The sequence below is a fragment of the Castor canadensis genome, chromosome 17 (assembly GCF_047511655.1).
Source record: "Castor canadensis chromosome 17, mCasCan1.hap1v2, whole genome shotgun sequence".
Taxonomy (NCBI): Eukaryota; Metazoa; Chordata; class Mammalia; order Rodentia; family Castoridae; genus Castor; species Castor canadensis.
In genome coordinates, this window is record NC_133402.1 from 709297 (window position 1) to 851130 (window position 141834).

The 141834-nt window shown below is 53.1% G+C and overlaps 3 protein-coding genes, 1 long non-coding RNA gene and 1 other non-coding gene across 5 annotated transcripts; 2 read left to right on the forward strand and 3 right to left on the reverse strand.

Annotated features, from left to right (window-relative positions):
* Window positions 1-9227: 9227 nt before the first annotated feature.
* LOC109694868 (lipase maturation factor 1) lies at window positions 9228-59415 on the reverse strand. Its single transcript, XM_020177057.2, has 8 exons — window positions 59282-59415; window positions 39869-39934; window positions 26804-26971; window positions 16006-16189; window positions 15513-15666; window positions 15186-15369; window positions 14554-14666; window positions 9228-9432 (listed from the first exon to the last, which is right to left on the reverse strand). The coding sequence occupies exons 1-8, from the start codon at window positions 59291-59293 to the stop codon at window positions 9258-9260; spliced, it is 1056 nt and encodes a 351-aa protein (XP_020032646.2). The 5' UTR covers window positions 59294-59415; the 3' UTR covers window positions 9228-9257.
* On the reverse strand, window positions 59291-96986 carry LOC141418599 (lipase maturation factor 1-like). Its single transcript, XM_074059976.1, has 4 exons — window positions 96791-96986; window positions 85432-85741; window positions 81185-81243; window positions 59291-59430 (listed from the first exon to the last, which is right to left on the reverse strand). Exons 1-3 carry the CDS (start codon window positions 96960-96962, stop codon window positions 81225-81227), a joined length of 501 nt encoding a protein of 166 aa, XP_073916077.1. The 5' UTR covers window positions 96963-96986; the 3' UTR covers window positions 59291-59430; window positions 81185-81224.
* LOC141418600 (uncharacterized) lies at window positions 94676-95540 on the reverse strand. Its single transcript, XR_012443240.1, has 2 exons — window positions 95087-95540; window positions 94676-94889 (listed from the first exon to the last, which is right to left on the reverse strand). It is a non-coding gene; the product is annotated as an uncharacterized lncRNA (long non-coding RNA).
* A 2138-nt stretch (window positions 96987-99124) lies between the features above and the next one.
* Window positions 99125-99228, forward strand: LOC141418658 (U6 spliceosomal RNA). Its single transcript, XR_012443325.1, has one exon. It is a non-coding gene; the product is annotated as a U6 spliceosomal RNA (small nuclear RNA).
* Window positions 99229-105423: 6195 nt separating this feature from the next.
* Window positions 105424-110464, forward strand: Sox8 (SRY-box transcription factor 8). The gene is made up of 3 exons (XM_020176371.2): window positions 105424-106009; window positions 107245-107474; window positions 108210-110464. Exons 1-3 carry the CDS (start codon window positions 105588-105590, stop codon window positions 108956-108958), a joined length of 1401 nt encoding a protein of 466 aa, XP_020031960.2. The 5' UTR covers window positions 105424-105587; the 3' UTR covers window positions 108959-110464.
* Window positions 110465-141834: the final 31370 nt, after the last annotated feature.

Below are 141834 nucleotides of genomic sequence, written 5' to 3' on the forward strand. Positions count from 1 at the left end.
AAGAATCCATTTTAGATTCCCTTTCCATATCCTCAACACTTATGGCTGCTACTAAACAGTGGTCACGGGCCATCCTTGCTGAGGTTCGAGTGCTGTGGACATTGGGCATCCTCACATAGGTTTGAAGGGTGTGGACACTGCACATCCTTGAAGAGGGTCACGGGGCAGCACAGCTGAGGGACTGGTCAGAGGCCCTTGGGTCTCAGCCCTTGGCTGAGATGCCCTCCTTGTGTTAAGGGCGCTGGTGCCATCTGTGATCAGACGATCCTGTTTTCTGTGCTTCAAATGGAAGAATCCAAGCAGAACACGTGGATGGGTTAAGGTAGGATAGCTTTATTGAGAAAAGGAGAGTCACCTGATCGGCCGGGTGGGAAAAGAGAAGAAAGCAGGGCACCGTGGGCACAGGTGGAGTCCACCAGCAGAGAGTGAGCTTTTTTTAATTTTATTTTCCAGGTGCCTTTAAAACCTATACTACCCCATAGGAGAGCAGGCCCGGGAGGTTCCCACCCAAAAACGAACCGAGTAGGGAGGTGTATGGGCTGCTCCCAGCCAGGTGAGGTTGGTCTGGCCCATCCCAGGCAACCTAATGAGCCCCAGACTTTCCCTACTTGTAGCCTGACTCACTTGGGCTGGGTGTCCTTCACACTGCTGGACGCTGGTGCAGTTTGCATGGCTCCCTTGCCAGCTCATGTCATAGGCCTGGTGGCTTTTTGCCTGGAGGCTGGACCCGGTGGAGTTTGAGGTAGGAGAACGCCCCTGGCGAGGTCGCTCTGCACAAGTGTGGGCTCAGGGGCCACGGCTAAGGTGCGGTCACTTCCCTGGGGTCAAGAAGGCCCCGAGGCAGAGGCTTAGGTCTAGGAACCTCATGCCTCTTTCCAGAATGCCATTTGGTTTATAAAACTGCAACGTTGGCAGGAGCTGTGTACACCGGCAGACTTCCATGTGTCACATGCGTGCTGTGCACATGTGGGTCCAGGGGTGTGCACACACTCACCCAGCCTGAGGGTTGTCATCAGCCCCATGGTGCTCCTGGTGGCCCCAACTTCCTTTCTCCCTGGAAACATCCCCTGGCCGCAGTCCTGTCCCTCTCTGGGATGGGCCTGTGCTGTCTCTTGACACCTCCCAGCCTGCACATTGTGGTGGAAAGCAGGGTCCCCACAGCACCTCCCCTATGCCAGTCAGGCGGGAGCAGGGAGAGGCATGGCCTGAACCCGACCCCGACCCCGGAAGGCAGGGCTGAGGGAGCTTCTTCCTAGCTGCTTGCTCTCCACACTGGCCAGCCGGGTAACTGGGATGGGTTGGGGGGCACTCTGGCTGGGTGCATCAGTGTCCCAGGGCTGTGACAAAGGACTCCACGTTGGGTGCTCTGATGGTGGCTTACTCTCCTACAGTCTGGAGGTCGGAAAGCAAGGTGTGTGTTGGACTGTGCTCCCCATCTTCTGTACCCCCAGATTCTAGGGCTCCAGGCATCCTGAGCTGGCAGACATGTCACTCCAGTCTTGGCTTCATCTTTCCACATCTGTCTTCCCTCTGTGCACCCTTCCCCCGCACTAAGCTACATCTCCAGTCCCTTTAAGGTTTTGAGACAGAGTCTGCCTAAGTTACCCAGGTTGACCATCCTCCTGCTTCTGCCTTCTGAGTAGCTCGGCTTACAGATATAAGCCGCCACGCCCGGCTTCCCCTTTCTTGTAAGAACATCTGTCATCGGATTTAAGCCACTTTAATCCTGGACAGTTTTATCTCTCCATCCTTAATAACATCTGCAAAGAACCTGTTTTTTAAAGGTCACATTCTGAGGTCCTAGGTGGAGGTGAATTTGGGGGACACTATTTGTCCCACTACAGTGGCCTTGTTCTAGAGAGAAGGCCGACCCTCATAGGAGCCAGCGTCCCAGTGAAGTGGCAGAATCTGAGACCCATCTGGATGAGCATGGTGGGCAGGACACCTCTCAGGGGTGGGGGACCGAGCTGTGATTCCCTGGGGCCAGGTGAGAGTGGTTAGAGCTCATTCTCTGCCTGGACCTTGCCTGGGCAGGGTGACAAAAGGGCCCTGTGGACTGACAGGGCTGGAACCAGCACCGCCTCGCTTGCCCAGCTGCAGACGCCATGTGGGACAGGTCGTTGCCGGGGACACAGCCGCCCTGATCTCCACCAATGGTGCTTCACAGGTTTTTTTTCATCTCAGAGCTGTGTGAGAGGAGCCATGAGGGGGAAGAAGGCACTTGATGGGGGCTCAGACTACTGAGGAGGAGGAGGAGGTGATTTCTCCCGGCCCCCTGTGGCTGGGACAGCTGGCTCCTTAAATATTAATCATGGTCATTGAGATGCAAATGTTGCCAGCACAGAGGCCCAGCTGCAAGGCTGGGACCAGGGCCCCAGGCAGCCCAGGTGCAGCCGACCAGAGCCAGGAGGGACTCCGCGACCTTCCCTGAGGACAGGGGGCTTTCGCCCGAGCCCTGGTTGGGCCTGTTGACTCTGGCTGCTGCTTTCCTGGCTCAGCCTGGGCAGGTAGACGCCTCAGTCCAGCTAGCTCAACGCTAACTTCAGAAAACTACAGTCACTGCATTGGCAAAGTGAGCTGGGGAGAGGGATGGGAGGGCAGGGGCTCTGGCACCCCAGATGGGACTGCATGGTGGGCATCTGTGACCATGGTGCTCCACAGTCACTGCCTCCCCTCCTCCTTACCAAACTTAGAGGATGGAAACATTTCCAAAGGGCAGAAAGGAGAGTGTGAGGAAGAGATGGGCAGTCAGCGAGGGGAGAGACAGAGTCAAGAGTCACGTCCTGGTTGGTGGCAACAAGCCTGGTTTTTCTCACATTTTCTTATGTGCTCCATTGGAAGACAACATCCGGCTGATGCCCCAGGCAAAAACAACTCTGAGAAATAACTAAAGCAAAAAAGGGCTAGAGGCGTGACTCAAATGTCTAGCTGCCTAGCTAGTGTAGACCTGGAGTTCAAACCCTAGTACTGCCGAAACAAAAACAAAAGCTCCCAGAAAACCTTGTTTGTGTTTCATCCAGCCCCTTATGATATTCAGTATGCTGAATGGCTAAAAAGTAGTTTTTCATTACCCTTTTTTTTAATTTTTTGAGATGGGGGTCTTGCAGCCCAGCCTGGCCTTGAACTCACAATCTTTCTGCCTCAGCCCGATTAATGTATTTATACTGTGAACTGCCGCATATACCAAAAGTATGCAAAAATGTGTGACTCATTTCCTACAACGTGAACCTCAGCATAGTGATAGGTCAGGAATAGAGCATGGCCAGAGCTCTGATGTCCCCGAGTCTGTCCCCTCCATGTGACATGGCCTTGGACTGTGGCTCCTCAGAACAGCTCTGACTATGTGGACTCAGCGGGATGTGACGAGCTGCACCGTTTTCCATGTTGTGGACTGCGGCCCCATCATGGGAGCACGACCTCAAATGTCTCCTCTACTCTGAGGGATTTTTTTGGTAACACTCAGTGACCACCATTCCCACCTGCTTGTGCCTCAGCGGGCTGAGCATCCTGAACTCCCACTGTCGCAGACGCTGCGCTGCGGCGCCCATCAGCATCGTTGTCATCGTATTTATCCTCATGCGGGTGTAAACAGGCTAACGAGAGCCTGCAGCCAGCTGTGGTACAGAAACTCGCGCCCTTTGCACATCGGGGCTTCGTTTATAGTGCCAGCTACAAACTATACAAATAAAATGCAACCTTGCTATGCGTACAGCGTGATGGTTTTCGGGCAGTGTGTGCATGGCAGCTCACCACTTCTGAATGGTGACAGAGCTTTTCCTTGTCCACTTCCCAGAAAACGCTGCCCTAACCTGACTTCTAGTCACTGCACATGGATGGGATCGTAGTGTGCTCTCTAGTTCTGTTCTACTGGGCACCATATTTTAAGTGCTGTGTCAATACTTTGTTTGGCCTGGTAGCTCTAGGAGGGAGGATTCACCGTGTGGAACCCCACAGTGGCTTCTCTGGGCTCCTGTGGTGGCCACTTGGGCTGTCCTGCTGTTGTCATAGATCTTGCACAGCTGTGTTCCCTTTGGGGGCAGCAGTTTGGTTTCCCTGGGTGGAAGGGCCTGCCTGGGTCCATGGTGGTGCATACGTAATACTTCAAGAATTTTCTGTTTTTTGGAGTGGAAGCCTCTGTGTTCTGAGCACTGTGTGTCGGCACTGGTGCCATTTTTTTATCAGGTGTTGGGCAGACTCACCAGTGAAGGCAGCTCTGATGGACGTGTTCTCTGTGGGGAAGCTTGAGATCCAAATTCACTGTCTGCTGATCACAAGAGTGTTCCCTGAGCTGGCTGTGGGGCCAGGGTTTGTTGGCTGTAGCGCCTGCCTTCCGCAGATTTTTCTCATTTAATCCGAGATGCTGAGTTCGTTAAAAGAAAGTTACTCGTGATGCCTGTTTAGCCATTTGGTGCCTGTGGGGTCCATGGTGTCTCTGCTCTTGACATGGTGGTTTCTCTGCCAGATAGCTGCGGCTGTGGTGTGTCTGTGTTGCTGATACTGTCACAGAACCACACTGGATCTCATTGATTTTGTTTACTCATGTTCAGCCCTGAAGGTCCTGGGGAAGTTACACAAGGCCCCAAGTCATCGTGGCATGGCACCATCTCTCCACAGCCCAGACTTTTACAATATTAGATAAAACATGTTTGGGCTGGATGCAATGACTTACTCCTATAATCCTAGCTACTCCTAAGGCATAGGAAGGTGGATTGCAGTCCTAGGCCAGTCCCAGACAAAAATGTAAGACCCTATCCAAAAAATAACTACAGCAAAAAGGGGTGGGATTCAAGTGGTAGAGCACCTGTCTTGTAGGCACAAGGCCTTGCAGTTCACACCAGTGATGTAAAAAAGGAAAGAAAAATGGTGGCTGGCATGTGTGAAGTGGGGTCTCGTTGTGGCTTTGACCTGCACGTCCCTAATGATTATGTGTGTTGAGTTTCTTCTATTTTGGTTGGGTTGTTGGGCTGAGGTCACTCTGTATCCTGGACACTAGGCCCCTGTCAGATACATGAACAGAAGGAATTATCTCCCCCTCTATGGTCTTTCACTTTTTTTTTTTTTTTTTTTTTGTGGTACTGGGGCTTCAACTGAGGGCCTTCACCTCTCAACCATCCTATTTTTCTGAAGGGGTTTTTGAGATAGGGTCTCGTGAACTATTTGCCGGGGCTGGCTTTGAACCAGGATCCTTCTGATCTCCGCCTCCTGAGTAGCTAGGATTACAGGCATGAGCCACTGGTGCCCGGAGGTCTTTCACTCTTGATGAGGTCAATTTGTTGTCTTATGTCACTCTGTCTTAGTCATATCCAAGACACCACTGCCAAACCCAATGGCATGAAGACTTCTGTGTTTATCGTGAGTTCTGCAGTGTTAGATAATTTTAGGGGTTCCACCCATCCGAGGTATTTTTGCTTTGTGTGTGGTGCTGGGGATGAAATCCAGCCTTGTGTGTGCTAGGCAAGTGCTCTGCCACTGAGTCACACCCAGCCCTTGAGTTAATTTTTTGCATATGGTGTGAAGTAAGGGTCTAAGTGCATTCTTTGGCATGTCGATATCCACTCTTCTTTTACCCATTGACCGATCTTGAGTCCTTGTCAAAAATCATCTGTCTGTATGTTTGGGGTTTGCCTGGGGGCTCCCCACTGGATTCCATCACTTAGCATTGTCTTTGTTGTGGCACTTTTCTGTCTTTATCACAGTGGATTGGAGGGAGTTTTGAAACCAGAAGTGTGAGACCTCCAACTTTATTCCTCTTTTCCAAGATTGTTTCTGGTATTTTGCTTGAGAACTGGAGATTCTGTTTCTACAAAGAGGGCCTCTGGAATTCCGGGAGGGTTGCATTGGTTGTGAGCCACCATGGGCAGCACAGCACCATCATCCTGACAGTGACGTCATGAACACGGACACTGGTATCCGTGGGTCTGTGGCTCTAAGGAGCCCATCACTGAGGGGGAAACTGCACATGCTTGGTATGCAGAGCTCAGCGCTGTACTGTAGGCGCTTGACTCAACCTCCCCAGGGCCTGCTAAAGGCATACTGCTTTTCGACAAATCTCAAATTTTCACTTCATCACTTAAATTAAGCACATTCACTTTTACTGTACTTGTGGGCACTATTTGTGTTTTGGGAGGCAGATTTTCACAAAATTTCGGACAGGGGAACACTCAGCAGATCCAACTGACGATAACGCAGGACCGACTGCTTCTCCCCATCAGCCCAGCTGTGGAATGTGTGTGCGGGAATTAAAAAATTTGTTTTTGTCCATGCTTGGTCAAAGCCACGTCATAAATCTGTGAACAAGGTGGGTTTTCTGTATTTCTAGTCTTCAGTGGTACTTTAAGGTTTTCATTGAGTCCTCTGCTTCCTTGGTTACGTTTCGTGATCTAGCAGCAGGGCCCTGGCTAGCCGCAGACCTGCCTCCTGGTATAGCGTGGACCCCAGCAGCAGGAGCAGAGGGAGGAGGGAGCCAATGCTGAGCTGCTGTTCCATGTGGGCTACAGCCAGGCCCAGTGGGTCACCCTGAGCACAGTCACAGCCTGGTGGATGAGGCCTGGAGACCCAGGGTCCTGTGTCCTTAGGAGGAGGTGGTGGCACAAGTGATGGCCCCTCTAGGGGCAGGTCCCACCTGCAAGTCTGTCCTGTCCTCCCAGAAGTCCTTGCCATCCTCCAGGTTGATGCTTGGGGTTCTGGAAGTTGAGAGGAGTGACTGACACCCTGATGGGGTCGTCAGCAAGCAGAACTTGCTCAGATTCTAACCTGGTCTCTATGCTGCGGCATCAGACAGAGTCAAGATCACTAAGCTACAGCCTCGTGTCCCTCCCTTAGTGCTGGTGATTTGTGGGGGAAGCAGCAAGAGAGGAGGAATGTGCCTCGGTTTGTTAGGTAGCAGCTGTCAGCACCCCTCAGGCCCTCCAAGCTCCCGTCTTTCCCGAGTCTCTCCCTGGGGTTGGTAAGAGGTAACTCTCCTCCATAGAGGGAGCTGTATGTTGAGGCAATGGTCCTTCATCAAGTCCATCTCTGCTGGGGGACAAAGCTAATGCCCTTGCCTGGAGTGTGAGTCAGGGCTGTGTGAGCCCAGGGCACAGTACAAAGGCCCTGAAGAAGTGTGGTGATGGAGACAGTGACAGGGAGGAGGGGGCTTAGGAAGGCTCTCAATGGAGGAAGAACACAGCTGATTCTCTGGCTGACGATGACCCAGCAGGTGACAGTACTGGGGAGGGGCATGGGCCTTGGACCACTTGTCAATGGATGGGGGCTTGATGGGGCCTCCATTTGTCACAGGGTGGAGGACTGTGAGTGCCATCACAGTCTGGACCTCAGGTTCCTTGTGATATCCAGGGCATCCAGACCCACCATCAAGATCTGTCTATCCCCTGTGTAAGAGGCTTCCCAAACAAGGCTGGGCCACCCATGGTCAGTGTCAAGTGGTTTCTGGAGAAGGTCCCCATGTCCACCCACTGCCCCATTGATTGAGGTCCAAGGAACCTACCCTGCACAGGGGTTTGGCATTTGCCAAAGGAGGGAGGCCACAGCTGCTCAGTCACCATGCCTCTGTCCTGCTCACCAGCTGACCTACAGCCCTCACCCAAGGTGACTTTCCATGTGTCTTCATCCCATCACTCCCACATAGCTTCAAAGACAGACTCAGAGATTCAAACACTGAATGTTGGGTGATATGTACACATGTGACCCATACTGAGAACAGAGGTTGTCTTCATAAAATAGCAGGGTATGGATAAACCTTGAAAATGTGAGAGGCAGTAGCCCCGAGGGCACCCTCACTGGTGAGAGCTGTCCACACACAGGCAGCAAAGCAGTGAGCAGTGTCTGTCTGGGCACGAGGACTGGCTTCTGCCTCCCTGCTTGCTCATCTACTTTTCTCTGGCTACTGTTGGGCTTGGTGCTTCAGCAACCCCTCCACACTGGGGAGAACAGGCCCTGCTGTGGGGACTCTAAACTTGTCACCCTAGACCTTTCCTTCCTCCCTGTCAGGACTGTAGGGCTGTACCTTTCTGGCTCTCCTTTCCGGCTCTCGACCTGGAGCCCCTGTGGGGTCATGGAGGAGGCATTTGAGGGTCCTGGGGCTTCACAGGGGAAGCCCTGAGTACAGGGGGGAGCTGAGACCCATTATGGTCCTGGCAGGGGCACCCTGGGTGCTGCCTTGCCAGGATGATGGGTCCCTGGTCGGTTCCAGCAGCTGCCGCCCCTGATGACACCCCCCGCCCCATAGCTACCCCCCAGCCTGCAGGCAGCAGAGGCAGAGGCCCAGGACAGCCCCCAGGAAGAGCTGCCCAGGCCGCTAGTCAGCTCCCGTGGCTGCCGCGGGCAGACTTGCTGGCTCCGGGCACATCACTCTGAGGCCCGTCTGTCCCCTGACAGACACAGGGTGCCCTGTTTCCCCGGGAGCCGGAACACCGTCTCTCTGTCTGCACCTGGGCTGGCCATCCCCCCAGGCAAGCTGAGGGGGGCTCTGCACAGACCCGCACTTGTGCCTCCTTGGCTGAACCTCCTTCTTGTCCCCACCGGGACCCTCTGCGGCATGGCTTAGCCACAGGCAATGTGGGCGCCAGGCAATGTGGATGGAGGGGTGGTGGCTTCCCCACCAGGCCAAGAAGGGAGGACAGCCCTGGATGTGAAGACATCACATTCCCAGACACAATCCAGTGTCCCTGGGGCCTCTGCAGGTCACCAGTGTGAGGACGGGGGATACAGGCACAGCTGAGAATGGAGGGTTTCTTTCTACCCTCACTCTGCAGGTCACCAGTGTGAGGACGGGGGATACGGGCACAGCTGAGAATGGAGGGTTTCTTTCTACCCTCACTCTACCACCTGAGGAAGACTGGGGTGGTGGGGAGTGCACACGTTTCTGTGTGGCACGGGGCCCAGCGGTGAGGGCATGGCTGTGGTGTGAGAGAGAACTGGTCCCAGGAGGTCAAGGGCCCTGAGAGCCACTGGGACCCACAGTATAGACTGAGGAAGGACGTGAGAGGCTGTGGCTGTCATGACTTAGCTGCTGTTGACCTAGCCAGAGGCAGAGTGGCCCTGAGGACAGACGGAAACTCCGCTGCTGGGAGGGCTGGTGCCTTCTGACCCCACTGTGGTGCCCCAGGCAGGGAATGCGGGGGCAAGGCCCCTTTCCTCCATGTTCCCTGCTGGGAGACACGATGGGTTGCCCTAGCACGGATCAGGGGATCCGTGGCCATGGTGGGGATTCCACACAGAGCAGCAGAGCTGTCTCCAGCCTTTATTTCATGGTGTGCCTAGACAGGTTCCAAGAGTGGCCACTTCCGTGCCTTGAAGTAGTCCTTCAGGTCCTTGAGGCGGAGCGGAGGGAAATAGGGGCCGATCCGCTTGCGTGCCCACCACTTGCCCTCAGTGGCATGCTTGCCCCCAGGGAGGCTGAACCGGTACCTGTAGTGCTCTCCTCGGATCCACCTGTGAGGGACAGCGCGTCAGCCTGGAGCCCCTGGCTGCCCAGGCATCACCCCCCCACCCAACCAGTTGTGGTTGGGCCAGTGCTCCTCATGGGGAAACTGGCCCCTCCAACCTGTGCCTGGGGCCTGTGCTGACACAGCACACACTCAACCAGGAAGGCCATTTTCAATTTCCATCCTTGGCCCCGCCTAGAGTCTTGGATGAAACAGGCACATGTGGGCTCCAAGGACAGCACCCTGTACCCCTGTGAATGAGGGAGCCCTGGACACCTGCTCCAGCTCATCACCGCAGAGGGTAGGAGCAGAGGTGGTGGCAGAGAGAGATGTGCTCTGCTCCTCCGGGATATGTGCTGAGGCATTCTTGGTTCTGGGTGGGGCGATTGTCCCTCCCTCTCCTCCAGTAAGAACTGGGGAAGGGGAGAGTCCCCAGGAGGCACAGAAACATCTTTGAGGGGCACAGAAGTTGCCTGGTATGGGTGTGTTCTGGACCTATGAGGCTCACAGACTTTTTCTTTGGACCTAGTCCCAGGGCTGTCAAATGCAGAAGGGGGGGCGGATAGCAGGGGCACTGAGGCCAGGAGATGCTGAACATAGCCATGCTGGACCCCATAGCTAGACATGAGAAAGAGGGCAAGGCTGGCTGCAGAGATCCCATGAGGTCTCCCTTCCTAAAACCAGGATCCTGAGTTTGCAATCCACGAGGCTGGGAGGTCCCAGTGGTGGAATGGCTCTAACTTCCCTGGCTTGGCCCTCTTCCTTTCTTTTTCTTCCCAGGATGGGGCAAAGGCCTGAGGTGGCCAAGCCTGCTGGACACTTTTTATTTATAACAGGGTGGGGAAGGGCTCTGTGCTGAGCCCCACCCCAGCCCCCTTTCTGTATTTCACATTTGTGTCCAATTGTTGGTCGGCCCTTTTACCATTACACAGCCCCTCCTCGTCTCCGACAACTTTGTTTGCATGGAAGTCTGTTTTGTCTGATGGCAATACGACCAGAGCTGCTTTCTTTTCATTAGTATTCACATGGCATGTCTTTTCCTGTCCTTTTACTTCCAGCCTGCCATCTTGCTCTATCTGAAGCAAGTTTCTTGTAGATATTATATGGTTAGGTCAAGACTTTCAGTCCACTCTGCCTATCTGCAGCTCTTAGTTGGTGTATTTAAGTCATGATTCAGAGTCCCAGGGGAAGGACCACCCTGAGAAGAACAGGAGGGCTGGAGCCAGTGCAGCTCTTCTTAGGAAGTGTGCCTTCTGCCCAGTGGACAGTCCAGGCTGAGACCCAGGTGTGTGGCAGAGGGCTTTGTGCTGGCACAGGCATCCCCTCTTGCAGTGGATGGCCAGGCAGTTCTGCTGGCAATTCCTGGTTGGGAAAGTGTAGTCCTGCAGTTCTTGATGTCCTGAGCTTTTGTGCTGACCAAAATGCCCAACACAGCATGCAGCTCGGTGTGACCCTTACGGGCCCTGATGTTAGGTATGTATATAGACCATTTGCATTGAATATAATTATTTATATGCTATGAGTTAAGTTTGCCATTTTGTTTTTTTGTCCGTTCTGTTTTTATTTATTTTGTTGGTGGTACTGGGGTTTGAACTCAAGCCTCACGCTTGCTAGGCAGGAGATCTACTGCCTGAGCCACTCTGCCAGCCCCTTTTTGTGTTATTTTCGAGATAGGGACTCTTGAACTATTTGCCCGGGTCTGGCTCCAGACCACGATCCTCCTGATCTCTGCTTCCTGAGTAGCTAGGATTATAGGCGTGAGCCACCAGATGCCTGGCTCTACCTTTATTTTTTAAGAGAGAGTGTTTTGCTGTGTTTCCCAGGCTGGTCTTGAACTCCTGGCTCAAGTGATCTTCCCTTTCCAGCCTCCCGAGTATCTGGGACTGTGGATATGTACCACCATACCTGGCTGTGTCCTGTTTCTAATTTTTTTCCTGCCTTCCTTCCTATAAGTTATATGAGTATTTTTCAAAATACATTTTGATTTGTCAATGGTATTTATCTCTTTGTGTCACTGTGTATTTTTTTAGTGGCACATTATTCACACTGCACGTAGTGTGTCTGCTAGTGTCCTTCCAGGGGTGCAGGTGGATCGCAGGAAGCCCCTCCCTTCATCCTCCTGCCCTTTCCATTTACTCTGGAAATAATCCTCACTTAGCCACCAGACACAGCTGGCCACTTGAGAGGCGTGGTCAACTGAGCCACCTTATTTCTGCCTCCTTCCTCTTGATGTTCTGAAGTTGCTGTAAAGAAACAAGTTCCTTGTTTATTTTCTGTTGGGAGAAGTCGTGTTTGTCATTCTTTCAGGGCAACTATACTGGTGACAAAGTCTTTGACTTGCTGGAGACTGCCTCCAGGTTCTCTTCATCCCTGAAGGGCATCTTGCTGGATGGAGGTTCTGGGCTGGAAGCCTGGTGGACACCATGCACTTTTTGGTGGCCTCCATGACATCCTTCTGGCTGTTCCCCTCAGTGGCCAGACAGCACCTCCCACGCTGATCTCACAGCTTTCATGTCTATAGTTTTTAGAAGTTTGATGAGTTTGGATTTGAATTTCTTTGGGGTTTTCCGTTTGGGGTTCACTCATTTATTAACTCTGTAGGTTTGTGCCTTTTGCCAAATTTGCAATTTTTTAGCCTTTACTACTACTTCTTTCTTATTTCTTTTTTTCAGCATTGGAATTTGAACCAGGGACTTGCAGTTACTAAGCAGGCACTCTACCACTTGAGCCCCAGCCCACAGCTACTACTTCAAGTGCCTCTTCAGTCCCAAGCTGTTCCTCTTTCCCTCCGGGGATCATAGTGACACCTTCTACACCTGCTACAGTCAGCTTGCTCTGCTGCCCACTTTGGGAAGTGCTGCCTTCTGTCTCTGGTCCTCTGATTCTCTTCTTCTCCCCTTGATGTGGGGTGTATTCTGGTTACTGATCTCTCAGTTCCCAGCTTTCCCTTGGTTCTTCCTCACACCTCCCTTCTCTTGTGGAATGTAGTTTTCACTGTGTTGTGTTCATATTGCTCACTGAGGCACATCTGTGAGCACTATGTGGCAGCTCTGGCCTCCTGTCCCCTTGCTGTTGTCATCTGCTGACAATCTCCTTACTCAGTTCCATATCTTCCTGGGTTTTGGTATGACAGGTGATCATTTTGGGTGTTAGGAGATCCTAAAGATAAACTTTCTGTTTGTGTGACTGCTCTTCACATTGGCTGAAAGGGGAAGAAGGTAGCATTAGCTGGCCTAGGAGTGCCTCTTGTTACTGCTGGAAGTGGGGTACCACCTCCATGCGCCATTGTCTCACACCATCCTGGGGGAGGGGGGAGGGGCTCTCCTCATTCAAAGTGGGCCCCAGCACCTTCCTGGGTCTTTCTGGCTGGCGGGTAGGGTCACAGGTTGGCTTAAGAGTTGTTACCTCCTATGACTTCTGTCTTGCCGGCCTTTCTGGCTTTGGGTCATTTTTGGTAACATCTGATGGCATTTCTGAGTTGTTGCTTGTTTATCTCCAAGTCTAGAAAATGAGGCAGAAAGAAAACTAGGCACTTGCCTCCATTTCGGGATCTCCTCTCCTCTCCATAGTTCACAGCTGTGCCTGGAGCTCTCACTGACACAGGGCCGTGTCCATTCATGTTCCATGTACCACTCACTTCAAAAAGTCACAGTTGGCTGTGACAGGGCTGTCACCAGCAGCTTCCATGCATGAAATGCTCTGCGGTGATCTGAAACATCTTAGATACTTTTAAATGTTTCCCGAGGGTTGATTTGATTTACTACCAATTCACACCTGTTTTCACAACATCCACTCTCAGGTCAGGCTTTGATGCTCACAAGGTGCACCTGAATACATTCAGATGTGAGGTTCTCCTGACTCCTGGCCCAGCTCAGGTGTTTCCCCCCTCTAGGCAAGGCTGTACCCAGTAAGGTCTTGCTGGGTGAAGATGCAGGTCTACACTAGAGGAAGAGCAAAGACAGCTGGGATGGGGATGGTCATAGGGAAAACCGCTTCAGCTTTGAAAGGATGCAGCTATAGGGCAGGCAGGTCTGTCCACCAGCAAATGCTGGTGGCCGCGGGGGACAGGCAACCACTTCCAGAGTCATGCCAAAAGAGCAGTGGGGACTCTGGATGGAGACTGTGTCCTGGATAGCTGGAGGCCTGTACCCACCCCTGGGTACAGCAGACCTGGGAGGGGCTCTGGAAGTGCCACTTGGCTGGGGCCCCTGCCTGGGCTGCCAGACTCAGTGCAGCTGTGTGGCTGCCCCGGCAGACCCCCGCTTGCTGGTCTTGACAGCTGCGTGGCTCCAGGGGTGCAGCTGTCCCGAGGTTTCTCGAGGATAAATAGGAACTCATTTTCTGTCAGAATCAAGGGCCAGCAGGAAACAGGGGAAGGACAGGGCCAGCTCAGGACTGCTATCTTCCTAGTCGCTACTCAGTTGTAGCCCTACTGAGGAGGTGGCCACCAGGGGCCCACACCAGCCACCCTCCAGATCCCACTCTTCTTATAGCAAGTCAAACCCCACATCTCTCCTGTGCCCCCTCAGACTGTTGTTGCCAGAGGCTCCTTAATATCTTCCCATGTGTTCCCCAGCACCTGAGCATGGAGTGTGGAAAGTCAATGCTGTCACCCTGTTCCCACATGGTCTCTCCTTTGGCAGTCTGCACAGGGTGACCTCCCCCGTACCACCCTGTTTGTATTGTCAGACCCCTGCACTACAGGCTGAGGCTGCGCACCAAACCCTCTTCCAGTCTACAGTAAGTCCAGCTCATTGGCTGTTGGACATGTATGTCCGGTGCCCCTCCTGGCCAGATGCAGAATGGGCACCTGGAGAACCATCCACAAAGATGTGCTACCTAAACATATGCTGTAGAGCACAGGCCTCTGGCCACCTGTGTGTGGCCCTGTGGACATCAGAGAGGTGTCTAGAGCAGCTGCCCCCAGGTTCCTCAGTGGTGGCAGATTTAGCTCCAGGTTGGCTGTAGAATGAGGTGACTGACCAGTCCCTTTGGCTGAGGGCTCTCAGCAGCCCCTGTGGGAGGGAGAAGGGGCCCCAAACCTAAAGCAGGTGGGGCCTGTGGATCTCAGCATGGGTTAGGAGGCCCAGAGCAGGTGCCTATGTTGGGGCCCTTCGGAGGGTCTTACCTGGGTGGAGCCCGGCCCTCAAAGGGGTTGAGGGCCAGCAGAGACAGGGCCTCAGCATTGCTGGCCAGGAGCTTGCCAGCCAGGTGGATGATCCACTCGTTCTGCTCGTAGGTCTGGGGGGACAGGGCTCATGAGGCTGGAGTATGGGGCCAACCAAAAAACACCATCCAAGTGTGGCCCCTCCCACTACCCTGACCCTTGCCTGCCATGAAGGCCTCTCACAGCCATGCTGGAATGCATTGTTCAGGCTCTGCTGGCCTCAGGCTCCTCTGGGGGTTGTCTGCTTCCTGCTCTGCCTGAAGGCTGATCCTGTCCTCTGGGCAGGCACTGGAAACACTTAAGCCTCAGATTCCTCTTGGTCAGGATGGGACTGTGAGGGTATTGCCCTGCAGGGGCAGTAGAGGACCGGAACAGAGGGTTCTGACCCCGGGATTGCATAGCCCAACATTTGCCCATCCAGCACAAGGGCCTGGGGCTCTCATTAGGCAGGACCGGGTCAGTGCTGGGCCTGATCATTGCCTAAGGTGGGAGGTGATCTCACCTCAGCTTTCCTCCCTGGCCAGGGGGGCTACACATTTCCCACTAAGATGCTGCAGGAGTGACTGGGGCCTGCCATGTCTCAGTGTCCTCACCTGGAAGGCTGCGAACCACATGAGCCAGTCCAGGCGGTAGTGATAGGGGGAAATCAGGCACGGCCGCCTCCAGGGGTCACCAGGCTTGCATTTGAACTCATAGTCCTCCCACACGGCATCAGGTGCACTGGCGTTGGGGCTGGCTGTGCCCTGCAAGATCACCTCTGTCCGCTCCTTGGTGATGCTGGGGGGAGACCAAGGCAGGGCTGGTGCATCCATGTCACACACGGGGATAGGCTCTGCTGCTCCCTGTAGTGCTGGGGGTCCAGGGTGAACAGGATGGCAGACGCCCAGTGAAGGGGAGGGGCAGGGCTGGCCTGACCATACCTTCCAAAGGCCCCATATGTGTTGACGATCCTGAGTGGGCTGAAGGAGGTATTCATGACCTGCTTGGAGCTCAGTAGGTTGAGGACCACGGGCACGCTGAGCCAGGCCACCAGGACACCCAGTGAGAGGTTAACCAGACGCCGCACCACACAGCCTGCTCAGGGAAGAAAGGGTTGTCACCAGGGAGGAGCCACACTGTTCCAAGACCCTGGCCATTGTTCCATCACTCCAGGCTCAAGGAAGCCAGGGGACAGGACCAGCTGGCCATGCAGGGTGCCCCCTCCATAGCCCCGCGACCCAGCCACGGGCAACTTCCTGACGTGTGATGTATCCTGACAGTGGAACCTGGCTGTGGCCAAGGACCAGCTGTTCCATGTCCTGTAGTAGTGCAGGGCCAACAACAGCAGGCCCCTGTGGGGCTGGTGGACAGCCAGCTTCCCCGTGTGTTGATGGGACCCTGGGTACGAAGTGACCAGGGCTGCATCCCACCTACCGTATCTTGGTGCTGGCCAGATCCCTTGGGCTTCCATTCTCTGTATCTTCAGGACTCTGTCCTTCAGGCCTTGTGGTCCTGAGGGAAACAGGAATCCCAGGGCAGCATCATCAAAGCAGGCAAGGCTGGGCACGATGGTCAGCCAGTTCAGAAAGCTCAGGTTCCCGCTGATGATGAGGACTACCTGTGGGCAGAGATCTGCAGGACTCAGGACTGCCTTCCTCTGAGCCTGCATCTCACTAGACCAGCACAAGGCGCTACCTCAGCAGAGCCAGAAAAGGACGCCACATGTCATCACCAGCCTCCCAGTCTGACACCCTGACCCTATGTCTAAATTTGCAGTTCCTGCAGAGACCCCAGGCACAGAGCTGCCAGGCCCAGCAAGGGCTGGTCCTGACCTACCTGCATGGTGGGCTGAGTGCAGCCTGGGCTCTTGATAAGGCAGGCCCAAGGTATAGGCTCACTCTATGAGGGCCTAAGAGTCTGCATCCAGCCTGGGAAGGCCCCTGAGTGAGAGGCCCCGGGAACCTGAACTCATGGGGTCACAGAAGAACATGAGGTTGACGGGACAGTGAGGTGACCAATGAAAAGCCCTGGAGTCCTGACAAAGGAGGCCAGCAGCAGCTGGCCGCGAGCAGAGTGGAGTGGTGGCTGTTGGGGGATGAGGATTTCCTCTGCTGGACCTTTTAAGCCTCTACCCAAGCAGTGAAGGCACCATGTACAGCCCAGTGGCTTCTGACAATGGCTCCTGCCTGTGTGAATCACATAGTCCAGGACATCCCAGTCCCTAGGACACTCCCTGGAGCTACTGGGCTTTCTCAAGGGCCACAGAGTCACCCTATAGGGACAGCATCCCCCTGCCCCCCAATCCTTATCTGTCCGCGATGGACATAGCTGAGTGTACCTTTTTACGGTGGCAAGTAGAATTCCTGTGGCTGTTTATGGCCAGGGCTGGTGGCTCAGGCTATGAAGCAGCACACAGTTTACCATGTAAGGAAAGTGCCACCAATATGTGATGCCACCAAAGTCCCAATGTAGACTGGCTGGAAACTGGGGCAGTGGCTTGTGGGGCCGGGCAGACCCTCCCTGCTGACTGACGTGATGAGGTTGGCTCGGAAGTGTCCACACAGCCTCGTCTTTTCCCACTGAAGACTAACCAGTTGCCTCCGTGCTGTGTGAGGCATCTGCGAGGGTCTTTTGTCAGGGTGCATACACTGTGATTGTACCCTGCTTTCTGACAGTTTCCCTCTTTATTCTGGTGTCTTTGAGGAGCTCAAGTTTAAATTTTCATGTAGTCCAACTCTTGGTGGCCAGAGTGACCTCAAAGGTCATGAGGATTCTGCTCCTGTGGGATCTCACCACATACTGACCTGTATAACATGGCCAGTGTCCATCCCACAGGCCACCTCACCTCCCCCCACCCCCATATTTCTGGACAAGCAAAGGAGGGAGACCCTGAGGGGGCAGTGCACATCCATAAGCCCTCCCTGGTCCCCTCATGTCCCCTCCTGGCTTGCTTCGTTGGATCACCACAGGATATAGCGTCCTCTCAGCAGAACTCATGGAAGCACAAATGTGTCTTTCCAGGACTTCATACAGAGGAACAGCCACTGCCAAATCCCCACTTCGCCCAAGACATTGTGCAAAGTTCAAGGAGTGCAGCTCCTTGGTGCCCCAGGAAGGCAGTGACTTCACACTGTGGAGTAGCAGGATTTAGGATTAACACTGCATCCATGACTTCTGAAATGCTACAGAGTAGGGTCAGGTTTGGAGTCAGAGCTGGCAGCTGGCCAGTGCAACTGGCTTGACATTGATTGAACACAGGAAACCCATCCTGAGAAACTGGCCATGGGCACTGAGGGGCCAGACAGCTCAAACTGGGGCTGTTGGTGAGTCCTGCAACACACTTGCCTTCCCTCCAGCAGTGTCTTCTGGACCTGGCACAGGATGGGAGGCCCTGGAAAGGCAGAGGACACTGGAACTGGAGACAAATGCAATAGAGGAGGCTGAAACCGAAGCACCTTTGAGTCTCTGGCAAACACGGACTTCAGAGGCCCATAGTGAGCCCTGGGGAGGCCAGGGAAAGGCCAAGCACTAGGAAGCTGAGCAAGGACCTAAGCCTGTACACAGTTGGAGACCTTCGAGTCTGATAACCATGACAGAGGAACCCCAGAAAGGCCTAGTTTTGATCTCAGGCTAACCTAGTGGTAGTCAAGGCCACCGTAGACTTGCCATGAGAGCCTCACAAATACATGAGAGGCTGGTCAGAAGACAACCTGACATGAGGGAGTCCATGCACAGATGCTCAGCAGCCCACAGCACCATGGCTGTTTCCAAGCAATGTGTAACAGACATAGAGACTGAGGTCAAATGTCAGGGGAACAGAATCAGGAGCAAGGGAGAGACTTAAAATAGCTCTTGTAAATTAAATTTAGGGCCAGGTGTGGTGGTACACACCTGTAATTCCAGCTGTGTGGGAAGCACAGGTAGGGGGATTGTGGTCCAAGCTGACTCTGGGCAAAAATGTGAGAACCTACCTAAAAAAATAACTGAAGCAAAAAGGGCTGAGGGCAATGCTCCAAGTGATAGAGCAGCTGCTTAGCAAGCACAAGGCCCAAATTTTAAACCCTAATACTACCAATTTTTTTTTTTTAAAGAAAGCACAATGATAGTTAAGAGAAAATAAGAACTATAAAGAACCAGGGGCCAATTCTAGAGTTGGTACGTATGACCTGGGAAGTTCCCAGGGAAGCTTGGGGATAATGGTGGCACTTTAAAATAGCATGATAGGGCAGGGTGCAGAACCAGGGTCCAGCTGAACCTCAGGGACCTGAGACAACATGCAGTGTCCAGTCCACAGGAATTTTAAGTCCCAGAGAAGGAACAGGGGCAGAGAAAATATGAAGAAAAAGGGTTCAAGAAAATGATAAATGAACAGATCACAGAAGTCCAAGAAATCATAGCCAGGCCAGATGCAAAGAAAATCTACAAGGTGCACCCCTCCCACCAAGTCCAGCTGTCAAAAACTAGTGAAAGACACATGACATAGACGAACAGGACAAGGAGGACAGCAGACTGTGCAGTGGGCAATGCATGTGAGTGGACAATGGAAGGACCTCTTTGAGGTGCAGAGATAAGCCATCAAGTCTGAACTTACTAAGAGAAATGTTAAAAACATAACCAATCACTCTAAGGAGAAGAAAAATGACTGCTATGTAAACTTGGGTCTCTACAGAGCAATGCAGAGTGCTGGAGATGAGATTAGGCTGTAACACAGAATTTTTGTTTTTGAGACAGGGTCTTACTATATATCTCAGCCTTGAACTCATGATCCTCCTGCCTCAGCCTCCTGGATGCTGGGATTTAACAGGTGTGTGCCATTATGTCTGGCTTACAATTAACTTTTGATATAATAAAGTCACAGTTAATTGTACACTAAGCTCGCCTTATTCATGGATTTGTTGTACATGATTTTGACCAAGGGCAGCCAAAAACTAATTTTAAAAAATCAGATTTTCCCTTTGTGCATTCCTCAGCTCAATGGATGCAGAGGTCTCAGTCTGTCCGGTGTTACTGTCAGTTGTGTTGAAATGGTGTGATCTGCCTAGTGTTTCACTGCTTCCCTAACAGCAAATGGTGCCCAACAAGCAAGGTAAAACTGAATGCTTAAATTGATAAAGTGAAAATTTTAGATTTGTTGAAAAGCAGCATGCCTTTAGTGGAAGTTTGATGAATTAAGCATTTGCAGTTCAGCACTGAACTCCATGCATCCTGAGCATGTGTGAGTTTTTCCTCAATAGCTGTCTCTTTGCAACCATGTACCCGTGTGTGCTTGACTGGGCTAAAGGATGCCAATAGGGCTGGTAAAGTGTTGTCTCTGGGTGTCTATGAGGGGGATTTCCAGAAGAGAACTAGTGGAATCAGTAGATGGAGTGATGATCACCTTGGGTAAAATGTTGGGCAGAAGAGAAGGCAGAGTAAGGACACATCTGTTCTCCACCCAAGCTGAAACATCCACTTGCCTTGCACTGGGGTGCTCCTGGTCCTTGAGCCTTCCAACTAGGATGGGAATTTAGACCACTGGGTCTTCCAGTTCTTCGGCCTTTACATTTGGACTAGAACTACAGTATCAGCTCTTCTAGGTCCCAGGTTTAAAGATGGAAGATCTGAGGACTTTGCATGGTGTCATGGCATGGGCAATGACACATCTTTCTGTATCTGTGTGTCCTGTTGGTTTTTTCCTCTGGGGAGGCAGTGATAGGAATGGTGGAAACATGTCAATTATGCTCACTTACAACTTATATTTCTGCCCCAGGAATTCCCCACCCCTAATCAGGGTGTCGATGATGGGCCTTTACTCGCTCTTGTTTTCTGAATTATGGTTACTTGCCATTTAAAACAAAAGCACGACAGAAAAGGTAGTACATGGGGCCTCGTGGGGCTGCTCCCTGATGTGGGCAGAAGGGATGCCAGGGTTTCTTTCCCCTTGGACTCAGGTTTGGGAACCTGTTGGTCATAAGCAGCAAATCCCTGAGAAACAGCTGGCCCAGGTTGCCCTGCTGGCCACAGAGCCTCCCTCTTATGGGGAACAGGCCTGTGGCTTCAGGCAGGTGCGCTGAGCTCTAGACTATAGTCAGCCTGGGATCTGTTGAGCAGCTGTGGCTCCAAGTTGCTCAGGGACTCCACTTTCTCATGAGGTAGAATTAATACCAAGTGGCCCCCCGAGCCAACTTCCAGGTGGAACCTCCTGACTCTGCAGGAACTCGGGCATGGCTGAACACACCAGCCGACGTCCCTGAGGTGCTGCTGGCAGCCCTGTTTGCACTGGCACTTGGCAGATGGCGATTCTGAATTCGTACCAGTGGCTGCTCTATGTCGGCATGAGTGGCACCAGCTCGTCAGAGGGAAAGAGGTGAGGCAGGGACTGCAACTCTACTGTGATATTATGACCACCCATCACAGACAAGGGGCTGGGGTGACCCATGCCATGGAGCATGTGTTCTCATACATGCCTCCATCAGTGCACAGCAATGTGGCTAACATGCTCGGGGTAAAACAGGCTGGGGCTCCATGGCTGGAACATCTGGATAGAGGGCGCTGGACAGTGACTCTGACCCGGTCCACAGTGAGGCTCATACGGTTTTCACACAAATTCACCATTGAAATAAACAAATGGTTGTGTGTCTGCATGTGCATCTCTGTGTGCATTTAGCAGTCAAAGTCTTTCCTCCAGTGAGCTCTTATCCAATGCTCCCACCTGGGCAGACCGAGTCAAACTGTCCTGCTGGGTGGCCTGGAGCCCTGCGCTGGCCTCCTGGTGGCCTCTCAGCCCCAGCCACATGCTAGAACCACCTGGGGAGGTGACACTGGCCCCACCACAGCTCCCAGCCTCATTGTTGGAGGGGCCTTGGGAGGAACCTGTTTCCAAAGACCCAGAGAACTAGACTCCAAAGAGCAGAATTTGGGGGTGAAATCCTGTTTCTAATAGAACTCTGTGGAAGATCCCCACTACATGCCGCCCAGGTGGACAGATGGTGGCTGTGCTCAGAGCCCAGGCCTTGTGGCCCACTCTGGTTCATCTTCCTCCCTCCATCTGGATGTTTTCTCAGTAAGAAGAATGGAATTCAGTGCTGAGTGTGCGGCCCAAGTGCTCCAAGGGGATCTTCTCTTCCTTGTTTTCCTTCTAGTGTCAATGCAGCCCATCCCCTTGGAGGGAAATGAATATGAGCACAACCCATCTGTGTTTACCACTGGACATCAGAGCCTTAAATGAGCCCACAGCAGATGACCAGGCTGGGTGGGGTGTGGCCAGGGGCTACAGGGATAGCAGAGGGAGGTGAACATGAGGTGGCAGGATTCAGCCTGGGAGAGGCTTCAGCAGATGTTTTGGGGCTGATACAACACGACCCCGACAGGAAGAGGGTGGGTTTCGGGATGTCCCTGCTGGGCTGACGGTCACCACCGCAGACACACGTGCTCTGGGCATGCTTCCCACAGAGGACATGAATACTCGTGGGGATTTTCCACAGAGAATACACACGTGACCATGGAGGCAGCTCTGTGGCCATGAACTAGGCCTCTACTTAGTGTCACACAGAGACTAGAAAGAGCATAAGAACATGGCAAGACACAGACATAAAGAATCTGATCTGAGATCTAACACGAGTCTCAAAGTCCAGGCATGCACTGACCAAGAGCTCCACGTCTAATGGATGGACAAATAGATGAGGCTATGAAACAGCATGTCACTCGGCCTTAAAAAAGAATCAAATCCAGTATTCACTGCTATCTGGCTGAACCTCAGACACAGACTCAGAGAAGAGGTCATGAAGGATTCCATCCAGACTGGGCAAATCTGTGGAGACAGAAAGCTGGGGAAGGGTGAGTGCCTGCTTACGGGCCTGGAGCTCCTTTTGGGGAGAAGCAGAAGTTCTAGATCTAGACGGAGGTGGAGGTCGCACTGTGAATTGTATTTAGAATGGTGCATTTTGCTGAGAGTGGTGGTGCATGCCTGGAGGCCAAAGCAGGAAGACCCTAAGATCAAGGCCTGCCTGGATAACTAGCCAGCTAGAGGAAAAGGTACATTTTGTTATGAGCATTTTACCACAACCCTCCCCAAAGCGGGTTACAAAGTTCTGGGTTCAAGGTTGGTCTGAATGGGAGGCTGATGTTGCCTCTTGCCCTTTTCTCTAGAGCAGCGGCCATTGATGTCTGAACACAAATAAGGCAGGTGGGTCCGGGTGGCCTCACAGGGTGGAAAATGTCCTCCTATGTCGGTCTAGGACCTCCTTCTGGTCCCTCCCGACAGCCTCGTGGAGTCTCATGTTCAGCCCTGACTCCTCTTGTCTGTACTGGACTGGCCACTGATGTCCTGACCCAGCCCACAGCAGCGGCTGACAACAGCAGCCCCCTCAGACCCAGAGCACCAGGCTTTCCTGGGCCTTCCAAGGGGACCTCTGAATAGACAGTGGATCTGTGGCCTTGGGGCCCCCCGCCTCCAGAACAGCTGTGTAAATGCAGCGTGGGACATACTGCAGCTGGATCTAAGGGACGTCAGGCCAGGCCCTGGGGAAGAGCTATGGCCCTGGACAAGGTATGGTGCTAGAGAGGAGGCTTGGGCTGGACCTTCGGGAGTAACATGCCGAGCTGAGGGTGGAGGGTGCCACCTCCTTCCTCCCTGGGGAGCCTGTCATTATGTGGTGGGGCTGTGAAGAGCTTGGCTATGGGTCTGTTGCTCAGTTCCTCACCCTGATGCATCATGGGATTCCTGCCAAGTGAATTCTGCACAAACAAGTATGTTTTTGAGGCCGGGGGTTCAGAGGTCAGAGCAAACCTCTCTCCAGTACTGTGTTCGGTGCTGAATCTTCCCAGAGTGCATAGGATTCAGGCTTCCACCACTTGTTTTTTGAGTGATGCGACAACCTGCTTCTTCTTATCTCTGGTCCAGTGGTCCTGGCTTTGCAGAGAGGCAGCAGGCAGGACTGGTTAGTGACCCAGTGGCCCTTAGTGGCAGGTTTAAAATCTGGGGTAGACGCTGAAGTGAAGCACTGGCCTGAAACCTGAGCGGCCCTGTGCCTCTTGCCAAGGCTATGTGTCCAGAGGCATCCTTTTGAGTGCCTTTGGATCCACCTGGAGCCCAGAGTGGACAGCTTCATGTCCTCTGCCTCAAGAGGAGGTAGGAATCTCTGGCCATGGATCCTTGGCTGAGGGAGCCTGAGATGGGCCTAAGGAGACGGGAGCTGAACTTCCTCTTACCACCAGGACCATAGCACACAGGGGCCAAAGGCATCTCAGAGACACCGGGTGCATGGGGCAAGCACCCTTGTTCTTTTGGGGATGTCCTATGATGGGGGGCCTTGGGATGAGCCTGCCACGCAGCCCCCCTGGACATGAGCAGAGCCTGGACTCCAAGAGCACTTGCCCTACTCAGATTAGGACTCCTGAGACAGAGCCATGCATGGGTCTGGGCACAAAGCTGGGGTGGGGGGGTCTGTCTGTGGACCTTAGAAAGTGGGTGGGAAACAGGCTGCAGCACCCCCAGAAGGGGTTACTCAGGGTTGAGAAGAAACGAGAGATGAGCAAGCTGTGAGATTTCACACTGTGCTATTCCAGTTCTCTGTTGTTTGGAAGAGGAAGAAGATGAACAGGGAGCTCAGGGAGGACTCTGTGTGACATCCTCACAGTGTCCTAAACCCACAGAACCCAGAGTGCCATGAGGGAGTCTGGCGTGCACGGGTGACCTTGTACCCACCAGTGCCAGGGGCTCCTCATGGGGGAGGGGGGCACAAGAGAACCCTCCATAGTCTCTGCACAATCTCTTTGTGAACCAAAGATGGTTTTAGGAGAGCATATTAATTAAGACGGAACTGAACCACTGGAGCAACAAGAGCAGGTGAACTGACAGGGGACGGAGATGACTAAACATTGGAAGGGTGTTAAGGTCATCACTGAAAGAAAGATGCCCAGGAAACTGGAGTTTTCTATTCCTTGTTAGGCCCAACTGCAGCAGCCCTGCTCTCCACCTTGGCAAAGGATGCGTCTGAGAATGAGGAGCAAGGAAGGAGGAGCTCACCGACCCAGCTTCTATAATGATAAGAGAATGCTATGACCTTTCTTTTGGCTAATAAACTTGAAAACAGCTGAAATGGACAATTTCCCAGGAAAATGCTGACCAGAGGGGGTCTCATGGAGGATGGAAGCTGCATGTCCCATAGCCACGGCAGTGCAGCCCCAGACCCCACAAAACCTGTCACACCTGGCGTCATCCAAGTGTACAGGGACAGGACGTCTGGTTCTTCACAGGCCTTCAGAGAGAGGGGCCTGTCCTAGTGTGTGGGGTGATGTGTTCCAGACAGCTGATCCATGCAAGGCCCATACTAGGGTGAAAAGCCACAAACAGGTCTCATTCACTGAAAACCACACAAATTTCCTCAAAACACTGGTAAATCAGCCCAGCAACATGTTAAATGTCCACTCCATGGCCAAGCAGGGTGCATGCTGGGAATGTCAAGTGGCCCTGGTATAGTGGCAGTAGTGTTAATTTACCACAGTAATCCATTGAGGAGGGAAAACCAATTGGTTCTCATAATTTATGAGAAGATATTGCTGCACTCAGCACCCATCAGTGAACGAAAACCCAAAACACAAGAAATAAGGGAGAACTAAACACAGGTGGCTAAGAAGACCAAACAAGCTACCTGTAGTGGCTGCAGCAGGCAGTGTCCACCAGAGGCGTCACTGTGGACATGGAGACCAAGCCTTATATCTGCTGTTCACACTGCAGTCCACAGGGCCCAGGACCCACACAGTGAGGAAGGAAGAGGTGGAGGAGAGGCTGCCAAGTCACTCAGGGACCTGACTGTTGTGCATGGCAGTGCTGTCTAGGGACCCACAGACAACAGTCAGAATTGCCGCAGAGAGGGTACTGAGAAAAGACCAACACCCGAGGCCAACAGCACATTTCAAACTCTCATGACAAAGAGGAAGAAACCTAGGAGGAAAAGATCCATTTACAGTAATGACAAAAATAAGGCACCTCGGATGTATGATGCAGCCAAGCATGTATGAAATACGACTGTACAGCTATCTAACGTGGTATACGTGACATGCATACATTATGATTATACAGTAGTCACATGTCCTCTGGAAGTTCACAGCACACCTGGGTCTTTGGAGCCAAGTCCATGGCTGTGAGCAGGATGGTCTGTGCTCATACCGACTTCTCCCAATGGACTCAGGGAATCACCAGTGACCATCAGGGAGGCAAAGTCATGGTGAGGTGCTATTCTGATCACCAGCCCGGTTGACACAACAAAGACCAGCAGCAGCCCAGGTGGCTGAGGAGGGAGCAACGAGCTCTCGTCCTTGCTGGAGGAGGGGTAGGAGAAGGCACATTACAATACTCCTATAAAGTTAGACACACACTGACCTTGCTCACAGCAGGCTTGTAGCTAGGGGCTGGAAACAGCCCAGAAGTCCAGGTTCAGAGAAGTACACCCAGCTATGATGGCCTTGGTGCACAGAGAATACCCACTCATATGGCCGTACGGTCGGACACCCACATGACCTCTTGAAGGCTGCTCTGTGGAACAGCCAGTCTAGCAAGAGGGGTCTGTGGACGGCAGAAGAGTGGGGTGCTCTGAAGGGTCCTAACACTCCAACTACATACACCTCAGAGTGTGCACCTCATGGGGTAAGTTACACCCCAGTAATAAGAACATATACTGAGAACAGTACGTAAGACAAAGAAATCAGAAAAATCCCAACTGTGTTTTCCTTGGAAGATGACAAGCAGGTCCCCTCATTTATAGGGAAAGCAAAGGCTGGATATGTGTTGAGGCCCTTGGGGAGGTGCCTTGCACCAGGAGATGGGAAGTCAGGGTGGGACAGCCCTGCAATGCTGTACAGACACCATCCACATGGACTCATGGGACCAGTCTCTCAGAAATCCATTCTTGCTAACTGACATCTAAGTGGGAAAGAAAACTTCTAGAACTTAAGCTTTAAGATCTGACTCAACAACATGGGATATATCTGACTCAGACCTGTATAGAACCCCAGCAACTATACCACCAGCCCTCCCTGCCCTGCCCATGGGACACTACTTGGAAGGAGCCAGACCTTACTGGGCAAACCTGGTGTCCACCCCAGGGTGGGTGCATCAGGACTCTAGCAGGTGAGCAAGGTGGAGCTAGTGAGGTCTGTGGTGCCCCCACTGGCCTCCCTGACAGGGTCAGTGGAAGCTGTGAGGTAGCTGTGCCTCTGGGGCTATGTGGGTACCTGAAGTTGGGTGGCCTACCTGGAACAGGATCTGCAGTACCCCGTGCACTATGCACATCCGGCGTCCAAGGAACAGGAAGAAGGGCACGAGCAGCTCCAGGAAGTGGTTGCTGAGTGTCTCGAAGCGGTGGAACCACCAGGGTGACCTATGCAGGTAGTAGGCCAGTGGGTTGGGCACTGGCTGAGTCTGTGGGGACAAGAGAGGCTGTAAGCATCTTGGCTAGACTGAGGAGCAGTGCTGGAGCTGCTCCCCCAGCCCTGCATGTGTGGAGCTGACCAGCCCGGCTGGCGCCCAGTACTCATAGCCCACCAAGGGCTGGCTTGGGCCCTGGGGTCCCTGTGTCCTCTTGGGGGTTCCCACAAGGCCACACAGGCTCTTTCCATGAAGTCAGAGCTTGAGCACAGGGGCTAGGGTGGGGAGATGAGGGTCACTTAGGACTAGGCCAGCTGGCCCTGAATAAACAGGAGAAACAAAGGCAGGCATCTGCAACAGAGAAGGATCAGAAACAACTTTGGAGGAGTGAGTATCCCTACTTCATGTCCTCTCAGGTATGACTCCCTCAGGATTTGACCTTGGCCACTAGGTGCCTTGGAGCTCTAGGCTCATTGCCTTGTCTTCAGGATCCTGGAGTGGCTGCATGGACCTTGTGACACCACAGGCCCTCCCTGCCTCCTGGGCTCCCACACGTGCCCCTCCCCATGGGCAGCCCCTGCTACTTGTCGGATCCATATGAGACTAAGAAAAATAAACAGTGCTCACTGGACGGGAAAGAAGCCAAGCTTTCCACGTAATAGTGCTGTGGGGGAGATGCCAGCCCCCTCCACCCAGCTCTGCAGAGCAGGGGGCACTCAGGGCGCACATCCAGCTTCTCAGTGCTTTCTACAAGAAAGAGCTGGCCAATCTGAGCAGAGTGACCCCCCAGTCCACGCCTGGGGACTGACCTAGGGGCTGCAGTGCCTGCATAGTCTCCATCTGCTCTGGGCTGTGGCCTCCCCCACCCCCCACTGCCCCCAGATCACCACCCCTGATGGGCCCAAGGACAAAACCAGTAGGTTCCTGAGTTGTGCTCTGGTTAGCCAGGCTATCCCTGGCACCAGGCGAGTCTGATGTGGGCTGCTGCTTTCCATCACTGGGCAGTGTCTACCCCCATGTCACCGGGCAAGGGGGACTTTTCTCCTCAGATCTGAGGAGTGCTGTGTCGGACACAACCATCATGGAGGAAGAGGACCTACAGATGGATAGGACAGGATGCCAGTCACCTACCCCGGCATCCCACTGAAGACATAGCCTCTGGACCCCAGAGCACCCCAACAAGGGAGGAGCAGCAGAGGATGAGGGCATGGCCACTCCGTGGGGATGTGCATGCTGGTTAAGAGGTGTGGGACTGGAGAAGACAGAACCCCAGCTGGGTAAGGTGGGGAAGTCTCCTGCCAAGTACACAGATTTACATGTCCTCACAGGACAAAGTGCTATGATGAAGTGAAACAAGTCAACCCCCAGCCCAGAGTGGGCCCAGAACAAGCTCAGAGAGGGAGGCCCCCGTGGGCTTCACCACACCCCATAAAATGAGAATAATGATGTGGGTGACAGTGTTAGGGGGCAGATGGTGACTGGGCTCCCTGACACGGTCAGCTCACTCAGTTTTGTGAGTACAGCCCTGTACCTCTGTGGGAGAGCTGAGCTCCTGGGGGAGTGTGGCCTGCTGCGGTCTCCCTGCTCCTGCAGGGAGTGAAGCCCCACTTTTGCTTGCACTAAAGCTTGGTTGTAAAACTGTGGAGGGCAGTGGCAACACTACACCCCATAAAGCGCAAGCCAAGAGTTGAGAGCTGCTGAGGCCACGGCTCTGCTGGAGCTGCAGCACGCCTGCTCATTAGACGGGTGATGATGTGTTGTGCCCAGACATTCAGTCACGGTTTACAAATCTGTTCTAAAAAGACACAATTTTAAGGAGGAAAACATAAGGGGGAAGATGCCTGTCACAACCCAGGGAGACACGGAGGCCCAGCCATCCCACCACTGTCAAACATAAAAGTCTGGTCTACCTATCCCCATTCTAGACAGTGCAGATAAGGTGCTTGCGGTTTAATGTGAAAGGTTAGGCCATAGTTCTCACAGGGAGAATGAGTTTGTTAAATTCACTTGATTTCAACAGAAGATGCTGCACTATGGCAGCTCCACTGCTGGCCCAGACGGTCACCCCACAGGCACTGCCCAGAGCCTGGAGGAAGATAGGACGTGTTCAAGGCAGGTTCACATGCTGAAGTCCAAGTTCTCTATCTGGGTTTTGGGGTGACCAATTTCTGCCTCACACCTGGTGGAGTTGGTACATGTCATGGGAAAGTGGTGGAGATGGTGCTGAGCTCCCCACGGGATGGGGGGGTCACTCGTGCTGGTTTAGTGAGGCCCAAAGAGCTGTGTGCCACTCGGTATCACACCATGGCCTCCACGGTGCTCTCCTGTGCCCAGTCACCTAGGATGCTTCTACTTCCACTGAAGACAGAAAGACACGTGAGTGATAAAGACAGTGGTGACTGGGATGATCAAAACACATGACTGGGCTGGGGTAAAGCTCACTGGCACAGCATTTGCCTAGCATGTGTGAGGCTCTGGGTTCCATCCCCAGTACCACAAAACAAAACAAAAAAACAATGGGCTCCTCTGTGGTGTTGGGCACTCCAAGCAGTGGCTACCAGCAAGCACTGAGGTAGCCACCCACTGGATAGTCCAAGAGGCAAACTGTTCCCTCTCCTCCAGTCTCAGAGGTCCCGAGCTTGTCAAGAGAACAGAGGGGCTTCCTGGCTCTGGCCTTGTGAAGCCAGGCCTATGAGAAAGGGCCTGGAGCCATGCTGCTGTGAGGAGGACCATCCCACAGTGATTGTACAGAAAATAGCTACAGCATTCCAAAAGGGAACAGGGCAAGAAGCATTTCCACCATTAAGGATGCTGATAAGGCAGATGAGAAGATGGAAAGGAAGTTAGTGGAACTGAAGACACAGCCACGGTAACTCCTAAAAGGAGACCTAACAGAGTAACCTCTGCTCCCCATGGCACCACTGGTCTACCAGTGACCAGAGGGACCTTGGGAATTCTCATACACTGTCACTGAATCCCTAAGGAAAAGGGGATACAGACAAAACATTTGAACAGATACTGGTGGAATATTTTCCAAATGTGATGAAACCTACAAACCACAATCCAAGAAACTCAACAACTTCTACAGCTCAACAAGAAAGAGAGGACACTACAGCAGAGGCCATCAGAATCAAATTGCTCGGGACTGGTGAGAAGAGAAACACCTTACAGTAAACAGAGTGAAGACACACTACGGAGAAACAGACACAGGTTTCACATAGGAAGCAGTGCGGTGGGAAGTGGACTGTCTTCAAGGCACTAGTGCCAGCCTGCAGTGTTCTCTCAACAGTAATCGCTTTCAAAAGCTAAGATGAGATAAAGACATGGTCACACAGTGGCCAGCGGACAGAATATATCACCTGCAAGCATGCACTATGAAAACACAGAGGAAGTGTGAGGTAGAAGGAAAACTGGACATGGGCAGTGAGCATAGGGAAGGGCTAGTACACAGCAGGCACAGGAGGCTGCTTTCCAAGTTAACACCTTTAAAAGGTGATATGACCATTTAAACAAAAGAATAAAATGTAGCATATGGTTTATAACATATGTAAAACTAAACAGCACAACCATAATCTCCAGGAGGAGAGAATGGAAGAATCTTGTAAACATCTTTTTTTTTTTTCCTTTCTTTCTTTTTTTGGTACAGGGTTTTGAACTCATAGCACCAAGTTTGCTAGGCAGGCACTCTATCACTTGAGCCATGCTTCCAGCCCAGCAACTTTTAAAATTTGACAGTACTGGGGTTTGAGCCCAGGTCCCCAGGTCCTGCCTGGCAAGTGCTCTAAACCTGCCCTGGCCCATGCCTCGATTGTCCTGTTTATATCTTCTACTTAGCAGGGACGATAGGCATACATCACCATGCAACTTTTATTGGTTGAGATGAGGTCTCCCTAACTTTTTCCCTGGGGCTGGCCTCAAACTGCAATCCTCTCAATCTCCACTTCCTGAGTAGCTGGGATTATAGGCACAAGCCATCACAACCCAGCCTCTCTTAGCATTTTGAAATAAGTATATACGTATAAAAATTTTAATATATAATTTAATAATTACATATGTAATCTACATGGAACAAAGAGTTATAGCTAATAAACCAAGAAAGGAAATAAAAGTCATAAAAATATTAAATTAATCCAAAAGAAGTAAAAAAGGATGAAAAAAGTGATAGACAAGAGACTGAAATGTGGTTATATCAAGGGTTGCATTTAGTGAAAATGACCTAAACACACAAAAGGGAGAATTTGTCAGATGGGATACATAAATTAAGACCCAGCTGTGTGCTGCCCACCAGCGAGCAACTACTTCAAAAACTAGAACACTACAGGCTGAGAGGTAGTGAACAGCCACCACGAGACACTGTCCACGACGAGCCTGGAGCACTGTGCGGACACCAATGTCACATGATGTCAGAGCGAGGGGCAACATCGGGCGAAGAGGTCGTTCCACACCAACCACAAGGACGCTTGGCACGCAGACATCTACACACCTAATGACTGCTCCAAATCCATCAGGCAAAAGTGCGTAAAATCACAGACGATAAAAGACAAATCCACATGTTAGTGAAAGAACTTGATCTCCCTTTCTCGGTAATTAATAAAATAAGCAGACAGGAAGTAAGGAAGGGTGCAGAGGAGCTGGAAACCTCGATTAACCAACGAGACCTCATTAACATCTACAAAAGACAGAATCCAGATGCTCTGCGCTCAAATGGAATGTCCCCTAAGTGGACCAAATTCTGCACCACAAACAAGTCCGACAAAGATTCAGAAACAAGTATTAAAGACTTAAGTGTGTAAGAGTATATGCTCTGACAGTGAAGGAGTTAAGTGAGAAGCCAAGCACAGAAAGATAGCTGGAAAATCACCATGTATTTGGAAACTCAACCACATATTCTAACTGGCTTGGTGCAGTCTGTATTCCCAGGTGTGCTTATCACTGATTTCTCACAGCCACCATTGGGGAGTGGGTTCTAATCTCAGTAGGGAAGACAGAGCTTGCTCAGGATCACACAGCCAGATTAGGACACCCTGGGTGCTTCTGTCCCTGGGCTCTGCCACAGCAGTGGTCACTGTGACCCTGCACCTGCCTGTGGCTTGACCCTGGGGCCCTGAAAGGCGGTGGAAATGTACCCCACAGGCAGCCACACTCCTGGGACCCAGTCTGGAGGTCATCCTTCTTGCTGATGCAGGGCATGGGCCTGACTCTAACACCATCATGAGGCTGGTCTCTAGCCAGGCTGTGCCCCCGATGCCCAGCCCACCCTAGGCTCCAGTACATGCATAAGAATTCCCTTCTTCCAAAATCAATAAACTTGCCAGTGGACAAGCAAGTAAACCACAGCAGTAAATCAGTCCCCTGGCCCTGATTCAGTCACAGTTTCTATAAAGTTAACTTTTATGGCTTTCAAGGGTAACGCCAACCTTGGTACAAGTCATTCCCAGATTAGTGGACCCCTAAATCTTAGGGCGCTCAGTGACCCTCATCCAATTATAGCCCGAGACATCTGGTAGTGCATATCTCCTGGTCGCAATTAGAAGCAGGATCTGCTGACCTTAGGCCTGTGTGGGGGAGGCTCAAGAATCAGGAGGAAGAGCTCCATGGGATGGAGTCAGTGGGTACAGCCCCAGCTGTGGGCCCTGCACATTTGCGCCTGCACGAGCCTCAGGGGATGGGCTGCTCTAGGTGGTGAAATGTGTTATGCTGAAGGTGGCTGCACTGGGTTATGCACTTAAATGTGCTTTCTCTCAGCTCCTTACAGTACTGTTGGGACACAAGTAGCCTCAGACTGGGAAGAAGCCTGGCACATGGGGTGAAATGTGCATAAGCCAGAAGCTTCAGCCAGCAAGGCCATTCTGGGCTGCAGGACGCTGACCTTGGGGGCCACCGGCAGCTCTGAGCCCTTGCAGTTGCTTGTGGAGTCCTGGGAGCCAGCCAGGCCAGTAGGTACCTGTGACCTGCTCCGGGCCCTGGCTGCAGCACCAAGAAATGGCAGGGAGGGCTGGCAAAGCCAAGTGGCCAAGATCTCTCCAGTGCTCTGTGCCAAGGCTAGCATTACTATCACCAGGACAGTCTGATGTGGACTTGTGCCGTTGACCTTCAGCCCCTCAAATGTGGGAGCCCCAGGTGATGCTAGGCACAGGTATGGATGGGGAGGCTCTTGTATCGAGTGACAGATGGGATGGATCACGTACAAGGGACACACCATGCTGTTGAGGATGGCTCCTTGCAGGTCTGTGGGTGTAACCTGGTCAATGAGGTGAGCGACCTCTTGGTCTCCACACGGTCTCAGGATCTGCCTATAGCCTGGACACTGTCCTCTTGGGGAGGACAGGCAGGAGAGGAAGGATCCCATGTTGACATCAGGACCCCTCGGCCCTGTGTCTGTGATTCATGCCCACAGTGGTCCCCACCACACTTGGGCAGGCGTGCACACGTGTAATATTGTGAAACAAGGAGATAAAGCAAGGGGTCTTCCTCTCAGAGCTTATAAACCCTCTGCCCTTCCCCATAAGTGGAGAAGAGAGTGTTCGTCACTCATGATGAATGAGCCCCTTTCAATCACAGAGTTGAGTTTGCTGGAGAGGCCTTCTGGAGGGCAGGCTGTGGTTCAGAGGTGCCCACTGGGATGGTGGCTGCACCGGGGCTCTGGTACTTCCAGAGATGTCATGGGTGGCTGGTTCTCCCCCCTCAGGAGGGTCTCTATGCTCTCCCCACCTACACTCTCAGCCCCCAGGGAGGGCCTTCATGAGTCTCTGCCTCTGTCCTCTTGTTCCCACAGCCCTCCAATGTCTGCAGGTGGACTTTTTGCAGCCTCTGGCTGGCTTTTGCTGTGCTGAAGTAAATGAGAACTTAGAGGACTTTTCAGAGTGAGTCAGTCGGCTTTTAGTTCAGGGGGGCAAGAGCACATGTGACTCCCATAGCCCATGGCGTGACTCTGGGCCATATGGAGTGGGTCAATCCCAGGGCAGGCAGGGGTCAACATAAGCTGGCATTTTAAGTCTTTCTGGAACTACCTGGAGTCTGATGGCCTTGCTGAGTCCCTCTTGATCTCCCACACTGTCATCACTCCTTGCCCTGGGCACATGTCTCTTTACAGACTTAGGTGTCTGAAGTCCCCAAGGCCAGGGCTAGAGCTTGCTCACATAGTCATCTCAGGGTTTGGACTACCAGCCCAGTAAATGCTGAAGCTGTGAGCAAACACAGGATGACAACTGTCTGCACAGCAGCAGGTAGTCTTTGCCATGACCCACCCCACAGCAGAGTTCTCTTCTGGCCAGTGTCACTGCATCCTGGAGCTCAGCCAGTGCCTCAATCTGGGACCTTGGTCACCAAGGTGAAGATCCTGGGGCTTCTTGATTAAAGTCGAGCAGAGGTTTAGGAAAGAGAATCTACAAAGACAGGCTGGAGCATGTGGTCTGTAGCTCATGGCTGATATCTCTGCATTCCTGCCTTCTAAGTACAACATCTGCTCAGACTTGTGGCTCAAAGGTGAGCCCACAACTTTCCCTGCAGGTGGGAAAACTGCATTTACAAATCCACATGTTAACCAGGAAGCAGGGGCCTGGCTCTGGGACCTGTGTCTTCTGATTACAGATCTTGTGCCCTGTGTTGGCTGCAGCAGCTTCTGTGGACTGAGGCAATCACATGCTGCTTCGATCGTAAGCATTTTAAATGCCCCACAGCAGAAAAACACTGCACTTTGCCTTTTGAAGTCCTAGAAGCAGCTACTGTTTGAAAGAATGAAAGGAGAGAACTTGGGGCTTCACCAAGCCACTGTACTCAGTGGGAGCGGAGTCCCCTGACAGGTCATGGTCCTTGGAATGTACTTGAACTTCCCAAAATTTTCAAGAGTATCTGCCTGGCATGGACTGGGCTGGCTCCGTGGAGGCACAGTCAGGTACAGGGACGATGTAAATGACGTCCCTCAAAGGACTGTTCTGAGTTGAGAGAAAACAGATCAGAAGAGACAACCATGTCTGGTCTAATCCCACAGATCTGGTTCATGTGGGCCAGGCTTCTCCTTCTGGAGACTCCCCTTCCCAGATCTGGGCCCAGGGCAGCAGAGCAGTGGGCTTCTTGGTCACATCTGAACAGTGAGCACTGTCTAGCAGGCATCCTGGACAAGTGGGTTCCGATGTGGACAGAAGTGTTCCCTCTGTGTAGGAGGTAGTGAGCCCTTGCTCTGCTTCCATCCTCAAGCGTTCCATGTGCTGTGCTCCCCTTCCAGCAGGCACAAGTGGGGCAGCATCTGAGGTCACTTGTCTGCCCACGCCCACTCTCGAGTTAGTGCTGCCCTTGTCAAGATCTGGGGTCTGTCTCTCCCACCCTGGTGAATTTGGAGACAGGGGACCTGCACAGGAAGTGAGGGGGCCTCCCGATCTCCAGAGGAAGGGGAGAAACTTCTAGAAATACCAAGTAAAGCTGTCCTTACACACGTTATATTGATGGTTAGAGAAGCAGAGTGACAGGGAAGTGAGCATGGAGCCCGAGGCTCAGGCCGGTGCTCAGATGGCCATGTTGTAGGTTGTCTGCACACCTGCAAGAGTACTCAGCAGGAAGGCGCACACACACACACACACGCATAAACACATGTGTACATACAGTATGCTCCCCAACAAAGACAAATGCAAATGTGCACAGAGGTGCCCAACCGCCATACGGAGTCAGAGGTTCCCAGGCACTGTGTTGTACTGTCAGGAGCTCCGTGTTGACCATGGTGGAGGTGACCCGTATGTCAGCTGTTCTCACCGTGAGCCTGAAACCCTAACTTAAGAACAACTACCAACACACAAAGGCTTCTTTATGCACGTGGAGGCTGTAGACTTTACAAATAATAGGAGTGGAAAGTGATTTATTTCCCTGGTTTAAAGGTCAGCCTGGCCCGCCTGACTCTGGAGCAAACAACAGCATCAACTTCCGTTACTTGTTCACTGCCATGCAGCCCCAAAGCAACAGAGGGGACACAGGGAGAGAGGAGAGACAGAGACAGAAAGAGAGAGACAAAGAGACGGGGGCAGAGACAGACAGAGGGAAGCAGAGAGAGAGAGAGAGACAGACATACACACAGAGGGAGACAGGGTCGGGGAAAGAAGGAGGGAGGCAAAAAAGTCAGAAAGAGAGGGAGACAAGGGGGAGAGAGGGAGAGCGAGCGATACGAAGATGCTACATTCTCAGGCACAAGTCACATGATGAAGTCCACAGTGGTTGGCTGTGGTACTTGTTAAGCCACAGAATACCTTTCCACAGTTCTGGGAACCAAAACACACTCATCCCTGTTACAGTATAGCCTGAGGGCCTGGGATGGAGGGTAAATTCAGGAAAGAACTTGTGTATCAAAGTCTTCAGAGGTTGGTCAGCTCAGACCTGCTGACTCCCTATCTCCCCACCCTGTGAATTCAGGAATGTAGCTCACTAGGAGCCACACTGCTCTGAATGGATGCCATGCACTTTGCAGACATGCACAGAGCTGCACCAGGTGAACTGCACTCCTGTTTCTCTCCTTAACCAAGTGTGGTGGACGCAGGGTTGCTGCAGCATTTCAGAAGCTGACTGTGACCACCATGACAGAGGCTCAGCAGTGCATGATGCTCAGCAGGGATCAGCATCACGATGCTAAGCCAGAGTCCCAAACACAGTGACCAGGAGACATGAAGGCGCTGTGAGTGTGTGACACTAGAGGACAGTGCTGATGAGAGAAGCAGATTCCAGTAATTTGTCAGCCTCTCCCCAGGTCACAGGAACCACAAAGTCACACGGACACACACTCCAGCCTCCCAAGGACAAGCAGGCCATGTGGACAGTGCTATGGGCAGCATGGCTGCTGGTGGCCCTGGCTTGACTCTGGGATACAGTGACTTGATGAGAGGCACAGACAGCCCCCAGTTCAGAATTCTTTCAACTTTACAGTGGTGCAAAAGAGACTTGCATTTTTAACAGAAATCATACTTAGAATTTTGATCTTTCCCTGGACTAGGGATATGTGGTATGGTCCTCTCAGTGTTGGTCAGTGAGGGGCAATGCCTGGCTGGCCCACCAATCACCCAGGGCCAGTGGCACCCTAGAGAGTGCTGGGCTTTCAAAAGAGAGAGAGGGTCAGCATTGCTGATTGCACTTTCTACAGGGCCCAGTCCATCGTAAGCAGAGGGTACCTGCACTTGATCTTTACCCAGGCTCCCAGCATATAGCTCCTAAAACCCTCTGAAGTTCTGAGGGACGGGATAATGGGCATCTGCGGTTGTCTATACTAAGCCACACCAGCATTCACACTGAGGCCTCTCCGAGGGTGGGCTGGTCTAGACATCTGCTCTGTGAATGGGGGACTTTCTGCCCACCTCACCCTGGGGAGGGCACTGCAGGTGGACTTAATCACCAACAGCCAGTGAGTCACCAGCTGCCCATGTAACGAAGCTTCCACAAAACCCAATACAGCAGGGCTCAAGCTTCAGGGCTGGTGATACAAGGGGTCATGGGGGGTGACATATCTCCTCCTTCTGGCCGTTCCTGATTGTCTCCTTCACAATAAACGGAATCATAAAATGTTGCCTGAGATCTGTGAGCTGTACTACAAATTATCCCACCCTAGGAGGGGCTGTGGGAACCCCAACTGTTAGTCAAACTGGACAGAGATTGTGGGTCGCCTTGGATAGGCTGCTCACAATAGGTGTCTGACATGGAGCCATCCAGGCCCTGGCCCTGGTCCCTGTGGGGTCATCAGACCACCCAGCTCCAGGCACTCAAGGGCCATGGCCTGGTCCCTGGGCACAGCCATGTACTCACTGTCAGTTTGAGTCCCTGCCCTGGTTGCACTTCCCTGACTGACAGCCTCCCTTTATAGCCTGCACCACTGCACATGAGCCACATGTCACCGAGAACAAAGGCCCAGAATCACACACTACCAGTAAACACAAATGACAAAAGTTCCATCAGAAAGACAGTCTTATGTAGGCCAATGCCAACTATGGAGTCCTGAGGAAATGAAGCCCAAGACTAGTGGCAGGCTGCACTGTGAGCCAGCACAACCAGGGAGGAACTGCCCGTCTCTGAGGTCCCTCCTCCCCGCTGAACCCTACTCTCCTCTGTGCCAGACAGGCCTGGCTCTGTCCCAGGCAGCCCACTCTGGCTCTGGCCTGCGCTGCTAAGTGGCCCTTTCCCTGATGTTGGGGCAGGACAAGTACCTTCTGCTACCATCAAGATGAGGCCTAGGCGGTATCTAGGTTCTCTCCCAGGGCTGTTCCCGGCTTGTGCCCTTTGCAGCCAGCCAGTCATCCTGACCAGAGAGGGTTCGGACTCGGTGTATCCTTCTGTCATCTCCCCAGTGCAATGGGGCCCACAACTGTGGTCCAGAGAGCTGGTGGCTGACACTGTGGGACCCCAGAGCAGCACTGGGATGACCCCTTTCACCTGGCCCCTCACAGGTCAAAGCAGTCTGATGGTGGGGAAACTTCACGGCCCCCCCCTTTCCTCTGATCTTCCTGGTCCCAGCTTGGCGGTAGCCACGTAACCCAAGTCTAACAGGAGCACCTGCCCCCATGCATCTTGGTGGCCAGGCTCTGAGGAGCAGGCATAGATCTAAATATGCCCCAGGGTTCTCGCACAGACCTAGGTTTGCAGTGGGACAAGAGCGCACTGGCTAGACACAGTCCATCTGTCCAGCAGACCTTGTGTGGTAGCAAGGGAGGTAGATGTGTTGACTCCTCCTGAAATCTGAAGCCATAAAGCTCCCAGATTGACTGATGCCTAACCTGTAAGTGATCTGTGCCGACGATGGCCCTGCCACCAGTTGTGCTGGGTGTAGGACTGCCTTGGTGAGATGCCCTGTCCCCATGGGGCAGGGACAGCCCAGGCTTCACCAAACAGGCTGAGGGCTCTGGGCCTCATCCTCAGGGTAGCTGTGGCCCTGGTGTGCAAACACCTCTCTGCACACACCAGGCATCTGTCCCACATGGCTGCTTTCCATCACAGCAGGAACTGGAGACCCTTCCTCTCTGGTGCTTCACAAAGAGAATGTCCCAACCCAAGGCAATGAAGCTTCCGGGGTCTCACGTAGGGCAGGGTCGGGATTTCTGAGGGATATACGATTGGACAAGAGGAGTCTCGGACATCAAAGTTAAGACATCCCAGGCAGCCACAATGCAAGTGGTGCATCCTGCCCAGCTGAGTGACACAGTGACGCAAGGCAGAGCACACAAGACCCATAGCACAAGGGGCTATATACCCTCAGTGTCCAGAGGACATTAAGAGCCCCAAACTCAGGACTGTAAACTGAAGGCAGTGAGACTGGCACATGTGGTCTCTGGTCAGATGAGCAGGTAATGATCCACTTCCTATCCCAAGAATGGGCAATGAGCCAAATGCACAGAGAGCAGGACGGGTGACACAGGTGATGTACACAAAGGCTCTCCTGGGCACCGTGATACAGAACAGATGAACTTCACCTAGATGTCACACACCCCTGAGTTAATTCTCAAGGTGATGCTATCCCTGTCCCCACCCCAAGATGAGCATGTGAGCCTCTGGCAGGGCCACGCCTGTCTGGAGGATCTGAGATGAGGGTCCAGGGCTGGTGCTTGAAGTCCTGGCTGTGGGTGGGACAGGGGACTTGGGAGCCTGAGCACAGGAGTCCTATCTGCCAGGGTGTGACAGAGTCACAGAGCAGCCCCCACCCTGCACCTCTGAGCAAGTGGTGCACCTGGGGAGCCGCAACCCCCAGGAGGACAGGGCACAAGCTGGCCCAGGAGCTTGGGCAGGATAAGAAAAACCAGAGTATCCAGCTGGACTTGCAATTGGTGCAGACCAGATGCCCATCCCACCAGCCATCAGGTGGGTGATGCTCTGAAAGCCCCCCCTGGTGACCTGACCCCCAGCTAAGGGAAAGGAGGGAGGAGGGGACATCCATGTGTACCCAGGGACAGCATAGTGGCTCCAGCTGTAGAATGTGGCTGGACCTGTGCTCACCTCATAGTGGAAGTCCATGCAGGTAAGGTCCCACCAGCAGCGGTCCCCCCGGATCTTGATCAGGCCCTGCAGAGGAAGAAAGTGGACAGCATCAGTGTCAGGGACTGGAGGTCATAAAGCAATGACCCTGAATAGGAACAGCTTCCAAGGGTGAAAAGTGACCATCCATGGAGGCCAGAGCTGTACTGTGGGGGGTCTCAGGAAAGGCCTAACTTCCTGCATGAAAGACTCCAAGAGTAAGATTCCAAAAGCTTCATGAAAGGCACACGCAGGCCTCTTCCCACTTAACAAGTCACATTACAAACTGTGGCTTCATTTCTATAAAGTCAGTGCACTTTCTCTTTCTCTTCCCTCCTTCCCTCCTTCCCACACACAAGGTTTTTACTGCCAATTAGCAGCATGTGAGGGAAGCCCAAGCACAGGCTGGTAGGGTGTCCATGTGAGCTACTCTACTGCCCTGAGCAGGGGTCGTGCACGGACTTGCCTGGTGGTGAGGACACGTGGGTGAGGGAAGCTTGCAGACCAGTGAGAAGCTGCCTGTCCATGCTGGGTCAGACAAGACCCCAAATAGCAAGTGTAGACAGTGATTACTCCACCTAGCGGTCAGCTACCCGCCCCGCCCCCACGTCCAGAGGGGTCAGGGCATGGGCCCCACCCACTTTCTCTTAGGCAGTGTCCACGTCATGTGATTTGCTTTTACGTCAGAAACAAATGCCCCCTCCCCCACCAGAACAAAAACCTCAGCTTGAGACACAGTCCTTTTTTGTCTCTTCCATACTAGCTGAGCTGGAAGGAGAGAAACAACTTCATAAAAGTGGTAGCTTCTTGAGACAGTGGTTCCTGCAGCTAAGCCATATCTGGAAAAGTCCCACTGGCTCCATCTACACCATCCATCCACCCATCCTCTCATCATCCATCCATCTCACCCATCTCCATACTCATCATTTATCCACTCATCCATTTATTCATCCATCCACCATTATCTACCCACTAACCCTCATCTATCTATCCATCCACTCATCATCCATCCACCGTCACTAGCCACTTGTTATCTATCCATTCATCCATCCACCAGCCCACTTATCATCTGTCTTTGCATCCATCAATCATCTACCCATTCTTCTCTCCATCCATCAACTCATCATCCACCTACTCAGTCACCATCTGTCTGCTCATCCATCATCCACCAACCAGTATTCTATCACTTATCTACACATTTACCCACCTATCATCCACCCATCCATTCATCCGGCCATCCCTCATCTATCCATACATCAATCACCTATCCAACATCCATCCATCATCTATCCACTCATCTATCATTCATCCATACATCATCCATGTATTCAATATCCATTCATCTCTCTATCTGTCCTTTGTCCACCCACCCATCATTCGTCCATTCATTCACCCACCAATCATCCAATCATCCACCCACCCATCATCCACCTACTGTCAATTCATCCATCATTCACTCATCCATCCATCCTTCATCACCCACTCATATATCTACTACTCACCATTCACCACTCATCTATCCAACATCTACCCACTCATTCATCCATCCACCATCCATCTAGCCATCATACATCTATCACCCAACATCCATTCCCCACTCACTCATCCATCCATCCATTCATCCACTCATTCACTGATCCTCTGTCAACTGAACATTCATCCATTCATCCATCCACTGGTCCATTCATCCATCATCCGTTCACCATCAGTTTGCAGAACTGAACTGAGTGCTCACAAGACACAGAAGAGGTGCATCCTGGGGTTGGGGGGGACAGGCATGTCAGAGATGCAGAGAAGAGTAGGAGAGGGCGCTGCAGGTTGCTTGACAAAGTACCACAGTGGATGGCTTATAAACAGACATTTCTCACAGTCTGGAGGCTGGAAATCCAAGGTCGGGGGCTGGCATGTTTGGTTCTGGTGAGGGCCTGCTTCTGGTTTGCAGACAACCAACCTTTTGCTATACCTTCACATGGTAGGAAGAGGGTGAGGGGGTCTTTCTGGGGACCCTCTTATCAGGGCACTAATCCCATTCATGAGGCCTCCTCCAATGGAAGAATCAGGAAGTGTCAGGCCCTATCTCCTATCATCACCACACTGGGAGTCAGGATTTGAACACATGAATTTGGGGAGACACAAGCATTTGGTTCACATCAGGAGAAGAGCCTGTAAGTGGAGGGGTGAACAGAGATGGCCTGAGAAGAGGGGGCAACCCTGAAAAGGCCAGGGGCTGCTATAAGAGGGAAGGGAGAGTAGTGTACAGATGCAGATATAGTAAGTGTGAGGCTTGGCAATGACTGGTTTGGAGCAGAGAAGACAATGCTAGGCCAAGACAGGGGAGGCCGGGAGGTCCTGGAGAATCCAGACCAGCCTGTCAGCACAGAGCGTGAGGTTAACTAGACAAATAGCTTGGCACAGAGAGCTGGTTAGAAAGCCCAAGATCCACAGGGAGGCCATGAGGAAGGACACCAGATCTTTGGGCAGAGTCTGGAACTGCTGTCCACAGGCCATAAGTTTACTGTGTCATCCAGGATGCAAGGACAACCATGCTGACAAAAGTCAATCGATGACACGTATAATCACATTTGCACATTACTTTTCCAGCAGTGCTGAGATTGGGGGATAGCTCCAGGTTGACACACTGACCTTCATACATGGAGTGGCTGAGGGCTCTGGCTGGGCTGGGTGGTGCGTGAATTGGCAAAGGCCATGGCTTCTGTAGCCATATGGGCAGGCTGACCTGGGCAGGGCAGTGTGGGAGGAGGAACATGTCCAGTTCCAGATGTGCTCACAGTGTGGAGCCAGGAGACTGACCAAGTGGTAGAGCAGGAGGGGCTGTGGCCCCTTGGAGATGCTGGCCTGGGCTCCTGAAGGACAGTGCTTGACCACAGCAACAGACACTCCAGGGATAGAGACAAATGACTGCAAGGGAGTTAGGGACACATGAGCCTAACTCGGCACCTACAGGATCACATGTGCCTCATGCATGGGCCACACGTGACACCACCTAGCAACACCTGAATGTGAGGGCTGGTTTTGGTGTGGCCGAGTCCTGGTACAGCAGTCACATCTCTCGCCCATCCTGACGCCACAGGGGAGCCACGTGTGGTGCAGGGAGTAGAGCTGAGTCGTGCTCTGCCTCCCAGGAGCACTGCTATTTAAAGACTCGCTGGATGAGTTACTCTGACAACCAAGTCACCTCCCGGAAAACTAGGTTTGCTCAGATCACAAAGCAGTGGAGCTGGAGTCCAGCTGGAGTTTCCACCTTGCACGTGGTTGTATGAACTCGGTGCTTCAACAAGTCCAGTATGTCTAGCTGCCCACGACCTGAGTGTGCCCCACCACCCGAGGCTCTGTCCCATGCCCACATGGCAGAACCACTGGCTGTCGGTGAATTATGTCCATTAGGCAGGAGCACAGTGCTACCCTTGACGCTCGGGAGTTGGCACTGCACCCCGCATCCCTCCAAACCTGAGAATGGGACTCTTTGGAGATTCAAACTAGGAAAAGAAGAAAAAAACAAAATAATTAAAATGTCATTCAAATTCTAAGCTGATATGAGACACTCAAGATCCTGAAGCATCTTTGGAAGAGGAAGGTGCCATGCTCCTCCCCATCTCCTCACTTCTGTGCCGCAGACGTCAGATTTCCCACGGGCCAGAGGAACAAAGCCTTCTTTGAGCCTTTTTCAGCCCAAAATTAATTTAGAAAAAAATGGCACAGACAGGCCACAGCATGCCAGACCCAACGGGGGCTGGGTGACCTCCAGTTGTCCTACGACCCCACTGCTCTGGGCTTGGGAAGGAGTGCCAAGATGCTGGAATGTTCTGGGGTGATGGGAGATGCCCCAACCTCACAGTGAGTGGGGGATGCAGGTGCTCTTCTCCGAGGCTCCTGTCCCCAGACCTGCTTCTGAAAGACTCCCATTAAAGCAGAGACCTCAGACTTTAGGAATGAGAGGAAAAGCCTGGACTCAAATATGTTTGGGGTGGCCATCTGGCTGGGCCCAAGAGGCTGTGGTCTAGCCAGGCTGATGGCCTTCCACATCCCATGGGAGTTTCACTCCCCCGTAACAGTGCTGGCCCCCTGCGTGTGAGCAGGAGCTGCCTCCCTCCTCCAGGACACCTATGTTCTCTGCAAGCTGGACTCAGGGTGAACATTGCCTCTCAGGACTGGAATGTCCACTGCCAACCTAGTTCACTGCCCAGTGTCCCTTGCGATGCAAGCACAGGCCTCACAGCTTCTTGAGATCTGCTTTTCTCCACGTGCGGAGGGCCACTCGGTGTCACCCACAGCCTTCCCTGTCCTCGTGGCAGTGCCGGTATGCTCTGCCCTCACACACCAGGGTATTGCCACTAGAAGCTCTAAACAAGCTTCAGAGTACAGACACGTGGAGTCCTGTTAGTTCAGCTGTGCCTGACAGGTCAAGTTTTGATGAAAGACATAGGCAGCACCCGGGAAGGATAAGTATATCATCTGAAACATTACAGCATCAAGACTCTGGCCAAGGAGGAAAGTGTGACAAAGGTGGCTATGGGCCACCCAAGGGTCCACACTGTGAGGACAAAGACTTTCATTTAGAAATATGATCTAACAGCTGGGTCTGGGATGGCCACTTTGTATTCCAAGGGAGCTGGGCTTGGGTGAGTGCCCAGGACTCTCACAGCCTGAAGGTGAACTCCCACGAGTGTCAGGGCAGCTCTATATAAGCAGCCACAAAACTCAGGGCAAGCAAACAGCTGGGCGCTGCAGAGCTGAGCTGCAGGTGGGGGGCACACCAGACTAGCCCCTCAGAGGTGTTGACAGGTATGCTGTGAGCTTGAGTGACAGCACCCAGCCTTGTGGAGCTCAGAGCAGCACCAGGATTTCAGCAATACCCAAGTATTCTCACAATACCCGAAAGCAGCACCTGTCCAGGTGACTGGAGCCCCTGCTGGCCCCTGTGTGGGCAGCCCAGTGCAGGCTGAGCCGAGGGTCACAGCAAGTCCAAGGCACCCCGGGATTCATATGCTATGATTTCACCAAACCACCACCACCATGTACCCCTAAACCAACTCATGGTCTAAGAGCTTAATTAGGGGAGGAAATGCAAACAGGGACAATTTTCACTGTAGCTGTTGCCTTCAAAGCACGGGTTTGCCGTAAATATTCAAGCTGTCTGCCCCTCTGCAAAGCATCACATTTCCTTCTAGAAGCCACTGCCCTATCTCAGCAGGTGATCCCACCACGTAAACTCACTTGTTTTACTGTGAGAACTTTCTTGGAAGCTCAACAAATTTAGGCTTCACTTTCTGTCAAACGACATGTGATTAAATGGTAACCTACCACCTGAAAGCGCACATGGCCTGCACACCTGTGCATGGTGAGCGCGCAGCCAGTCACAGGAAAGCCACTTGGGCCAGAACGTGTACTTGGGAAGAGAAATCACCAGCTCTTTTGTGCAGGTTTTTTTTTTTTTATACCTCCCCCAAATCCTGGGGACCCTTTGAAAACTACCATGGTGCCCAGATATGGCAGTCATTGATGAGGGGTGCCAGGAGTGCCAAGGGGATTCCAAAAGTCATCGGCTGCATTATAGGCTTGATGCCTTGCACTTGGCTAGGCAGGCACCCTACCACTTGAGCCACTTTCCCAGCTCGTGATGCCTTTTTAAGCCCGAGGGTCAGCTGCCTTCCTACCATGGGGTGTGCTGGAACAAATGGCCAGAGACTGGGGCATGGAGGTTGCTGGGGGCCAGCCTGGAATGGCCATGAAGGAGGCCTGCAGCTGGGGCCAGAGGTCAGGACGCCACAGCCATCAAGTTTCCTAAATTCCCATGAGGCCTTGGAGCAGGGTCAGGGTCTGCCCTCTAAGCTTTCTGCGAAGGCTGACAGAGGGGAAGAAAGCCCCCTTTCTTCAGCTCTGCCCACGCTAATGCAATAAAACAAATTAGGATGATTGGGCTCATTTTGGAGCTAGGATGCCCAGCACATGGGAAAGGGCAGGGACATCCGTTTGATTCTGGGCTTCACAGGGACATGCTGCATTCCAGCATTTATTTCATTATATTTAATACGATTTTACCAGAGGCGCTTCGACTCCAAGGAAGTGCCTGTGACTTCAAAGCCTGTTTTTGTCTAGGTTCCGTAGTGAGCTCCTCACTCTTCTTTGCTAATGGTGTCCCCACCCTGATCGTTAATGTTCAGTGCCGCCCACGATCCTACACTTCCCGCAGCCTAAGCCTCTCCCAGAGCGCTCGCTCTGGGGGCAGAGCTCACGAGCTAGCATGGAAACAACTTTAAAAATAATTCTGGTTCATCCCCTTTGGAATAGTCTTATCAGCACAGGCTTGGCAAGCTTCCTGGCTAACCTGGCCTCGCCTCTGCAGTGGTTTGAGTCCCCACACCCTAGCTGCCCCGAGGCTCCAGGTTGGGTGGTTGGACATGGTGGCAGCCCTGTGCTGAGGCCGCCATGAGTGGAAATGCACTTCCCCAAGAGTGGAGAACAACCTGCCAGCAAGCGTCACAGGGCTTCACTGTGTTACGCTGCACATTCAGCCCTGCGTTCTTGCAAGTAAGACAGGTCTGCAAAGACAGACACAATACTTACCCTCTAACCACGCCTTGTCTAGGACTTGAGCCTCTAGGCTGGGGATGGAGGTCCCCAGGACTGCTGGGAACTGCACTCGGCCTGCTGTCCACCCTGACACCCTCCTAGTTGCTGCTCTGTGCTGAGAGAGCACCTGGATTTGGCTGGGGAATGTCTAGATCAGAGGACACACTGAGGCAGGTCCTGTGGACCATGGTGGATAGCACTGCTGTGAGTGGGACTCAGGATGGTGGCTGCTGAGGTGCCACATGTGGCTGTCAGCCCTTGGCGCCTCTGCGTGACTAACAGTCTCTCACCTCCCAACAGGAGCTCTGGACTGTGGCCAGTCTTACCCTCTGGCTCTTCTTTCCCTGAAAGTAACTCCCTGTACTACTTGTCTACATCTTCCACCCACTCAGCACTTTAGGCCCTCCTTGGTCACTCCTGCCCTTTGCTGGGTCCAGGGGTCTGAGCTGCCCATAGCTCTAGAAGGTCCACCATGAGAGACCCAGGTGACAAGAGGCCTCTCTCACGGTGCATTGGGCGAGGCCTGCCTGGCCACTTCAAGCAGGAGGTGTGGTCACCCTTCACATCCTGCTCCAGCCCCCACTCCTCTCTGAATACCAGTTGTCACAGACAGTCATCATTACAAGGCACGTGGCTATGCCTGCATCTCGTAGTATCACTGTGTAAGAAGCAGACTCATTCCTGGTCTGATGTTGGAAGGCTGTGCTGCAATTTACAAGAAACAAAATGCACCCATCTCACGTGCTCAGTCCAATGTGCTCTGACTTTGCACACAAACAGGTCAGGAATCCAGCAGCCCAAATAGAACATCCAGAATTCTCATCACTGGACAGCCTTCCATGTCCTGCTCACCACACTCCTGCCTGGCCCTGGCTGTCACCTGAAAGGACAGATGGATACACAAGTAGTGCCCTGGTCTGCCTGGTTATGTGTTGTCGCTCTCTCTGGTCTGTTCTGCTGTATGTATGAGCCGTGGGCCATCCAATCTGTACAGAGGGACATGTGGAGGCCTTCAGAGCCTGGCTGTTACAGGCGAAGCTGTGTGACATGCCTGGTTCTGGCCTCCAAGGACACATTCCTAGGAGTGAAACTGCTGGCCTGGGGCAGGTGCATTTCCCAGATGAGAATCCCAACGGCCCACATGCCCACTGGTGTTGAGTGTCGTCAGTATCGTGCAGTCTTTCTGGTAGGTGTGAAGAGGTGTCTTCTGGCTTCCCATGATCAATATCTTCCTTTAAAAAGCACGTTCCAGTCTTTAGTTAACGTTTTAGGGATGAGATGCGTGTTCTGGGTATTTTGTGTCACATCTATGTGCTACAAATATTTCTCAGTCTGTGGTCTATTCACTTTCTTAATGGTGTTTTCATGAAAAAGTTTTGATATCAATAAACTATGATTTATCAACATTTTTTGCTCTAATGATCACTGCTTCTGTGCCCTAAGAAATCTTGCAAGGTAGCTGTCTGCTGTCCTTGGAAAACTATGAATCTGGCTCTTATGCCCATAAACAGACCTTCCTCCCCTTGTTTTGACATAGTCCTTTGGTCACTTGACTGCATGTGTGAATCTATGGCTGGGAGATGAGCTGTTTCCTTGTAGTTGTGTTGCTTTACATTTACGTCTATGATCCTTCTCAAATTAAATTTTGGTATTTGTGAAATTGTGGTTAAAGCTCCTTTCATTTTCCATGTACGTGTATGTGTGTGTGTACACATACATATATCTATATATATGTGTATATGTATACACACAAATTATTTCAGCACTATTTGTAAGAGATGGTTTGTTTTTTTCCTTTGGCAGTACTGGGGTTTGAACTCAGGGCCTTGCACTTGCTAGGCAAGCACTTTATCACTTGAGCCACACCCCCAGCCCTTTCTTTTCCCACTGATTTGACTTGATCCCCTGACTGAATGTCTACCGATGGCAGAGGTGTGGATCTATTTCTGGACTCTCTTCTTTTCCACTGATCTATTTTCCAAGCTTAGACTAATACCACACTTCAGGTTTAAGTTAAGCTGTAAAACCAGGTAGTGGAATCCTCCAACTCTGTTCTTTTCTAAAATCCTATTTCCACATAAATTTTGGGAACCGCTCGTCCATTTCTCCAAAAAGCCCTCTATGATGGACTTGAATCTATAAAGTTGGACCAAAGAATGGCTTTATGACAATGGTGCTTTGGATTCATGAACATGGTACATCTCTCCATTTATTTAGGTCTTTTGACATTTATATCAGCAATGTTTTATGGTTTTAATGCACACATCTTAGACATCCTTAATCAGATTTATTATGAGGTACTTCAGGGTTTTTGACACAACCATAAAGAATACTTCCAAACTTTTATTTTTCAATGATTTGCTAATAGTATGTGCAATACAATGTATTTTTCATATTGACCTTGCATCCTGAAACCTTCCCAATTCCCAAGTTCATTTTAGCACTTGTTTTTCAGATGCCACTGGGTTGTCTACATAATTATGTCTGAATAATAATTTCATTTCTTTTGTGATCTTTATGCTTTGTAATTCTTGTTTTCTTGTACAAAGATACCCAATGCAATATGGAGGACAGCTCATGAGAGAAGACACCCTGCCTTGTTTCCAGCCCCATGTAAACAGTCATTCACTCAGTGCTCACAGTGTGGGGGGTAATAGGGTAGAGTGCTTTTCCTATACACCCTTTATCAGGCTGAGAAAGATCACCCTAACACTAACTTTCTGAGACTCTTTCTATGAATGGGTGTTAATTTTATCATACACTTTCTGCATTTGTTGAGATAAAATGGCTCTTCATGATTATTTTGGTTACTACACTAAAGGGTATTAAATAGTTGATTTTCAACTGTTAAACCAACCTTGCATTCCCAAGATAAACCATGCCCTTTTTATTGCCAGATTTGATTTGCTAGTTTTTAAAGATTTCCATACCTTTGTTCATGAGGGACCCCAGGCTCTGATTTTCTCTTCTGTAATATCTCCATGGGGCTTTGGTATCACTGTTACAGTTTGGGACGTGCTCCCTCCTCCTGTTTCCCAAGAGACTGTGTTGGATTGCTGCTATTTCCTCCTTAGATGCTGACAGAGTTCACAAGTGAAGCCATCTGGACTGAGAGTTTTCTTTCTGGAATAGTGTTTTATTTCAAATTCAATTTCTTTAACAGATATGGAGCTATCCAGATTTCCTGCTTCCTTCTGTCTCGGTTTTGGTGGCTGTGTTTTTCAAGACTCTGACCATCTCATCTGAGCTGTTCATTCTGTGGGCCTGAAATTTCCATAACACCCCAGGCGGCTCAGACAAAGCTGAAGACACGGGGGACATTTGCTCAGGGAGCCTCAGTCACATGGCTGGCTGCAGCACCCCAACTGCTGCCAATCCTGACCTGGAAGCTAGTGATCCTACCTGTTTATATCTTCATTTCAGATGTTGTCTTTTCTGTGTAAACAGGGGCCAAAGCAGCCTGCACACTGGAGCATTGGAGGGCCCACCTGCTGGTAGCCAGGTGTGAGCACCACAGAGCTGTGGCCACGCAGATGTGCAGCAGTCAAGTCCTTACAAATTAGCAAGGAAGAACCTGCAACTGTGTGGAAAATGCAGGGGCTCTTGCTACTGCCTTCTGCAGCCTTTAGGCTTGAGGGTCACGACTTGCAACACCATGCTAATCCCATGTCACCAGTGACTCTGTGGGCCTCACTCTTTTGTCCCTCCTTCCATGCTGTGCCCCTTCTGTGATGTAAAAGCAACATGCTCCAGCCATAGCAAACATGTCATCTCACTGAGAACTACTAGATTAGCTCATATATTGCTCTATAAAAATCTAGGGTATCAGATTCTTAACCCTTAAAATATGAAGCAATAGTAAAAACAACATCAGGAGAAACAGTAGCATGTCACGTTAGAATAGCAGAGGTAACACAGAGAACAAAAGAAGCCGTGGGTGGCACATCAGGCAAGATGGCGATAGCAGAGACACAGCCCAGAGTGGAGCCCAGTTGTGCTCACAGGCCAGTGCCTCCTTCCCTGACCCTCACCACTGTGGACATTTACATGCTGCATTGCTCACACCAAAGCAGGGTCTACCAGGAAGAGGGGAGAGTGGCAGCTATGCCTGCACTGGGATAGTCACACATGCCCTCCAGACTGGAGGTGGAAAGCCGGGGGAGGAAGGTGCAGGGAAGAGCCAGGTTTTCAGTTTCTCAACTCTCCAGTGGTCATGCTGGAAGACAAGTGGTCTCCCCTCAGGTATTGTCCAGGTCTGAGAATTCCCAGCAACAAGAACCCTGGCTCAATTCCCAGAATTTTGGTGACTGAGAGCTCTAACCCGCCATACTGCACAGTTCATCAGGACAAAGTAATCAAGGACAGCTCCGGCTACAGCGCATGCATGGAAAACCTGTCCTCTGTTGGCAAAGGGCGGAACAGCCCTAAACCAGGAGCCGGCCCCACTGACAGGTTCTTGAAGCATTGCTGGACAAAGAACATAAACCCCGCAACACAAGCACGCTGTCCAACACAAATTAAGACTGAGGTAAAATAACGCAAAAGTTTTTTTTAAAGCTCAACTAAAGGTGACCTATTGCCTTAAACACTATGGCTCAGAAACCCACACTGTTTACCATTTTCTGAAGTGAAAGAGCCTCTACCTCAGTGTGGGTGAAGTTGACCCAAAAACTGAACAGAAACACGGGAGAAATGCTGCACTCCCCAAGGGAAGTAGCTCAGTGCACTGGGGATGCAGGCAGTGACCATCCCTGGGATGAGGAAGCCATGTAAGATAGCACTGTTCCTGCAGGTAAAAGTAAGGAGGGTGAGAGCTGAGATAAAGCCTGCTCCATCTCCGCCCTGTTGAGCTATGGAAACTCCATGCTAGCCTCAGCCCAGGTCCACAATGCAGGAAAGCACACGAAAGACCTGAAAACCCAGGACCCCAGTCTGGAATGGGTAGAGAGGGGCACCCAGAACCATTCAGGTTCCCATCAGGCCTGTGGTGGGAAGCTGCCCCGGGCTTCTCCAAGCCCTTGTTCAGGGTGAGGAGCCCACTCCTTCTGTTGAGGCCTGTTGTCCAGTGCTGTCTTGTGCAGGGCAGTGTTGGGAGGATGAAGGTGATTTTTTTGCTGCTGTATGGCAGTACAGCTCATTTGGATGCATACTTGGATGAGTGGCTGTGACCCAGGGCAGTGGCTGGTGAGAGGAGGAAACAGACCCAAGTACCATGCACCACCGCAGCACCTGAGCAGGCACATCAGAGGGGGACCAGCCTCTAACAATGCCTCTGTGTCAATGGCACCAAGAACCAGAAGAGGAAATAGTCACCTGCCTGCCCTGCTGGAGGGAGCCAGGCATCGACGGGAAGCACTCCGTGGCATCTGCCCAGGCCGCAGGGCCTGGCTGAGCTGTCTTCCCAGGGCCAGAGGCACATGGCTCAATTGAGGGAACTCACAGACAGGCTAACTGAGGGAGGGGACTGGGGCTCCTGCTCGCCCCATCTATCCTCCCTGGGGCTTTCTGGCCATGTGCTGACCTCTTGTTAGGTCTCAAAATAAATCATGTGTAACTCTGCAGTTACAGCTTGAGTGACTGAGAGCCACACACTCCCATGGCACCTCACCCCACTGATACACTAGATGCTTCCATCCCCTAAGAAGGACCCCAGGTGCCCCTTCCTGTGGCCCCACTCTAACCCCTGAGGTAGCCTTGAGGCCACCCATTCTGGGTTCTCCCATGAAAGGAAATGATGGGCATGTGCTACTTGTGTCTGGCCACTTAGCGGTATCTCAGGTCCTCCATGATCCTGTGTACACAGGCCTGGGTCACACTGTCTGCATTACTATAGTTGTATAGTCTTCAAATCAAGTTTAGATGCAAACTGTATTTGCATCTAAATCTTTTGGTTATTTAGGGCCTTGGCGTTTCCAGATAAATCTGAGTTGGTTTATCAATCTGTTTTATTTTTTGGTGATACCAGAATTTAAACCAGGGTATTACACTTGCGAGGAAGGAGACTTGCCACTTGAATCATGCCCTTAGCTCCTTTTTGCTTGTCATTTTTCGGAGAGGGTCTTACACTTTTGTCCAGACCTGGACTAGACTGTAATCCCACTACCAAAGCCTCCTAGTAGCTGGGATCACAGGCACATGACACCACACCCAGCTTATTGAGACAGGGTCTCACTAACTTTTTGCCTGGGCTGATTTTGAACCTCCCAATCTCCACCTCCCAAGTACCAAGTAGCTGGAATTGTAGGTATAAGCCACTGCACCTGGGCAGTTTATCAATCTAGGGGGAAAAAAAAAAGATCTTTCTGGGTTTATGTTTGGGGTTTGTGAAATCTGAGGTCAATTTAGATCTCATGAACACGGTATATCTCTCCATTTACTTCATTCCGCTAGTTCCTGTCAGCAATGCTGGGTAGCATTTAGCATGTATGTGTGGCATTTCTTTTGGTAAAATTTTGTACTTCACGGTTTTGGATGTTATTATAAATGCAATTTCCTGACAATTCCTGCCAGCCCACAGAATATATTTGTAATGGACACAAATCCTGTGCTGTGGCTAAATTCACACATTGGTTCTTCTGACCTTCCACGTACAATTCCATCTGTGAGTACAGGTAATTCTACTTCTTCTGATCCATTCTTTAGGGATTTTATTTCTTCTTCATGCTTTACTGCACAAGCTAATCTTCACTAACCTGTCTGAGCCGTCATGAGGTGGACACCTAGCTTTGTTCTCAGTCTTATGTGAAGTGTCCAGTTTTTCACTATTAGCCTGGCATAGAGGAACATGCCTGTGACTGCATCGACTCATAAATGTTGAATCAATCTTGCATTCCAGGAAAACCCTGCTTGGTTAATACATTACACTTGCTTTTAATACGGCTGCACCCATCATTAGGATTCCTCAAGAGTGTTTTGTTCATGCTCATGAGAAGCAACCTTGTCCTTGCCTTGCTGGGGGGGCTGTGCTTCCTGTCTCCTCCTCAGACACCAGGTAAAACTCAGCTCTGAAGGTCTCTGCACCTCACTTTTCTTAGTGGAAGGTGCTTTTTTGCTTGTTTGGATCGTCTCTTTACAGAGCTATTTAGAATTTTTATTTCTTCTTCTGTTGTCTTTGGTATTCTAGACCTTTTAAAGGAACTCAACTGTTTCTCCGAAGTTCCTTACGTGCATAAAGTTGCATCTATTTCCCTTTAACACTTATTTTTTAAAAAAATCTTGGACTTGCAGAAAAGTTGTAAAGATAGTTTCTGTATACTGGTCACTATTACTCTAATACTATTAACTTAACTACCAACCTTAGATGAACTTATTACTCTTTTCTGTTCAGTAGCTTCCTCCTCTTTATTTTTTTCAGCTTTACTGAGGTATAACTGACAAATAAAATTGTATACATTTAAGGCAGAGAACACGGACAACTTGATATACACACTTGTGAAGCAATTACAACCATCAAGTTAGCACGGTCAACACCGCACAGTGCTGCTGTTTCATGTGTGCGGTGACAACACGTAAGACCAAATCTCTTTGCAAATTCTAGGAATACAAGGTGTTCTTATTAACTACAGTTGCTCTAGTCTCATGCTGCACATGAGACCCTCAGAACTTATTCACCTTTCAATGGAAAGTTTATGTCCTTCAGCCAACACCTTCCCACGCCCCACCCCCCAGCCCCTGGCAACCACCCTCTATGCTCTGCCTCTGAATTGACTTAGGTTCTCACTGCGTGACAGCACGCATTGTCTGAGATGTATTTTTGTTCCTGGGCATGGCTTATTCCTCTTAGCTTCATCCTTAGTGTTGCAACAAGCAGTATTTTCCTCTCTCTCTTTCTCTCTCCTCCTTTTGCCCCCACTCTCACCCTCTCTCTCCTTTTCTCTCTTGGCTGACACTTGCTAGGCAGGTGCTCTACCATGTGCGTCATTCTGCCAGCCCTTTTTGCTCTGGTTATTTTTGGGATAGGGTCATGCTCTATGACCAGGCTTGGCATGAACCTCAATCCTTCTATAAGGGCTCCCTGTGTACTGGGATGTCATGTGTGAGCTACTGGGCCCAGCTTTTATTGGCTGAAGTGGGGGTCTCTGCAAATTTTTGCCCTTGCTGGCCTAGAGCTGTGACCTTTCCATCTCTGCCTCTCAGGCAGCCAGAACTACAGACTTGAGCCACTGCTCCTGGGAGCAGTGTTTCTCATGGTTGAGTAACAAACACCCTACCACAACTTCCCTCTCTCTTTACCTGAGAATGGAAGCGAAGCTTCCCTAGCCTGGTTATTGCAAACAGCCTGCAGTGAAGGGAGTGAGTCAGTACACTGTCTCCTTCAGATACAAGCGCAGAAGTGGGATTGCTGCACCATATGGGGTTCTAGTTTTAGGTTTCTGGTACTGGGGTTTGAACTCAGGGCCCACACCTTGAGCCACTCCACCAGCCCTATTTTGTGAAGGGTTTTTTTCGAGACAGAGTCTCACGAACTATTTGCCCAGGCTGGCTTTAAACCGCAATCCTCCTGATCTCTGCCTCTTGAGTAGCTAGGATTACAGGCATGAGCCACTGGTGCTCGGCTCTTTTTTGTTTTTTATTGTTGTGCTGGGTGGGGGTACACTGTGGCATTTACAAAGCTAGTTTTAATTTTTGAGGAGGCTCCACACTGTTTTCCACAGTGGCTGTGCACACTTACTTTCCCCCCAACAGTGTGCAAGGCCCCTTTCTTCTCATCATCTCCAGTGCTTGTTAGCTCCGACCACACTGTTCTAAATGATGAACAATTCAATGCAATTCCTACAGAAAATTCCACTGGGATTTCCCACAGAAACAGAAAAATCAACTCTTAAATTTGTATGGAACCACAAAAAAACCCCTAATAGTTAAAGCAATCTTGAGACAGAAGAACAAAAAGCTAAATGCCCCCTCACATCCTAATTGCAATATTACCAAGGTATGTTAATCTGAAAATGGAATAAACCCAGAAATGTGGACCGAGGAACAGAATACAGAGTCCAGAAATAAACCCATAGACACATAGTCATCCAGTCTTCAACAGGGCACCAAGAATGTGCAGGCGGGAAAGGACTGTCTCTTCAACAAATGGTGCTGGGAAAGCCAGGTAGCCACAAACCAAAGAATGAGACTGAACTCTTACCCTATTCTCCAAAGTAAACCCAAATGGACTGAAGACTTCAATGTGAGAGCTGAAACCATAAGAGTTGTTACAAAAAAGATGGGGAAAAGCTCTGTGACACTGGTCTTGGATTTGATACTCAAAGTACAGACAACAAAGCAGTATTAGACGAAGGAACGATGCCATACTGAACAGCTTGTGCACAGGAGAGGGGCAGCAGGGTGAAGAGGCAGCGCACAGGGTTGGGGACATGTCTGCAAGCCACGTACCTGACAAGGGGTTGGTATCCACAATACACAAGGCACTGCAATTCAACAGTGAAAGACAAAATAACTCAAGCAAAAAAAAGTAGGCAAAACTGAATCTGCCTCATCTCTGGAGACACTGAAGAACCACAGTGCTATGCATAAAAGTGCGCGTCCTCCTCCTCAATGGGCATAAATGCCCTGGGTAGACCAATGGCCACCGGGTACCAACTGTCAGGGAGACACAAAGCAGGACTATGCTGAGGTGTCACCACACTCCTGTCAGCATGGCTATGACCCCGAAACCCTCATCTGGGTTTCATCAGGTTCCCATTAACATCCTTTTCTGTCCAGAGCCCCACTCCGGTTGCAGTTCCATGTTCCGAGTGTGACTTCCTCAGTCTCTGCCATCTCGTGACTTTCATTCTTATAAGAATGCCAGTGGGTGATTTCAATATGGTCCTTCAGAGAGGACTTGCTAATGTCCCTCATGATTGGAGCCGGCCTAGTATCCTTTGCAAGACACTGGTCCTCTGGGGCCCTGCAGGCACAGGTCCCTCCAACAGGACCAGAAGGGGGTCCGAGCAGTGCCTTTTATCAGCCTCCTCTCCACTGGCCCTGTGTACCTGCCCTGTTCTGCTTGCTCTCCTCCAGTGCTCAGCAGACGGTCAGGGCCATGAGGACCACCAGACCACACTGCCCATGGTCTGATATGACCGGCACATCTTGCAGAGGGAAGGGTAGCCTGTGCCAGTCACTCAGCCCCACACACGGAGCTCACAGAAACAGTCAAAAGACTGAGTCCAAGTGCTCTCAGGACAGGGTGGCCCTGGTGCCTGGCTGGGTCTCCTGTAGGCCATAGAGGCCAGGTTTTTGCTCTCTTGTCCAGGAACCCCCTGCTCATGGCTGTGGGACTCCCTGAGACTCAGCTTCAAGTGACTACCAGTTTTTTTTTTTTTTGGGTGGGGGTGGGGCTGATGAAATGTCACCAGACTACGAAACCCCAAGGGCTGGTTTTGAGAGAGACTTGTAGCAATCTGGGGCCCTGGGTCCAAGCCAGGTGGCAGAGCTATAGGAGGGGTCACTGGCCACATCTGCCCACCTTGTGGATGGACTCTCAACTGCTGTCACTCTCTCATCATGTCAAACTCCTCTCTGCTTTCCACTGAAGATGAATAATATCCAAACTAACACTGTATCGAGTAATTACACCTTTTAGCGCACCTGGCAATTTTTATCCAGCTGGCACTAGCAGTCAATCAAAAATGCCATAAAAGGGCTTTGCAATGTGCTAATGACTGCCTTCTCACAGGGATCATGGGAGTGCGCTCAACTCTTGGCACCAGAGCCACACATGGAGCAGCCTGATGGCTTCTCCACGCAGCTCAGATTCTCCGCACAGCCGGTTTCTCTGCCACAGAGGGTCCTTGTGCCGGGTGACATGCTTCCCACAGTGCAGTGTGATGGGCTCCTGGGAATTGTGTGGCTTTTGACCGTCATACATGAAGACAGAGACCTGGGGGAGCTGCTGGAGACCCCACAGCCCCAGACACAACTTGTCAGGGCTCACACCTCTTCACGTGACCAATGAGCACTGCTGCCCAGTCACCATCATGGCTAGAACTGTGGTGGTGTTTTGGGGCAGGAGCACTGGGTCCAAGGCTGACATGCCCCTACACGGTAAGGAAAGGGTGAGGTACAGCCTGTGGCAGCCATCTACATGTCTGTCCCTCTGTGGAGGTCGAGTCTGCACCTTCCGTGTTGAGCTCTGAGGTGGCAACCTACAGCCCTGATGTGCAAAGGAGCCGGAAGCTCCCACACCCTGGGGACCTGCCTCGTCCAGGGCCTGGCCACACTCCTTCACGTAGCAGATGTCACGTGGCACAGCACTGGTACCAATCAACATGTATGGTAATGAGGACGTAAGAAGAAGTCCCAGAAGTTAACATCCCCACCATCCCAGAAGGCTCCTCACCACATACAGGGAGGCGCAGCAGCTGGGGCCTGGTCAGGAAGGGGCACGTGGTGGGAAGGGCCTCCAGTTGCCATGCACTGCCCAGAAGGGGTCACAAGGTCACCAGACCAGTCCAAGAGTCAAGGTCCTCGAATGAAGGAGGCCCTGGCCTGAGAAGCCTCATCCTGGCATGGGAGCCACTGGGACTGGTCCTTTATGCCTAGTGTCAAGTTCTCCATATGCCTAGAGTTGGCCCCCAGAAAGCTTAGAGCAGGCAAACAGACCCTGAGAAAGTGAAGACATGAACAAGTTTCCCAGTATAGCAAAACTAGTATTTTATAAGGCTTCTAGTAGAAAATAAAGATCTTGGTCAAGAGAGAAATGAGAGAACAGGGTGAATGTACGTTATCAAACACTGTCTAGTGAAGTCAGAGGCCACCTCACTCTCACTTCTATGGTTCAAATGCTATTTTCAAAAACCTCCATGAAGCCAGGTGAGGTGGCTCGCATGGCTGAGCAACAACCCCAGCAACTAAGGAGGCAGAGAATGGGAGGCCAATCCCAGGGGAAAAGTTAACAAGATCTCTATCTCAGTCGTTCAGCTGGGTGTGGTGGCACACTCTTGTAATGCCATGTACGCAGGAAGTGTAAACAGGAGGATTGTGGTCCAGGCCAGTTTGAACATAAAAGCAAGACCCTATCCCCCAGAAATTAAAGCAAAAGGGGCTGGAGCACGGCTCAAGTGGTAGAGAGCCTGCCTAGCAAGTACGAGGTCTTGAGTTCAAAACCCAGTACTGCCAAAAGGAAATAATAAAGACAAACAAAATCTCAACAGTAAGTCAATGAAATTAAGAGCAGCCAGCACAGGATAGAATGAGAACACAGAGGCCAACAGGGACAGGGTGGCTCAGACCAGATTCAACCATAGCAGGTTACACAGCCAGTGCTGTGGCAGTCACAATGGATGACAAAAACCTGAACACACCTGGCTTTTATGAGAGACATCTGAAAAACAAACAAACCTGTCCAAAGAAAAGGCAGACAGGTAAAGGGAGGTAGCAGCAGCTTTCCTGGCACATGGGAACTGTTGTCACAGTGTGTGTGTGTGTCAATCTGCCTTAAAGGCAGATTACCTTTCTCACTTAGAGACGACCTTGGAGACATCCAAGATGCTTCCAGGGTCGGGGCGGGGGACACGACAGGGGGGAAAGAGAACATCAGTGGCTCCTCCCTGGGTCTCCTCGGGAAACAGACCCAAAGCCATGGCTGTTTCCTATAGAAAATGATGAACAGGGCCGAGAGAGCTGCTGAGTTCAGTGTTCAGAACAGGTCAGCTAAAGGGCAGAACTCATGGCAGGACAGACTGCCGGGGAGGCAGCTACTGGTCAGCAAGGGGGGTGTCCTGGCCTCAACCACCAGCACAGCACAACAGAGCCACCAAGGACATCGTGGGGACATTACTTCCCAAATATGGCAATGAAAGTCCCACCTACCGCTCCGAGCATGATCCTGAAAATCAGCCAGCGGAAGCCCCATAGGATGATGTGGGACGTGGGGGTGTACTCGGGCAGGCGGCACAGAGTCCAGACCGGGCACAGGAAGATCCCCAGGAACCCTGTCTCCAGCAGCTGTGACTCCCATCCTGCAAGGACGGGAGACACAGGAGGGCAAGGTTAGCAGGAGCATGCATGCAAAGAAACCCTATCTGGAACAGCGTAACTGCTGTAGCCCTTAACCTGGGACTGAGGCACGAGCTGTTTCAATGTCACTATGCATCTGTAGTAACGACATGAGGAGCTGAGGGGGACCTGGGCCGGGGACTGGGGATGTCCTGCTTTCCTGGAAGGAATGACCCTGCCCTGTCCAGTTTGCGTGTCACCCACCCATGCTGTGTGGGCTGTAGCGTGAACATGTCATCTGAGCCCCACACCTGTCTAGCTCATGTGCCACCCGCCGTCCCACGTGGGCAGCTCAAGCAACACATCCAAGCCCCACCCTCCAGATGTGTGTAGCCAACTGGCATTTGAGAGCAGCCTTTCGTTAGGTTTTCATGAAAAGTTCAGCTTTGGACATCCTTCCCAAGGGTCATTCACCAGGGCGGACACAGGTGTTGGCCCAGCTGGGGAAGGGAACTGAGCAAGACTCAGAGCCAGGGACCCCTGGATCCAAATGAAATGGCCCTATGAGCCCCCAGGACACAGGCTTCCCTGCTGTTCTTACAGCTGGGACCAGAAGCACAATGAGAACAGTGGTCCAGGTTCTGCTATACATTGAGGTGGCCGCATTCCATGAAGTCATGTAGGTGAATCCTATCACGGAGGTGGAGGTGACGTCTATCACGGAGGTGACGTGTCAACTGCTGGCTCCACCCTAGCCAGTTCTACACTCCAGAGGTGCTGGCGCTTCCTGGCTCTCACCTAAGCTCTACGGATGGCACATAGCCACGTGCTCCCCAGTGAGGGGACAGTCAGGTCATAGCAAGAACAGTATCCGTGCATGTGTGCATGCAGAAAAAAGGGATGGGGAGAGAGGGAAGGGAATGAGGGAGGAAGCCCACAAAGGGGATTAGGGAGGTGAAAGGGAGCTCCTCCTGCACTTCTCACAACTTTTTTATATATTAAAAATTATTTTAAAATTAAAAGCTAATCAGTGTTAAGTCATAACACAAAATGACACAGATATCCATGAGACCGCACTGACATAAATAAATGGATAAACAGGGACCAGAAATAAGTCCCCCAGGCAGAACACCTCATAACGTGCTGAGCCCCATCCTCCAGGGCTGTGCCCAGCGCCACCATTCCACACTAAACAGGAGGGAAAGGGAAGTCACCCAAGAGGATCGAGGACAACTTGGCAGAGATGAGGCAGGTCTGCACCATTTGCCATGGCAATGAGATGGGCGGTGCTTCACCTCCGGGTCCTCCCCGAGAAAGACAGACCAATACTACTAGAGGGAACCCAACAGATGCCAAGTAGCACCCCCAAACTGCCAAGGCCTTAAAACCAAGGAGACTGAGGAGACATGTGACCAGATGTTACCTGGGTCCTGGGTCAGGGAAAGAATATTAGGGGAAACTGAGGAAGTATGGACACCCTTTAGTGAGAAGCACACAAATGCACCACATTAGCGCGGGAACCGTTTTCACCGCAACTCTGTAGCTCTAGACTGCGCTGAAAGTCTATTTCTTAAAAAAAAAAAAAAAAAAAAAAAAGTGGGACCTTGCAGCTGTGTACTGTCTGCTCATGGTAGGAACCTGCCCCCTCCATCTCTTGGTCCCCTCAGTCAGGCCCTTCAGCCCAAGGACTGCCCAGTCACAGGTCTCTTGCCTGCCCGGGAGTGTCTGCCTGAGGCTCTCAACCCTGGCACTTGGGTTTTCATTGGTTTGTTTCAGTGAAGCCATGCATGTGATGGTGAGCAGTTGGCAAAGCCACAAGTGACTGTTGGCTGGGTATGCCAGGCACTGCCTGTAGCTCTGACTGTAGGTAGGAAAGGGCCCAACTGTTCTGGGAGCGACAGTTGGATGAGGAAACTGGAGGCCATGATCAATGCAAGATGGGTGTTGAGCCAGGATACGGCTTTAGGCAGCAGCCGGAGCTCCTGGCACTGAAAGCCCTCAGGCAGCAGTTGTGGCTGGGCTTCTCTGAGCTGTGCTGTTCTTGGCCCTATTTGTGGGTTGTCACCAAAAGGACTGAGAAAGAGCTGCACCCCAGTAGAAAAGGTGAAGACCCAGTTTACGGGAAACACAGCCATCTTTGGAGCACCCACCCCATCACAGGATGGGAGCCTAGGATGGCTCCTGGATGCAAAGCTGACACTGCATCCAGTGTGGCTGATCTTACTGCCTTCAAATGGCCCTCGGAGTCATTGTGAGTCACTTGGTTTTATCTTGTCGAGATGAGCTCAAAAGTGTGCTGAGCGAGCCTGGCTTCGCATGAGGGTGCTTCCTCCTTGTATAACAAGTGCTCTAGTTTTATCTTGAGATGATTTGCATTAAATCTGGGTGGATTTCACATGGGTGTGCCTCATAACCTGTGGAATTTCACAACCAGAGTGTCCCACAGATCAGGGAAGTGCCCGATAAACATGGCAAGAGATCCTGGCAGGGAATGTTTCGAGGAAGTGCCTCAAAGACCACAGGCTCTGATTCTCTCTTTACTCTGCGGGCAACAACACTCCGGAATGGGAAGCCATGAGCCAATCCAATCCAACCCCCACGCAGCCAAACGCAGACACGAGGCCACGGAGTGGGAGCAGGGCACGGTCTCACCCCACACTCACCTAAGTGCCCATTCCTGGAGGGACTCCCTTGCCAACCTGGGGCAAGGCGGAGCTGGCTCCATGACAGCCTTGCACTTTTGGGGGATGTATTCCCCAGAGCATGGATCCTGCCTAATTGCCGCCTCTCTCTGCAGAGACGTGAGGAGAATTCTGACACACATGAGTGACACCAATCAAAGTGATTGATCCACAATGGCAGAGCCCAGAGATACACCTAAGTGCCAGGAGGCAGGGTGACAGGGCGGGGGATGGGGACGGAAGGGCAGGGCAGGTGAGGAGGAAGATTGGTGCGTGGCCAAGGTCACTCGGCACCTGTGGCCTTTAGAGTGAGTGGACATTACTGTCTTGCTGGGACACAGACACACTGCAGAGCAAAGGCCTGGAGATTCCTCACAGTGGGACCCCACTTCCCTGTCTTGCTCGGTGGAGTCTTCCCAGCTTGGGGGCTGTGGCTTCGGGGCACCCGGGAAGGGAAGGGTGGCAGCAGCCCCACCTGCCTGCGTTCTTTGCTGGGATCTTGTGGAGTCTCAGCAGCTGTGCTGAGCACAAGGAAGCCCATTGTTCTCCACTTTGGCGTGGGCGAAGATGCGTCCTCAGAAGAAATAACCAGCACACTGCCAGGGGCGGTTTCCAGGGCCCAGGCAGCCAGGCACTGGTGGTATCCAGCACACTGGGTCCTCACCAAGTGGGCAGAGGTGGAGATGGTGCCTTCTGCAGGATATGGAGGCTGGTGACCATGGACAGATAAGACCCAGTGCCACCATTCCACTGGTACATTTTATCAGCTACAAGTCTCCCACACCACCATCTGTGCCTACAACCCCAGACCCTTTTCTGTAGGGGACAAAGATGCCTGGCATTTTTGCTCTTCCACAGGCTCCTCATGGTCTCGGGGGAGGATAGATCAGAGCTGAGGAGGGTCTTGCCTGTTGTTCATGTCTCTGAGGATGGCACCATTTTACTCAGCACATGCTGTGGGTGCTGAGGATATGGTCCCACCAGTGGCCCTATCAGGTTACTGTCAGCAGAGGCCAATGAGGGGGCCTTCAAGTGTGGGTCCTGTGCAATGGCTCTCACACAGTGATTCAAGGCTAGTTCTGGAAAGTTCACTTCAGTGTCTGCTGCTTTCATTTTCAGCAATGTGGCAGGCACAGAACCAATACCACCTGAGCAGCTGCACGTGAGGGACGTCAGTTCCACTTCGTACTTCACAGTGGCTTCCAAAAGCTCCATGTGGAGCAGTTTCCTTGTAGTGTGGGCAGCAGGCCTGGCAGCTGCTGCTGCACCTGTCATCATCAGAGGCCACAGGAAAGGCTGGGTGCACTGAGGACATGTACACATGACTACTCCTACCTCATGTTTGAGATGGTGGCTGCTTCAGTAGAGTCCTCCCAGCATCCTGTGAGGACAGACCAGATGTCAGATGGAGGGAAAGATGAATGGGATGTCACTTGGAGCAGCAACAGGCCAGGCAGGTGGAGCTGTCCCAATCTGGCTGTCTCTGTATCACGGATGGGGAAGGACCATGGCACTCCACCCTCACTCTCCTGGATGCTGCCTGCTGAAACTGTTATAGCTTCCCAAGTTCAAAACCATCCATGCTCTTCGTTTTCTTCCCTCCAGGGTGGGTGGATGGGGAAGTGCACGCTGCTGTGGACTCAGAAATGTGGTTTCTCTAAACTAAATCTCCAAGTAATCACTCATGTCACACAGAGACTAAAGCAGAGGCCATCTAGGTCTCAAACCAAATCAGCAGACCTGAGAGCTCCATCCCAGGTGCTTCCCTCGCACTGGTCAGTAAGGCCTCTGTTCAATTCATCAAGGGCTCACAGTGCCCACCTTGTGGACAGTGAAGTCCTATGTCATTTCACCTCTACAGGTTAAACCCAACCAATGAAAAGTACTCTGCATCTAGGCTTTGAAGAGTCCTGGAGCCTGGCGGGAGGGTGGGTGGTGGGGGAGTGTCTGAGGCTGGTGTGCATGCCAGGGAGGCTCAGAAACACTGAGGAGGACCAGATACAGGGTGGAGGAAGAGCACACTGGGCAGTCTCAGACACCCTGAGTGGATGGAGGACCTGCAACAGAGGGAAGACATAACAAGCAGCCCAATGTCTCAGGTGAGTGGAGAGACCAAGGTAGAAGGAACTTGCCCTGGACCCCGGAGCCTCTCTCTTCTTCAAGGTAGCCACTACTCACTCCACACTGAGCTCTGAGGCACTTGCTCCCAGATAAACACAATGCAGCAGTGGGTATGTGCACTGCCCCTCTACTTGTAGCCATCAAGAAGCGAGGAGAGACTTGCTGCTATTGGAAGCCAGAGGATGACGCTGGAGGCCTGGTCTGAGCCTGAAGCTTGACATATACTTGGAAGAAGGGACACGGGCTAGGGAGAGAGGCTGGGCACATTCACATTGGACGGTTGCTCTGGACAGGAAGGGTGTCTGGCCAGGGTGTGTGTGGGGGGGAACATACACTTGGCTGAGCAGAACACTGCCAGAAGCTGTGCTAGAGTCTGATGCTGAGAGCAGCATTTGCGATGAGAGGTAAAGGGGTCAGAATTTTAAGACCATTGATGTGATGGGAATACAAGGGGTGGGTAAGGAGCTGGCCATTGCTAGATGCAGGGTCTGGGAGGGGCTTGGGGTCCTGGTGGGCTGAGAATGGGAGGGGAGGGGGCATGGAGAAGGCAGAAGCCTCCAGAAGGCCCTGTGGGTGGGTGTGCTCTCTCACAAGCGGGCAAGGGCCATTGCTTGCCCCAGGACCCACATCACCAGTATCATTCCTGCCACAGGACCAGGGCTAGCCAGGACACGGACATGCTGGGCCACAGCGAGCTCAAGAGTAAACTGGTGTCAGGGCAGGGGCTGGTGAGGGGTGGCAGATGTCACATACAGGTGAGACATGGGGAAATGTCACTTGGAGCCAGAGTTGCTGTGTCAAAGGCTGCACACCCCCCCAGGAGAAATATGATCTGAAACATCTCAGAATGGCAAGTTCCCGCAATGGCCACTCTAGAAAGAAAATGGTAACAGGCCTCATAAGCTCCACTGGAACCATTTCAGTTACTCAGAAAGAGTAATTAAATATAGCACAGATGGATCCTTCAAAAGTGACAGCCACCAGCCACGTGAGAAACAGGAAACCCATTAGCTTCGCAGTTAAAAACGGAGAAGGGATCAATGCACCCCCTCCCCCCACTGACTAGCTGTCATTCCAGCACGGAGCCGCCCGCCCTCGGTCGCCAGGGGCTTCTAATGATGGCCCTGGAGGGAGCCAGGAGCTTTTAAAAGTTTCCTTAATTTTCATAGGTTATATTTTAGGATGAGAAGTTATGAAATAGCACACCAAAATCTGGTTCTGCACTATCGCTAGCATGGGAAAGCAGGGCTGTCGGCCTCAGAAATGCCACGGGCCATGTGGTACACACCTCCAGTGAGCTGTGGGTCTCCCTTCTCCCCTTGCCTGACCTCAGGGTTCCCCGTGGTCCACATCCGCACAGCACAAGCTTCCGTGGCTTGCGGTGCAGCCTTTATGAGGCTCAGACTGTAATGTCTAGCATATCCCTGGACAGCAACAGGTCACATGGAGGAGACAGCTTTGTCTTCTCGCTGGAAACATTCCAGGGACCAGGGACTCATGGCTGTCATGTTTTTCCAGTCCTTTGCAATTCAAATCTGTGCTTTTGTTACACACACCATTCTGCAGGACCATTTTTGACAGTTTAGGTTTATGTCTCATGGTGTCTGATGGAGACTCAACCTGAGGCTTGGGATATGGAAAATGACTGCATGTTGGAAGCAGAGGTGCCTGCAGGAGCAGCCCACGACAGTCAGGCCCAGTGTGCACATGGTGGTTTCTGACTCAGCCAGCTGGAACCCCTGCACACACAGGAGCAGGTCATCACCAACCTACAGCCCCCAAACACAGTTGGTGTGCAGCCTGGAAGTGACCTCATCCATCAGATGCCATCCTGAGAGCAGGTACCACACAGGAGCACTGCAGTGTGCACTGTGGAGGGTCTGGTTCAGGCTGCTGACCCCTGGCGACTCTCAGGATGGCCATACGGAGCTGCCCCTTTCTACCAGACTTAGGGCTTGTCTTTGTCTATATAAGGCTGCCTTCAGAGATGCTGGAATGCTGACCCCAGGGCTGTCCCCTGAGGGAAGGAGCACTGCTGTGGTCCACCCCACCACCTCCTCCCAGCCCCTCCTCACTTCTGGAGCCAGGTGCAGTGCCCCACCAGGACCCAGACTCTGCACAGGAATCTCTAGACACCACAAGCCGCTCAGCCCTGCTGGCCTCCTGGCCATGTGTCACATCACGAGAACATGTCCTGTGAGGCTAAGCCATCTCGCTGTTGGGCACAGCCTGATATGCTAAAGGAGCAGCAAGTCGTTGGGGGAAACCAAGCTTTAACCAATGGGATTAAAGCAGAGATCAGATGATAAACGGGGAAGCATTTTCTAACAAGTAGATGTACTGGAAGAGCTGGCTAAAGGGTTCACGCTTTAAATAGAATGACAACTGCATGCTCCTAGTACTGATGCGTTTAGCAATCCATTAATACGTGTTTCAAGGATGTCCTTGGGCGCTGCAGAGAAACAGGAAGTGACCTCTGTAGCCTGCGTGCCCTCTCGGTGACCCCTGTGGCAACCTTGGGTCCCTGTGCTTGTCATGCTAGTTAATGCTGGGTTGCTGTGACAACCAGACTTCCGCGCCTGCTGTCCCCTGCTGCTCAGATCTCTGCAGGTGCCGCCAGCTAGCCTGGAAACAGGATCCCCAGTGGTGACCTCAGCAGCTTTACTGCCTCTGGACGAATGCAAGATTACTTCCCTCAACGGAAATTAGACTTGGCGACAGGGGTTTGTTCCAGATTAATATATTCCAAATATTTAACATACATCAGGCTGAAGGGCACGACGCTTTACTGTTCCTTCTTTGTTTCTTATGCATGGAAATGAGCCTCAGTTTGCCCAGCATTCCAGGCAGCTCTGTCCCTCAGTGCGGTCTATGAGGACGAAGACATTCTGTGCTGGTGGTCAAGGAGCCACTGCCCACCAGGGCCTTTGAATACTCAAAATGCAGCCAGTGTGAGTGAGGGAGAAATTTAAAAATTTTAATTTTAGCTCAACCTCATATAAATTTCAGTGACTGTATTGGACCCCTGTCCCTTGGTGGACAGCACAGGTGTGTACCCCAATTACAAGCCAGGTTCACAGGCCCAGGTAGCACCTGCTCAGGGCACTTGCATGGTGTGGGCCTCATTCCAGAACTGCAGTGAAGTGAGTTCGTGCACCTGGACCCTGCCCTGTGTTCACAGGCAGCCACCCACCTTCACCTGCTGGGAAGAGCAGATCCTGCTCCTTTAGGGGCTCCAGGACCTGCGCAGCCAAGCAGCACCATCTGATGCGGCATTCAAATGGGTCCTTAGCACATCAATCAGCCTGCATGCTGTAGTAACGGGGTGTCCTGTCATCACGTATAATTTCGCACACAGCCATTTCCAGGTCTTCCTGGAGTCTTCCATGGGCCCAGCTCACCCCATGTGGGGTCTGTTATGCCCTGTAACCACATGAACTTGCATACTTGTCAGGAAATAAATAAGGGTCAGTACACCTGGGAAGCAGGTGGAAACCACCCACACTGCCACCATAAGAGGCCAGGACAGGGCAACCCTGTGGCCTCTGCTCCATCTACCAGGAGCCCATGGTGGACACACTGCTCTTCCCTCTCTCCTGACCTCTGAAACGCTCTCAACCCTAAAAGTGGAGGGGAAGGGGAGAGGGGAGGGGAGGGGAGGAAATGCAGGGAGTCCTGCTAAAAGGCCAATGATGACAGCAGCAGCAGGTGGGGAAGGAAGTCTGCCGAGGGGTGACCCACAGACCCACCCTAGGCACTAGGCAGCCAACTAGGCCAAAGTGCACCCCACAGACCTGCCCCAGGCACCGGGGACCCAAGCAGGCCTGTGTTTACCCCACAACCAGTTCTGGGCACCAGGTACCCTAAATGGATAGCATGCACTCTCCAGACAAGTTTCAGGCAGTGGGGAACAAAATAGGCCAGTGTACACCCAACAGACCTGCCCTGGCATGGGGCAGTCAACTAGCCCACAGGGATCAGGCTGGACAGGGAGGGGTCATCACTGCCATAGGCTGTGCACTAGTGGTGCTGCTAGTGGTCAAGTCTCACTCAGAGGTCAACAGCCAGCCCCAGGCATGGCGTCCTTGATATCATCAGGAGAAATTTTTAGAAATGTTATCTTGCTGAGGACTGTGGTTCAGTTAAGACAGACGTGAGTCTCAAAGGAAAATGCCACCTGCTGACCAGCAGACAGGAACACACAGCAAGGGTGAAGTGATGAGTGCCCCGACTGGCTCCCCGACCTGATGCTGCCCTGGGGTACCTGTCCTTTCCTGAAGCCCTGGCCCAGCTCAGGCTTCTGCCCCGCCCCGAGCACCTACCCTACAGCCACCGTCTCAGGAGGCCTGTGACAGTTAACCTTGACTGTCAACTTGACTGGGTTGAGAAATACCTAGATTATAAAACACACCTCTGGGTGGGGGCATTTCCACATGATTGGCAGGTAAGGCAGCAACTGGGGAGGAGGGGGAGCCCCATCATGAAGGCACACCCATAGGCTGGGGCCAGATGCGATAAAAAGAGGAGGAGGAAGCTCTCACTTGCTGGCTCTGCCTTCTGCCCCACATGAGGTCAGCACTCAGCTCCACCATGATGCTCTGCCTCATCACACATGGGCCCAAAAGCAGCACACCCAAGTGAGCAAGGACTGAAACCAGAAGCCAAAGCCACCCTTTCCTCCTTTAAGTTGTTTCTCTTGGGTACTTTTCACTGCTATGACAAAAACCTAACACAGAAAGTTGGTACTGAGAAGTGGGGTTGCTGCTGTGACTTTACCTGCATGTGGTTCACTGCCTGTGGAAGTGGCTTGTGGGAGGAATTTGGAAAAGTTTGGAGAAATGGGCTGGAGAAAGCCTAGGATGCTGTGAGCGGAGCTGGTGGGAGCTCAGAAGAGCAGAATACCAATAAGAATGCAGAATGTGCCCATGAGGTTTCAAATGGAAGTGAGGACTCTATTAGGAAATGGACAATAGGCCAAGTGTGCTACATTCTGTCAAGGAATTTGTCTACATTTTGTGCATGCCCTGAGACTTTGTGGGAGGATGGCTAATTGACCAGATGGAGGAGGTTTTGAGGCAGGCCAGGATTCATGCTGTGGCATGGGTTATTGCTGGCTGTTTTGGCCAGGCTTAGAGTGAGAATTAGGAGCAAAAAGCAGAGATTAGGAAAGTTGGCAGTTTGGCCAGAAAAGGAGTGTGTTGAAAGCTGCAGAAGAAGGAAGGCGTGGTTATGAAAGGATTAGCGCCACTGGAAAAGCAGCCAGTACAGGTCTGGTATGGCAGAACATGCCTGTAATCCCAGCTACTTGGGCAGTGGAGATCAGGAGGACTGTCACTTTACACCAGTCAGAGCAAGGTGGGCACTGTGGTGAGGGCTTGTGATCCTGGCTATGCAGAAGGCCTACGGTAGAGGGACTGTGGTGGTCTGAGGCTGGCACCAGGCAAAAACAAAAGGCCCCGTCCAAGAAAATGAAAAAAGGGCTGGGGTGTGGCTCAACTGCAGAGGCCCACAGGCCTCTGTTTACAAGGCCATGAGTTTAAACTACCAAGAAAAAAAGAAAAAAAGAAAAAAAGCCAGCAGCCAAGTACTTTGCAGAGGGACAACAGGAAAGTAATCTTGAGGTCATCCTAGGAATCAGCAAGACTCCTCCCATCCTAGTCTCAAAGGTATAAAGGTGTACCTTTATCTCATCTGAAAGACTTTCCCTTGGGAAGGAAGCGCTACAGGACACCCTGCTCGCACACAGCCAGGTAGGAAGCTGTTTCCCTGGGATTCATTTCACTGGGATCAAGGCCCCCCTCCCCTCTGCCAGGCACTCAGAGGCCATTCCAGCTGTGGTCCCAGGGAACCAACTACTGCTAGAGCAGGAGGCAGACCTTGGCATTCACATGATGCTGGTTTTGTAGCCATGAAGAATGCAAGAGTTGCAAGGTCATGGAGGCTTCACCTTGATTTCAAAGGAAAGCCAGGGAGGCCAGGCAATGTGTGGCAGGGTCAGGATTCTTGCAGAAAGCCTGAGAAGGCCATGCATGAAGCTGTGAGGGTGAAGTCAAAGCTGACACAGAGCACCCAGGAAGTTAAGAGATGGCAGGAATGTGCTGCAGCTGGCACAGCCGTAATGACAGGGACTCCCAATGCCTTGGGAGCTCACTCATATCACACTGCCATGTGCTCCCGATGCAGGACATGGAGTACAGATTTAGTGTTTGGCGTGCTGGGTTCTGGTCTCCTTCCTATGATTCCTTTCTCTCTTTTGGAAAGGGAATGCTTGCGCTGTACCACTGTCTATCAGAGGTATGTAATTTTCTTTTTTCTTTTTATAGGGTCCTATACATCTAAGAGTTCGCTTTGTCAGAGGAGACTTTGAACTTGAATGTTTGAAAATGCTGGAGCTGTTGAGACTTTGGGGACTCTTTGAGATAGACTAAATGCATTTGCTTTATTAAGATAAACATGAGCCTTTAGGGGCCAGAGGCAGAGTGTTACATGGTTTGGATATGAAATAGCCCAAAAAAAGGATCATGTGTCAAAGTCTTGGTGCCTAGCTGTTGGATCCAATCACTGAAGATGATAGGATCCTGGGGGCTCTGACCTAATCAGTGGATTAATCCACATGAATTCATAAATTGATGCCATTATTGGGAGATGGTGGAAATCAGGAGGTGGGATTTGGTTGGAGGAAGCAGGTCACTGGGGGCATGCCCTAGAAAGGTATATCTTATTCTTAGTCTCCTCCTCACTCTCCTGCCTCCTAGCCAACATGTGGTGAGTGGCTCTGCTCCATTACGCCCTTCTACCATGGTGCCCTGCCTCACCATAGGCCCAGAAACAAGGAAGCCAGCTGGCCATGAACTGAAACAAAACTATCTTTTCTCCTTTCAACTGTTTATCTCAGATATTTGTCACAACAATGACAGTTTGACTTGCATACCTTCCCTGGATATGTCACTTGCCATGGGTCTCTGTTCATCTGGGCAGCACCTACACCACCACACCAGACACCATGTGCATATTTCACTCATTTCCTTCCTCTACTCACTCCGAACCCAGAACACAGCCCCACGGCTGCCGAGGTACGCATCCTAAGTACACTCGGGGACGTAAAGGAAAAGATGCTTGTGTAGCACAAACAGACAAGAAAATGCTGCAGAGAAATAGAACTATATATGTAAAAAAGAAACCAAATGAACCCCACAGATGAAAAACCTTATATCCAAATTAGAAATTTTACTGGATGAATTTAACAGCAGACTGGAGAATGGAAGAGAAGGGCAGTGAACATGAAGACCAGTCACAGTTATTCAACCTAAAGAAGAGATTTACAGACTGAAGAAAAAAAGCCAGAGGAATGAGTGCAAGTATAACTGGAATCATGGAGGAGAGAGAATGGGACCAAGAACTTTTTAAGAATAATGCCAACACAATCAAAATTTGGTAAAACACATAAATTACAGATTCGAAACAGTGAATTGTAAGTAGAATATGAAAAAACAGCTGACATGGTAGAGTCAAACAAAAGTCTCCCAGGCAGTAAGAAACAACCCATTGACTGCAGAGGACCGGTTCCAGCAGCAGCTGACTTCCTGTTAGAAACAGGGAGGAAGGAAGAAGAGGCTCTGCAGCACTCCTTCCGGGGACTGTCTGCTCTGGGTAACCCAGACCTGGGGAGGATGCAGCACTCAATAACCCCTGCATTTGTGAAGGGCAGTTTCACAGGGAGGGAAATCACTGATCTTGATCTGCACGCAGCAGGTGGTTGCCCAAGCCGGGCAAGGGAAGAAAGTCCTTCGCTATCACAGATGTGCCTGAGAGATACTTAGTAAAAACACTGACCATTTTGGGTATAAATCAGAAAGGCCAGTTGTAACTGATATGGCTGAGATTAAGAGCCAGCAAGTAGAGAATGGGGTCTATGGACAGGAAGCAGGGAGAGCACCCACTGCAGCCTAGCTGGAATCCACCTTTACTAGAGACATTCAGACTTCAATCTTCAGACAAGATGGACTCTCCTGCTGCCCTAGCATACTCACAATGGCCGTTCTTGGGGCTGCTGAGGCAAAGCCCAGTGTAGGACACACAGGACTGCAGTGTCTTGCCAGGGGGCATCCACTAACCGGCCCTGGGGAAGCCAGCCTGCATGCATAGAGCAGTCCTTACTCCTTAGAGAGCATGAGGTGCGGACAGGAGTCAGGTAGGGTCTTATGTGTACTCAATCCTGGGATACCAATTTCAAAAATTATGTTTTTCCAAAACAAAATGGTAGATCTATTTCCACAATGAGCAATTCCCCAAGGAGGCTGAGAACTGGATGTTGGGATGGGAAACGGGGAGCCCGACTTTGTTCTGATTGGAGGCCAACCCACATCAACCCTACATGGATGAAAAACACAGCCAGCAGACCTGGACCACCACTGGGAGCATGGCACAGGACCACAGTCTCGGGCTGTGTGCTCACTGAAGCAAATCGCTTCCCCCATCACCTGATGCAAGATGGCCACTCTCCCTCAGGAAACAGAAGCTTGTGCTCCAGTTCCAAGCTCATTCATAATGAGTAAGCCGTGGCCCTGTATCCTGCTCTTGAGCAGAACGACAGGCTGTCGCCAAGTGCCCTCCTCAGCTCACGCCTTACCACCTCGCTCCAGACTTCTCTGGAGCCACAGTGGGACCTGCCTGGCTTCCCTTGACAGGGCTCAGTGTGGTTTTTGTTGGGAATTATGGCTATCATTACTGATCTTGGCACAAAGAGGGAGAAGGAAGAGAGCTGTCCATTTACTGAGGGAAGCCAAATGGGTTTAATGGTACCAACTCTCCAGAATCCTGGTTCTGAAGGCAAGATGCTGAATGGGGAGGGCAAGAGTTTATCAGTGAAAACTGCACACTGTGGTTAATTCTATATAAGATGGGGGTGTGGTGAGACCTGTGATCCATCCCCAGAGCAGATGGCACCTGGACTGACAGGAGTTAGAACCTCAGGATGCACTGACTTGGGACCAAGCAAGTTTTCTGATCCTCCCACACACACTTAGAATTTAGAAGGGGTGGGGCCACTAGCCTCATCCTGGCCACTGCCTGTGCAGTGTGGCCAGGACAAGGTGATAGCCTAAGACAACACCATCCTCATGGCTCTGTGGCCTGAGGTCAAGCAGCTACTTTGCAGATTAGATTTCTTGCCACCAAACACTACAAACCCAGAACACAGTCCACAGAGAAGAAGCTGGCCCGGTACCTAGCTTATCCAGCACTGCAGGACAGGCCACTGCCCCAGGGTTAGTTGAACAGTTACGGCCTGGCTGCTTTCACCTCCCCAGAGTACTGGGAAGGTGGTGAGACTGGGAAGCCCCAAACCAACTTGTCCCACAGTCACCTGGCCTCTGCCAATGTTGAAAATGTGAACTGGTAGATTCTGTTTCCTCTGGTTTATCACATACTCCCACCCAAATCTGGACGCCACAGTCCAGAAGACCACCAACTTACACCCTCTACTCTGAATTACCCACCATCTTCGTGCTCCATCTGTGGTGATCTCAGCAAGCGGGCCAAACTCTGGATGTGTCAAGAGTCCTAGGTCTTTTCTGGGCAGCCATAGTGACAGGTGCCTGTGATCCTCCAGGCATGACTTCCTCAGTCTTCTCCTGCCCTGATCCCTGATATGAAAGAGGCTCTGGACTGGCCTGAATCTCACTGCTTCCTTCCCATTCACCCACAGAATCGGCAGACCCTCAAGTCCCAGGAGGGAATGGCCCTTTGGCTTTCTAAGGCAGCTGACTTCCCTCCTTCTGTCTGCACAGCCACAATGACAAAGCACTGCAGCCATGTCTTGCAAAATCCAGAGAAGAGGAGCAAATACTTAACAGGTTCCCCGCTGCTGTACCTTCCAGGTTTCCACATTCTCCCACCGTAAGCTGAGAGATGGAGTCCTAGTGTCCGACTCTGAGCATTCCTCAGCTCTGCTTTAGGAAAACCTGATGTGGGGCTGAAGACTCACAGGCCCATGTATTCATGACTTCTGACCACTGGCCATGCTGTCCTCCAGGGAGGGCCACTAACTCAGGTGCTCCAGGCTGTGCATGCCGCCCCCTGTTGCCTATGAACAATTCCCCTAACATCAACGCAGGAGCCGGTGGCTGGCTGTTGGTGGCTGGTTTAATAAATATCCCCTACAGCCACTGTTAAACCACTTCACATCCTGTTGCCACCTAAGCCTCAACAAACCACTTGACTTTTTATGGCTTTTGTAGTTTGTGCTTTAAACAACTCATCAAAGATAACAACCCTCAACTCCTGGGAGATGTGACTGTCTTGGGCCTTGATGGAAAGATAGAGAACACTAGAGAGCTTACAGCTGTTGTGGAGCTGGAGAGGGGTTCCCCAACAAATGTGAGGCTGTCGTGGAACCGAGGTTGGGTTCCTCAGTGAGTCTGAGGCTGTCACAGAGTAGAGATCAGGTTCCCCAATGGGCATGCAGCTGTTGTGGAGCTGAGGTCAGGTTCCCCAGTGAGCCTGCAGCTGTCATGATACTGAGGCTGGGTTTTCTCTGCTGCTGACTGAGGTTGTCTCATAGACATGGCTCTGACCCATGGGCAAAGCTCCAGGTGCTCATGCCTCTGCCGTCCGGGCCACCACAGATCAACTGCCTACCATATGCCACCCTCCCCTCTTCATAGACGGGCACAATAGCCTGGGTACAGCAGCAGGTCCTGCCACAACCCTACTGTCCATAGCTACCTGCAGCCCTATGGTCAGCCACAATCTATGGTCATCCTCTGCTACCAGGGAACAGACCACAAACTGACCAGAGGGTAGCTGCTCCTCACTCTCACTTCTGTTCACCCTCTTGTGTTTGGTGTAGGTTGGATTGAACCTCCAACTGTTCATTTTCACTTAGTGCCTCTTACACGTGCAGATGATAGGGTCAAGCAGGAAGAAGAGCTGCATCCCTAGGCCTGTGGACTATTGCTATAGGTGCTTCTTCTAAAGGAATTGATGAAAAGAGGCTCCTTGTGATTACTGTGTGTGGCTACCATGGGTCTAGCACCAAACCCATGCTCTCCTTGTCCAAAGAATCAGGGGTGGGAAGAGAGGCAGGTGCAGTGATGTCACAGTGACCCATGAGAAGAGTCTACACCCCAGGGTGCAAGTGGAGAAAAAGAGAGCTGGGCTGGTAGTGTGAACACCTGCCAAGGTATCAGTGCCAAGGGGAGAAGCCAGTGACACCTGCTGGAAGTTGCACAAAAACATTCACGTGTTTGTGGACATCACCCAAAAGCCCACCTCTGGTTCCTCCTCACAGCCTTCAAATGCCCCAGAGACATCCCACCCTGGGACCAAATGTAACCAGCAGCACTCTGTGAGCCAAGGTGCCTATGAGGAATGCAGGGGATCCTGCCTTGAAAGAGGCACAGCTGGGTAAGTGGACACAGATATCAAGAAGCCTGATACACGCACCCAGGAGACACTAGTGGCACCCAACCATATCAGTGCTATATCCTCCCACAAACCTCCACACAAGAGCTGCCATTGTGACAGCTCAGAGCTCAGCCTCCTCCTTTAAAATTTGTTCTAAAACATCAAAGCATTTACAAAAGAAACTGGTATGCAGATGTTGTGCTGGCGCCAGCCAACAGCCTCTTCCTGTTCCTTGTGCTGGCAAAGGTCAGGCTTGCTGGTCCTGTGTTCTTCCTATGGGCAGCAAGGGACCTGGCAGTCAGGAAGCTTGGGGACACTCAGCCCAGTGGGCAGCCTCGATGGAGTTCTCCTCTAGCCTGTTGGGTGCTCACAATAGCCAGAACACATTCACCTGGAGGGAAGTTGCCCTGGGCACAGAACAATGGCCTGCCTGGCTTCACTGGACAAGGAAAGGTAAGCTTCAGCTCACCAGGTGCTTTGTGGAGTGTTCCTATGAGTGTGGTCACACAGAAGGCTGAAAAATGACCCTCCATGAGAAGGTCATGGGAGGGAAAAAGGTGGCCATGGAAAAAGTGGCCACTGACGCTGAGTCTTGTCCCCAATATAATGAGGTCACCAGCCCCTGTGCACCATAAGGATTTGTACGATGCAGAAAAGGACAAATCAACTGGTGGAATTCGAGGCGGCAATGACAGTGAACCAGCTATACTGGTGCTAGAGAGTTATGAGCTGGAGTCTCCATAACGTGGAGAGAAGGACTGGAGCATCTAATGTGTCTGATTCTGTTAAAACAAACAAATAAACAAACAAACAAACAAACCACAGGAAGGCTGGAGAATTTGGAACAAATTGGTGAGACATGCTCAGAAATAAAAAACTAAGCAAACCACAAAAGAAGAGGCAACTATTAACAAAAGATCAAAAAAATTATGATACTCACCATTTGACTGAGCAGTCAACAACCTTTGCATTGTCACAGTAACGGAAGGAAGGACAATTAAATTCATAAAAATTCTGTCTGTGACACAGCTGTGCTAAGATGGTAAAGAAGTGTGCTAGCGCATGTTGAGGGTGACCCTTGTCACTCCTCACAGGAAGTGGACAACATCTCAAAGTGACATGCCAAGACTAACCCAAATGAACGTTATCTAGAAATGTGAGGGCAAATACCAGGACATGTGTTAGTGGAGGTAAAGGGGTTCATCTGCAGAACGGGATTTGGGGTAAGCAGAAGGTAAAACAAGGTCCTGCTGCTTTTGTATAAGCCAGCAATACCATGTGGCTAATCCATGCATGCACCTAATTCTTCTTTATTAAAAGAACACTCTCAGGCTGGGACTGTAGCTCAGTGGTAGAGAGTTTGACTAGCACATGTGAGTCCCTGGGTTTGATCCCAGCACTGAAAAAAAAAAAAATTAAAAAATCTGATAAAGTCAGTCTCTGAAGAGCCAAAAAGGAGACACCCCATGGCTGTTCTGCTCATGAGGAGGGGAGGGGGACGCAACACAGCACCTGCAGCTGTGGAGATGGACAGTGAGGAGGATGTGTGGCTTTGAGAGGAACAAGCTCCAAGTCAGAGAGATTCCCCAATGCAGGGTACTCAGAGCAAATCCCTCAACTGCCTGTTGGGCTAAGGCTGACCTGGAGAGTGGGTGGGGACAGAACTGCCCTCCTCGACGCCAGGCACAGCACGCAGGCTGAATGCCAACGTTGTGGCCTCACACCATGGATGAAAAGCAGCGCAGCTAGACAGCCCACTTCTCCACAATCTGGCATCAATAAAACCAAGAGGCAAGTCAGAAGAATTCCAGATAAAGCCCACCCAATGGACTGGAAGCATAAAGCACAGCAGGAAAGCCCTTCAGAACTCTGCTGGTTTCAGATGCGGGTAGCTGAGCACTGTGGAGGAACCCAGAGCAATTGGGTTATGATCAGGTGAGGAAGGAAAAGCAGACTAGGATATATTTTCATCTAGGTTCAACTCAGTAATTATCACCAGATATTACTAAGCAGAGGGTGGGGGGGGAGAGAGAGAGAGAGAGAGAGAGAGAGAGAGAGAGAGAGAGAGAGAGCAAGCGAGAGCGAATGAGAATGAAAGAAATGTGTACTGTATGTCCCCATTTGGGTACAGCATACACTGACGTTAAGCTACTTTGGAGTGACTGGGTGAGTCAGTCCTCGGCCAGCATGCCACACAGTGGCCCTAATTTTATAGACCAGGCTGCCCGTGCACCCATGGATGTGACTAGACTCCAGATGGTTACCTATCCCCAGTGACCCAAGGGGAGACTCTGCTGTGGGGAACCAGGCTCTAGAAGGACATTTCTGCCCAGCTCACAGCAAGGGGTTAAATCAACAGAGAACCCCAGGAAGGGGATGTGGGGTCAGACCCCTGGCAGGCTGGCAGCTGCACAAGCTCGGGGCTGGTCATCGAGGCTGCCTATGGTTGTGAGGATAATCTAATTAAGGAAACTGCTTTCCTGATATGGGGCTGGGAAGAGAATGAGTGAACTATAAACTGCAGCAGAGGATGTGAGAGCCATGCCCAGCCCGGCATCAGGCGCAGGTCTGGAAGCTGTTCTGTGGGACCTGCTGAGCCGGCCGGCTGGGCTAATCGCTTCCTGCAGGCAGGCTCTGCTCCAGCACTAATGGGTCTTAATAAAAACTTCCAATTGGGCCAGTAAACCCCTCATTAAGCTGTTTTTAAAGCATGAATTTAAGAGCAGCCAGGGTAAAGGGTCACATGGAGCATTTAATTCACAACGGCTGACGGGAGGTGCTGCCATGAAGGGAAACACCCGGGTTCAAGTGTCCCAGCCACGTAAGCATCCCACGCGGCCTGTGCCTGCCAAGGACAGCCAGAAAAGCGGACTAACAGGGAGGAAAGTTTCCCACTCAGCGAGAATGGAGCCCCCAAACTATGAAGGAGCATGTCCACTTGAAAGACTCCCAACACAGCCACAAAGGACAGAAATAAAAATACAATCTGGGACTGGGTGTGGCTCAAGCATGAGGCCCCGAGTTCAAACCCTAGTATCACCCAAAAACATACAACCTGTGTGTGTAAGTCCTGTCACAGAGTCCAGGCCCTCCGCACTGCACAGGAGTTGGGTCCCCACACAAGCTCCCCTGCAGACACAGAGCTGCCCAATGGCACCACCTGGCCCCATCCCTGTGGTTCACCTGGCACTGCTCCTGCTGCTCACCCCCTGACCTGCTTTGCTTACTGTATGCATCTGTTATGTGGACGACTCTCCCAAAACCCCTGCTATGTTTCCAGCTGACCACAGTATGATCGGGTCAGATGTCTGAGAAGATGTGCACAGCAGTGCTTCTGTCCCTGCCCTTATCAGACAAGGGTAACCTACTCAGTCATCAATAGAGGTTCTTACTAAAAGGAAGGAACGTGAATCCTCAGGCCCTAAGGTGCCTGATTCTTACACCGTAAAGCTGCAGTAAAAACTGGAAGGTGCTTTTCCTACAAGGGATGTCCTCTGGGCATGAGGCCTTCCAGAGTTCTTTCCCCAGATTCCCTGGGACCATCACCACTCCACTGCCCCAGCCTCCAACCTGAACAGACTCCACCCTCAGACCTCAGGGCAATGGAATACAAGTTGGGGGGGCTCCCCAAGCCTAGTGTGGTCTCCTGGGACATGAGCTCCACTCCTAATACTTCATGCACACAACAGCCCTGCCTCCCCTCCCTACATGGGGTCACCAGCCCCCATGCCCCATGGGCCAAGGAACAGATGGCGGGAACATGGCTTCTTAAAAACACACGTGGCCAGAGGCTGCTGCACTGGACGTGTGGCTCTGGGAGCTCAGTGCATTTCAAGCCACTGTCTGTTTGAGGGATGTGGCCGTGGGGGACATTGTTGCTCAGCTCCCCACTGCTGCTCAATTCATTGAAGGCCACCTCACAAAACAGACATGACAGCTAAACCAAACACTGAAACACAGGCACAGCCAGGATGAGACCAGGCACTCTCTATGAAGACTCAAGTTCCCAGAGCAGCCCAGGTGAGGCTGGAGGACAGAAGCCTCCACAAGATCTCAAGCACTTGACTTCCACCCCACACTGCCCTCCCCTAACTGGGCCTCTATCTCCAGGTCTCCAGGACAGGGGGGATGAAGACAGACAGGCTGCAGCAAAGAGACGGGAGGGTTTCAGTGAGGTCACTATGTCCTGGGTCTGCACCACTCGCTGTGAAAGTGGCCTGCTAGGGCACAGAACAGGAAAAGAGAGCATGTAAGTCCTGTTACTCAAGACATGCAGAAGGAGAGGTATCAGGTCAGTGGCTTGCTTCTATGTCACCAAAGATGCATCTGCCATCAGAGAAGCAGTGACAATATGTGACAGACAACAAAATGATGCCAATAGCAGCCCACACAGGGTTTGGGATGCCTGGGCAGCCATGTACCTGGGTCCTGGTGGCAAGCCCATGTGAAAGAGCAGGGTTCCTCACCCCAGAAAAGGAGTCGGGGCTTCAAGGTTTCCATCCTCAAAGCTAGAAAACAAATCTGCTGCAATTTCAGATAAATAAAAGAACCTAAGTACTGGAAAATGCAGGATTCTCTGGGGGAGTTTTGGAACCAAAAAACAAGGAGCAGACATGAACACATTGAGCCGGCCATGCAGGAACTGGTGTCAATCAATGTTAGGAAACCCGTGGGTGATGCTACCGAGGCAGTTGGGTCATTTTTGCTTTATGCAGCTAGCTACCTGTCTTCTTGGGTAATTGAGGATCTGGGCACCTCTCCATATTTACCTCAAGGTAGCAGACCTGTAGCCTCCTGGCTGTAAGTCAGTCCACATCTCTAACACCACCAGGTTGTTCTTAGTGTGTAAGGAGTGAATGCATGAGGAGTGTGGCCTCTGGCATGGGACACAAGCTCAAGGCCAAAAGCCATGTAGGGCCCAGACAATGCAACCCCCCCTACCCCAGAGAGTATACAGCCTGGAGGAGGGCCAAAGTGCTGAGGATCCTGGAGTCAGGCTGACCTACAAACCTACCACAGGTTCACGCTGAAAAACACTCGCTGCCCTTGGCTTGCCCTGTCACCTAGGGGCTATCCTCAGCCTGTTTTGTCATCTGGGAGCTGTCCATGGTCTACCCTATTACCTGGGGGTTGCTCTCTGCCTTGCTTCAGCAGCTCTCATCAGCATGGGTTGAGGGACCCAAAATTCTTCCTTCCAAACGACACACAAACCAGCATCACTGCCATGTGAATTCTGTTCTCTGCAGCCACATAAGCAGGGCTCACAGGGCCACAGGATGTCATGCAGGCATAGTCAATGCATGGGGCCTGCTGTGGGGACTCACTCTGAGGGGAGGTGGTCTTCCACACTAGGTATCTCCATCAGCACACAGGGGAACTGCCAGATGCCCAAGCACCTGGCCTTGGAAACCCACAGTTCTCACAGCCTCCTTAGCTGCTCCCTCCCAGCATAGCCAGTCATTAAGACACCAGGGTAAGTTAACAAACACCTTCAGTGCCACTCATGCCTGGAAAGCTAAGGCAGGCTCTTAAGGAATGGGAAAAGCTGGAAAAATGTGTAGATACATACCCCAACATATAAACTCTCGTGGAGTGTTCCTAAATGATTTTCACTTACCAAAAGAATACCTGAAAGACAAAAGAAGAAAAGTGTATTATAATTTTGCCTAAAAACTTTTAAGTTAAACCATCACATTTCCCCCACAAAGTGAAGCCCAACCATGAGGCCAGGATGTGGGTGTGGGAGGTGCAGTTGGGAGGACCTGTGAGCTGGGCAGTAAGCAAGCAGAGCCCCCCCCCGCCAGCAGAGCCCATGTGGAGCCAGGTCCACAGTCAGCAAGAAGATGCAGCAGGAATGAACAGATGTAATACTTGGATTTCCTGCAGAAAAAATACTTTCAACCCATACAGCATGGAAAATGTCACACCCTGGAACCTGACAAGGAACAAGAACTATTTCCTTGACACAGATCATTAGAAAAGGGAGCTCAAGTTCAAAGAGTTTGGTGGGTACTAACAACTTGAGGAAGGCCTGAGTGTTCACTGGAACCATGTCAGGACAACGGGTATTACCATCAAGTGACAGACACAGGGACTCACCTTGCACCCTCAGAACAAAGATACCAACAGGACCCCCCCACACACACACAAGCAGACACTCTCTGTGATATCTTAGAACAAATGCCACACACAGGTAGATTCCGGAATGAACCCTCACCATCTTCACCAAACACCAGCACCAGCTGGGCCACAAGAGAAGGAGAGGGTCCCTGAAACGCCACACTGGACACAAAGGCTACGGTGCTGCGATCTCATGTGAAATGTTCAGGCCAGGCATAGACAGGAGGACATTAGTGGTAGCCAGGGCCTGGGGAGGGCAGGGCGATGGCTGTGGGTGCAGGTTTCTTTTGGAGTGGTAAGAATGTTTTCAACTTAGTAGTGAGGGTTTCAGGGCTCTGAATACATGGTGCCACTGACCTTTGCACTATCAATGGTTCAAGAGCATGGTATGTGAATTACATCTTAAAAAGAGGTTAAAGAAAAAATTGTTGCCTAATGAAATCTGTCTGTCTGAGGGCCTCAGATTGCATTGAAACCCTCAATGTGAGGCGGGCAGGACCGTCAGGGAGGAGAGGGAACAGCAGGCCCTCTGATCTACTCAAGTGTATTGATGACTTCCCGCCATGAACAGCCAGAACACAAAGCCTCTTGTAGGCTGTGGCACAACCGACACTTGCAACTGATGCTAAGTAAGAAAAAGTGCAAATACTTATTTCAATATCATGAATGACTGGGATAATGATTAACACTTAAGCAAAATATACAGAGGACAGTATAAAGTTATTTTGCTTGACAAAACTGGTGTCCTAACAAGGAGCACCATGCAAGGCAGGGCCTTGGGATGGTGTTGAGTGTGGCCACGCTGTGACCAAGGCTCTGGAGACTGGGCTCCCAATGGGTCCCTGTGCTGTCCTGAAGCTGAGCCCCATTCCATGTGAGTTGTCTCACAGGCAGGAGTGACTCAGGCGGGTGGTAGACAACTCAGCCTAGAGAGGTCCCAACTCCTCCAGGTGGTTCAGAGCAGGAAAAGGCTGTTAATGTCACTGCAAAGGACACCACACCTCTGCTCGTATGCTCTTTGAAGAGGATCCACCATCCCTTGTGGGAAGAAAGCACCAAGGCGGAAGGAGGACCCCGAGACACCGGCTTGGCCCAAGTTTCAAGAGATAATCTTTTCCTCTTCTAGGGAGTCAGGATGTGGAGGAGGAAAGGACGGCTGGGTCTCATCCTGAATGGTGACATAGAAACCCTTTGGGGTCAGTGCCAAAGTAAAGTGGGGATAGAAGCCACAAACCAGCTTCTTGGCAAAGTCAATGTCAATGAAGACACCAGAGCAGAGGGTACAGCTGGATCCCTGCACTCTGTGAGAGCACTGCTTCAGAAAGGCAGGTTCTAGTCCATGCTGAGTTTCCCTTTAAGAATCACTAAAACCTCATTCAGCAGCAGTTACAAAGCACTGGCTGTCTTAAATGTTGCTAACTGTAAATGTTTAAGTTCCTGGAGCAGACACCCAAAGTGCCAAAGTAGATATGCACAGGTCCACCCCGATATAACTCACGATCAAGTGACCAGGACCGGACACAAATCCCTAAGTGAAAATTCCTCAAAATGTGTGGATTGCTGTCCTGCAGGGGTCAGCACCACTATGCTCGGGCTGTGCTGAGCACACAGAACGGGACGAGTCACCCACAGCACACGGGGGAAGGGGAGGAGTCACCCACAGCACATGGAGGAAAAGGGAGAAATCACCCCACAGTACACTGAGGAAAAAACAGAACTCACCCCACAGCACATGGGGAAAGAGGAGGAGTCCCCCACAGCACACAGAGTTAAGGGAGGAGTCACCCCACAGTACATGGGGGAAGGGGAGGAGTCACCCACAGCACATGGGGAAAGGGGAGGAGTCACCCACAGCACATGGGGAAGGGGAGGAGTCACCCACAGCACATGGAGGAAAAGGGAGGAGTCACCCCACAGCACATGGGGAAAGGGGAGGAGTCACCCACAGCACATGGGGAAAGTGGAGGAGTCACCCAAGAGGATCGGGGGACAACTTCACAGAGACAAGGCAGGTTTGTAGTATGTGTCATGGCAGTGAGACAGGCAGTGCTTCACCTCTGGGTCCTCCCAGAGCCACTCCCTTCTAAATACGAGATAGACCAGCTCCAATGGAGGGCACCTCACAGACCCCAAGCAGCACCCCAAACTGCCAAGGCTTCAAAACCAAGGAGAGTCTGAGAAACAGAGCCTGAGGAGACATGTGACTAAATGTTACCTGGGGTCCTGGGTCAGGGAAAGGATGTTAGAGGAAACTTAGGAAGTATGCGTGTCAGTTAGTGAAAAGCACACAAATGCACACTAATAGGGAAACCCTGTCTGTTTCACTGCAATTCTGTAGATCTAGACTGTGCTGAAAGACAGAGTTTAGTAAAAGTAAAATTGGGGTAGCCAGGCAGCAATGGAATATGTGTTTATCAGGAGAGTCGTCGCCAGCCTCACCCTGCAAAGCAAACAGACATACCACACCCCTCCAGGAAGGGATACTGACCATGAGTGTCTGACCACAGAGTGGACCCCACCACCCAAGCAACTGGCCAGCAACTGACCAGACACACTGTGGTATGCACCCTCCTTTTTAGGCTAGCCAAGAGGAAACACCTGCTTTGGCCCCATCTAGACACTGCTGCCCTCACCCCACACCTTGGCAAAGTCAAGGTACATCACGAAGCAGCTCACATCCCAAACACCATCTCCACAGGCCACCCCAGGCCTGACACAAGCTAGCATTACCCCAATGAGGAAGCCTGCATCTCACTACCCAAAAAGCCCTTGAGCACAGATGCAAGATGCAGAGGACAGAAAGGCCCATACTAACAGGGTCAGCTTGGACCCTGGCCCAGACCCCAGATAGCTCCACAGCCCCTGGAGGCCATCAAGACCCAGTGAAGGTCAGACCCATCGGCCATGCTGCCACTACCTGGTCAAAGCCCAAACTTCAGAAAAGTCAGTATCATGTCCAGGAGCCTTTAGGGGAGCCTCTGCACCCAAGGCCAGCTGTGCAGACAGTCAGACCACCCTGGCTGGACTAATGCCCCAGCGGAAAGGGGGACAGAACAAGGACAGAACAAGGCAAGGAGCCCTAAGAGCCTTCATACCTGGTATCTCTACACAGATCCCTATGTCCACTCCCCACATGACCACACAGACAGCAACCTTGCATCTACTCTCTCCACACATCCACAGACACCAGCCCCCATGTCCGCAGGTTGACACACCACACACCCATCAGTGGCCTCAGACAACTTTTTTTTTTTTTAATGACCCTCAGGAGCTCCATCACCCCTCTGACCCTAGAACCCACCATCAGGGCCAAGTCTGACCTGCAACCCCAACGCTGTACTGAGTACTGACTGGGATGGCTCCTCTTGGGTAGGAGGAAGAAAGGACCTCAAAGCCAAGCCCCCCCTGCTCAGGGCTCCATAGTAGCTCCCTGGTGGCTTCTGCTTCCGTCTCCATGCTCAAGCAGGCTGGCAGTGTGGTCTCAAGGGACACAGCTCTCCCAGCAGTCATGTTTTATCCCCTATAGTTCGTTGAGTGGCAGCAGCTGCCTCTATCACAGCCTGCATACCTGTGCCACCCCTCTGAAGTTGCTGAGGAAGAAGGCACGCAATGTCTCTTGCTGGCCATAGCGCCTGTGCTGTGCTCTGCAGAGTCCAGCACCCACACAGCAGAGAGTAACCACCCAGGTCTACTTACCAGACTTGCCCCACGTTGACCAGGGACATGTAGAGGACCCAGAGAACAGCCATGAGTATCATGTTGGCACAGCCAGTGACCAGGATGAAGGACGAGATGCCCAACCCCAGGAGTGCAAGCAGGTCCAGGTTGAAGTTCATGTTCGACCAGTCCAGCAGCCAGAGAATGGTGGGGGCATAGCTCCAGGCGTCCCAGCCGACCTGGCCATGGAAGTACTGCTGGACACTCTTCAGGTACAGCTTGCAGGGCAGCAGGCCCTGGTCACCAATCAGGGCCTTGTTTTGCTGGAAAGCCACCAGGAAAGCCACACCTAGAGGAAGAGACAGCACAGGAAATGAGTACAAGAGCCTGTGGCAGTGTGGATGCCTTTCAGACATGTGGGGCTGGGCTGGGGGAGGAGAGGAGAGGAGAGGCAGCATGGCTGATGGTCTGACATCTGAACCACACAATCAGAAGCGGGAGCATGTTCTCAAGCTCCTGGGGCATCTTGCAGAGCCCAGCTTGGAGCAGACATGTGGCACGTGTATACACATGTGTCTTGCTGGCTTACACCTGCTGCATAAGCAAGCCAACGTCAGTATGAGACTGTGCCTCGTTGTGGTGAGCAGCTACCCGATGAAACTCAGCATTCACCATCACCACTATCCTGGTGACCCCTGGCTCCCATCAGCAGTGCTGCTCGATGGGGCCTGCAGCTAGCCCCACTGCTCACACAGTAGTCACAGCCACCCTAACTCAACCCAACACCCCTCTAGAAGGGCACTGCCACCTCCTCAGGCCATCACCTTCCACGGATGTGACTGCATAGTCAAGGAGAGACAGCCAAACTCCATCAGCACAGGTGGCACTTGCACAGGGTCCCCACGGCCTCTGGGGACTTCACTGAGGCATTGCTGGCTAGGAACACACAAGCCACAGGACGATGTGATACTGTGCTATAACCTGAACTTTGCAAAAAAGCAAATCAGCACCCTGTGATCCACGGCAGGCAGGGCTGAGGCCAAGGCAGACCTCTGCTCTACAGCACGCCAACGTGGTCAGGGTTGGCTGTTGGGAAGCACGGAGACCCCAGTCCACAGCCCCAGGAGCAACACTGGACTGCATACTCATGGAGTGTGCGATGTAACACGTGTGAGAAGCCAGCACAAATGGTGGGGTGGGGGTGGAAATGAAGACTAAAACGACCTCACGCGGCATACAAAGGGGAGCGACATTTACACGGAGGTAGAGCCAAGCTGACTTACAACAGCAATGAGTTGAGTCCTGGGGGAAAGTAATAAAAAATTTTAAACAGCTCCAAATACAGAAGATATAGTCAAGTCCTAACACTGTTCAATTAACCCATGAGAAGGCAGGAAAGAAGGAAAGAAACAGAGAAGAAGGAACAAACAGAAAACAGAAAATAACTGGCAAAATGGTGGATTTTATTCGATCACGTTACATGGGAGTGTTCTATGCACACCAAAAGCAAGGCCCGTCTATATCATCTACATAAAATTCACTTTACATACAACAACACAGGATGAAAGTCAAAAAGGCACACGTGCAAATGAGAAGAAAGCTCACAGCTATATTAATTCCACGTGCAGTAGCCTTAAAAATGGAGCACGGGAGGGGTGAAGCAGGTTAATGCATGATGATAGTGGAACAAGAGGACATGGTAAATGCCTGGTATGGTGGTTCACGTCTGTAATCCCAGCTACTCAGGAAGGTGGAGAGCAGGAGGACTGTAATTTGAGGGTAGGCCAGATAAAAAGTTCACGAGACTCCATCTGAACCAATGGCTGGCTATGGTGGTGCCACACCTGTCGTCCCAGCTACACCGGAAAGCACAAACAGGAGGACTGCAGTCCAGGCTGGCCCCAGCACAAACACAAAACCCTATCTCAAAAATAACCAAAGCATAAACAGCTGGCAAGGTGGCGCAAGTGGCAGAGCACCTGCTCAGCAAGCACAAGGTCCCCAGTACTGCCAAAAAGAAAAGAGAACACAGTAATGTCAAGTGAGCAGGAACCGGACAGCTCCTCACCACGTGGGTGGAGGTATAGCTGAGGAGAGACAATATGGTGTCTCTGCCTCTGTCATGGGAAGCTCCAAGACCCTCCCTGAATCTGATGAGTCAAGGAGGTGGAAAGTGAGGAAGCTGCAGGAGAGCTGGGTAAGACTAACCACCAATGGGACCGACGTGGCATCTGCACACTGTCACAGGATGTCTACGGAGCACTCCAGCCAGGAGCAGAGCACATATGACTTTCAAGTACATGTGGAGCACTCACCAAGACACACCAGGCTGTGAGCAAATGTCAACAGAAACAAATATCAACAGAAAGGAGCTGAATCCACAAAACATGTTCCCTGAGCACCTACTTTTTTTTTTTTTTGTGGTGGTGGTACTGGGTTTTGAACTCAGGGCTTTATGCTTGTGAGACAGACACTCTACCACTTCAGCCACACCACCAATCTTTTTGACTGTGATTATTTTGAAGGTGGAGGCCTCACTTTTTGCCCAGGCCAGTCTGAACCACAATCCTGCTGCCTTAGGCTCCCCACTATAGCTAGGATGACAGGTACGTGCTATCACACCCAGCTTATTTCCATTGAGATGGGGTCTCATGAACTGTTTTTGCCCAGACTGGCCTCAAACTAAGATCCTCCCAATCTCAACCTCCCAAGAAGCTAGGATTACAGGCATGAGCCACCAGCATCCAGCTCCACCTACATTTAAATAATAAAGACAATATTATCTGGAAATATACCCAAGAATTTGGAAATTAAAGCATACATTTCTAAGGAGAACATGTACTTAAACAAGGGAGGCACAAGAGAAAATGCAAAATATTTTGAATTGAATAAAAATCAATGCATACATATTAAGAATGATGGGAAGCAGTCCTTAGTGGAAATGTGAGAGTAAGACGCTTGTGTTAGAAAAGGCCTCGACCCTGCAAGTGTACCTGAGGAACCCAGCAAAGAGCGCCAGACATCCAGAACAAGCAGCTGGAAAGAAGTTCTGAAAGGATATGAGTAGAAACTGATGAAATTGAGAGCAGGAAAAAAAAAAATAAAAACAGAAAAGGCAAGGTAACCAAAACCTGGCTCTCTGGAAAGATCTGTATAACGACAGGGCTCGGCTTGACTGGCCAAGAGCAAGAGCACGGGAGAGGGAGGGGGTGACAAACAGACTCCTTCCAGCAGGGAAGAGGGACATTACTCTGTCCCACAGACATGGAAAATACTACGCCTTCCTTGGACCAAAATTTGACAGCTTGGATGGAATAGATAAACTGCCAAAGAAAAAAGAAATAAGGAAACTCATCAGAACCAACTGCAGTTCAGAAATGCAAGGCTGGTTCAGCAAAACACCACATTAACAGAAGGCTAAACAGGCAAAACCATACTATAACAGAAAAAAAAGTAGACGACAAACTTTAATACTAGTTTATGACTTAAAAAACTTTCAGTTTTCCTATGTAGGAAATCCCAAAGAATCTATAAAAAAAAATTAAAAATGCCAGCCCTGGGAACCAATAAGGGTATTATTGAGGTCCCAGTTATTTTTGTATCAATATACCAAAGTCAACTGTATTCCTATATACCAGCAATAAGCAATTATAATGAAAATTTGAAAAATATATAACAACCCAAAAAGGCAAAGACATAAATCTAACAAAATATAAGCAGGATCTGACTGGAAAACTAGGAACACTTATGAAGGAAATCAAAGAAGATCAAAATGTATGGAGAGATACTCCATGTTCATGGACTGGAAGTCGAAATTCTCCCAGTTAGACACACAGATTCAGCATGATCTCAATAAAAATGTCCCACAAGGTTTTCTGTAGACATGGACGAGCTGTTTTCAAAATGTTTATGGAAAGGCCAAGGAAGCAGAACGGCCAAAATAAATAGGAAAGAACAAAGTTGGAGCACTCACACTATCCAACTTCAGAACGTACCACAAAGCTACAGTAATAAAGACTGTGTGGAACTGATAAAAGACGGCCACATAAGGCAATGGAACATGAGTTGTCCAAAAGCAGACTTTCGCAGATACAGTGAATCGGTTTTGACAGAGACTCAAGGATAACTGGAAGGAGAAGGAATGGTTTCCCAGTAAACATGGTGGGACAAGTGGACACATGGTGCTGCGGTTTACATGTGGCTTGTTCCACAGGCTCTCTTGTGGTGGGGGTTGGTCCTCTGTGTGGCCAAGTTGGGCAGTGAAGAGCCCTTTAATGGGGGGGGAGGGAAAGGCCCAGTGGGAGGGCCTAAGACAAGCCCCTCCCCCTATGTCTGGCTTCCTGTGTCACTCACCCGAGCCCTGTGCTGTTTGAGCTTTCAGCCACCCACACTGTGGGCGAGATAAACCTCTGGTTGTAATTAATGCTATGTGCACATGCAGAGATGAGGCTCGACTCGCACTCACACCTTACACAAGAGAGCTCAAAGGGACCAGAGGCAAAGCACAGAAAACGAAAGAATAAAACCTCCAGAAGCAAATTTAGAAGACAACCTGTGTGACTTGGAGTTAGCAGTATGCCTGTAGATGAGACACCCAAGGCCTGGTTCATGGACTTTATGAAAATGAACACTTGATCTGCCACAGAAACATTCAAGAAAACAAAAAGACCAGCCGCAGATGGGAGAAAATACTTGCAAACCACATCTGACAAGGGATCCATACCTGCTATACCTACAGAGCTCCTGAAACTCAGCAATAAGAAAACCTAATTTAAAGAGTGGGTAAGAAGGGCACAAGGTTAGAACTAGTGTTGAAACTGTGTCACACAGACGTACAGATGGCAAGCACAGGATAAGGTGCTCAGTTCACCTGTCACTGGAGAAAGGCAATCAGTACCCCTTTAGTATGCAGTAGCTCGCACCTGCAATCCCAGCTACCTGGGAGGCTGGGTGGTTTGAGGCCAGCCTAGGCAAAAATTTTGCAAGACCCCACATCAGTCAGCAAGCCAGGCATGGTGGTATACACTTGTCATCCCAGCTACGTGGGGAAGGACAAACAGGAGATGGTTCAGGCTGGCCTGAGCATAAAGCAAGACCCAACTCTAAATATCCAATGCAAGAGTGTCTCAAGTGGTAGAACACCTCCCTGAGAAGCAGGAGGCCCTGAGTTCAAACCCCACTGCCATCTGAGGCATCGAAAATCCAGAAAACCTGAGAATGCTAAACACTGGAGGATCTGGGCTGTGGGACTCCTGTTCATTGCTGAAGGGGGTGTAGGATGGCTTGTGGCAGGGTCTTGTACAGTCAGACAGAGGTGTCCAGGGTCCACATGACCTGCCTGAGGTTCTCTTAGGCCTTTGCCCAAGTGAACTTGAGACTTAGGTTCACATAAAACCTCCACAAAAAGCTCGTAACAGTTCTGTTCATAACTGCTAAAAACTGAACACAACCAAGATGTCCCTCAAGGTGAAATTAAACAAAGTGCTTCATTCACACAGTGCAGTGACACTGGGGGGTGAAAATGTGGGAGGTCGGGCCTCAATAACATACATGATGTTATTTTGGTTGGTCCTGGGATTTGAACTCAGGGTCTGCACTTACTAGGCAGGTGCTCTACTGCTTTAGCCACACCCTAGTGTCTTTTGGCCTTTCTCTTTTCTTTTGGATAAGGTCTCACATTTTCTGCCCAGGCCAGGCTGGACTGCCACCTCCTACTTCTGCCTCCATAACAGGGATGACAGGCACATATCAGCATGCCCAACTTAATGGTTGAGATGGCGGGGGTGGGGCAGGCCGGTCTCACTAACTTTTTCCCCCAGGCTGGCCCAGAACAGATATCGTCCCGATCTTTGCCTCCTGAGTAGCTGGGATTATAGGCCATCTTGCCCAGCCCCTGGATGAATCTTAAACTGGTCCAAACTTCAAAGGCTGAGTACCATAAGATTTCACTCTTAAGACATCCTGGAAAAGGCAGAACCATCAGGATAGACAGAAACCAGATCAGAGTGGACCAGGGAATGAAGGGGAAGAGACCACCCACCTGCACTGGAGGCTTTTTATTCTGTGCAGTGCTGGAATGGTCGATAGCTCCACAGAACTATATAGCATGCAAAAGTGAACTTTCATGCACACTGCCAAAACCAAAAGCCCAGCCAGGCTGTGAGGGATGCAGAAGGGATGTAGACTGACAGTGGAGGTGTGCACTGTGAATGTAGATGTGCTCTGGCTGATAGGGACAGGAAGGGTTCTCAAGAGAAGCTGTAAGGACGAAGGAGCGGTGTGCAAGCTTTGGCTCTCAGTTGCCTCTGTCTCCTGGGGTCAGGAGCTGCTTTGCTTGTGCCTGGGGTTGAGCAGGTGTGGGAAGGGACGATGGGGGTGGAGCAGAGTCCACTCACAGACAGGCAGCTTCGGGTGGACAGGTGGAGGCTGATCATGGCCTGGGTATTGGGCCAGAGCCCAGACCTGGGATGGACTAGGGTCTCTTTAGCACACCCAGAGAGACAGAGACAACACACTGTGTATGATGTATGGTTTCTGTACAAACTGGCTCTCCCCACCAAGAGAGGCTAAAGCTGGGAGTGGACCTGGGTTCCTGACACCATTCTCCAACCAGAGGGACCAGGGCTGGGCAGGAAGCAACATGAGCTGCCAGGAAGCGTGGGGTGTCCAGGTTACCAGATGCAGTGCATGCTGGAGGGTGCAAGGCACAGCTCAAAGGGACCAACGGAGGCCAGAGCCGGGACAGTCTGAGAAGCAGAGTTGTAAGGATCCCAGAGGGGCATAGCCAAGGTGTAAATTAACTGTACAGAAGTCCTCAGTGGCACAGATGGGACAGATGACCAATGCATAGGCAGAGAAGACGTCAGCCTTCCTCTCAGAGGAATTCCAAGCAGGATCCACACACATCACTCCAAGGAGTAGTGTGGGGTTCCCCTCCCTGGAGAGCTGGACTTAGGGACCAGCTTCCTGAGACAGTGGATGACAGGCAGTGACTGGACAGGAGACACCTGACAGACACAACTTAACTGGGTGACCTTGGGTTACGAGAGGCCAGCAGAAGGCTCCTCAGGCCTTCCTCCTGCATCTGCAACTGGACAAGAACTGCCAGGTCCACCTGCACTGCCCTTGAGGGTAGTCTGGAGGCTACCTTGCAGCCATAACCAGTGGGCAGTGTCAGGTAACTCACTCTGGGGAAGTGGGCAGGTGTGTGCATGCCATGTCCCTCGGCCCCAGTGGATGGACACCCAGGCACATCTGCAGCAGGTATAGGGGATCACATAAGGTGGCTTGCCCAGAGAGTGAACCCCTGCTGAGTGGGGCTCCTTCCACACAAGGACCTCAACAGAATGGCTGGGACTGAACACTCTCCTCCTGACACAATTCCAACTCCAATGCGTGGGAGAAAAATGGGATCTGATTTTCCCAACTTAATAGTTCAAGAAAGTAACCACCTATCGGAACCAAGAGAGACTGGGCTTAGATGTCTGAGGACAGGAGCCCTGTTTAATGTCAACTCACGTGGTAGAAACAGCCAAGTAAAAAGTAAAAACAAACACTTCCAAGTCTCACAGATCTTACAGCAGAGCCAGTCAGCCTCAGAGGGCTCAGCCTTGGGCCAAGGAAGGCAGGCAGAACCAGGAGTCTGCCCAGTGGTCACTCAAGGATGGCCTGCAAACACCTCAGGTGTGGGGCTGGGGTGCACCTCAGGGACTTAGCATGTGTGAACCCTAGGTTCAATCTCTCTCGTGTACACACACACACAAATTAGTTTTCTCTTTCAGATAACCTACTGTAAAAACAGAACAGAACTGCCAGCAACACCATCCTTATTGGCTGTTTTTGCTGACTGCTCAAATCCTTGGCACAATAACCTCAAACAAATTTCCACTTAAATCAGGTTCACGGCTCAGAGGTGGGGTGGCATTTTATCAAGGAGCGAGTAATGCCACACTTCATGGGGACTCACATAGCCTGGAAAGGATGCCCAGAACCCCTGGAAGCCCAGCACAGCACCAACGGGTTTCAAGCTTCTTTCTCGTTCTGTTTTCCTCACGTTTTCCAGAGAAGAATAAAGCGTTCTACAAACAAGGGTGCAAGCAAGTGTGCCGATCACTTCAATCCTGTGCTTGGCACATCCGCACAGCCCCTGGTAGTAAAGACTTAACGCGCTACTGATTTGCCTAACAAGCTGTGGCTTGGCAAGGCACTGTTTAAATTGCCTCACCTGTCAGGGGAGTCATAAAACAGTGCCATAGGCAACGTCAATGAGGAAAGGCGAGCAATCAAGTGCAGAGGATGAGTGCCCAGACACGCCCCTGAACCACAGATTAGTAACACCACCTACTAGAGTTACAGCATCTGGGCTAAAACCAACTTTCAGGTCCCTCAAAAGCCCCGTTCTTCAAGGAACTCTTAACCTAGGGATCCAAGGTTCAACCTGGAACCGGAAAGGTATGGGTTACAGTCCTCTGTCCTGGACATCCCTTCTGAAGCTGTGAGTCCCTAAAGTGGGCCACAGGAGGAACTCCAAGTGAAGTTTGACTCCCAGGGGTGAGAGAAACATTCTTTCCCCTCCATTAGCTTCATTCTCAGCTTTCCCAGACTCCAACCCACTCTGGGAGGCAGGTGAGGGATCATCCCACAGGTGTCTACTGCAGACTGAGCGAGCTGGAGAACTGAGGGCCCGAGAGCAAAGCTGACAGGCCCCGGAGGACGAGGACCCTCTCCCCATAGGTACACCATGATGAGGGCCAAGAGCAAGGCTAGGAGTGGAGTGGCAAGACAGGAGAGAAGATGAGAGACCCTCTCCCCAGAGAGAAATCGATCATCTATCAAAGAACCAGACTCTTGGAGAGTCTGGTTCACTGTCCCAGTGAAATCCAGAATCTCCTAGAAGGTGCTCAATATAGGATTGCCCACTCAACCAGAAAACCATGACCCAAGATGACGGGAATTTGCAAAACGGATTCTCCCCTAAATATACTGACTCACAACACAACACAAATGTGTATGTCACTGCACCTCCCTCTGTGCTGGCACCTGGCTGAAATGTCTGCCTGACTCCGTGGCTTCCAGTGTTTCCTCTGAGCTGAGCTTTGAGTCCCTATGGATACCAATGGCAGCTACTCCTGTGAAAGCTGGAGCCCTGGCCAGGCCAAGCTTCGGCTGCAAGGTCACTGAGCCTCCTGTATTGGATGCTTCCCTATGTGGTTTTATCAAAGTCTCCAATGTTATTTTGGCTCTGTTTGTGACAGCACAAACTTCCAGAAAGACTCCTTCATGCTTTGAAGGATAAAGCAACCAGCATTATGGTGACTTTATTTTTTAAAGAGAGACTGAGTGGAAGCCCACACTAGCAATCCCACAGTGACCGTTCAGTAGGGATCCAGCTCTCCTGTGCACCAGGTGGCCGAATTATCACACGAAATGCAAGATGATCTGGCTCTATCATAGGAGTGTCGCATGGACTCAACTTTCCTTCCACGCGTGATGGAACTCTGTGAAGAAATGGAAGGGAGATGCTCGATGCCCAACGAGGATAACCAGACCCAAGCAGTGCCAGGGATGGCCCCTGTGGGGCCAGCAGGGCCACCCCAGCCTGGTCCTCTCCCTGTCCCCAGGCTAAGTTGGGACTCTCAGTTTGGTCTTCCTTACCAACAGGTCAGGCCATCTCCACCAGTGTCTACATACTCACAGGGCCATCCCCTCCCAAACCAAAATTCTGGGTCTGAGGAACTGAGACAGGAGTTGGCATTCACGGCTTCTCCCAGCAGTTCACACGTCCAGAGGTTTTGAGTGTGACCTCGGCTGCAGGTAGGCCTGGCAAAGCATGGGCAGCAAGGGCTCCCAGTCAGCAGGGCAAATCTGAATCTGACCCAATGGCCACAGGGCAGACCCACTGGAGAAGTGATTAAAGTTGCCCCTCCACATCTCTGAGTGAACCTCCTCTGCAAATACCGACTGCAGGGTGAGCGGCTGAGTTGAGGCCACAGCCAGTACCTTAGCTCACCTTCCCTCAGGGACAAAGAGGAAGCTCCATGGGACAGAAGGGGCTGCAGGCAAGTGCAGGATGCTTGCGGCAGTGGATTGTGAAGGGGTGCAGAGCCCCAGATCTACCGAGAACCTCTGCTCTGATCCCTTTCACAACAGCGACCGCCTGGAGCTGCAGGGCAGCAAGTGCTGCACACGTCTCTCTGCTGATAAATTCAGTCTGGCCCTAGGGCCCTCTGCCTGGCACCCTCCCAGCAGGCTAGAAGACTACTAGGCATTCTTTAGGAGCTGGAGGCAGAGGCCTTGGAGCAAGCGTACCGAGGATAAGGGGACAGAAGACAAAAGTGGCAAGGTCCAAGTCACCTGATAAGTTCCCTTGCTCCTCAGGCTAGACTTCACCCAGACACACACACACACAAAAGCAAGGAAGAGGAGGCGCGTGGACGGAGTGCGTGAGAGACAAGGGTACCAAGAGCGCAAGGGGTGCCCAGGTGCTTATACGGAGAGGCGGGGCAGGGCGAGAGAAGTAAGTCCCGGTAGGCACGGAGGGATGGGGCTGGGGAAACCAGGTGGCCACTGAGGCGCGGGACGGGGGCTGGGAAGTAGGCGCACGTGGAGCGCGGGGCAGGGAGGGGCGGGGCAGGGGTCCCGGCGCGCAGGGAGGGGCGGGGCAGGGAGGGGCGGGGCAGGGGTCCCGGCGCGCAGGGAGGGGCGGGGCAGGGAGGGGCGGGGCAGGGGTCCCGGCGCGCAGGGGGGGCGGGGCTGGAAAGCCTGGCGCCACGGAGGGGCGGGGCAGGGGTCCCGGCGCGCAGGGAGGGGCGGGGCTGGAAAGCCTGGCGCCACGGAGGGGCGGGGCAGGGGTCCCGGCGCGCAGGGAGGGGCGGGGCAGGGGTCCCGGCGCGCAGGGAGGGGCGGGGCAGGGAGGGGCGGGGCAGGGGTCCCGGCGCGCAGGGAGGGGCGGGGCAGGGGTCCCGGCGCGCAGGGAGGGGCGGGGCTGGAAAGCCTGGCGCTCACGGAGGGGCGGGGCAGGGGTCCCGGCGCGCAGGGAGGGGCGGGGCAGGGGTCCCGGCGCGCAGGGAGGGGCGGGGCTGGAAAGCCTGGCGCTCACGGAGGGGCGGGGCAGGGAGGGGCGGGGCAGGGGTCCCGGCGCGCAGGGGGGGCGGGGCTGGAAAGCCTGGCGCCACGGAGGGGCGGGGCTCGGGACTACCAACGCGTGGAGCGCGGGGCGGGGGAACAGGCGCTCACGCAGGGGTGGGGCGAGACGGGGATTCAGGCTCGCACCGGATCGCGGGGCTGGATCCAGAAGCGCACCGAGGGACTGGGCGAGGCGGGGCGGGAGCCGGGCACTCGCGGAGGGCGGGGCGGGGTCGTGGGACGTCGGCGGCAGCTCGGCCTGCTGCTCACTCACAGTAAATGAAAGCGAGGGCCTTCAGGAGCACTATCCTGGTCAGCCAGAAGGTGCCCGCGCGCAAACGGTCCGGATAGCCCTCAGGATCACGACTCGGCACGGGCGGTGACCCAGGTCCGGGTCTCGGGTCCCCGATCTTCCGCTTCCTCAGCGACCCCTCGGGCGCAGCCATTGTCCGGCCGTCTCCAGCGCATGCGCAAGGAGGGCGAGGACGCCGAGAGGCCCCGCCCACCAGCCCGCCGCCGCTCTCTCTGCGGCAGGCTCCGCCCACTTTCGGCCAGCTCCAGTTCCATCTGCTGGTGTCGCGGAGAGTACTGGGTGCCCCGGCCAGACGCCTGTTCTCAGGACTGTCCGTCCAAGTGAGGAAGACTTGGGAAGGAGACGGTGGACAGTACGTCCTGCGCGTCCCTGGGTTCGGGTCTCCAGCCTGTGCAGGGAAAGGCCTGGCTTGGAGCGGCAGAAGGGCAGGGACGCCATCCAGAGCTCCTGGGCTGCCACCTGGGTTGTGGCTGGTGATTCACACGTGCCCCCTTTACCGACCTCCCATTCCCACTCTGTGCAGAGGATGCTGGACAGCCGTTACAGATAAAGTGGCTCTGAAATTTTGTCTGGACCCTCCAGCTGCCTAGCCCACCCTAAAATGCCCTAGTGTCTCTGTTCAGCAGCAAAGCTCCACCAGGTAAACAAGTTCGGGGACTGGACCTCAAGCCTTGGGGGCAACATGGCCAACTGGAGACTCAGAGGAGGGAAGAACTTACTGACCAGTGCCTGAACAGAGTTCTGCTTTCTGATAGAGTGGGCATTCCCAGCCATAGGGATTATGGGCAATCTGTGGAGCTCTTGGGAAGAACTCATGAGATGTGGGGTTTTCCTTGTTCATTGTTCAATGCTCTTTACATATTAAAGATCCTATTCCTTTGTGCATATTGCAACTGTTTGTCTTGGTTTTGTTTTTGGTTTTATTTCTTGTGTTTAGCCTCTCAATTTTGTTCCTGGTGTTTTGACACATAAATTACTGATACTTGCATGGTCAGATGATCTGGATTTAATGTTTATTTGTACCTTCACACCTGCAGTGAGCATGGTGAGGGCAAGACTGGCTGTGGACATTGGATCCCCCAGACCTAGAGCAGACCTGCAACTCCTGGGTCCCTCCCCAGCTTCCCCTTGTTGCTGGCATAAGTACATCCTACAGTATTTCCCGTCCCCCTTTTTCAGAAAACAAAAACAAAAACAAACAAAAAAAAACCTTCCCTCAGGAGCCCAGCTGTGAAGTGTGACCCACAGCAGATGTTGCTGTGGGCGGCACAAACACCTTCCACTTCCTGCTGTGCCTCCCACAGGGCAGTGTGGGCCCAAGGTCTTGAAACATTGGGGTCTGGAGGGGCAGTCGGTTCTGGCTCATGGCCTGCCCCTGGGTCCTTCCCAGGAGCTGTCTCCTCACCTCTCCTCCTTGCTGCAGGGTGCCAGGCATGGGATGGACCAGCATGGCCATTTGGGGAGGACAGTCTAAGCCTGCAGAGCCTCACCGGGTCCTGTCTACAGGCCAGAGCCGCACAGGGGACAGAAGGCAAGAAGCATAGCTCTGCCATCAGGTGTGACCCTGGGCGCTATGGTTCAGGTGGACCGTCCTCACAAAGGGCCCTTTGTCCTCAGCTTCCCCTTGCTGGGGCTGCATTGTCCTCCCCAAAGAAGGGCACAATGGCACATTGTGCCGAGCAGAAAAGGGCCCCTTGTTCAGCATCCAGCTCTCCAGCTTGGGCTCAGCTCCGGGCTCCCTCTCCAGCTTTTGCCCAGGGTGGGTGAGGCCAGCAGAAGGGTCTGCTGGGAGCTACTGTCCTCTGCGGCTCGGGTTTCCTGCCCAGTCTGCCTTCCTGGGATGATGTCTGGAACTGGCTGGACAGCAGGTCACACGGGGCACACCCGAGCCAAGGAAAGGCCAGCCAATGGGCAAGATGCCCATTTCTGCCCAAGTGTAATTAAAAGTGCCCTGGGGTATTATACCCATAAAGAGGAACAAAAATCTGACACAGGCTACAACATGGATGAACCTCGAAACACCAAGCTAAGTAAGACAAGACAGACACACGTGTGATTCCATTTTAATGTGCAGATAGGCAATTCCAAGGGGAAGAAAGTAGATGAATGGTTGCCAGGAGAGGGAATGGGGTGAGAGTGCTCAGTGGGTGTGGGGGCTTCTTTTGGGATGACAAAATCTTGGAACTAGACAGAGGGAATGGCGTGTGACATTGTGAATGTAGTAAGTGCTGTGGAACCTTTATTTTATGATGGCTGGTTTTTTGGCTTAGGTGAATTTCACCTCAATTAAAAAAGGTGCTCACTTCTGCAGCACATATACTGAAATTGGAATGACGGAGAAGATTAGCATGGCCCCTGCAGATGGATGACACACAAATTTTGAAGCATTCCATATTTTAAAACAAAACAAAAATCACGAAAAGGAAATCCCTGAAGTAGAAGTTTCATAATCACCTGGAAGGTGTTGCTTTTACGTGGCAGAATAAGTCATTTGCATCAACTCTGCTTCTTTGTACTAGGCATTGCACAGTTTAAAATCTAGATACCAATGGGTTTCATGCCATAAGATGCTACACATAGAAAACAAAACCTCTGCAACCCCAGAGAAACGGGGTGTGGTGGTGTGTGCTTGTAATCCCAGCACTGGGGAGGCTGCAGCAGGAGGATCAAGAGTTCAAGGCCAACTTAGGCTACACAGTGAGACCCCTGTCTAAAAACAAAGCAAAATCCATATGGAGTTGCACAGCCAGAAATTCACACATGCAAAGAAAAAGTCAACCTGACAGAGGCCAGAGGGAGCTGAGAGGAGGCAGAGCTGCTTGGGCCTTGGGGACAAGAGCCCCAGAAAAGGAGGAGATTGTGTTGGGGAGGGGTCCTGTCCGTCCCTAGCTGGGGCGCCAGCAACCTCCCCAGCACAGCCACCGGGACAGGGCACACAGCCTTTGGCTGGCGGCTCTCCCAGCAGCTGCTGAACGGCTTCACAGAGGAATAAGCCCCTCTGTCAGCACCTCATCCAGCTGTCCCCGGGCACTCCAGCCCTGCAGCCCCCACCACATCAGGGCCATTGTCCCCGACATGCAGTCGCAGCTGTCTCTGGCACCCTCATGAACCCAGCTTGGGCCCGAATCACGTCGTGCACCCTTCATTTAGTTCAATTTTTCATGTCTCAAAGTCTGCTTGGGGAAGGAGGGGCGGGCAGGACCCATGGATGCTCACATCTGTTGCCTTCCCCTGGCAGGGGGGTCAGTTTGGGCTGCTCTTGCCCCGACTGTCCAGCGGCCAAAATCGCTGGGGGAGGCTGGCAGGTGCGATGGGTGGGTAAGGGAGTGAGCAGGTGTCGTAACATTTGCGGGCTGTGCAGAGGCCGTGACTCACAGGCGGCTGTTCTGTTGGCTCACGAGTCTCTTCTCCTGTACCCTCAGCTCCCCCTGCACCCATGGAGGAGATGGGGCACCAAGTGTCCGCAGCCAGTGATTTCTAGGCAGAGTGGAAGCAAAATCTCCCAACAGTTCTATTCTCTGGTGGCAGTCGTGTGGGAAAACATGGATGTGCCCCTTTTATTTTTGGAATTCTATTCTGAACTGGAAGAAATCCTGGAAACTGGTCAACCCAGAGGTCAGAACCTGGAGGCCTGTGGGCTGGATTCTGCCCACAGAACTGTATCAATCTCTGTATTGGTCACCAATGGCCCCACTAATGCTGTCTAACAAACAGCCCCAAACTTTGAGGCCTGTATGTAGGCGGTGCCACCCAGTACCAGACCCCACAGGTTGGGCACAGTGGCAGAACCAGGCAATTCCTGTGAGGCTCTGCCCAAGACTGCTCTGACCCTTTCAGACCTGGCTTCTTCTCCCTCAACACTGGCTATCTTGTGCTGTGGGGGAACCACAGAACCCCTGGGAAAAAAGCACCTCGGAGACAGCAGAGATCTTCCATGGGTGTGTTTAATTTTCCCTTGGTCCTGAGGGTTGCCAGAACCTTCCATCATAGCAGAGGAGCCAGCAGAAGCCCCTCTTCCTACAAGCAGGTTTTTCTTCACGGCAAATTCATTTCAAGACACCATCTGCCTTCATGGTTATATTGGAAACGGCTCTGCTCTGAGGGGCTCAAATGTGGACACTGTAGGCCAAAAACCTCATTAGATCTGAGAGTCCAGCTTGAAAGGATGGGCACCGAGCTTGGCAGAGTGTGGGCTTAGAGGCTGGTTTGTGAAATCAAGAGTCCAGTGAGTATCCTGGTCTCCAGTAGATATGGCTGATAGCCTCTCCCAGGCTCAGAGTCACATCTCAGTGCCCAGAGGAGCCTGGCACAGAGCAGTTGATGGGGAAGACAGGAAGGGCCAGGGTGGGCTGCAGTCCAGAGGAACAAGGGTCTGATACAGGGCTGGGGCCTGGAGGCCTAGATGTCTGGTGTCAGACACCATGAGCCAGCCTGGTGCAAAACACCAACCCACACACGTGGGCACAAACAAGGTGGGACGTGTGGGTCTATGGAATGAAGAGATCCCGAGGAAGCCTGGCAGAATCCAAGTCCAAACACCAACAGTCTGTGCCATGCTCTCCAGCACATGGTGCTGGTGCCTGGCTGAAAGGTGGTATGGTCCTCACTTCAGCCCAGGTATGGCTGCTTGCAAAGCCTGAGACCTTGCTTAGGAAAATTGTCGGTTGCAGCAGTGCTTCAAACTCTGTGCATCAAACAAAAGTGCCAAGCACCAATGTGTGCTGTGAGAGTAAAGCTTCACCCACGGGCCCTGGGTAGGTGGACACACAGGCAGCAGGGACCACTGTGGTTCCCTACACACCTGTAGTCCCTGTGCTCACCTGTCACAGCAGGATAAGAGCACTGGGTAAATCCTTTGATACCCTCCTTACCTCAGAATCTTTTCAAACTGAGTGCATCCCTCCCAGGGGAGTCCCACCCTGCAGTCAGTGGCCACTCCCAGGAAGTGTAGTTTACTTATCAGGAGGGCTCCTGGGGCATCGAGGAGAGCAGACAGGTAGGTGAATGCATGCTCGCCCTACCTGGAGGCCAGTGGCACCCCAAGAATCCTGGTCTCACCACACACGGAATGCAGGAGTGGGTGCAGAGAGACCAGCTCCAGCCACCAGCTGGCCAGGAGGCTCTGTTCCTGCAGGGCCGGGCTGAGAGGCAGGGCGACTTTCCATTGCACGCACAGAGGGGCGAGGATGGACATCAGCAGCTCCCAAGCAAATGTCAGCTTGACCAAGGGGCCAGCTTTGACCCTAACCAGAACTTCCATTCAGTCAGCTCTTGATAAATTAAGGTGCATGTGTGGAGGGGTGGGAAAAGAAAGCACTTCCTAGTGTCTGTTACTGGGAGGCCGGACTCCTAGGCATACCAAGTCCTGCCTCTCTAGGGACCTGGCAGGCAGGATGTCTATCTTCAGCAGCCACTGACTGCTCTGAGTTTACTTTCCCTACTCCCACATTTCATTTCTGCTAGACCAGCCAGTAATTAAAAGTAGCAATTAATTTCCAAGGCTGCACAGGATGCCATGTCAACTGCCTGACACACCTCTCTGAACACAGTGGCCGAGGGAGGCCAGGCCAAGGCTGTGGACACACAGGAACACACCAGCTTAGAGTTCATAGGCCCACTTGGCCCTTTGCCAACGGACACAGTGTGCCCAGACTCCAGGACAAGGGCCAGACAGACTGGGAGAAGGGCACGGAGGGTGCAGTACAACCAGGACCCTCCTCCACAGTGACACTCAGCCTGCAGCAACCCCTCCATCGCCAACACACATGCAGGGCTTCCTGAATCACTGTCCCTAGAAGACAAAGGTAGAGAAGCAGGAGGCTTTGTGCCTGGAACGCCACTCCAAGCCAGGACTGGCCCTCACTGTGGTACGCATGGTGCCGCCAGGACACACCTCCTTCTTGCACCTGCAACAAGGCGCCAAGTCGACTCTGCAACTGTGGGCGGGCCCAGCAACTGTGTTCTCACCCCCTGCAGCCCCTGGTCTAGGGATGGATACCTGAGCCAAGTTCAGCCAATCATTTCCTCGCTCTGAAACTGCAAAGCCCACCAGATGATGGAGAGGTCATGAGACTGGGATGAAGTCAGGGAGGCTGGGGCAGAGCCAACACCAGCAGGAGGAGGTCTACCCCTGGACAAAGACCTGTGCTAAGAGGTGGCTCAAATGCTGCTGCTCAAGTTATAAACCACTCTGACTCGACTTGTTCTCAAATGCCCGTGCTCTTTGCTTCCTCAGGACCTTTGCACAAGTTGCTGCGACCCCTCCCAGGAAGTGCTCTTTCCTCCTTGCTCCAAAATTGGAAGTTTTGGTTCTCAGCTGAACTGTCATGTCTTAAGCCCTCTGGGACTATACTTTCTAAAGTCCCTCCCCTCTGGGGACCATTTCAGTCCCTGGAGAGGACTCTCTGCCCCCCCACCCCCACCCCCAACACCAGCATACTATAGTCCCGATCCTATTGCCTATGAGAGCCATGGCACGAAGCTGTGTTCAATCACTGCTAAGGACACTCCTGCCGTCCTGGACAACTCCCTCTGGAAGCCACTATCCCATGTCCACTCAGGACCTGCTTAGTGGGTGAGGACACAAACTCTGGTAAGCACAAAGGAAAGCAAGGGCCAGACAGTACTGGCATTTCCCTGAGGACTTCAAGGTGGCTCAGAGATGAGTTAGTGGGACCTCAGGGACCAGCAGTATTCACTGACCCTAATGGGGTCAGGGTCAGGAAGAGCTGAACCCTCAAGCTCACAACTGCAATGTGGGAAGTGCAGCCCCAGCTTTCAGCTCCTCCCCACCAGTGCCCTGAGGGGTTTCTGCAGCCAGGGAAAGGTGCAGGCTCTGGGCAGAGCCTGGGATAGGCCTTCACTCTTGAGCTTGTTTTCCTTTCCTCCAGAGGTCCCAGGAATCACCTCCTCTGTGTCCTGGGGATATGAGAATTAGGTGTGTCATAACTCCCTGAGGGTGGAGGCCAGGGAGAGGCTGCCCTGCAGCCAGTGTAGTCTGGAGCTTTTTGTTTTCTTAGCAAAGCAAAGTTCTCCATTAAGACTGAGGCCCCTAACAATGGGGCCCAGGGACTATGGATCCCAAGTTCCCAGAGACAAGGGGCTGAGAGGCAGTGAGTTTGAGCAGGGTCCCCATCCTTGATTTCTCCACTCTACACCTCTGTCTGGCATGGACTCTGCTCTGATAGCACCCTCCACTGGTGCATCCCTGGGGACTGGTGGGGAAGGGTCTTTCTTCGTAGTGACAGAGCAAAAGAAGGCAGATGAAAGGACAAGGAAGAAGTGAGCCAGCTCCCCATCTGTGCTCACAGGGACCCCTGACCTGAACAAGGTCAAAACCAAGAGCACCTTCTCTTCCTAAACTGTCACCTCAGTGATGGTGGGAGGTCCCTCGCTCTTCAGCTCTCTGCATGGTGCTGTCCCACTCCAAAAATCAAGGTCGGAGGGCCTGGTCAAGGCCTCCCCCTTGGAGTCAGGAGGTGGGAGGTGGGTCCTGCGCAGTCAGAGGTAAGCTGGCTGCTGGGTTGTTAAAGGGCATGCTGGAGGCCTACTACTCAGGATCCACAGAAGTCCCATTTGGACTTTGCCGGTCCCGGAGCAGCCCTTCTGCTGAGAGGAACAAGAGTTCTTCTGCGGCTGCTGCATCTCCGGCCCCGGAGTCCACGGCTTGGGACTGTGCAGCTGGGGGAACAAAGTGGCCTCGTTTGGGGTCACCTGGGTCTCGAGAGCCACAAGCACGCCGCCCCCACGGTGGCCACCCTAAGGGGAGGAGGCGGTGGGTCCGTCGCCTCCCGCGAGTTTGGCGAGAGAATCCGAGCCACCCTCAGGGACTGCCGGGCTCGGGGCCAGCTCGCGGGGGCGACCTCAGGCGGGGCTCGGAGTCGCGGCTCGGAGCTCGCCTCGGGGGAAATGTCCCCTTGTCGACCCCAAGCATTCCTCCTCTCCAGGCGCCTAGGCGCAGCGGCTTGGCGTGGCCTCCGCCTCCGCTAGACCACCCAGGGCCGCCCGCCAGGGCCTCCACGCCCCCGCCCCGGGTCACGCCCGGAAGGCCCCGAGCCCCCGCGTCCGGCCCCACCATCCTATGACTGCCCCAGGGACCCAGCAGCCTCGGCCAGCTCTGCCCCGCCCAACGCTCCCACCCCACGGCTACCCGGGCCCCCACGACCACGAGCCCCCAGCGCTGTCCGGTCCCCCAGCTCATGATCGCGCGTTACCTGGACTAACAGCGGGAGCGGGGTGCTCCTGAGCGCGGAGCCCGGCAGTACCGAGAGCGGGACGTCGGGGCTCCGGACCCTGTGGACCCGCTTTCCCGCTGGGCGTCGGGCTCCGCGGAGCTGAGACGCGCGGCACAGGACGGAGCGAGACGCAGCCCCGCCCGTTCCTCTCTTGCCCGCCCCCGGGAAGGGGACCGCGGGGCGCAGGCTGCGGGGCGCCGGGCCCACGTGGTGCGGCCTGGAAGGGTGGGGGCCGCGGGCTTTCTTCGGGGTTGGGGCGGGGCTGCCAGGCTCCGCCCCTAGACAGGGGCGCGGGCCAATTGGGGCCGTGAGGGGCGGAGCCTCGGCCGCCGCTTAAAGAAACTTGTTGCGGGTCCGGGAGCGGGGACGGAGCTGCGGCGGCGGCGAATTGGGAGCTGGGCGACGGCTGCAGGGACGAAGGTTGGGCCCTGCGCGGCGACCTCGGGTCCCGGAACGGCTGCAGCGCGCCTGAACGCCGACCCCCGCGCCCATCCCCAGTGCGCGCCCCTCCGCGCGCGGCTCCAATGCTGGACATGAGCGAGGCCCGCACCCAGCCCCCCTGCAGCCCCTCTGGCACCGCCAGCTCCATGTCGCACGTGGAGGACTCGGATTCTGACGCTCCGCCGTCGCCAGCCGGCTCCGAGGGCCTGGGGCGAGCGGCGGGCGCGGGGGGCGGCGGCCGGGGCGACGCGGCAGAGTCGGCGGACGAGCGCTTCCCCGCCTGCATCCGCGACGCCGTGTCGCAGGTGCTCAAGGGCTACGACTGGAGCCTGGTGCCCATGCCGGTACGCGGCGGTGGCGGCGGCGCGCTCAAGGCCAAGCCGCACGTGAAGCGGCCCATGAACGCCTTCATGGTGTGGGCGCAGGCGGCGCGCCGCAAGTTGGCGGACCAGTACCCGCACCTGCACAACGCGGAGCTCAGCAAGACACTGGGCAAGCTGTGGCGGTGAGTGCGGGGATCCCGGGAGCGGGACCCCTACCCGCGCTGTCTGCGGACTGCCCCGCGGGGGAAGCGCAGGGGCTGGACGAGGTGGCAGTGCGCCCCGGGATTGGGCTGTGCTCCCAGCGTGGTTCCAGGGTAGGTCCGGTGGAAAAACACCAGTCGCCAGGTGCTGAAATCAGGTTGTGGATGAAGGGCGTTTGCCTGGAGTGGGGCTCTCTGGCTCATTCTCCCCTCTTGGGACACGCTGTTGAGGGTTGTGGAGTTGGGGACCCCATCTGTGAGTGACCTGCCTCAGCTGGAGACCTGCAGGCACAGGGCAGGCAGCTAGCTGTACTCTTGGAGGTGCCCTTTCCTGAGAAAGGGCTGGGACCCTGATCTCCCCACCACCCTTGGGAAGGGAGTCCAGAAGTTCTGCCCACTGGTACAGTCTCCTCTTCTCCCTCTCCCTGGCCACCTCTGCACCCAGAAGAGGGGAAGGAAGGCGTGTGGGTGAAGAGACTGGTGGAGGTTCTGTGCATACTTTGGCATGGTGAGAGTGAGTGTTGTGTGAAGCAGAGAACTTGCTGCTAGCCTCAGCCCACCCTTACCAAACATCCACTACTTGAGTTTAAAAAGCTGGGCCGGGGTGTGAGTTGTCCGTCCATCTTTTCAACGTGGGCACAGAGCCCATTGGCTCTGCACCTCTGAGTCCTGCCCCACAAGCAATTAGAGGTGCACAACTGGGAGTCTGAGGGGCTTGTGTGCTCTGAGGATAGGCATTTGGATTTTGCCCTTGCTACTGGAAGCCTGGGAGTTGGAGGGGCAGCAGCCCAGCTGAGTCCAGCACCAGCACGGTTCTCGAGAAGCCTTGCCTTTGTGCACAGTTCTCTCTGGGTCCTGTCTGCCTCCCCACCTCCCTCAGAAAGCTCCAGAGGGAGGGAACAGACAGGCTAGGAAAGAGGGGAAGTCAAAGGAAGAAGACAAGACAGTTCGGGTTTTGTTCCATAGTAAGCACACAGACCTCACCAAGCAGGCCCCGAGGGCTCAAGCTGGGAGGGTCTCAGAGAGGGGAGTGTCCACTTGGTGCCCAGGACGCTTAGCATGCGGGGCAGCTTTCCCTGCTGGACAGTGTCTCCAGTGCCCTGGCCTATGCCTGTCGCCAAACCAGTCCCCACGGGGCAGCATACGTGCCGATTCTGGCTACACATGGTCAGCACTGGAGCCCCGTGGCCATCCCTGCCCTGCTGTGTGCTCTGCAGCTTGCTGAGTGAGAGCGAGAAGCGGCCATTCGTGGAGGAGGCCGAGAGGCTTCGTGTCCAGCACAAGAAGGACCACCCGGACTACAAGTACCAGCCACGCCGGAGGAAGAGTGTCAAGACCGGACGGAGCGACTCAGACTCCGGCACAGAGCTGGTCCAACACCCTGGCGGTGCCGTGTACAAGGCTGACTCAGTTCTCAGTGACTCACATCACCACGGCGACCACACAGGTGGGATCCAGGGCCCTGCAGCGTCTGCGATCCCCGTGGGAAAAGTCAGTGGATGGCTGAGCCTTAGGGGCCAGGGGTTCCCAAAGAACCAGATCTTCCACAGGTACCCCGAAAAAGCCCCCAGTTGCAGCTGTTCCTGATCCTGCGGTGGGGTGGCCATTTATCCTCATGAGCCTGAGAGCCCCAACTATTGTGCTCAGTCTGACACCCCTGAGATGGGTGTTTAGCTGGACTTACCGACAGGGTCTCCATTCTCTAATGCAAGCCACTGTCAGAGTAGGGTCAGTAGCCCCAGCTTCAGAATTAGGATGCCGGGTGGGGTCCTAGCAGCCGAGCAGCCTCACTGGAGCTAGCCAAAGCCATGATCCTCAGTTTGTTCAGCTCTGACTGGGAAAGATGGGTTCTGTGTGAATTCACCTTGGTCATGTTTACGGGGCCAGGCATTCCTTGACAGCTTCATTAATGCTGGTGGGGCCAGCTGGCCACCTTCCTGCTCACCACCTTGGTCTTCAGGCAGGGGCCTTGAGTCTCCCCGCAGAACAGTGTTTAACGGAATTTTCTGGGCTGAGGAGTGAGGTCTGGGTCTGAGCTGGCAGGAATTTCTGGGAAAGTAAAGAAACAAAAAGCCGTTGATTCGTACCTGCGGCAGTTAGCTAGGTTGCTGGTGTCGCCCGCCGGCGCCACCCCAGCCCTACAGAAGGGGCATTCATCCCTGCAATGTGCTCTCATCCCCAGGCCAGACCCACGGACCTCCCACCCCGCCCACCACCCCCAAGACAGACCTGCACCACACCGCCAGTGGGGGCAAGCAGGAGCTGAAGCTGGAAGGGCGCCGTCTGGTGGACAGCGGGCGTCAGAACATCGACTTCAGCAATGTGGACATCTCGGAGCTCAGCAGTGAAGTCATCAGCAACATGGACACCTTCGATGTCCACGAGTTTGACCAGTACCTGCCCCTCAATGGCCACTCGGCCCTGACCACAGAGCCCAGCCAGGCGGCTGCTGCTGGATCTTATGGGGGCACCTCCTACTCCCACTCAGGGGCAGCCGGTGTTGGGGCGTCCCCCGTGTGGGCCCACAAGGGAACCCCATCTGCCTCAGCGTCACCCACCGAGGCGGGACCTCCGCGGCCACACATCAAGACGGAGCAGCTCAGCCCCAGCCACTACAGTGACCAGTCACATGGCTCTCCAGGCCGTTCTGACTACAGCTCCTATAGTGCCCAAGCCAGCGTCACCCCGGCCGCCCCTGCCACAGCCACCAGCTCCTTCGCCAGTGCACAGTGTGACTACGCTGACCTGCAGGCCTCCAACTACTACAGTCCCTACCCCAGCTACCCGCCCAGCCTCTACCAGTACCCCTATTTCCACTCGTCACGCCGGCCCTATGCCTCGCCATTGCTCAACGGTCTCTCCATGCCTCCCGCCCACAGCCCCAGCAGCAACTGGGACCAACCAGTGTACACCACCCTGACCAGACCTTGAGGCCACCCATGCCCTGGGGGGATTCAGCATCCGTGGAAGACAGCCAGGTCCCTGAGATCTCCCAGAAGAGTGCTTTTAGCGAGGGGGAAAGCAGCCAGCGTGGCCGCACTCTTGTCAAGTGCCTGCTGAATCTGTGGGAAGCCAGGCTTTGTCACCAGATGTTTCTTTGCCTCTGGATCTCCAAACTTCTGCCAGCAGACAGAGCTCTCTCTTCCTTCTTTCCTCTCTCTCTCTCTCTCCCTCTCTCTTTCTTTCTCTCCCTCCCTGAGGTGACTAGTGATTCCAAAATAGTCATTCATTCATTCGAGGACCTGTGGCACCCGTGCATCTGGGTTTTGCATCTCAGTAAATGAGACTTGTCAGCCACAGCAAAGGAGGGAAGGGCCTGAGAATCAGGGCTGGATATGTTCAGATCCGCACCAGCCTGGATGCCAAGAACCTCCTAGGACCAGAGGATGCTGTTGCTGCGGCAAGTACAGCCTGAGGACACGTAGGGAAGTGTGTACTTGGACAACTTTTGGGACCAGCCAGGAGACTGTAGTCAAAGTTCTTCCTGGCAAGGTTTGACTGAGATGAACACTTCTCCTTTCATGTTTTTGTTTTTGGTTTTTTTTTTTGATAATTTTTATTTTAAAAGCTTAAACGTGTTTGTTTTGAAAGCTGTTAAAGACGTATTTATGTTCCGTATTATTTTATCTTTAATTAATGAAGTAATTTGTGCAGAGAGTAGAATTTAAGACAGAATAAAAGCCGGGGAAGCGTCTGCACGAGGGGCAGGTTGGAGGTGGGCTCACAGTGCTCAGAGGCTTGGAGTTACTGGGCCTTTGAGAAGCCCCCTGAGTCTCACGAGTTGGAGGGAGCAAGATTTTGCCTGGTGATGTCTGATCAGAGAGGAACACCCAACACCGGCATCGGGTGACTTTGGAGGCTGGAGTGCCATCCCCTCCCAAGACAGTGCCAAGTGGTAGAAGACAGAATTTCCTGCAAATGGTGGCTGTGGAACAGCGATAATCTAGGCTCTCTGGCATCAGGCGCCACCTACCAAGCTGTGAAACTAAACCTCCTCCGCTAAACGTTTCATAGGTTCCTAGTAGGGGGTTATACCTGATTTACCGGATTGCTTCCGCCGTGTGTTAAGCGTATGACAGCTGCCTACTTCCGCCTATTTCGTGGAAACTTGTGCCTTTGAAACTTTGTAAATTTAAATACATCTGAGAAGTTGCTTCTTTTTACTTTTTCTACTTTTCCAATCTTTTTCTAGGAAAGACCTCGTGTTTCTTTATTTTTTTTCTCTTTTTTTGCGTATCTTTCTGGTTGGGGGGGTGGGAGTGGGAACCACAACAAACTCATTTTTATGCAATCTGTTTGGTTTGTTTTTTTTTTCCGGTGTCAACTTCAGAAAAGACTTTTGCTCACCTGCCTGCTGTGTTTCGCTACTTTCTGACCAAGCAGTGCTAACTTTTGTACAGATTGATTTGATAAGATTAAAAAAATGCTTTTTATCTATTCGGACTGTGTCTTGTGCACTGTTTTCCCTGAGCCTGAGTACCACACTGGCACGGTTTCCTGGCAAGGGTGGGGTTAGGTTCTACCGTGGGTCTGATTCCAGGGGGCTTCTGTGAAGAGGTAGCCTGGAGCCCACCCAGAACCCCCCAGGGCAGGGGTCAGATACATCCCTATCAGCCGCTGGGTCTGAATTTCAACACCCTGCTCTTAGCTTCCTCTGTGACCAGTTTCCTTCTGGGAGGGTCTCCTCAGTAGGCAAAACGGGTGCAGATGAACGGTTCTGGGGCCGTGCTTTCCTCGTAGGAAACTCGGGGCTGATCTCTGGGTGGCTACGCAGCACCGAAAGCTGACGGCATTTTTCGGGCACCGGCCCAGAGCCAGACTGGGAGCGGATGAAAGCTGCCCTGCGGGAGCCGCAAAATTATCTACTTGGATGGAAGTTTCTAGAGAGAAATGGATGTGGGGAGTGGTGGTGAGCAGGGGCACAGGTCCCCTGGCCAAGCCTCCAGAGCAACTGTGACTTGGTGAGGGCTTTACAGGCTGGGGCTGGCTACAGTGGGCTGTGCAGACTCACCCTCTGGAGGATTCCTGGGGCGGGAGGAGGGCTATGCCTCTGGGAACCCAGACTTAAGAGAGAGTTGCAATTTTAATCGCTGGCCGGGTAGGGGACACCCACGCTGTCCCCAGCCAGCCCATCCCTGCCTCCCTCACCCCACTCTGGGTCCAGAGTCTGCCAAGAGCAGCGTGAGGAAAGAGCTGCCCGGATTTATGAGGGCTCTTGAGATCCGGGTGTGCTTAAGGTGAGGGAGAGTCTGGGCAGAGGCTGCAAAAACCATGCTGAAGGATGGCTGCAACCTTCACAGCCTGCTGCCTACACAGACCCTGCCTAGCCTGTCCTGCATCTAGCCAAGGGCTGTCCGGTCCCATATGGCCCTCAAAGTCCCCACATTGATGCCCCAGACCAAGGAGAACCCCAGGCGTCCGGCTGGCTGACAAAGCCTCGAGGCCCTGCTGCTGTGCCGGGACTCACTTTGGGGCTTGCCAGGTTCCCGAGGGCTGGACAACCCTGCCAGTTTTCTTGGGACTTGGCGAGACTCCCGAGAGTTAACTCCTGGGGCCCAGGCCCTTCTGTCTCACTGACCAGCCTGGGAGCAAAAGCCCCTAGCCTGGTCCCTGATAAGCCTCCCACGGGTCCCCCTGTACCTGAAGAGGATGGGCACCTCTCCTGGCACACGGCAGTGCCCTTCCCTGCAGGGATGCCCTGGGCTTTGTGCCTCCTGTGCTGTGCTGGAGGCCTCCCCTCAGCACCCTCAGTCCTCAGAGGCTGAACCCGAGGCCAGCGCCCAGGAATTCTCCCTAGGCCGGGCCCCTCACTGATGCACTGAGTTCGAGGCCAGGGTGGATGCCCAGGGACTGAGACCACTGTGCCGGTCCTCTGGCTAGTGTGGGTTTTGTAAGAGAAGATGTGTCCCGTGTCAAACTCCAAGAGCTTCCGGTTGACAACATTTCTAAGGCCGCCTTTGACCTGCCTCGCCCTGGGTCCAGTTCTCCCACAGAGCAGCCACCCCGTCAGCCCATCCCAAAGGCGGCTAGTGGGAAAAGTTCCTCATTTTTCACTTCCCTGCCCAGGACAGACATCATGGCCTCTGACCCCCATGGAATGGAACAACACCCTGTGCAGACAGAAAGGGGAAACAATGCTGCCAATCCACCCCAGTGTCAGATAGATTGAAAAAGTCCCTGGGATGGAGTCGGCTCTCGGGACAGGTTTCTGTTTGGACAAGAGGGCCTGTGTCCTCTGAGCAGCTGACCCACTCTTCCACCTTTCTACTTCTGGGGTCCTGTGTTCTGCAAGAAGCAAATATGAAAATGTCGTGTCCCCACGGTCTATATATGAGGGGCGTAAAGGACAGGGTAGTGTGGTGCTAAATACCCACCCAGCCCACCACAGAACCGGTGTCTGTCTCCAGGAGCTTCAGTCCCTCAGCCATAAGACGAGAGCAGGGCTGCTGGGAGAACTCAATGACATTAAGACCTGTCTGGGTCCAGGTGCTATTCAGAGGCCCAAATCTGACTCTGGTGGAATTGTCACTACGTTAAGCCACATGGCCATTTTGTAAAAATCAGGTGGGTTTGCCAGCAAGAAAACAGAAGAGAAGTGAAGTGGGCACAGAGTGAGTCCTAGGCAGGTTCCTGCCTCTTCCTCCTGGCCCATCCCTGGACAGAAGCCCAACAGCACCTCGCCTGCCTCTTACTGCTGCTTTGGGGGGCATCTGAGCAACTTCCTGTGGGGTGGCAGGAAGTTCTGCCACTTGCAGGTTGGCCTGCCATGCCTCAGTTTCCCATGTGCCATAGAATGGTAGGTAATGAGCTCTCTGAATTGAGCAAGGCCTGGCATGACTGTGCCTAGCACACTGACCTGTGCCACTGACTGCCATCTTCCTGCCTGTGTTGGCTAAACCTCAAAGCCACTTGTTTCTGGAACCCTGGGTTCTATTTGGGGCAGACACCCCTCCCCAAGTCTTCCTGCTTCCCTCCACTCTCCTTCCCCAAGAGGCTGTGGTCAGAACCTGGGGTCTGCCCCGAGCCTGGATAGGTCAGCCTGGCCAGGGGCCCCCTGGATTCCCAAACACAGTGCTGGGCCGCTGAGGTCAGCCGTGGGAAAGTGTGAGATGCCCATCTTCCTCCCCATCCTGAACTGGCTCATGGCTGGATTCTTCAGGACATCCAACCCAGGGGACTCTGCAAAGGGTTAAGGGGTGCAGGCAGCCGTGCCCACAGCAGGCAGAGTGGCTCGGCTGGTGCCCAGCCAAGAGCTGCAAAGGCGCTGCATTTTAATGAATCATTATTGCAGGGGAGGCCTTTGTCTTTCTTTATCCGGTGCACAATAAAAGAATTAATTAGACAGAAAATGGCAGGGCAAGGAACTGACAAGTCGTTAAGGGCTGCTGAATGACGGATGAGATGCACGCAGGATTTCGGCTCCAGAATGATAATGCCCGGCTGAGTGCTTTGTATGCATGACCAGCAGTCTTCGGTGGCCCGGCCAGCGCGGACACTGGGCCCTGACTTTCCAGGCGGGGCTGAGTGAGAGCCAACAGGGCAGAATCGTGTATTGATTTCTGTGTGCAGACGTGGCAGTCAGTGTTTAGGTACAGAAAAGACCTTGGGGAAGTTGCTCTGCCCTTTGGACTTTACTTCTGGACTGGAGGACAGACATAGTGGGGGTGTGAGAAGCGAGGCTTGGGGGAGAAGGAGAGGAGAGAGGAGACCAGAAGAGGAGGGAGGAGAGCAGGAGGGGCAGGAGGAGCTGACTGTGCCCAGTCTGGTTATTCACACGTCAGCTGGAAACAAGTGCAGCCCACAGACTGGCTTTCCTGCTCAGAAAAATTGGGCTCCTTATGAGACTGTGTCCTTCACAATGACCACCAAAGGGATCAGACTGGAGGAGTCTAGGCCAGGGTAGGAGCAGAGAGGCGAGTGAATTAGGAGTTAGCCGTTGTGTTCTGCTGCCTGCAGCCTGTGGCCAACGGAAGCCTCAGACTGTCCTTTTTCCGACTCAGTGTTCCTCCCCCAATCCCCCCGCAGCTGAATGGAGTCCTGCCCTGAAGCTCCAGCACCTGGGCTCCTGTGGCTGGAAGCCATGTCCGTTTCCCCCTCTGGGTATCATCCAGGGCTAGGAGGGAGGGCGTGAACCCCCAGGCTGGTTGGGTAAGGTGGCCTCTCCTGCTTCCCCCAAGGTGAAGAGAATATCAGAGTCTAAGTAAGGTAGGTCAGCCAGCCAGTCGACAACCTTCTTCTGATCAGACAGCAAGGTCTGCAGTTCTGCCCAGAGGATCACTCCAGAGTGAAGGCAGGGATCAGCACTGGGTGATCCTGGAAGAGGGTCTGGGAGGGATGGTCCCCGGGCACCTCCACTCAGAGCAAAGTTCAGATCTGTTTCTAGGTGATGAGTGTCCTGTCCATGTAGCCGGGCATCTGGGCACCTCTTGGATGTGTCATCACTTTTGCTACACACCACCTGACAGGGAATGTGTCCCTTCTGCACATGTGTGCAAGCATAAGGAGGGCCTGGCACCTTCCATATCACTTCCTAAGAGAAGGGCCTTGCCTCCCTCCTCTCCCAATCCCTGGGGTCACTCAGTCATCTAGGAAGCTTGTTTGCAAATGGTGGAGGGAAGGATGAAGGTAAGCAGTGGCCTGGGGACCCTGACTCTAACACCCTTAGTCTCTGCTGATCCCTTACTAGGAAGAGGGGTGACAAGGACAGTTATAGCTCACCCTGAGGCCTGTGCCCAGTGTTTGGGGGCTTTGACAGGAGAGGAGTGAGGCATCTGGCTCCTTGTGGCCCTCAGTATATGCAGCCTTGGAGAAGTTACTGGCCTCTCTGGCCTCAGTTGCTTAGCTATAAAATAGAAAGGACAATGCTTATGGCTTGAGAATGGTGCTCAGGAATATGGGAGATGCATGTGGATCAAGTACTTAGCGTAAGATTTGGTTAGGAACAACCGTTCAACGCACATCACCCAGAGTCATTGAGCTACAGAGTTGGGACTCACACCAGCATGGGATCACCTGCTGGACAGGGCTGACATGTACTCCATTCATCCACCCTCCTACTCTCCCATCATCTACTTACCCACTCACCCACCCATCCTCCTATCCATCCATCCATCCTCCATGAATCCATGCATCCATCACCAGTCCATTCGTCCATCTCCCCATCTATTCATTCATCCATCTACCCACTTTCCCATCCACCCATCCAACCATCATTCACTTACCCACTCACTCATCCACACAGTCACCTACTATACATCCATTCATTTACCTTCAAATCTATATATTTACTCATCCATTTCTCTATCTATCCACCTTTCAACCCATCCATCTATCCACTTAGATCATCATCCATTCATCCATCCATCAACCCATCCACCATCCACCCACCCGTCATTCACTTATCCCCTCACCCATGCACTCATTTGCCCATCATTAATCCGACCATCCATCTATTCTTTTATCTGTCCATCTGTCCATCCATCCATCCATCCATCCAGTGCCCATTCATGTACCAGATGCTGGGCTTTAAAGGAGGAGACAGACATGGCCCTTCCTTCCCTTAACCCAGTAGGAAAGGGTCACAAAGGACAAGTGCAGGGGACCATAGTAGCCAGTACAGGACCCCAACCTGTCCTGGGCTCAGGGAGCCTTTCCCAGGAAGCCACAGCTCCCTAAGATGTTTCCACTAAGTCTTGTCTCTAAGCACGGTCTGTGAGCTTGTCACTCACCCAGTACTCAGCCAGGCAGACAGCATCCCACTTCACTCCTTCACTAAGCCCCAGGAGCCATCTGGACTATTCTAGTTTGCTCTTCTGGCTGGAACTGAATTGGTGGTCAGGAGACATGTGACGTAGACAGAAGAACTGTTCCTGAAGCCAAGAGCTTTGGGTTCCAGTGAGAAGCAGGGTGCATAGCTCTTCCTGGTTTGCCTGCATCTTTCCAGTTTCAGCACTGAAAGTTCCACATCCTGCAAAACCCTTTGGTCCCAGCTAGCATGGCAATCACCCTAGCGAGCAGGTGTACATTGCCTGTGCCCCTCTCTGCAGAAACACACTCTGTGGTGTAGATGAGGTGAGGGGTGGAGAGCAGCCCATTGCAGCAGGATCAGTGTGTCCCTGGTGGCCTTACGAGCTCAACAAGATCTAGCCATGGCTGTCCATGACCTTCACCCATGACTGAACATGCAGGGCACAGACCAGATGTTTGGTGAATAGCTTCCAAATGAGTGAACAGTGAACAAACAAAGGTGCAGCCAGGGAGCTCTCCCTCCAGGCAAAGGAGAGTTGGTTGAGTCTCTGAGATCTTTCAGAGCACAAAGCCAGATGAAGGTCCAGCGGTGACAAGGGCTGGGCAGCAACAGTAGCCAGAGGCTCAGGGGGGTCAGTGTTGCTCCCTTTACAAATTTCTCAAAAGTCAAGAAGAACATCAGGAGACCCACCGACAGCTGACTGGGACAGCAGCTGACAGGAGGCCTGGTTGGCTCCCTTCTGTCATCTAGGGTGAGGTTCAAGCATGAGGTGGAGTTGCCGTGACACAAGAGGCCTGAGTGCTCAAAAAGGCGAGGCTGCCTGCTCACTCCTTGCATTGCCAAGCTATTTAATTTAGGACAGTGACTATGTAGATGGCTGTAACCTTGAGTTACCGAGAAGTGGTAGAAGTGTGTGTGCCAGACACTGTTCTCTAAAGACACACCACCTGCCAGGGTGGTCAAGTTCAGAAGAGGGAAAACATCAAGTGTGGCAAGGATGGGCAAGCAGAGCCTCATCCTCGCAGCAGGAGTTTGCATTGTGTGGTGACTTCCCACATCTGCAGGTGCCCTACAGCCTGGCACTTGACCCCCAAAATTTGCCCAGTAGAAATGCACATTTGTGTTCACAAGAACAGAAGGTTCTTTGCAGACCCCAGACAGGGAGTTTTCCTCATCCCCTTCAAGAATGGTCAAATTAATTATGGTCTCTTCACACACTAGGAAGAAGGATCCAGACAACAGGGTGATTCCCCCCACTTTCCAGGAGAACCTGCAGGGTGATTCCAGTATCAGAGTGTTACTTTCAGATGGCACACTTTGAGAAAGCACTTTGGGATTTCTTTCAGAACTGTTCAGAGAACTATGGGTACCCTGGATGGGTCATCATTTTACCTGTTGTGCTGTTTTGCTCTTGGGTTTTTCTTACTTCTCCATTGTACAGAGGCCTGGTCTAGGTTGCTGTGCCTTGTCCCTCTGGGTTTGGGATATGCCCCAGTCCACCCCTCAATAGAACTTAGGCCAGCTTCTCTCTAGAACCCACGGTCCTTGGTCCCAAACATCCACATTCTGTAATGTTCCTCTGCACTCGGCAGATGAGAAGAAAATAAACCGACACAGGCGAGCTGCAGCAATGACAGTCTCATTGGCTTCCAAGACTGGTGGAGCCCGAGGAGGAGGGGAGGCAGAGAGAAGGGCAATGTTGTCCCAGCCGCTGACTCAGACAGTGAGATTGATTCTGACAGAGTTCACTCTTAAACAGGAAACATCCGGCAAGGAAGGTGATTCCGTTAGAAAGAAGAACCTTGCATGCAAGGCTCAGCCACTGGTTCTGAGCACTGCAGACTCCAAGCTAGGGGCAGACGAGAATGAAAGGGATGGGGAGCTGTGACAATGCCAGTGACAACGTGTGACAGTAAGGGAAGGAACTTAGCCTCCACCTCAGGGTGACCTCAGCCCACAGGGCTGTTGGAGCGCTCACCTGATTTAATAGATGAGGGACCGTGGCCTCAAAGTGAGCAATTTGGACATGAGCACCCTCTGGCTGTGACCTGCACCCTGGGCAGGGAAGTGAGTGGGGACAAACCTGGGCTGGGACCTGCTATTCTAATGAGGGCTCCACATTCCATGCTCTATATGGGGAGCCTCCCCTCTCTCTGGGAGTGGGAAAGGGCTCTTAGTGTCAACTGGAAGGAGACAGATGTCCATGAGCTTTCTCTCTCCATCAGGTCATGCCTGGGCAGCACCTCCTCTGCTGACCCAGAACCAGACCAGCTCCCTCTGTCCCCTAGGCCCCATCAGGAAGGTATGTGGGCAGGTTTGGGAGCTCAGCTCAGGCCCTGCCAAGCACACCCTGTGACAGACCCACTCCCAAGGGCTTCTAGGTACACATGGGGATCTGTGGGCACTGGTCTGGCTGGCCTTCCCCACTGTGTCCAGGCCCAAGAGGCTGCCAGGCCTGGCGGGGGCTGGGGGATGGAGAGCAGCCCAAGCAGGAAGTGGATGGCTGCAGCATTTCCTTTCATTAAACACCATTCTCTGCTTCCCCTGTCCCTGGGCGGGCAGGTGCATGGGTGTCACAGGTCGGTCCTGAGCAGGGAGTTTTCACTGCTCCAGGAATGCACTCATGGCGGTGTTGGGGGAGCATGTGGCTCTGTCGCCTGAGGAAGACAGAAGCCAGAGTGACGGAAGTGGGCGTCCTGCACCCATCTGGCAGAAAAGTCATATTCTTGCAAATCAGGGATGGAGCCAGCTTGGTTTCCTCTGAAAAGGAGACAAATTACATTTCATTTTTCGATGGGGTCTTGCAGTCTTCGCCCCCGCCTCCTGCTCTTGCACACCCCTGGGGGGGGGTGTGAGATTTTGGAGAAGCTGACTCCCCTCAGCAAGGGCGCCCTGTCACCTGTTCCTCCCATTCGAGAGCTAATTCCGCAGGGTCCGTGGGCGGCCTCTGGAGGGAGCGGCGGATCCGTGGTGTGTGGGCGCACCCGCTCCTTGTGCCTGCTGGGTAAAAGACAGCCTGAGCAGGCTCATTTGCATGAAGCCCAGAGACTCCTGTCACCCCCAATCCTCCTGTATTCTGAAGCAGAATGCATCCTGCAGAATACAAGTCTGCAGAATACATCCTGGTCCCTCCAAATGCCATGGGAGAGATCGGTTTCCGTGCTGCTGCTGGTTGGAGAGACCCAGTTCCAGATAGCCTCTGAGGTCTGGGGGGCTTTCACAGTGTGGAGGGACACAGCTTGTGGCTGGAGCAGCAGGTGGTCTAGTGCCACTGATGGAGGCCCCAGGATGTGTGGATGGCTGGGGGCAGGACAGGGGCCAAGCCAAGTCATGAACCCCAGAGTGGGGCTCAGAGTGGAGGGGCCAAGCTCAAATCCAAGCCTCCGGTGGTTCTGCTCTGCTAGACTTCTTGTCTACATCAATGCCAGCCTCACAGGGCCCATGGAAGGAGTAAATGGAAGAACAGACTTGGAGGGGTCCCTGGTGCCCCCTCCCTGGAGGAGAGCAGTTGAAAGGAACAAGTTAGACTGGAGGACTATCTCACAGGTGGACGGAGGGTGTACAGTGAAGTGGCTGGGCTGTGCTGGATCTGGGATTTCAGCCCAATGCCTCATCTCTTTCCTTGAGATGTTGAAAAACAAGTGGGCTAAGTGTGTCCCCATCTTCACTCAGAGCAGTGCATCCCTGACTCTGGGAAGGTTCCCAAGTTTGGGGTGAACCTCACTTCAACCTGGGTTCCTTAGTGACCTTAACCAGTGGCCTGCCAGAGCCCAGACAGCTGGCTTAGGTTCTATTACATGGGGGCCAGGGGAAGAAGTGCCTTTGGCAATGGGACCAGGCCCCAGGATCCTGACCTCAGGATGGGAGCCCTGGGTTCCTGGAGTGAACCCTGTCAGGCTGCCTGTGACCCACTGTGTCTGGGTGAGAATGGAGACCTGCTTCAAGCCACTCAGGTTACATTCAGGGATCTTGGCTGCTCTGGAAAATCAAAACCACATTTTCTCTCTGGAGCTTCCCAGAGGGTTGGTTTTACCCCAGATGCTGAAAGCTCATTTGCTCAGATGCTGTTACTTCTGGGAGGACTTGACTCTCCCTAATGCTAGTGGAAAAATCAGCTGGAAGTCGAGTTAGGGACAGTGGGAATGGACACAGAGGGCACAGCAGGGGTAGGGTGGGGCGGGGTCCAGAGCCCTATCTCCCGTACTCAGCCCATTGGCTGCACAGCCCTAGCCTGTTGAGGCTGTAGTCCTGCTCTTGTACCCAGGGCTCCTGGCCCCTTTGCATCGGGTGCCCATTACAAACTGGGAAAAGCCCGCCAGGATGCTGATCCCCTTGCACCCATGCTGTTTAAGAGCAGTGAAATCAAAACTGTTCCTGGCCGCAAAGTCCTCAGCCTTGGTGCCTCCGGGAAAGACTACAGCATGTGAGGGGTCAGGTGCTCCAGCCAAGAGTTGAAACCTCCAGGTTAGGAAGGGCACATGGTCCTGTGAGAACCGGTTGGTAATGGTTGGGCCCAGAGGTTCCCAAGTCAGGTGTCCAGAGCTGACATCAGGAGAGTCCAGGCAAATCAAAACGGCCTTGGTAGGTTCAGGCCATGATATCCCAGCCTGGCTTTGTACAGGAGACACCACCCCTCCAGTTCTGCCAAGGGGCCCTACGGTTGGTATCTCAGGGAGGATCTAGAATGCCGAGGGGACCCACTTCCTGCTTGACTGTCAGACCCGGGGCCCAGGTGGCTGATGATGGCCTTCATACTAGGTTGACAGCAGGCCATTGACTCATGGTGGAGTCCAGCAGCGTCAGTGCACAGCACTGCTGACTTCTGGGGTCAAGGGGTATTCTTGCCAGAGCCCAGAACTCTGGGCTGGTGGTTTAAAACAACAGATGCAGCTGGGTATGGAGCATAGGCCCACAGGACACAGCAGGCACTGTGCTATTCTCTCATCTGGGGGCCCCACAAGGCTCCACTGTGCCCTATGGGGGTAACACTCTGATTCCGATTCATAGAGATGTCTCAGCTAGAGCCTCATGTGACAGTACCACCCACCTGGGTACAGACCAGAGAGAACTGAAATGGGCTTTCAGACAAGCGCCACACTTGAGGGTCCCAACCACAGTATCTCCTGGAAACAACCCAAATGACCATCAACAGATGAATGGACAGACAAAATGGGGAATATTAGTCAACTATTAAAAGGAGCTTAACACCAACACAAACCACGGATAGACCTTGGAAGACGCTGAGTGCAGGAAGCCAGACACAACAGGACAAATATTGTGATACCATTTATCTGGAATGTCCAAAACAGGCCGATCCAAAGAGACAGGATGCAGATCAGAGATGACCAGAGCCTGGGGAAGGACGGCTAAAGAACACAGATCTTCCCTTTGGGATGATGAAAAAGTTCTGGAAGTAGCCAGCGGTCACGCGACATTGTGGATGAGTGAAATGTCCCCAAACCGTTCAGCTCGCTGCAAGATGGTTGGTTTTATGTGATGTGAAACTCACTTCAAGAAAACACAAGCCCACAGTGTCAGGATGATCGGGCCGTGTGACTCATCAGCCACTGGTGTCATGGTCACTGAACAGCCTGACCTTTCCCAACAGCTCAGAGACAAGGTACCACCCCAAGGTACAGGACGGGGGCTGAGGGCTTAGCCTGGATAAGCACTGTGCAGTGGCTGGTTTTCATCCAAGGAGCAAGCTGTTTGGCCAAGCAGTGGACAGGGCTCAGACTTCCCAGTCCAGAGGCAGTTTTGAGTTTGGAGAAATGAAAGTCCCTTGTCAGGGCTGGGCCCTGCTGGGTGGGATGCCAGGAGCTGGGCCAGGCTTGGGGTGAGTGAAGAGCCCAACAGCCATCAGCCTTGCATTTCCCTGGAGCTGCTGGAGTGGGCACGGAGGAGCTGGCAGAGGCCACAGGAGAGGCTGGGCATCCCAGGGGGTGGACAGCTGCTTGGGAGCATTCTGGGGACCCCAGTGCAGTAGCCTCGCACAGGGGGCCAAGAACCATGCAAGGGGTGTGGAGTTGATGCTGGACCCCGCATCCCTGGCCTTGCGTGTCACCAGGGACACGCGCTTCAAGTTTCACATCCTCACTTCTGCTCATGGCCTCACCCCACCCCCACAGCCACACACAGACAGATTTTCCAAGCTTCAGGGAAAGTGCTGCCCCTGCCAGAGTCCAGAAGAGGCCTTCATCCTGCCCCGCTGGGCTGGGAGCCCAGACACGGCCCCCAAAGGGGCTTTGGTGGCCACCAATCATCCTTCTGGGAAAAGCCAGGATCTGTCTCTACCCTTCTCCCTTCCACCCCCACCCAACACCAGCACCTAGATGCTGTACAAGGCAGACACCCCGGGCAAGTCCACCCCATAATGTCCCTTTTCAGCATGTGCCTGATGGCTGTCAGGCCTCATTAATGACAGCCTGCCTGCTGGGGACTTAGGCTCTGTGGCTTTTCCAAAAGCAGGCGGATCCTAAAAGGATGCCAGGGCTTGGCCCCCCAGAAAGCCACTGGCCCCAGATAGGACCCAATGGGCAGTGACTGTAGTGCCCAGGGAGGATGAAGTGTCTCAGGCAGGCTCCATGGCAGGGCCTGGCGAGGCAGGACCATCTCCCCTGCAGCAGGGTGGCCTCTCCAGTTGGGAGGGGAAAGGCGAGTTTGAGGGTGCTCAGGCCAGGTCTGGGTGTTGCCTCTGGCCAGGGCGTTCACAGCTGGCAGCTGGCCTTTTCTCCCCAGATTCCATTTCCTGCGTCATGATGTCACTAGTTGTGAGGGCTACTGTACAAGGAAGACTGCTCTGCCTGGGACACACCTGACCTCGAGGTGGGGGCTCCATTATGTTCATATGGGAAAACTGAAGCTTCTCTGAGCCATGGGCCTGGCCCAGATGCTGCCCAGACTCTCAGGGTAGGTGTGCATTAAAAATTGAGTTTTGGGGTCTTCCTGATGCTTCCCTGCCATCCTTTCATGGCAGTAGGTTTGAGCAAATGTGCTTCTGCCCCGTCTCCCACCAGCCATAGAGCTGAGTCCATGGCTCCTGTGGGTGTGGAGCTGTTTGCAATCTGGACGGTTCTGAACCCGAGGAGTAGTTGGCTCTGTTTCCATTGCTGTAGTGATTGTCAGAGATGGAATCTGTTATGGACTTGGCCATGTCCCCCGATATGCCCACAGGGATGTCCTGAGATCCTCTGGGACTCAGAATGTGACTATATCTTAAGAAGGGCCCTTGAAAGAAGTGATGCAGGTAAACTGAGATCACTATGGTGGCTGTAATCCAACAGAGCCAGTGTCCTTATAAGAAGAGATGAGGACACAGACACACACAGAGGAACAACCACGTGAGAACACAGGAGAAGGTGGTGTCCAGCAGCCAGCTCAGGGGGATCCAGCCCACCTGTGCCTTGCTCTTAGACCTCCAGTCCCCAGAACCGCGACAGCACAAATGTCTGTGTGAGCCATGGTTTGCACAAATCACTATAGTCACAGCAAACCATAGAAAGACCACCAAAGCTCTTGCAGGCAGAGGGACCCAGTGACCTAAGGCAACCTCTGGGCCACTCAGGGTTTCCAAGTATTCTTGGCCTCTTGGGTTTATTCAGGGTCACTGCTCGGGGTGACTTGACCCATCTGAATTCTGTGTGCATGGAGGGCGAGGTGGACACACATGGGTGGCTGGTTTCTTGACTGGTCCCATCCCAAATCTAACCGTGGCATTGAAATTCCGGGCATGCTGCTGTACCAACAGTTGGTGGAGAGGCCGGCCCTGAATGTTCCTTGTTGGCTCTGCTCTGTCAAACGGTGAGCTTTGCTTTCCTGGTAGGGTTGAGTTGAGGTTTTCTTTCTTCGCCAGAAGCCATTAATGAACATTTTGTGGTTTAAGGAAAAAAACAAACAAACACAACACAACTGTTATTTTCCCCAAGGTGGATATGAGCCCCTGCATGGAGTCGGGCGGCTTCCTGCACAAACAGTGTGGCAGGCGCGTGTAAGCCTTGCCGCCAGACCCTGTGGGCCCCTTGGGACCCCACTCCTGGGCAGTGTCAATATTGATTCAGAGGGAGGTGACGCCGGCCAGGCCTCCACACCCGAGGGACGCCAGGCACCCTCATGGGCTGCTGAGAGAGGCTGGAGCCTGGACCACCGGGACAGGCAGGCTGGGAAGAGAGGAGTCTGTGGGCAGGGACAGCGCTGTGGGCAGAGATGTTGATGGGATGGGGATGGGACTATGGATGGAGAATGGGGCAGCTGCTGGGCAGACCCCGCTCTGGCCAAGACGCCCAGTGGGGCGATTTCTTTCTTTGCCATCATAGGCAGAATTTCCCTCACTTATTCTAAGGAAGCTCCAGCCTAGTCGATGTGTCATTTCTGGTGGGGTCCGGAACTGGCTGAAGCATCCCTGCTAGGTAGTGGCCCAGCATGGGGGGTCTTTCCCACACACGCTCCAGCCTGCCCAGGTCTGAATGCTCAAGAGCCATCATCATCCTATTAGGAGCCAGACTGGGGCAGGAGTGTCCCTGCTAGGACACACAACCCTGAGAACAGAGCAGTGGAACCACCAATACTCCATCCTGCCCTTGCTTGCAGGGTCCAGGGCTCTATGAGGCCATGTCTAGAAAACCAGCTCCTCTGCTGGCCAGATAGCCCTAGGAAGAGGACTCTGGTACCCACTTATCTTATGTGGGCATCTTGGGCTCCACTTATCCTGATAGATACCTTTGTGGATTGAGCATTGGGCCACCTGCCCCGGGAGGGAGCCGGACACTCAGTATCCACTGCCTCAGTGGTCACAACCATGGTTATTGCTACAGGGGCCAGGGACTTTGAGGACCTGTCTGCTCAGAGGGACCGTGACTGCCCTGGGGAGGGTCTTCCACTGTCTCCTCACTCCTAAGTGCCCTGCTGGTCCCAGGCCCTGTCCCAGGCAGTGAGTGAGTGAATGAATGAATGCATTTGCCATATAGGCTAGTGAGGATTCAGAATTTTTTCTGTTAGAGATGCGAGCAAGGACCTACCCCTGCCTGTAGCTCACTCAATTGGCAGACTGCCCCAGCAACACCTGGTCTTGCCAAGCGTTGCAAAAACACATCTGAGACACGGGGACACCCAGCAGGGAGTTTGCTGCCTTAAGGTGACAGGTCAAACAAATTCTTCCTCTGAATTTATGGCCTTCATTTCTGAAGCAGGGCCCTGCCAACTGGAGACGTGTTTCTTTGCAGAAATTCCCCTACATTTGGAGGGAGGGACGGCCTTGCTCTCTGAAGGCGGCTTCTAGATTTTGACACAAAGGCAGCTATATGCACTCGCCAAGTCCCATACAGAAAGCCATCGGTAAAATTTACTTTCCAGTAACCAGGGCGTCAGAGGGTGAGAAGGGGGCTAGATTTGAAATGGACAGTGATACTTTATTTCCTTGATTCTGTGTGGATTTGACTTTTTGGAGGAGGGAGGGGAGCAGGACTGGGGTCCGTGCTTAGCTCTGCCTCCTTCCTCCATCAAGAACAGGCAGTGGTACTTCTCAAAGCATCAGTATCAGATAGACTTCAGGTGGACTGGGGGTCACTCTGCAGGGAATCAGGTATGTGGTGCATGAAGCATGACCATGACATTGGGTGACATTTGGGACATGAGAGCAAAATCCCTAGCGTCTGCAGAGGACTTTGGGCTCTGGGATCCTAAGGTGAACGCTCTCAGCCCTAGGATGATGGAGGGCCTTGATGCTGTCTTAGGTCTTGTCCCCTGCAGCATGGTGGCCAACTTGGTCCAGTCTCAGTGTCCACCACTCCCACTTTGGCCACATCTTGGATAGGGCCATCACTCTTGACCCTTCCACACAAAACAGTCACCCTCATGACCTTGGTGGTGTCCCCAAAACTTCTGGGACTCTTAGCTCAATCACTAGGTGATGTGGGGCTGTTGAGACCCTGGCTCAGACAGAATGGGGGTGAAAGACAGAAAAGGACCTCAGGTGCCATGAAGACCGTCAGGGATGAGCCTAAGTCCACTTGCCTCTACCCAGTGGGGACAGCCTTGGTACCTTGGAGAAGTCTGGGTCAGGCCCAAGAAGGATGGGCTCTAGTGGTCACGTTATCAAGCTTACCACCTCAGGCCTCCCAGTAACCATCCAGGGGTCTCACAACTCTTGGGGAACAGCTACACAGAGATGTTTATTTGGGGACCTGGGGAGGCTGAGAAGGAATTTCTTAACCAGCATTACTGGCCTGTTTTCCTCTGACGACTAAACCCAGGAAGGAGACACCTAACCCTTGGGATAGCAGTCAGGGTCCTCAGGAGCCATCCTCTACTCATGGCGGCAGGCATGAGTCACCCTGGCAGGGAGCTCTGTGGGCGGTGGCCAGGCCTCAGTCTGGCCAGATGGGTTAGTCTCCACCAGGCGCCTAAAATAGTTCTTGGTGTCCAGCACAGGGAGGAGGCTGCAGGCACCCAAGAATGGATGTGCCAGAGCTGTGACAGCACCGCCAGGCCACACACTCAGGGCCCAGGTGCGAATGGCTGGGGCTTACTAACTGACCCCCTCCCACAAAACCCCACATCCCTCTCCAGTCTAAAGCCTCCTTCTCATGGCCCTGAAAGGGGCTGAGGATCTGTAGGACCCCCAGACCCTCGCACTTGGGCCTCCAGACTGCAGGGAATGGGCCAGGTTTCCAGCCCCATGCTGGCCTGTGGCGGGGCGGTTCTTGCGGAGCAGGCGAGGATGCTGCTCTGTGGGGTGGCTGTGAGGGAGGAAATGGGGCTCATGGGTAGGAAGACCAAGATAAACATGGCCTGCTTACCAGTGCCTGCTGGTCAGCCTGGCTCATCCACATGCGTGGCCTGGGTCAGCAGCTGATTCAAGGCATAGCTGCCGCAAGCAAGGCCAGCCTGGTCGCTGCTTCTTCAGGTGAGATCCTGGCCCCTTACTGGCAGTCCTGGTTCAGCACAGTCCCCCCACAGCCTCGCTAGGAAACAGGGATTGGGATTTCCTGAGTCTCAAACATGAAGCCACAAAGGAGACTGGGCCAGAGGTGGGCATGGGAGGACCATGGAGAATGTCCCTTAAACGCAGAGGTGTTGGGCAGCCAGACAGTGGTGACCCACATTACAAAGTGCTGCTCATCACCATTCAGGGAGGGCCATGGAAATGGGCCCGTCTGAGACATCAAAACCACAGCTTTCAGGAACAGCCACCAGACTGGGCAGGATGGCCAGCAAGCATGGGTTCTGGCCACACAGGCTGCTGGCTGTTCCCACTCAGGGTGGCCACCTGTGCATTCAGGTAGCCAGTGGATGTGCTAGGCCTGAGGCCAGGGTGAGTTAGGCTCCCTGTGTGCTGGTGGGGACACCCTTGCCCTCTTCCACAGAAGAGCAGTGCAGGAAAGGGAGTCCAATGGCCGCAGGGTGGTGGCTCTTGCCATGGACATGAATTTTGCTGGTCTCCAGGTGTCCTGGGGAGACAGAGGGGGCCGAGCAGATCCTGGGCAAGATTCCAGGACTAGACAAACCCAGGAATGCTGGCAGTGAGCAGGTTAGAACAGTGAGCTCCACCCAGCTGGTACTGCCTAGCTATCCCACCTGAGGGGACTGTGAGAAGAAGCAGGAGAGGAGATGGAGGCAAAGACTGCAGTGAGTCAGCCAGCAGCCATGGAAGCACCAGGATCCCCCGGGAGCAGAACAAGGTAGGCATGTCCTTCCCTGGAGCCTCTGGGGCGAGCTCAGGGCTTCCCCACCTTTCTGTGGTAGAGAGAAAAATCATAGAGATGTGATGACCAGCAGGCCAGGGAAGCTGCAGAGGACATTAGCTTATTGTGTGGCCAGCCTCCCACCTTGGGTGGGACAGCATAGGGCTCTTCCTATTTGATTGGCCACTTTCCTTGATGAGATTATAGCTGTTGGTGACAGGGACAATGTCCGTTCTCAGCTTGAGTGCTCAGCTGGCAGCTCACAGCTGGAGGTGTAGCCAAAGACTTTTGCTATCACAACTTACCTGCTACCCAGGCTCACTTCTCCAACAAACTCCATGCCTGCTGCCTCTGAGCAAGGCAAGGGGTGCAGAGAGCATGGGCAGGGAGACCACACCCAGGTGTTTTCTCCAGCAGCACTGGCCTTGCTAGACAGACCCCCCAACCACTACCAGCTCAACATTTTTCTTCCAAATTCACTTCTAAGTGTTCTAAGGATGCCTCCATGACAGGAGGCATCCTGTCATGGGATGGCCTGGCTACTGAGGTCCCCTTTCCCGTACACTCGGGAAAAGACTGGAGGCACCTGGCTGCTGCGAGGACCTCAGTGTGGGCCCCACTGTCCAGGCATCTGGAGCCACACTGCCCTCAGTCCAGTGAAAGCAGGGCCTGTTTTGGGGACGGGGCCCAGAGCAGCTCCAGACCCCGGTACTGAAGCCACTGTGGGGTTCTGCTGGAAGGAATGAGATGGGGTTTAATTGGTTGGAAAATCAGGCTTCAGGGCTGTCTTGCCATCCATGTCCCCAGGAAGGATCGACTACTGGCCACCTTTCTGCAGTAATCCGACAGCTGAACAGCTGCTCTGAGCTCTGGCATGTCGGGGAGGCTGCTGCTGACCTATAAGTCTGTGTACTCCTGCACTCAGCCTCTTGCTGGCCACCTTGGACAGCAGTGTCAGCTTTCTTCCCATGGTATTCAGTCTTGCTTCCAAGCCCTGGGACCATGCTATGTAGCTGCCAAGAGCCATTCCAGTCCAGCAGGTTCTCTCCGCTGTCTGAGAGCTCGATGCCATCTGAGTGGTGAGGACTGAGGTCTGCCTCAGCTCTACCCCAGGTCCAGAGCCCCTTGATCACCGCTGGGCCAGGTTCTATGTGGTTCCTACAACTTGTGGACCACCAGATTGGTGATCACATTGTGGTGCTGGACAGGGCGAGGTGGTGGGGAGGGCAGGCAGTAGTGCGAGGGGCCACTGGTCCCAGAAAGACTGTTGGCTGGAGGTTTCCAGGGTCCTCTGCAGGCATGGACAGCACAGGGGGCAGGCCAGGAAGAGCAGGGTGAAAGCCATAGGTACCCCCCGCCATGGGTCAGATACAGGCACACAGGGCACAGCACGCACACCCGTCTAGATGTGCACATAAGGACACGAGCTGGTCCTGGTCTGGGCCAAGCCCAGCCTCCACAGCCCTGCAGAGCCCTGGGTGTGTGGCTTTCCTCCCTGTCCTCCTTTTTCTCACCAGTTGCAGGGAGGGCAATGACAGGAGAGATGGGCGGGGGGTGGTTTATGAGAAAACCACCCCCCCCCAAGAGGGCTGCACTCACCTCAATGCTGGCTGAGCTCCTGCAGGGTGAGAAGGTGGGCCGAGGACTTCGCTAAAGCTGGGGTCCCCTGAGGGGACCCCACAGTCTGAGGAAGGAAATGATGAAGGGGCCTGAGATTGCTCCAGCCTGATGGTGGCTGATGCAACCCTGATTTATGGCCCCAGTAACTGTAGCCTTAATATTACCCGGATAAGGAACAGGTGGGATGCAGAGGCTGGATGCACCCCACACTGTGGCAGCCTGAGCCCGGGTGGGTTCCCAGGTCCCTTCTTCTCCCCTTCCCAGATTCAGTCCTGTGAACCGAGGAGGTGAGCCATCCCTGTAGGGCAGCGCTTGGAGCATGGAACTTCAGCCCCTCTGAGCCTCAGTTTCCACATGTGTGAAGTGGGCATACTCACACTTGGATGTTGATCCAGGGACTGGCCAATGGAGGGCTGCCTCCACCACACCTAGAGATGACCATGGGTCCATCTGTCTAGCCCTGCTGCAGGACCTGGGAACTCAGCAGCCCTTAGGCCATGACAGGCCACTGTGCTGGGGAAACAGAGTGACACCTACCTTCCCATCAGCAGCAAAGTGAGGGGGTCTGTGGGGACCTGGAGACTGGGTGGGAGTTGGCCTGCAGGAGCCCCGTTGGCTAGTACTACCCTGGGTGAGGAGGTGGATGGGCTCCCAAGGCCAACAGGAGCTGCTGCGTGTGGTGTGCTGAGCACCACCCAGTCACACTGTCTCATTTGCCCATTTCAAAGAAGAGGCCAGACTGGGGATTCTCCAGACCTACACAAAGGTGACAGGGTCCTTACCCAATGTCCTCACAGCTCATCAGCTGCTACTCAGGGCAATGGGAGGTTCCAGGAGAGGCCCATGGGGTTGGGGTGCAGGGGTGCCAGCTGGCAGGACCCCAGAGACCCGGCTAAGGATGGTGGTTGTGGCAGAGTCCACTCTTGGCCGGTGACCTCTCTGTCAAAGAAGGTCAGCTCCCTGAGAGATTTGGGAGAGTTGAGTTTGGTGACAGTATGACCCATTAGCTCTGGTGATGGAGATGCATCACGATGGCCTTAGCAGCTCCCTCTGGGAGGCGTCTCTAGGCAGTGGCCTGGGCTGTGTGTGTTGGGGCCAGGCCCACTCTCTGTGGCCAGATGCTTCCTGCCCCCTGAGTCTGCTCAGCACAGCTGGACAGGCCAGTCACTTGGACCCAGGTCGGCAGAGGACAATGGCCTCCAGGACCCAGGGCAGGACAAGAGGGCTTACTCAGCCTGCCAGGGTTCAGCCCAAGGGAGCTCCCCAGGCCTTAGGCCTAGTCAGATATACATAGAGCTCTTCTCACCTCACCAAAGCCAGATGCTTGTTGAGAGAGATGGAGGCACAGAGTCCTCCCGCCTGGAGCTGCCCCTAGCTGCCCACCTAGCCCCCAGGGGGTGTCCCGGATGGACTTCTCACTGGTAAGCAACCCAGGGCAGCCAGCCCTGATAGGAGGGGGCATGTCCAGCCCTGGCTGCAGCCTCTCTTGGCTATCCTCACCCAGAATTTCTGTATCCAAGTCTGCTGTCCCTCATCAGGGTGGTGACCAGGTGACTGTGGGGTGCGGCCTTTGGAGGCATGGGGTGTGTGAGATCCATCTTCTGTGTATGCAACTATGCTGGGCTCCTTGCTGCTCTCTCTGAGCTGGGTGTGGGTCATGCCTATAATCCCAGCACACAGGAGGCTGAGGCAGGAGGATCACGAGTTCAAAGTCAGCCTGGACTACATAGTGAGACCTTGTCTGAAAAAAACAAAAATAAGTAAGCGAATACATTTTGTGCTCTGCAAGTACCTCTGTGTGAGCCAACTTCAGTCACTCATCTGCTGACCATGGGTGACCGTCCCCAACACGTCCCCAACCACGGGTGCTGCTTCTCCCCTGGGGCTGAGGCGACAAAGTCCAGAGACATTGGGAAGGTGAGGCTCAGCTGTTGGCAGCAGGCACAGCCAGGAATCCATTCCCAGGAAAGGAATAAATGAAATGTATGCAGCCCAGGGCTTTGTCCTCAGGGCAGAACTCCCGCCCCCAGGAGTGGACTCAGCCCTTCCTTTCTGAGCTGGGCAGGCCACTGTGAGGGCCTGGCCATGGGAAGTGTGGTCACACGGCACCCACTCAACTCCTCCACTTTCATCCCAGTAAATAGTGGCAACCAACAGAAGTGTGATGGAGGCTGCAGTCCAGGTCACACACTCCGGCTTCCAGGGCCTTGGACGTCAGGTGTCTGCTGGACCCTCTGGGTAGGCTCCTGCCCACAGGTTGTGTCCTGGATGATCAGGTCCACAACCTGTGGGTTCGAGGCTCTTGCCTATCCAGGGGACCAGAAAGTTCCCAAACCCATTCCTGAGCCCTTTTGTTTACGAAACACTTGAGACATTTAGATTTTACTCACAGTGGTTGGCGGAAATGGCCCCTTTGGCCTGTGTTGTGTTTTGAAACCTGAATGTCCCCCTAGGGCAGGGACTGCCAGGCCTGGCTTGCATCACCTGTGACGCATCCTCCCCTACTCAGGAGCAGGTGACAGATAGACCCTCCTGCTGGTGTGACCACCCACATTCTGGGGAACAAGGCCTGGTATGGCAGGCAGGCGGGGAGGCCCCATCAGGGCTGTGGCATGAAAGCACCGGAGTGCCAGGTCTAGGTTCTGACATTTACTAGCTGAAGACCTTGGGCCTGCCTCAGTTTCCCCATCTATGAAGTCCCCCTCCTATCCAGATCTCATGGGGATTGACTGAGTTGACACATGAAAACACCTGCAGTGAACTTAGCACAGAGTACATGCACAACGAATGGGAACCAAGAGCACTATTACAATGCATTCGGGGTGTTTCCATCTTTGCTTTGCCCACTGGGAAGCTCCAAGCAGACACTTGTCCATCTTCCCTAGGGGTCTGCTCATCCTCTGAATTTCTTGGTTTCTTTTGGCTTGTATTCTTTCATTATTTGTGTTCTTATTAATCTTTTTCATAATGTCTCTTCTTTTTCTTTCCTAAGATGTAATTTGCATTTCATCTTAAAGTACACAGCTGAGTGGTCTTTGGTATGTTCACTAAGTGCACCGGTATTGTGTGATCATCATCACAACCAATTTCACAACATCCCATCACCTCCCAAAGGGACCCTCAAACCCGGGCTGTCACTCCTCGTCCCCCCTTCCCCTCCCCCAAAGCCCCAGGCATCCACTAATCCATGTTGGGCCTGTGGATTCGCCCATCAGAGCCATGTGGTATGTGGTGTGCCCGCTTCCTTCACCAAGCCTGTGGTAGTGACTCAATTCCTTTTCATGGCTGAATAAGGTTCCCATGTGTGGACAGTCCATCCCTTTATCCACTCCCCTGTCCAGCTTCTTGGGGCTATTCTAAGTAATGCTGCAAGCATTCCTGTGCCAGGTTTTGTGTGAACATGCTTTCAGTTATTTTGGACACAGCCTAGGAGTGGGATCAACGGATCACATGTTAATTCTGTGTTTAAGCTCTTGAGGAAATGCGTTTCCAAACTGGCTACACCGGTTCACACTCTCACCGGCAGAGCCCGAGGGTTCTAAGTTTTCCATGGCCTCACCAGCACCTACTTCCTGCTTGTGTGTTTTTGATAAAAGCTATAGGGTGGGAGTGACTTGCCGTCGTCATTTTGATTTGTATCTCTCTCCTCATGATTAGTGACGGCTTGCTTACTGCATAGCTTCTTTGGAGAAATGTCTATTTGAATCCTTTGCCTGTTTTTCAATAGTCGATTTGTCTTTTTTTGGGAGGGTGGTACTGGGGTTTTGAACTCAACACCTGCACTTGCTAGGCAGGTGCTCTGTTGCTTGAGCCACACCTCCAGCCCTTGAGTGATTTGTCTTTTTCTTGTCGAGTTGTAAGGGTTCTTTATATTTGATGGACACCATTCCCTTATCAGATACATGATTTGCAAATCCTTTCTGCCATTCAGCCTTTTCACATTCCTGACTTTGTTTTGGAAGCCCAAAAGTTGTTAACTTGGACAGAATTCTATTTATCTATCTTCTCTTTTGCCGCCCGTGCGTTCTTTATCCACTTCTGTCTGCCTGTATTGAACACGTTTTACGAGGTGCCTGAGTCCTTCTCGCTCAGGATGAATCTGTGTGGATGTGGCATGTGCACGTGTGAGCACACACATGGGGTGGGGGAGGCCAGTTGCCTGGACACACACCATCAGTGTTGGGAAAATCAGGGAAGACTCTCAGGTGGGGGAGGCCAGTCCTTCATGATGTCAAGGAGGGAGCCTTGCTCCTTTCAGTCTGGCAGGGGGACTCCAGGGTATGGAGGTGGGACCCCAAGGCCCCTCCACATTTTGGGTGCCCTCCGTCCCATTGCCTGACCTCTAAGCTCCTCCTTTCTGAGCCCAACCTCAGACCCAGCAACTGTGACAGAGGCCCCAGGGCAAGGCGCACAGAGGGTAATTAATTTTGACTTACAGGAGCCATCTTAAATTGGATAGAAACTGGTAAGAAAAGGATTAGGGGGAAGTTGGGCCAAGAGCAGACTGAAGGAAAACTCCCCGAGAGCGAGCAGCCTGGCCTGGGAGAAGGCGCTGGACATTGCTGGGTGATCGCGTCATGTCCTAAGGCCGCTCCCCACGCCGCGCCGAGCGGGCGGCCAGCTTAGGGTGGGAAGATGGAACGGCACGCACGCAGACTGCCCTCCCTGCAGCCAGCTTATCTGCTCGGAGCTCACTCGATTCTGAGGATTAATTTGGAAACAATTAAGATTCTGTGCAAAATAAGCAGAGTCCAGGCAGCCAGAGGGCTGGCACGCAGGGGCCCTTTCACCACCAACGCAGAAATCTAATTATACGGATTAAGTCTGCCACAAACCAGCGAGCGGGGTTGAGGAAGCCCCGGAGCACAGAGCGGCTGCACACACCCCTACCCTGGGCTGGCATCCCAGCCACTAGTTAACCTAAAGGCATCCCCTGACCCCTCACTCCTGCCACCTCCAGCCCAGTAGCCTGTTCCCATTTATACCTCAATAAATGGCAAATCCATTTGAGCCCCACAGGGAAGGTGGCTGGGAGGCTGAGGGACCCCAGGGTCTTGCATTGGCAGCTGTGTAAGTGCTACAGTGCCCCAGCCTAGCCCGCACCCACTCTCTCAAGAGCAGGTTCGAGGCCGCACTCTGTTGGGCTGGTGAGAATGTTTTCCTGGAGTCTGGAGGAGCTGTGTTAACCAAGGAATGGCTCAGAGATCCTGGTGGGCCCTCAAGCAGCAGAGGTCACACATACTGCCAAAGATGAGTCACCTGTGGCTCAGGTGTCCGAGGACCACCAGGCTGTGGTGAGCTGCCTCCCTGCCTCCCCTCAATGTCCCTTCTGCTTCCTCAGGGTCCACAGTGCAGACATGGAGCAGCTGTCTTTGGAATGTCCCTGCTGGCAACCCTGGGCAATGGTCACGTGTGGCCATGCTGTGGTCCACAGGTGTTGGATTTGCTGCTTTTCACATCCATGAACCTCAAGCAGCCAGGAGCCCACCCTCCTGGGGCTTGAACCTTGGAGCCACAGACCTGCTTCCAGAAAAGGGCTCCCCTTGTCTATACCCTTGGATCTCCGCACCCCTCCGGGCATCCTCAACTGCACAGGGAGAAGCTGCCAGGCCCAGAAAGGGCAGTGATATTTCCTGAGGCATTGGTGGCTCTTCCCTGCCTGGGAGCGCACAGCGGGATGTGTGACTGGGGACATCTAGTGTGCGCAAGTGTGCCAATGCACGAGCTGCACATGGGGGCAGGCCAAGGGGGTCTTCCCCACCCCACAGGGGACCAAAGACACAGGGGTGGGGTCTTTCTGAGCCAGAGGGGTACAGGTGGAGGTCGGGGAAGTGAAGGCTCCCCAAGGAAGGAAGGGGGTTCAGCAGTGGGGATAGGTAAGTGCTCTACCACTTGAGTCGTGCCCTCGGTCTGATTTTGCCCTCCTCTCTGTTCCTCCTGCCTATCCAGAGTCCCTGTAGCCGGTGAGAGGCTCACCCTACTATGGTGCTGGACAGTCTGGAATGAGCTGTGTTTCCTGCCTCCCTCCTGCCACCTCTAGGCAGGCAGGGGGGACAGGTCTGGTGGCATCCCAGGGACAGGAGGGCAGGAATGACAGTGGATCCTCTGGAGAGGTGGACTGGCATATATCGATGTGTGAAAATGAGTCTGAACTCTGACCCCAGGCTCCACTTGACCTGGGGGTGGCCCTGGGTGGGCAGCACTATAAGGTCTGTGTCCCTAGCTGATTGGGGGTAGGCACATCCTAGCTGGGTGAGGGCACTCGGCAGCTCAGGCAGGAGTTGACAGAATAGCGGCCAGGGTCCTTCAGTGGGAAGGAGGGGGCTGTCCAGCAGACACTGCCCCTCCAATTGAGAGAGACACACCAGTTAGCCTCAGGGCTCATAGTCAGATAGGGGTGGGAATCCAGCCTCAGGAGGGGAAGTGACTGGGCCAGCTCATGACCCAGGGCTGGCCTGGCACTGACCTCTGGCCTCACTCACAGATGACCTAGTGTCCCCCACACCCAAAAGGAAAACCTAGCTACACCACCCCAAGCCCCAGCAGGTGTTTGGGAATTCCCAAATTCCTCCTAAGATTCTACCCAAGGCTGCTGCGGACCTTGCCCCATCGTGACCCCAGACGGGGGTTCAAGGTATCTGAGTAAACTTCTGCTTCGGAGCAAATTTCCCAGTGGAGGAGGGAGTGGGGCTTTCCTGGCCCAAACATAGCGTTCCTGGGAGGTGGCTCTGAGGGACTGGCCGTGAGTGCTTGTGTTGGGGTGAAGCAGGCTCTGCCCTGGGCTTGCTGCAGCAAGAGTGGAGGATGAGAGGTCAGCTCACTGGTAGCTGGGACCACGAGGATGGTCCGGGTGGCAGAGGGACTTTGGGGTCCATCCCAGCCAGGCAGCCCACCCCTTCCAGGTCTGACTCCTGGAACATACTTTCGGTGGTTTGGGACACGGTGTGTCCTCATCTCATGGTGATCTTTCTGGTTCCTGTCTCCCTTAGGAGAGCAAGGGTCTCTGTGGTTTCCCCAGGCATCTGACACCTAAAGCACAAAGATCCCCTTGCCACTCCACCCACTCAGGCGGTGCTCCAGCCTCAGCATCCCTGGTGAATGTGACCAACACCTCTCAGAGCTGGGACGGTGTCAGCATTAGCCAGCATCACAGGGCAGCTTCAGTGGACAGTGAGGACCTTGTCCCTGTGGCTCAGGGTCGGCAAAGTGTAAGTCGATTCTTTTCCAATTAGCTGACCAGGGGAGCTGAACGGGAGTGATGGACAGAGACCTCAGAACCTACGAGGTGGGTCTAGAGACTGGACCAGGGAGTGGACTGCACTTCCTGATTTTGCCTGGAAAACTCCCTTAGAATCCACTTGGCCAGCACCCAAGGCTCGTCCTTCCTCTGCTTTCAGCGAGAGCAAACACAGCCGGTTCCGCCCAGACACACCTGACAGAATTCCCTGGGGTGACTCATGTGCCCACTAAAAGCCCCATCCTCTCCCTGCCAGGCAGGTGTGGACACATGGAGAGCTGGTGACATCAGTCCACAGCTGAGTTCTTCTGACGGGGCAGTCTCTCCTGGAGAACGAGTGCCTGGGCACTACAGTAGCAGGCCTGCTTCCTGGGGGTACACAGTGCATTCAGGAAGGCCTTGGGGTCCCAGCTCTACTCAGAGAGCCTCTGTCTTCACTCAGCCCCCATCCTGCAGGACAGCCCATCCCGGTGGTTGTACTGCCTGAAGGGTCCCACAGGCTCGGGCCAGAGGGACCCACGCTGTCGGGAGCTATGGCCTGCCCAGTGCCTGGGTCCAGGCCTTGTGGGGAATTGACACAGAGCAAGCCGCACTCCACGCTTCTGTTTCCTGATACACAGGTCCTCCCTGTGAGCTCCTCCCCACTACAAGAAGTTCCCCTGAGCTGAACCATCCCCTAAACTGGGAGGCCAGTGGGTGGTGGTTAGGGCAGCCCTAGTTGGAGTCCTGCGGATCCACCTCACTCCCCACGTCCGTGAAGTGGGCAAAGTAACAGCACCTGTGCTTTTTGCAGAGGGGACACTGAGTTGCCATATGAGCGCCTGGACAGGAAGGGGCAGTGTGGGGCCCCCACACTCAGGGCTTCTAATGTCTCACTGTGGGGTGAACGGTGTTCCTTGAAGGATGTTCCTGTGAATACAGCCTCCTGTGAAACGCAGGGGTTGCCAGTTACGTGAAGGCCACACAGGACTGGAGTGGACACCAACGCCATGACAGGTGTCCTTATGAGGGGAGAAGAGGGGCACGGAAGTGGAAAGACAGGCACAGATTGAACAATGTGTCTGCAAGCCCAGGGTGGCAGCCCCAGAGGTTGCAAAAGTCTAGATGGGTCTCTGGGAGCCGGGAAACCCTGTCTACACCCTGACCTTGACTTCCAGCCCTCAGGACCCGGAGAGAGTGAGGTTGTGTTGTGTTGTAGTCACTTGTTTCAGTGGCCCCACATTACAGCGCAGTCCTCGTGAAGAGTGCAGTGCTGTCCAGACGAGGACGCAGCTGTCTCATTGGCCAAACACCTCCCCACCTGGTAACCGGCTTTGATGTACTCCTGCCTGCTCGTGTGAACTGCAGACCTCAATACCTCTGCACACCACCCGCTGAGCAGGCTTTATTCTCCCGCCCGACTGGGCAGTGGAGGAGGCTCAGAGAGATTGAGTCACCTGCTCAAAGCCACACGGGGTGGAGGCTCTGGGCCAACCCAGCCCATTTCGTGTAACCAAATATTCTGTGGTGGGATCTGGAAGTTTGCTTTTGACATGCTTCATGGTGAGCAAGGATGTGAGTTTATTTTGGAGATCAAGGTTTGCCTCAGAGCATGGCTCCTGTTCTGCTTTTTCCCTGGGTGCCGTGGGTTCTAGAGGGGACAATGTTCTGAATGAAGATGATAATGACAGCATCAGTGATGGCAGCCGGGTGGTAACTTCTGGCATGGAGCACACACAGGCCAGACTCTGTTGGACCATGTCACATGAAGTAAGTAATTTGCTCCTCATAGCCAGCTGGTATTACAGTGACTATTAAATATAATGACATTAACTATTATCATATTTTTTCTACAAAAGCCAAAGAGCCTGGCCCACCTCAGGAGGGGCCAGGGAGGTGACGCCATCCTGGGGGCAGGGGAGGGGAAGTGGGCACTAGCCAGGTGTCTCAGGGGAGCTGGTGGACCCACTGTAGGTCACCCCACCCCCTGCAGGAGCCACTGGTTTACCACATGGAGAGGGAAGGGAACATCTGTGAGCACCTGGCCGGTTCTGTCCCCAGGGTTCCCTGTACTGGTTTACAATAGCTGGTGATGAAGTTGTACCCCAAGTGGGCTCTCCAACTGGGGTGCAGTGAATGTGGGCCCATGAGTGTCTGATTCCCTGGGTCCATGCCAAGATACGAGGATTCCACTGTCGGGGGAACATGCAATTCCTTCAGCGGAGGCTGTGGGGACTCCCCAGCCTGCAGAGATTCCCCACCTGGATGATGGAGCCCCAGACATTCCAGGATGCCCCACACTCCTCTCCCACCTACACTGGGACATCCTAGAACCTTCCAAAAGGCTCAGCTTCCTAACTGCAAAGTGGGGTGCATGGAGGGCAGTGGGGACAGCTAGCAGTGTTGACAGCCACCGGTGGCTGCTGAGCAGGACAGCAGAGCTGCTGTCCTTGTTCTATCTCTGCACAGGGGGTGGAGGGGGGCTGCCAGTTTACAGAACATCCCACTAGAGCAGGTTCCCCCTAATTATCTGGGGACAGAAAACAGAAAGCCCTGCTTCCTCAATAGCCCAAAGACCCAGAGCCCAGGGTGCTCAGCTCTGGTCCTGCAAGGCAGGACTGCTTCCAGGCAGGAGGGGAGACTGCACAGCCCACTACCCTCCAGATATCACAGCCCGCCTCCCAGCCCCAGATGGGACCATGACCTGGGCCACCCCAATTCTGAAAGGCTTCTGGGAGGCCTTGGTCCCACTTCCATGGAGATGCTCACAGTCCACCAGGAGGGCTGACATAGCCTGTTTTCATTCAACGTCAGAGCCACAAGTTGACTCTTCCAGATCTTTCTTGGCCCTGAAGGACAGTCATGACCCCCAGGCTGTCCACCCTCCCTTCTGGGCTTGTTTGTGTCCCTGTTGCTGCCTGGGGCCATCCCTCCCCTGTTTTTCTCCTTACTAACCTCTCCTCTCTGTTCACCCTTCTCATTGGCCAGTCATTCCCCCAGCCCCAACTGACCACTCTATATATGCGTTGCTGGCACTGTAAGAGGCTGGCATTACCCCCCTCTCTTGTCCCCCCATGTTCCCCTGCCAGGCTCTCCCAGAGTCCCCAGTGGCCCTGCTGCCCAGTGTCAAGTTTAACTCCTGGGTCTGGTCCAGGATGCTGGAGATGCCTCCCTTCAGCCCTGCACACCAGGCTTAGTGCATAGTTCCCCATTTTTCAAACACTATCTGAAGATCTGTCTCAAGGCTCTGTGTACCTCCTGGGACGCTGTCCTGGGTCCTTCCCAAATTCATGTCCACCCAGAACCTGAGAAATGACCTAATATAGAAAAACTCTTCTCAAAGGAGTAGAATGCAGTGACTTCTTTATAAAACAGCAGAAGCACAGAGACACCCACGGGGAAAGGCCATGGCTAGAGGCTGACATGGATGCATGGGGCCACAAGCTTAGGACTCTTGGCCACATGGGTCCTCCCTTGGAGCCTGGGAGGAAGTCTGGCTCCCAGACCTGAGGAAGCACATTTCTGCTCTCCGTGTTTGAATGTGAATTCCATCATGACTGGACTATGTTCCTCTGTAAACCTGTTTCTGCATCTGTAAAATGAGACCCACCTGGGGGGCATGAGACCCCAAAGCTGCTTTGGGGACTGGTGAGGGTGTCTCCCACTTCAGACGCCCTACCCTGGCCCCTCACCAGTGCTGGTCCTCAATGCCTCCGTCCACGTGCAGAGCAGGCTCCAGTTCCTTGACTCCTCCTGGCCTGGACAGGCCCAGACAACGCTGCTCCTTGAGGCCAAGGTCCTGGACAGCTGTTCCCCTGGCAGCCTGGTTGGGTTCCTGTAGTCCACCGGCCATGGCTCCAATCCGACTTGGCAATCGGGGAGCCCCTGGCCCTTTGAGGTGCTCAAGACGATATTTCCATCAAGCATGGGCCAGATGGAAAAATGACTTCAGAGGGTGGGGTGACCAGGCAGGCCTCAGGTCGACCAGGAGCTCTGGGGCCAGCAGATTTCCATAACTTGGGCCATGTTCAAGCGTTATGCCTGGACCCCTAGAGTTTGTGAAGAAGGGAGCCCTTGTGCTCAGCCCATCAGAGGCCCCCCACACTGTCCAGCAGGCCCTACATACAGTCCCAGGCTGGTATGAAGTCTGGGCAGGGGCTGGTGGTGGGTTCTGCTCCCACAACCCAGACTCCAATGCCATGGGGCCCCCGCCTTGCAGGCCACAGGGAAGAAGAGGGCACAGTCAGGGCCAGGCATGTGCTGCCAGGGTTAGACAGATTGGCATGGTCACTCCAGTCAGGTGGACAGTGATGTTGGAACCTGCAGGTCAAGCCCAGGTGGCTTCACGATAACAGGGTAATGATGTGGATGATGGCCCCAGGATAGAGCTCTCCCGAGGGTGTATAGACCAGGCAGAGCCTGGTCACCCCAGAATGAATGCAAAGGAGGGGTGATGCCTGCAAGGGCCAGCAGCCACTGGGGCCATTCTTTGGCCAGAAGAATGGGGCTGGTCCCCCAGCAGAAGCTGTCGCCTTGTTAGATGGGAGCTGGAATGCTGCTGAAAAAGCCAGGGGTCCTCAGGCCAGAGGTGGGAAGGGTCCATTTCCCCCATCCCATCTCACTGTAGGGCCACTCCCGCAGAGATGCAGAACAGGCAGGACAGGGAGGGAACTGCTGGTCTGGCACTTTATGGAGAGTGGCTCAGGTGGAGCTTCCTGGGCTTTGTCTCCTACAATTGTGGCCCCCATCATATAGATGTCAAAACCAAGGCTTCACAAATCAGGAAGAAGCCCAAGACAGGTGTCCAGCCTCAGTGTCCAGAGCACTTGCTCAGGGGCAGTGTGGGGCATACCGTCTGACCCTATGGAGTTTGTGGTCAAAGGTCTAGGGAGCTTCTGGCAAACCCACCCAGGTGGGAACCCAAGTTTCCCAGGTCAGGGAGGCGGCTCCCTGGGATGGCAGCTGGCAGTCTTTGGTGTTTCTTCGTTCATGGACACATCACCCAATCTCTGCCCTGTCTTCACATGCCTTCTCTGTGCCTGTGCCTTCCCCACCTTTGTGTCTTGTAAATTACCTTATAAGGACGCGGAGGCCCCGTAATCCAGAATGATCTCATCTGAAACCTTCATCTTCATCACATCCAGTCACATGGCTTTTGGGGACCAGCACACAACCTGCTGGTGTTGGGCACATGGGAGCTTCCCAGAGGTAGCCTCTGACTTGTGGGGACTAGAATCACCTCTCCAGGTGGGCTCACTCCTGCTTCCATTGTCCTCAGCCTATGGGACAGAGGTGTGGCCCCAACCTCCAAGTTTTATGAGGAAGAAACCAGGACAGGTTTTTGGGTTATATAGGATATGCCCACCTGTAGAACCACCTGCCAAATTCAAAGCGTAGAGGGGCCAGGATGATTCATGGTTTCTGTGACCCTCTCAGGTGAGGGCCAAGGATGGAGCTCTTTGTTTCTGTCCCCAAGAGCCCCTGACATCCAAGAGAAGAGAGTTGAAGGTTGTTTACCCCCCAGACCACTGCCTCCCAGACCCAT

Bases quoted from the DNA above. Each gene is read 5' to 3' on its own strand.
- Sox8 (XM_020176371.2), top strand. From the start codon at position 105,588: ATGCTGGACATGAGCGAGGCCCGCACCCAGCCCCCCTGCAGCCCCTCT. The intron at 106,010-107,244 runs GTGAGTGCGGGG...TGTGCTCTGCAG, and splicing joins ACACTGGGCAAGCTGTGGCG to CTTGCTGAGTGAGAGCGAGA. The intron at 107,475-108,209 runs GTGGGATCCAGG...TCTCATCCCCAG, and splicing joins TCACCACGGCGACCACACAG to GCCAGACCCACGGACCTCCC.
- LOC109694868 (XM_020177057.2), bottom strand. The intron at 26,972-39,868 runs GTGAGCACAGGT...TTGTCCCCACAG, and splicing joins GCATGGACTTCCACTATGAG to ACTCAGCCAGTGCCCAACCC. The intron at 16,190-26,803 runs GTAGGCCACCCA...CTCTGCCCACAG, and splicing joins TACTGCAGATCCTGTTCCAG to GTAGTCCTCATCATCAGCGG.
- LOC141418599 (XM_074059976.1), bottom strand. From the start codon at position 96,962: ATGGCTGCGCCCGAGGGGTCGCTGAGGAAGCGGAAGATCGGGGACCCG. The intron at 85,742-96,790 runs GTGAGTGAGCAG...CTCTTCCTCTAG, and splicing joins GGCCCTCGCTTTCATTTACT to GTGTGGCTTTCCTGGTGGCT.